This window comes from Eleutherodactylus coqui, chromosome 1, assembly GCF_035609145.1.
Source record: "Eleutherodactylus coqui strain aEleCoq1 chromosome 1, aEleCoq1.hap1, whole genome shotgun sequence".
In the NCBI taxonomy this organism is placed as follows: Eukaryota; Metazoa; Chordata; class Amphibia; order Anura; family Eleutherodactylidae; genus Eleutherodactylus; species Eleutherodactylus coqui.
This window is the reverse complement of record NC_089837.1, coordinates 7,621,020-7,765,198: the sequence shown is the minus strand read 5'-3', so window position 1 is coordinate 7,765,198 and position 144,179 is coordinate 7,621,020. Positions and strand designations below refer to the sequence as shown.

Sequence of the window (144,179 nt, the reverse complement as noted above, 5' to 3'; positions counted from 1 at the left end):
GTTCATCAGATCGGTACTGGTGTGGTCCGATAACAGTACCATTTCTTATATTGAACGGCGGGGACAGGGTGTTGTTAATTTTTAATCTAACATAGGCTTCAGAATATAATGAGAAGATGGCTGAGACAAGAGGGGGGGGAGGTTAAGGTGGAGAGGTACAGAGTGCATATACAGCCAGTGAACCCTTGCGAATGCCTTTTCAGTGTTTGCGCTTACTAGAGCAAGGGGCACTCTTTTTGATTGGGCATGGTGCATCGCATGTAAAATACCCATACAATTGTCACTTCCCTCTCTCCCCTTCAGGAACCCCGACTGCTCTATTAATCAAATTTGGTATGCAATCCTCTAGTCGTTTGGCGAGGAGTTTGGCCCATAACTTAACATCTACATTTATAAAAGAGATGGACCTGTAGCTGCTGTACAACTCTGAGTCTTTATTCTCCTTATGGATAAGTGTGATGTGCGCTTCTTAGGGCGCGGCCCTGAAGAAGGGCATTGAAAAGTTCTGTTAGGTGGTTTATTAGAGAGGAGCGGATGGATTTATAGTAAATAAGGGGGAGACCGTCTGGGCCTGGGTTCTTTCCGGGAGGGGAAGAGTCTTAGAGTCCCCCTACCTCTAATTCCGATATTGGGACCGTCAATGAAGCCGCCTCTACCTCATCCAACTTGGGCAGTTGTAGATTTTTTAAGAAGCTATTAATCAGTTTCCTGGTTCTGCTATTGTCCCTTGGAGATAATTGTGGATGTTAATTATATAACTGGAAATAGAACTTCTGAAATTCTAAAGCTAAGTGAATGAGGCCAAGGACCCCGATTGAGTTTTGACTGATCTGATCTGTTTTTTTTAGAGTGAGCTTTCTTGATTAGCGTCGAATATATGTTTGAGATGGAGACATCTTTTGTTGAATCTAGATTCAAGACACAGCTTCAATTCTTTTCTTAGTGCAGTCAATTTAAGTAGGTTCCCCTTGTTAAGGGAGAGTTTAGTAACATATTTTAGTTTTGCAATTTGCTTCAGGCGGTCATCTATATCTTTTTGTTGCATTTTTTTCTTCCTGGAGCCCAGTGCCATCAAAAGGCCTCAAAGCTTTATTTGCATCCCAAACTAGGGGCACTGTTTGATCTTTATGCATGTTTAATTGGAAGAATTCTTGTTTTTGTTTAAGAAGATAGGCTCTGTCCTCTGCGGGATCTAGGAGAGAGGCATTTAGTCACCATCTCCATTCACGGGGGGGGGGGGGCGTCCCATAAGGGGAGGAGGTCTACATGTAGTGGGGCATGGTCAGAGATTGTTATGAGGTCAATGTTTGAGTTGAATAAAGAGAGCAAGAGAGTAGAGGAGATAAAGATACAATCCAACCTCTGGAACGAGGCATGAACTTGAGAGAAACAAGTGTAATCCTTAATGGAGGGGGAAAGCTGGTGTCAAGCATCCACAACCTTCAGCTTCGATAAACAATGGATGAGTTTCCTCAATTTAATCTGGGAGACCTGGGAGCATCCTACTGATGAGTCCAGCAGGGGATTCAATGTGACATTGAAATCTTCCCCTAGTAAAATGGGCCCCTCCGAAAAATCCTTAAGAATTTCTAACTGCCCAGCGAGCCAGGCTACTTGGTTAGAATTGGGAGTATACAGATTGGCTACCGTAAGCTTAATATTATTGATCTCAGTATCGGTATATTGAGCCTCGCAGTGGAATGTGATCGAGTTATGGAAAATGATTAGAGATGAGCGAGCACACTCGTCCGAGCTTGATGCTCGTTTGAGCATTAGGGTACACGAGATGCTCGTTACTCGAGACGAACACCACGCGGTACTCGAGTCAATTGCATTTCCTTCCCCGCGTGTTTAGCACCATTTTCTAGCCGATAGACATGCGGGGAAGGCATTACCGCTCCTGCTGTGACATGCCAGCCCTATCCCACCCCACAGTAGTGAGTGGCTGGCGAGATCAGGTGACTGCCGAGTACTTAAAGTGGTCACACCCGCGGCTCGCCTCAGATGCATGCTGGCAGAGGTTAGGGAAAGTGGTGCTGCTGATATAGGGAAAGTGTTAGAGTAGGATCCTGTCTTTAAGAACCCCAACGGTCCTTTTTAGGGCTACTCTTCATAGTGTGCATTACTGTTCTGGCTGGCTGGGAGAAGAGCACCAATTTTTTTTTAAGCATGTCGGGCTGTTCCCAGGCTTTGAGTAATAGCGTTCTCAGCCTAAAGTGCCATACAACCAGCTCTCACTGTGAAATTGATTATAATATTTCCTAGCCTACTGGAAACGACTTCAGTTATACCGTTCTGTGTCTGCAGCGCATAACACACAGTGTAGGGACACAGCTACTTCTATAGGGAAAGTTATACACTATACAGTCCTGATCCTCCGTGAAAGAACCCCAACGCTTCTTCTTAGGGCTACATCTGACCGTGTGCATTATAGTTGTGGCTAGCTGGGAGCAGTAGTGCATAAATTTTTGTATTACGCATCTAGGCCTGTTCCCAGCCTTTCAGTAATAGCAATCTCAGGCTGCAGTGCCGTACAGGCAGCTCTCACAGTGAAATTGCTCTCTAACATCTCCTAGCCTACTGCAAGTGACTTCAGTCATACCGTTCTGTGTCTGCAGTGCATTATACAGCGGTCTAACCGCAAAACAGTACTGTAATTTTTCCTAGGCCACTGCAAAGTATTTCAGCTCTGCCGCTGTGCAGAGCGTCTCACAATACCCTTTCCTTGGTGGGGTTGAGATAGCCGCAGATACCAGCACTAGCCACTGGCTTTAGAGTCTTCTCCCACTCCACACAGCCTCTTTTATCTACAAGTCTCTGCGAGCGGTAAATTACCCCTAGGTATCAGCGCAAGACAGCGGGTTAATTTTTTCAAGTCACAGCATAGAGCCTCCGCTATCTACAAGTCTCTGTGTGCAGTGAATTAGGTCACAGTTGTCAGTGCTGTATAGTGGGGTAATTTATTTGGGCCCTGCTCTATTCTTAATCCGCCAAGATGAGGAGTATGGGTAAGGGTCGAGGACGTGGACGTCCAAATGAGGGTGTGGGCATAGGCCGAGTTCCTGGTCGTGGTGAATCACAGCCGGCTGCTGCGGAATTCGGAGAGAGGCAAGTTTCTGGGCAGCTTCATATCACAATTTCCAGGTCCGCGTGGTAGACCTTTATTACAAACAGAGCAGTGTGAGCAGGTCCTGTCGTGGATGGAGAAAGCGCCTCCGGCAAAGTATCGACCACGCAGTCCACTTCTCCCAGCCTAGGGACTGCAACTCTGAATCCTCTGGCTGCTGCTGCTCCTTCCTCCTAGCCTCCTCACAGCATGAAAATGACATATTCTGAGCAGGCAGACTCCCAGGAACTGTTCTCGGGTCCCTGCCAGAAGTGGGAAAAAATGGTTCCTCTATCACCTGAGGAGTTTGTCGTGACCGATGCCCAACCTTTGGAAAGTTCCCGGAGTCCGGGTGATGAGGCTGGGGACTTCCGGCCACTGTCTCAAGAGCTTTTTGCGGATGACGATGACGAGACACAGTTGTCTGTCAGTGAGGTAGTAGTAAGGGCAGTAAGTCCGAGGGAGAAGCACACAGAGGATTCAGGGAAAGAGCAGCTGGATGATGAGGTGACTGACCCCACCTGGTTTGCTAAGACTACTGAGAACAGGGCTTCAGAGGAGGAGGCAAGTGCAGCAGCAGGACAGGTTGGAAGAGGCAGTGGAGTGGCCAGGGGTAGAGGCAGGGCTAGAGTGAAGAATCCGCCAACTGTTTCCCAAAGCACCCCCTACCGGCTAGCCTCCATGCAGAGGGCTAGGTGTTCAAAGATGTGGGTGTTTTTAGTGAGAGCGCAGACGACCGACGAACAGTGGTGTGCAACCTGTGTCGCACCAAGATCCCCTGGGGAGCAACCATTACCAGCCTCGCCACTACCAGCATGCTCAGGCTTATGATGGCCACCACCTCAGGGTCACACCACTGCCTCTTACCCTGTGCTCCAACCTGCCAAACAGATCCAATCCCCCTCCCAGGACACAGGCATGAGCGCCTCCCGGCCTGAACACACACCCTCGCCTCCACCGGCCTCCACTCCACCCAGCAATGTCTCTCAGCACAGCGTTATACGACGCAAATATGACGCCACCCACCCGCACGCACCAGCTGCAAACGTGCACATTGCCAAATTAACCAGCCCGGAGATGCTGCCGTACAGGCTTGTGGAAATGGAGGCTTTCAAAACATGATGGCGGCGGCGGTCCCGCGCTACTCGGTCCACAGTCTCCACTATTTTTCCCTGTGTGCCGTCCCCGCCCTACATCAGCACATCTCCTGTAACATAAATCGTGCCCTCACCAACTCGGTTACTGGGAAGGTCGACTTAACCTCGGACACATGGAAAAGAACTGGCGGGCGGGGTCACTATATCTCCTTGATGGCACATTGGGTGAACTTGGTGGAGTCTGCGACCGAGTCAGAGCCTAGGACCGCTCACGTCCTACCCACACCCAGAATAGCGGGTCCTACCTCGGTGCTGGTATCTGCTGTGTTTTATGGCACCTCCTCCAATCCCTCCCCCTCCTCATCCTTTGCCACCTCTACCTCTCAATTCAGAAGTGTGAGCACATCGCCAGCAATCGGTAGCACGCGGCGCAGCAACACAGCGGTGGGCAAGCGTCAGCAAGCCGTGCTGAAACGAATCAGCTTAGGTGACAAGAGGCACACGGCCCCCGAGCTGCTGCAGGGTCTGACAGAGCAGACCGACCTCTGGCTTTCGCTGCTGAGCCTCCACCCGGGCATGGTCATGTGTAACAACGGCCGTATTAACCTGGTTGGAGCTCTGCAGCCTCACACCTGCCATGCTTCGTCCACTTCTTTAATTTTGTGGTTCAGCGGTTTCTGAAAAACTACCCCCACTTGTTCGACCTGCACGGCAAGGTGCGCCACGTCTGCGCACATTTCTGCATGTCCACCACGGTCGCTGCCACCCTGAGGACCCTGCAACATCAGTTTTAGCTGCCGCAGCACCGACTGCTGTGTGACGTGCCCACACGCTGGAATTCTACGCTGCACATGTTGGCCAGGCTGTACGAGCAGCGTAGAGCAATAGTGGAATACCTGCTGCAACAAGGGCAGCGTAGTGGTAGTTAGCCTCCGCAATGCTTTACTTAGGAGTGGGCATGGATGGCTTATATCTGCCTGGTCTTCTGAGGAGTCTACCCAGATGGTGAGCTGCGATGCGGTAATCATTAGCGTTACCATCCCGCTGCTTTGCCTGCTGAGAGGTTCGCTGCTAAGCATAAAGGCCGACGCTTTGCAGTTGGAACAGGAGGCGGATGATGACAGTATGTCGCTTGATAGCCAGACCACAGTCATGTCTATATGAGGAGGAGGAGGAAAAGGAAGAGGGGGAAGAGACAGCTGGCCACACTGCAGAGGGTACCTATGCTTCTTGCCCCACATCTGTTCAACGTGTGTGGGCTGAAGAGGAGGAGGATCTTCCTAGTGAGGACAGCGATGTATTGCGTACTGGTACACTGGCACACATGGCTGACTTCATGTTAGCCAGCCTTTCCTGTGACCCTCGTGTTAGACGCATTTTGGCCAACACGGATTACTGAGTGTACACCCTTCTCGACCCCCGGTATTAGGAGAACCTTTCCACTCTCATTCCTGAAGAGAAAAGGGGTACGAGAGTGATGCAATATCACAGGGCCCTGGTGGAAAAAGTGATGCTAAAGTTCCCATCTGACAGCGCTAGTGGCAGAAGATGCAGTTCAGAGGGCCAAGTAGCAGGGAAGGAGCGGGGATTAGGCAGCATGTCCAGCGCAGGCAGGGGTACACTCTCCAAGGACTTTGCCAGCTTTACAGCTTCCCAGCAAGACTGTGTCATCACTCACTAGTAAAGGCTGAGTCGGAGGGAGCACGGTAAAAAGATTGTGAGGGAGTACGTAGCCGATCATACCACCGTCCTCCGTGATGCCTCTGCTCCATACAACTATTGGTTGTCAAAGTTGGACACGTGGCACGAACTTGCGCTGTATGCCCTGGAGGTTCTGGCCTGCCCTGCCGCTAGCGTCTTGTCAGAGAGGGTGTTTGGTGCAGCTGTGCGAATCATCACGGATAAGCGTACCCGCCTGTCAACTGGCAGTGCCGACAGGCTTACACTCATCAAGATGAACAAAGGCTGGATTTCCCCAGACTTCTCCACCGACGGAAAGCAGCGGAACATAATCATTCTTTTTGCTGCAACAGGAGAAAAATTCATCCTCTATCACCACAAAAAAGGGGGAATTAGCTTTGTCAATAACTCTTGGATATTATTACTCCTCTTCCTCCTCCTCCTAAAACAGCATGTCATCACGCTGAACTGCCAATTTTCTGCGGCCCAAAAGGATCTGTTTAAAAGTGTTTTACAATTTTTCAACATTTCAAAAGTATTGATACTTTAACAGACACCATTTTTTTCACAGAGCTGCCTCTAGGCTCTGTTACAAATTAAGCAGCAGCGAGCTATATCTTTAAAAAAGGTTTATGGGTTTCACCTGCCCTCGCGGTTGAGCAATTTTTCAGAGGTACATTTGTACTCTTGGTACACCAATTTTTCTGGCCCTTGCCTACTCTCTTAGTAACCAAAATTTTTCAGGGGTTTGCCTATACTCTTGCTACACCAATGTTTTAGGGGTTCGCCTACACTCTTGCTACAGAAATGTTACAGGGATCCTCCTATACTTTTGCTACAGAAATGTTGCTGGGGTCCGCCAATCCTCTTACTACAGAAATGTACAGGAGTCTGCCTATACTCTTGCTACAGAAATGTTATAGGGGTCTGCCTATACTCTTGCTACAGAAATGTTACAGGGCTACGCCTATACTTTTGCTACAGAAATGTTACTGGGGTCTGCCTATACTCTTGCTACTGAAATGTTACTGGGTCCGCCTATACTCTTGCTACAGAAATGTACAGGAGTCTGCCTATACTCTTGCTACAGAAATGTTACAGGGGTCTGCCTATACTCTTGCTACAGAAATGTTACAGGGGTACGCCAATACTTTTGCTACAGAAATGTTACTGGGGTCTGCCTATACTCTTGCTACAGAAATGTTACTGGGTCCGCCTATACTCTTGCTACAGAAATGTTACTGGGGTCCGCCTATACTTTTGCTACAGAAATGTTACTGGGGTCTGCCTATGCAGTTTCTACTGACTGGTTTGAGGGGTTCGCCTATACTTTTGCTACAGAAATGTTAGTGGGGTTCCGCCTAGACTCTTGGTACACCAATGTTTCAGGGGTTCGCCTATACTCTTGCTACGGAAATGTTACAGGGGTCCGCCTATACTTTTGCTACAGAAATGTTACTGGGGTCCACCTATGCAGTTTCAACTGAATGGTATGAGGGGTTTGCCTATACTTTTGTTACGGAAATGTTACTGGGGTCCCCCTATACTCTTGCTACCCATTACAGTGTTTTACTGGTCTGTCACAAATAGACTGACTGACATGGGCAGAAATGTGTGCCGAGGTCCTTGGTGGGGTGAAACTCTGCCATGTTTGGGTGCTGTGATTTCTTTGTGTAATACTTTCCTTGGGTTCCAGGGGTTCGCCTCCTCTGTGGGTGCACAAAGACTTCCCATACCGGTGTTTTACCGGTCTGGCAGAAATACACTGACTGACTGGGGTAGAAATGTGGGCCGAGGTCCTTAGTGGGGTGAAACTCTGCCACAGGCGAGCCCAAGGAACTCAAAGACTTCCAGTGCGGTGTTCAGCTATCTGACACCTATACAGAATGAATTGTGTGGGGACAAATGGATTTCCCATTGCTATTATCATTAATTCTAAACAGCATTGTGGGCTATCGCCCACATTTTCAAAGAGGGTCGCTGCCTAGCCCTGCCAACCCTCTGCATTGTGTGCCTCCGGGTCCTCCTCATCCAGTATGCACTTATAAATGGACATGAGGGTGGTGTGGCTATGAAGTGAGCATGTGGCATGAGGGCAGCTGAATGCTGCACAGGGAAACTTTTGTGTGTGCTGTGGATGCTGAGTCGTGGGGGTGGGTGGGTGTTGGACAGCAATGCCAGCATGTAACCCAGGAGAAGAGGCAGCGGTGTCACTTGCAGGCAGTGATTGTCCTTGGTTGCAGGTACTGTGGTGCTTAGCTAAGATGTACCAGCGCATGTGCCTTGCTAATGAGGGTTTGTCCGAAGTAAATTTGGCTTAATAATGGGACCTGGGAGCCTCAGCCATGCATGCTGCCCCTGCCCTTCCTGATCCGTTTCTGTGGTGTTTCCATGACTTTCTGATGTTTTCTGGTGTTTGACAAGTCATCAGCTATTCGGGGCATCGGTCCCGTTCAAAAATGCTCGAGTCCCCCAAACGAACTTTCGAGCATCGTGAAAAGTTCGGCTTGAGCAATGAGCATCCGAGCATTTTGGTACTCACTTGTCTCTAAAAATGATTGAAACCCCCTTTGAAGCAGACATCAGGTGTGGGTTGTGAAATCCCTGTAAGTATTGTTGTTACGGTATCCTACCCGATGATACGCCAGCCCAGGTTGCCCTAGAGCTTGCCTACAACCCCTGTCCCTGCCTACTTGCCTTCACTCCTGGCTAACCCCAGGCAGGCAACTGCGCAGCAGTTCCTACACTCGCTAGGGACCGAGGAGGGACGCTGGCGTACCAAGATGGGGCAGGGTAGAATACCCACAGGAAGGGCAGATGAATAAACCAACAGAAAATATAAGCAGACCGAGGCAGATGGGATAACCTGGCAGATAAAGCAAACAAGCTGAATACAGGAGACTAACAGAGCATGATGCAAACACACTGACAGAAACCAATCACTGGCAGTGAATGGACCTCACTGCCAGCCTTATAAACAGAAGCCTCCGCCCAGGGGAAGAGAGGGGGAGGCGATACCTCCCAGCAGAATCCTATAACAGGGACTCGTGCATAGAGATGCCCTCACAGGCGCACGCCGCCGCCCTTACCCACAAGCGTGTGTACCGCGACGACCAACCACCTGCGGCCCCGGCAGCCGCCGCATGGTAACAATTGTTTGCCCGACAGGATCAGACACTTACCTCTATTGAAGTGAGTCTCTTGTAGAAACGCAATTTTGGTACCATATTTTCTTAAGCGTTGCACCACGTTATGTCTCTTGAAGGGTGAGTTTAGGCCTCTGACACTTGGTATATTGAACAGAAGTTGGCCAATTTAGTACAAGCTTGCAACCCACGTCAAGGGTCCTCATTATTTGTAAGTCCTTAACTACAAAAAAGTGCTAATAATGATCTAACTAAGTAAAAAGGTGGGGATAGCCAGTTAAAAAAATATATACATACTACCTTGAGAAACCAGCTCATCGACCTCCTCTCACATGGTCCAACTGCCACAGAAGTGCTCCCTGCGTACTCCGCAAAGAGGACCCTGACTTGTATGGCAGAGCGTGCTGGCCTACCATACTGTACAGGGTCCTCCAAAACTTCACCCCAAAAGCAGTGGGTAAAGCATCCACAGTATTCAAAATAGTATCATGTTGCCGGCACAAATTACCACAGACATGTTGTCAGGAGCCAGCTGAATGGCACTTAGTAACACTCAACAACGATTAGCGAAAATCTCAAACGCACACTCCACATAACGCCAGACACGTGTGAGGCAGTAATTAAACACCTGCCTCCTGGTGTCAATGTTCCTGCGAGCAAAGAGACGCATTACATGATTAGACAGGCCAAATGCCTCATCCGCCACAAAGACAAATGGGGCTTCTTGACCTAACCAAGCAAGTCTCATCAAAGATACAAGGGCTACACAGGGATGTGATGAAACATTATAACATACATGATGTGACCTACAGACAGATGATCACTTAGCGCAGAGTGACCAGGAGTCTTTTCTCATGGTGGTATCTCTGCGGGTAATCCGGGCACACACCACCTCCAGCAGTTCATCGGACATGACGATCGACAAACGACAAAAGGCGATGAACTTGTCCGGGTAACGCCTCAGCTGCGCGTACAGGGAGTAAAACAGCCCAATACGTTCCCGCTGCTCCACCATCGGATGCACCCAGTACCTTCTAGTCCACCTCTTCCTCCTGACTGGCCTAGGACTATTGCTAGCACTAGGCTGGTCCCTAGCAAGGTAGCCAAAAGCATTCTCTGGCAGGCAAGCCAAAAGCCTACATACACGCAACATCAACCAGGTACAGTAATATCATCTCACGACGGCATGTCTCCAAGTCCAGGGGTGTCACGCACATCCAGGCCAAACGAGGAGCAAAATGAAGAACAGGCCTCATTACCACCAATTTATAGCACCTTGTAGTGGGCTGGAGCAGGAAGAGATGCGCGAGGATTAATCTATGGACGCTCAATGATTCATGCGCATTTTGCTGTGCATTGCGAATTTATGCGGCGGAGAAAGAATGCTAGGTGTTTTTGTTTTTTTTTTTCTGCATGAGGCACACGCTTCGGTCACATACACTTTTTAACGCATGCATTTTGCGCAGAAACATTTGTGCGTTAAAACGCCCACCTGACTGAGCCCTAAGAAAAACAAAAGCCAAAAAAATGGAGCCAAAGTGCTTTTTTGTTCATTTCAGTTATAAAAAAAAATGCAAAAAAAGTGATAAAAAAGCTATATGTGCCCCAAAATGGTACCAATTAAAACTAAAGTTTATCACACAAAAAACATACAGCCCTCACAGAGCTCCATCCATAGAAGAATAAAAAGTTAAGGGACCCTTAATGCAGCGATGCAAAAGAATAAAAAAAATACCAAAAAACTATTTTTTTTGTGCAAAAGTGGATATACTTAAAAAAAGCTATATAATTTTATTATTGTTGTAGTCATAATGACCCCTAGAAAAAAAAGTGATGTCATTTATGCTGAATGATTAAGGGCTCAGTCACACGGGCGTTTTTACTCACATATATACGCGTGTAAAAACGTTCGTACTGCGTTCTTCAAAAAAAGAAATCGCACCTACAAAAGATAGAACATATGGGTGGCAATGGACATGGTCACGCATACTTTTTTACGCGTGCAGTACGAACATTTTTACACGTGTAAAAATGCCCGTGTGACTGAGCCCTAATGCTGTAAAAAAACTATGGAAAAATTGATGCGCTCTTTTTCTTATTTCCCCTCAAAAAAAATTATAAAAATGTTGTAGTGCATTAAATGTAGCCAAAATATCCCAATGAAAACTACAGCTTGCCCTGCAAATATCAAACCCTCATACAGCCACGTCGATGGGAGAGAAAAGTTATGGCTTTTGAAAAAATCTAGAAAAAAAATCTTTAGCGTCAAAACATGCCACATCACTAAGGGGTTAACAGAGCAGGTAAAAAACTCTTCACCATCAGGCTCTAAGTGAGGGGAATCCTACCATAACACATAAAGTGGGAGGAGCTAACAGTGGGAGGGAAACCTGAGATAAAAACCATCGCCCAATGCCGTGAAAGTAGAATGTTTGTCTCTCTCTAAATAAATAAAAGAGATGGTTTTAAATGGGAAGAGAAAAAACGAAAATGGTACACCGGCATATGGTCAGGCGTGAAATACACAATTTTTTTTCCCCAAAAAATGGATGAAAAAGTAGCATTTCACAGATTCATATGCTATAATGGTTTAAAGAAAGTCAGACTAAGCAAAGTGTTTCTGTACATTTTTTTTGTTGTGGGATTGAAAAATGTAACTTCCTATGATTTTCTGTGGCATGAAAAAAAAATAGAAATGTATATTTTTCCCTTATTGTAGTCACTGAACACGTATGGCTGTGTTACAAGTACACTTAACTAGAGATGAGTGAGCATACTCGTTAAGGGCAATTACTCGATCGAGCATTGCCCTTAGCGAGTACCTGCCTGCTCGGGAGCAAAGATTCGGCTGCTGGCGGCGGGCGGGGAGCGGCGGTGGAGAGCGGGGAGGAACGGAGGGGAGATCTCTCTCTCCCTCTCTCCCCCCCCACTCCCACCTGCTCATAGCCGCAACTCACCTTTCACCCGAAGCTTTGCTTCCAAGCGGGGAGATACTCGCTAAGGGCAATGCTCGATCGAACAATTGTCCTTAGCGAGTATGCTCGCTCATCTCTACACTTAACGTTTACGTTTTTTGTGATCGCAGGAAAAAAAATTGTGTTGAACTACAAAACTTTATTAGAAAATCCACCTCATAGTGGAAAACATATTTCTTATAAAAATGGATGAAAATGAAGTAAACCATAACGCAGCGGATGCTTAAAATGTTTTTACACTTTTTAAAGTACATTTCTCGCATGAAATATACATGAAAGTGGCAGCGTGGGCAGTCCCTAACAGCTGCACGAGCACTGCGATCACGTCACTTAATCCACCAATAAAAAGACTGCATAAAAGGTATTTTTCCGTATCCTCCCTTGTAGTAGATTTTGTTCCCAGCAGTCCGTGCTGTATCTTGCCTCTGCAGAACACATTGGGTTTTATGCTGCCTATATTCATCATTTAGCTCGTAGCTGATTTTTGATATTGGAGTTATCAGTATTTCATTGGTTTTCACAGGAGTTAATTCATGTTATCTGGGCTCGTGTATTCCCATGTAATGGACTACTATGCCTCTGCCGTGCGTAAATGGATTATACCACTATTTTCTCTCCTAGTTCCATCAGCTTGTTGATAGCTGATTGGTAGATCAGCTACCTTCCAGAAAGAAAAGCTAGGTTCAATCCCAGGGGGAAGTCTTGCTTATGACTTCATTATTTATGGTGGAGTAACCCTGTTTGGGTGGATGGGGGGTGGGGTATGAGTTGCTCGAGTCGAACTTTCAGTGATGCTCGAGAGCTCGTTTCGAGAAATGAACCTCATTAAAGTCAATGGGGGACTCGAGCATTTTTCAAGGTGACGGATGCTCTGCATAGGGGAGGTTGTGTGAAACACCTGAAAGCATCAGAAAGTCATGGAAATACCACAGAAACGGATAAGGAATGGCAGGGGATAGGGCCTAGCTGTATCTGAGGCTCCCAGGTCCCACTATTAAGTCAAATTGGGGGCAAGAGTCAGGTGTCACCCTCCTAACAATTTACTTTGGACAACCCCTCATAAGCAAGGCACACGCGCTGGCACATCTTAGTTAAGCAGCACATTAGCTGCAACCAAGGACAATCACTGCGGGTGACACCGCTGCCTCTTCTCCCTGGTTACATGCTGGCATTGCTGTCCAACCCCCCCTGCACGACCCTGCATCTACAGCGCACACAAAAGTCTCCCTGCGCATCGTTCAGCTGCCCTCATGCCATACGCTCACTTCATAGCCACACCACCCTAATGTCTATTTATAAGTGCGTAATGGATGAGGAGGAACCAGAGGCACACACTGCAGAGGGTTGGCAGGGCCAGGCAGCGACCCTCTTTGAAAGTGTGGGCGATAGCCCACAATGCTGTTGAGAATTGATGATAAATTGATATACGATCATCATTCCAATCCCGTTTCACCTCCGTCACAAAATTGTCAGGAGCCACAAACGTGGGCATAAAGGGGACTCAGGTGCCAGCACTTCTACACATCTCCACAATGCAGCAGCGTATATTAACAGCAAAGATTGGTTTGAAACAGGGGAGGTCGCTAAAGTAACCACCACAGGTATACAGTGACCCTGTGAAAGTTTCATGAAATCACTAACGCTTCCTGTGAATGCTCCAATCTTGTATCTCGGATAACTGTGGTAATTTGTAGCATGAGAGATAATACATGCCAATCAACGCTGATTCCAAGACCCCAAGCAGGAGGAGGAGGTGGCATAATAAGCCTGAGAAACCGTGACCGAGGTAGGACCCACAATACTTTGTGTGGGAAGCACATGAGCAGGCCCATAGTCAGGCTTGGTCCCAGCCTCCACCTTGTGTGACCCAAGGTGCCGTCAGTTACAAAGCTATGGGAAATATATGTGTCCCTACACACTTCATTCCGCGTAGGTATCAGATTCCTGAACACCGCAATGAAAAACCCGTCTGCACTCTTCACCTTACCCAAGTCATTCAGTGTATTTGTGCTGAACACCGCGCAGTAAACAACCTCTGTGCACCCACAGTATAGGCGAACCCCTGAAACATTTCTGTAGCAAGTGTACAGGCAAACCTCTTATACCTTTCTGTAGCAAGAGTATAGGCGGACCCCTTAAAAATTTCGGTAGCAAGTGTATGGGCGAACCCCTCAAACCTTTCTGTAGCAAGAGTATAGGCGAACCCCTCAAACATTTCTATAGCAAGAGTATAGGTGGACCCCTGAAACATTTCTGTAGCAAGTGTATAGGTGAACCCCTCAATCATTTCTGTAGCAAGTGTATAGGCAAACCCCTCAAACCTTTCTGTAGTAAGAGTATAGGCGGACCCCTGAAACATTAGTGTTCCAAGAGTATAGGCGAAGGCCTGAAATATTGGTGTTCCAAGAGTACAAGTGTACCCCTGAAAAATTGTTCAACCGCGAGGGCATGTGAAACCCATAAACCTTTTTTAAAGATACAGCTCGTTGTTGCTTAATTTGTAACAGAGCTTGGAGGCAGCCCTCTGAAAAAAATGGTTTTAACAGAGCCTTTTTGAAAAATTGGCAGTTCAGCGTGATGACATGGAGGAGGAGGAGAAGGAGTAGTAGTAATATAAGAGGGATAGACCAGGCTACTTCTCCCGTTTTGGGGGGGGGGGGGGTATAGAGGATGCATTTTTCCCCTGTTGCAGCGAAAAGAATCTTTATGATCCGCTGCTTTCCACCCGTGAAGAAGAGAAGTCTGGGGAAATCCAACCTTCTTCATCTTAATGAGTGTAAGCATGTCGACACTGGCAGTTGACCGGCGGCTATGCTTATCCGCGATGATCCCCCCAGCTGCACTAAACACCCTCTCTGAAAAGACGCTAGCGGCAGGGCAGGCCAGCACCTCCATGGCGTACAGCGCAATTACGTGCCACGTGTCCAGCTTTGACACCCAATAGTTGAATGGAGCAGAGGCATCACGGAGGAAGGTGGTACGGTCGGCTACGTACTGCCTCACCATCTTTTTACAGTGCTCCCTTCGACTTAGCCTTGACTGGGGAGTGATGACGCAGTCTTGCTTGGGAGCCATAAAGCTGGCAAAGGCCTTGGAGAGTGTTCCCCTGCCTGTGCTGAACATGCTGCCTGATCTCCATGCCTCCCCTGCTGTTTGGCGCGTCGGAACTGCGCCTTCTGCCACTAGCACTGTCAGATGGGAAGTTTAGCATCACTTTGTCCACCAGGTCCCTGTGGTATTGCATCACTCTCGTACCACTTTCCTCTTCGGGAATGAGAGTGGAAAGGTTCTCGTTGTACCGTGGGTCGAGAAGGGTGTACACCCAGTAATCCGTGTTTGCCAGAATGCATCTAACGCGATGGTCACGAGAAAGGCAGCCTAACATGAAGTCAGCCATGTGTGCCAGGGTTCCATTACGCAAGACATGCCTGTCCTCACTAGGAAGATGACTTTCAGGATCCTCCTCCTCCTCCACAGCCCATACACGCTGAACAAATGAGAGGCAAGCAGTATGGGTACCCTCTGCAGTGTGCCCAGCTGTCTCTTCCTCCTCCTCCTGCTCCTCCCCCTACTCCTCCTCCTCCAAAATGCGCTGAGATATAGACATGAGCATGGTCTGGCTATCAAGCGACATACTGTCATCCCCCGTCTCCTGTTCCAACCGCAAAGCGTCGGGCGAACTCCTCAGCAGGCATGGAAGCGGGATGGTTACGCTAATGATTGCAGCATCGCCACTCACCATCTGAGTGGACTCCTCAAAGTTTCCGAGGAACTGGCAGATGTCTGCCATACAGGCCCACTCCTCGGTAAAGAATTGGGGAGGCTGACTACCACTATGCCGCCCATGTTGGAGTTGGTATTCCACTATTGCTCTATGCTGCTCATAGAGCCTAGCCAACATGTGCAGCGTAGAATTGCATTGTGTGGGCACGTCGCACAGCAGTCGGTGCTCGGGCAGATTAAACCAATGTTGCAGGGTCCTCAGGATGGCAGCGTCCGTGGTGGACTTGTGGAAATGTGCGCAGACACGGCGCACCTTGCCGAGCAGGTCAGACAAGTGCGGGTAGTTTTTCAGAAACCGCTGAACCACCACATTGAAGACGTGGGCTAGGCATGGCAGGTGTGTGAGGCTGCAGAGCTGCCACCAGGTTACGGCCATTGTCACACACGACCATGCCGGGTTGGAGGCTCAGCAGTAAAAGCCAGAGGTCGGTCTGCTCTGTCAGACCCTGCAACAGTTCGGGGGCCGTGTGCCTCTTGTTACCTAAGGTGAGTAGCTTCAGCACGGCCTGCTGACGCTTGCCCACCGCTGTGCTGCCGCGCCACACCGACTGCTGGCGACGTGCTGCTCACATTTCCTAATGAGAGGTAGAGGTTGCGTAGTAGGAGGAGGAGGGGGAGGGTTTAGAGGAGGTGGCATAGACCACCGCAGATACCAGCACCGAGGTAGGACCAGCTATTCTGGGTGTGGGTAGGACGTGAGCGGTCCTAGGCTCTGACTCGGTCCCAGCCTCCACCAAATTCACCCAGTGTGCCGTCAGGGAGATATAGTGGTCTTGCCCGCCAGTACTTGTCCACGTGTTCATGGTTATGTGGAGCTTCCCAGTAACCGCGTTGGTGAGGGCACGATTTATGTTGCGGGAGACGAGCTGGTGTAGGGCTGGGACGGCACACCAGGAAAAATAGTGGCGACTGGGGACCGAGTAGCGCAGGACCGCCGAAGCCATCATGTTTTTGAAAGTCTCTGTTTCCACAAGCCTGTACGGCAGCATCTGCAGGCTGATTAATTTGTCAATGTGCACGTTTAAAGCTTGTGTGTGCGAGTGCGTGGCAGCGTATTTGCGCTTTCGCTCTAACGCTTGTGCTAACGACAGCTGAACGCTGCGCTGAGACACATTGCTGGATTGAGTGGAGGGCAGTGGAGGTGAGGGTGTGGGTGCAGGCCGGGAGGCGCTCGTGCCTGTGTACTGAGAGGGGGGTTGGATCTGAGTGCCAGGTTGGGGCACAGGGGAAGAGGCAGTGGTGTGACCCGGAGGCGGTGAACGGCCTTCGTCCCACCTTATGGGGTGCTTGGCCATCATATGCCTGCGCATGCTGGTGATGGTGAGGCTGGTAGTGGTGGCTCCCCGGGTGATCTTGGTGCGACACAGATTGCACACCACTGTTCGTCGGTCGTCCGCACTCTCACTGAAAAACATCCACATCTTTGAACACCTAGCCCTCTGCACGGAGGCTTGGCGCGAGGGGGTGCTTGGGGGATTCTTTGCTCTGGCCCTGCCTCTACCCCTGGCCACCCCACTGCCTCTTCCAACCTGTCCTTCTGCTGCACTTGCCTCCCCCTCTGAAGACCTGTCCTCAGTAGACTTAGCAAACCAGGTGGGGTCAGTCACCTCATCGTCCAGCTGCTCTTCCTCCGAATCCTCTGTGCGCTCCTCCCTAGGACTTATTGCCCTTACTACTACCTCACTGATAGACAACTGTGTCTCATCATTATCGTCCTCCTCACCCACTTGTTAGTGGTTAATCCTATTTTTAAATAACCTAACATAAGAAAGATAAGGAAACAGTGTAATAAATGTGACATTAGTTATTTGGTTGTATAATGTTATGTAATATGGAAATGAAAAATATGTAAAACATTCCGGAAGTTGCTAATAGAATTTGGATATAGAATCATATGTAAAAAGGTATATTCAAGCGTTTATTTGGATGATGATTTTAAAATACTAAATGTATGATTTCATTCAGCCATCTTGACTACAAGTTTGAACTTTTGACCAGAATGTACTGAATACTAAGTAGGTGGCTAAAGCAGTTTTATGTGCAAACTAGAAACAATGCCCTCTCTTTTGATGTGCAAATTGTTGAACTTAACATGATGGACTTTTAAGATTACATTCTGGTCTGGGAAGAGGTGTAATTAAGTTTGTACTCAGACAGTGTGGAGTCAATCTTTATGATCGTATACAACTGTTTGATGTCCACTTCACACAGTTTTGCTGATACCTTTTGTTTAGAAGGTTTGATTTACAGTTATATTGTAATCTGTTGGAATGAGGACTTGGTCAGCAATATCAGAAGTAAAGTAGTTTGAAACTTAGTATCAGGTAACATTTGGAAACGCCTTCTTTTCATCTTGCATAAAAACTGGCAATGTTCAACAACAAAGTAGAATTCATTCTGATTCACTAGACTGTGTGTGTGTAGTCGCTTATTATGGTTCTCTATGAGTACTCATTATAACTTTCCTTTGAATTTGGACTCAGGCAACATCAGCACTGGTCTCCGTGGACAGACCCCCAACAGTTTATTTGGCGCCCAACGTGGGGCGGGGACTCCTCTTCACCTGCAGCCGACACCTGACTACACCAACTGCCAACAACCCAGGACCAGGTTCACGGGACCCCAGATCTACAGAACACCGGTGTAGGGTAAGCCCTTGACTTGCCGTTTTCAGCTCTGGGCTCCCCTGATTTGTGTCTACTGTTGACAGAAGGTTAGTCGCTGCATGTGTTATTTCCAGGTTCCCCGCCTCTTTGTGTAGTTTGTTCATGAAACTGTATTAGACGGAAGAACTCACTACTGGGATATTTTCATGCCATGTTGCCTGTAGTAATTGTTGAAATCTGTACGTTGATAGTATGTGTCATTTTAGCCATAATTTGCTTTTACTGGATCTGTTATAATATCACCAGAGGTTCCCTTAGAGGAGAGGTCTGGTCTCCCCTAAACCCCCTAAGTAGTCCAAGTGACTACTCTAGTAGTTCAGTAAAACTATTCCAGGACCAAGGGCCAGGGGTCCTTATGTGAGGATATATATATATATATATATATATATATATATATATATATATGTATATATATATATATATATATATATATATATATATATATGTATATATATATATATATATATATATATATATATATTGCCATATGTTTTTTTTATGCTTTATACCTGTATGCAAGTTCTATTCAATTCCAAATGAAAAAAACGTATATGTCGCCTTACATCAGATATTCCAAGAGGCCTTGCCAGGCGAAGACAAAAACGTATCTTGAACAAAATGTATCTTAAACACAGCAAAGAAGAACCAGACATGAAGGCCGCATGTACTTGGCCGTTTTCCCAGAAGTGCCGTATCAAGATGTTCCACTATGTACATAATTTTCACTGTCAGGCCGGAAATCCGGACTGCCCATATATGGTTATAAGCCCATCACCCCTTGTTGGTGATGGGACAAAGGGTATAAGATCTCATGTAATCTGTAATAAAACACAGCCGAGAGCCATGTCCCGTGTGAGGAATTATACCAGACCTCCGTGTGTGGTGTCTCTTCTTACCGCCGGCAACGGGGCAAGTGGGGTGGGCTCGATTGGTGCTGTACTTAGAATTTTATTACCCTGACAAATGGCGCAACCAACTGGGGCGGTAAAACCAGGAGCTTACAGCGCAATTCACCCGGATCCACGCCACGGCGAAGCCGTCCTGCTGCAAACCGAGCCTGATCAACTCACTTAGAACTCCAGGTAAGGCCAGCATATATTTATGTTGTGTTTTACGCTGAGAGTCTTGCAGCGGGACTGACTATCTGTGGTTTGTGACCGGACTGGTTGGGTTAAGAGTTCTACACGGTAACTCGTGTGGGCTCCGGGTTTGCCGTCATGGACCACTGACCGTGATATGCGCACCAATCGGTCACCCAGGAACTAGTCTGTAGTCTATTTGTTGTTGAAGTCCGTAGCGTTTTAGCGATAGTGGAGATTGTTTGTTGTATCTGCAGAATTTTTTTTTCTCTTACTTTTCATTTGGTCTCACAGACGAAGGAACCCTCCGTTTGAGTTTATTTAGTCGTTAATGGTTTAGCTAAGAAGAGGGAAGCACTCTGTAAGACAGGTCCCATAGACGAAGGAACCCTCCGTTTTAGTTTAGTTTAGTTGTTGATGGTTTAGCTGAGAGGGATGCACTCTTTGGGACTGGTTCCATGGAGGAAGATGCCTTCGGTTGTCTTGCCGGTATATAAGGGGCTGACAATTCGGTTTCCTCAATGCATCACTAAGCCTTTTGTGTTTCCTCCATCAGAGTAGAATGGCTGCAAAGCCAGCAAAGAGAAACTTCTTAGATCACAACATGGTGATCTACACCCCACATGACATACATGGTATCCTGACACAGGTAAGCCGTAGACATCTGTCCCTTGCTAGACAGATCAAAATGGAACTTGCAGTACACTCTTCATCCAATGTGTCATTTCAACGTTGCACCACTTTGAATCCGGCCACCTTATTACCATTAGGTGACACTGATTCAAATGGGGGAGTAAGTACAGGGGACCAGCTTTTTGAAAATTCTCTGACTGATGAGGAGGCCTTTGACGCAGAACACCAGCATGATTGTGCAGCGCTCATGGAGCAGGAGACAGCTGGGTTCGCACATGTCACTGACAAACCCCTCCTAACCCCCCACCTTGAAATGTTTGTGGATGGATCTAGATACCTGAATGATGAAGGAAGGTTTGTAACAGGTTTTGAAGTAGTCACACTGAATGAGATGCTTGTACAAAAACCACTGCCGCTATACATGTCAGCGCAGGAGGCTGAGCTCCGTGCTCCAACTGAGGCCTGTACGATTGCGAAAGGTACCACTGCTAACATCTACACTGATTCCAGGCACGCCTTTGGAACTGCACACGATAATGGACCCATCTGGCGGTCCAGGAGCTTTCTCACGGCACAAGGCAAGCCCATTAAGATTAAATGCAGGCTATCATGTTTCCAGAACAGGTGGCCATAATCAAGGTTAAAGCACACACGCAGGGGCAGTCACCAGAGAGCAAGGGAAATGATATTGCAGATAGGGCAGCCAAGGCTGCAGCTCTCCTGGACAGGACGCAAGACCCCTTGTGCTGTAAGTTGGATCTTGGTCCCACCACTCTTGTTGAACACTTGTGAAGTGTGTTTTGGAGGACTGGAGAGAGTGAGCCAATGTGATCCACGTGGAAAAGGACCCCTAAAGGACTGGAGTTACAGTAAAGGAGAGCTGAATTAGAGATTGTTCTAGAGTTTGTCAGACCCCCATCTTAGTGGAGAAGATTGACATTAAGGACTGGGCTCAGAAGTTGCAGTGTCAGTGAGATCACCTGATTCTCTGATGAACTCCTATTCCTGCTGTTCCAGACAAAGTCTAGAGGTACCCAACAGACCAGAGAAGTATGGCCTCTGGTGTAACCGTGCACGCACCGCATTGTATGTTTGGCTCCAAACTGTTTGAGGCGAATAACGAGGCCTGTAGTTAGTTTAGTTAGGCATACTGATTGTCACAGACCGCACTACTGGGGACTGATCTGTCTGCTTAATTACCCTCAAACACAGAGAACTCTATGGAGCTATACTTCCCAGAGTGAGAGAGAGAGAGAGCTTTCTACAAAGGTCTAAAGTCACATGTTATATAAGTTTACATTCCCTTGGCTTGTGAGCTATATACTGTGATATCTGTTTGGTGGTACTGTGGTTGGGGAGGATAGGGATATGTTGGTAAGATTGTAAGTGATCAAACTCAAAGAGTGGTCATAAATGGCTGCACATCCAAGTGGAAAAATGTATCAAGTAGGGACCACAAGACTCTGTCCTAGGCCCAGTGTTGGTCAACATTGTTATAAATGGAGAAGGGAATTGATGGGAAACTGATCAAAGTTGCTGATGACACAAAGCTAAGAGGATTAGCTAACACTAGGGAAGTGTCATGTCTCATCTGCCTGACTCTATCCTTGACATGAATAATCTGTACTGTATCTCGAAGTGTTTGCCTTTTTAGTTTGTCCCTTCTGGTTTTCTGTACCCCCTGTTACCTCTTGAGAAGTGGATAGGGTGGAGAAGTTAGAAAGTACAGTGAAGCAGCTATCTGCGGACAAGCATCACCTAGAAACTCAACTACCAAGAAAGTACACAGTGTATGCAAGCATGATGAACAAAGGAGAAGTTCTAGAAAACAGGTCCAGACAAAACAACTTGAGAATAGTGGGCCTACCCCAAACGGTCAAAAAAGGAGAGCTGCTGCAAATCTGCGAAAAAGAATTGCCAGAGGTGCTGGGCCTAGGCTACTACTGCAGAGTGAAAAGAGCACAAAGAATTGGGCCTGAGCAAGCAGAATCCAGAAGATCCTCTAGGAAAGAAAGACAAGCGCAATGAACACGCCAGGTCATATTCAGGCTGCTCGACTACAATGACAACATCTCTCTGCTGCAAGCTTTCCAGAAACGAGCCTCTTAGATTTAAAAATCAAGAACTGTTAATTTTTGAAGATTTCTCAGCAGAAGTTGACAAAAAAAGAAGAGCATTCTTTAGCGGTTTCAGCATGGAGTGCAGAGGCAGGGGCATCATCCATCAGGGCGGATATCCAGGGAGGAGGCGTTGTCGGAGGGGCGGAGGTTAGTCGTTCGGTGACTGTGGCAGTGCAAACAGAAAAGGATGGAGATGGGATTCGACTTGATGAAAGGGCAAGAGATGAAGTATATGTGTGCTTCGAGGGGCCCCTGGAGGCCCACTTGAAGAAGGAGGTTAGAGAGAAGATATAGAGGAATTAATATGTGGAAATATTCTCACTTTTCCCCTTGGAGAAATTTAATCTTGATAAGGAGAAGAGAACGGAGTACAAGAAGGAGGAGGAAGAGCAGAGGTGGAGTCTGATTCCGCAGACATTCACGAATTCGCTCCAAGCATTTGTCATTTTGGCAAACGCGATTGTGGAAAAAGTGCCAGAAAATTGTTCCTGCCTTTTTTGTCATCTGGACTCAATCAACGAAGCTTATTGGGTTTTTTGCTAAGGAAATGTTACTGGGGTCTGACTACACTTTGGGTACTGGCATGGTACTGGGGTCTGCCTATACCTTTTCTACTGAATGGTTTGAGGAGATTGTCTATACTCTTGCTACAAAAATGTTACTGGGGTCCGCCCAAACTTTTGCTACAGAAATGTTACTGTGGTCCGCCTATACTCTTGCTACAGAAATTTTACTGTGGTCTGACTACACTTTGGCTACTGGCATGTTACTGCGATCTGCCTATACCTTTTTTACTGAATGGTTTGTGGGGTTCGCCTATACTCTTGCTACAGAAATGGTTTGTGGTGTTCTCCTATACTTTTGCTACAGAAATGTTACTGCGGTCCACCTATACTTTGGCTACAGAAATGCTACTGGGGTACAGCAATACTTTGGCTACAAAAATGCTACTGGAGTCTGCCTATACCTTTTCTAGTGAATGGTTTGTGGGGTTCGCCTATACTCTTGCTACAGAAATGTTACTGGGGGTCAGCCTATACTCTTGATACAGAAATGTTACAGGGGTTCGCTTATACTTTGGCTACAGAAATGTTACTGGGGTCTGCCTATACCTTTCTACTGAATGGTTTGTGGGGTTCGTTTATACTCTTGCTACAGGAATTTTACTGGGTCCGCCTATACTCTTGCTTCAGAAATGTTACTGGGATCCACCTATACTTCAGCTTCTGAAGTGTTACTGGGGTCTGACTGTACTTTGGTTACTGACATGTAACTGGAGTCTGCCTATACCTTTTCTACTGAATGGTTTGAGGGGTTCACCTATACTCTTGCTACAGAAATGTTACTGGGGTCTGCCTATATTATTGCTACAGAAACGTTACTGTGATCTGACTACACTTTGGGTACTGGCATGGTACTGGGGTCTGCCTATACCTTTTCTACTGAATGGTTTGAGGAGATTGTCTATACTCTTGCTACAGAAATGTTACTGGGGTCTGACTACACTTTGGCTACTGGCATGTTACTGCGATCTGCCTATACCTTTTCCACTGAATGGTTTGTGGTGTTCTCCTATACTCTTGCTACAGAAATGTTACTGGGGTCCGCCTATACTCTTGCTATAGTAATGTTACAGGGGTCTGCCTATACCTTTGCTACAGAAATGTTACTGGGGTCTGCCTATACTCTTGCTACAGAAATGCTACTGGGGTCCACCTATACGTTGGCTACAGAAATGTTACTGGGGTATGCCTATACCTTTGCTACAGAAATGTTACTGGGGTCTGCCTATACTCTTGCTACAGAAATGTTACTGGGGTCCACCTATACGTTGGCTACAGAAATGCTACTGGGGTCTCCCTATACCTTTTCTACTGAATGGTTTGTGGGGTTCGCCTATACTTTTGCTACAGAAATGTTACTGGGGGTCCGCCTATACTCTTGATACAGGAATGTTACAGGGGTTCGCCTATACTTTTGCTACAGAAATTTTACTGGAGTTCGCTTATATTTTGGCTACAGAAATGCTACTGGGGTCTGCCAATACCTTTTCTACTGAATGGTTTGTGGGGTTCGTTTATACTCTTGCTACAGAAATTTTACTGGGTCCGCCTATACTCTTGCTACAGAAATGTCACTGGGATCCGCCTATACTTCGGCTTCTGAAGTGTTACTGGGGTCTGACTATACTTTGGTTACTGACATGTTACTGGAGTCTGCCTATACCTTTTCTACTGAATGGTTTGAGGGGTTCATCTATACTCTTGCTACAGAATTGTTACTGGGGTCTGCCTATACTTTTGCTACAGAAATGTTACTGGGGTCCGTCTATGCTTTGGCAATAGAAATGTTACAGGGGTCTGCCAATACCTTTTTTTACTGAATGGTTTGAGGGTTTTTGTTTTTTTTTATCCAATTTTTATTGGTATTTTACAAATTTTTGACTATACTCTTGCTACAGAAATGTTAATGGGGTCTGCCCATACTCTTGCTACAGAAATGTTTCTGGGGTCCGCCTATATTCTTGCTACAGAAATGTTACTGGGGTCTGTCTATAGTTTTGCTTCAGAAATATTACTGGGGCAGATGGATCAATAGAATACCACACCAGGATGTTATTGGTCCAATTGATGTTATCCTCAATGAAGACAATTTTCTCCTCCCACCAGCTCAGGAACAAATTTGCATAAGATGGGGCAGCTGGACTTCCCATCGTGGTGCCCCTGAGCTGGTGGAAGATTCTGCCATCAAACAAGAAATAATTGTGAGTCAATGCAAACTGGAGAAGATCACAAATAAACTCATTGTGCCTAGCGAATTCACCACCTCTTTGTTTCAAAAAGTATTGTACCGCATGCAAACCTACATCATGCAGGATGGAGCTGTACAATGATTCAGTATCGTCCCCATTGCATAAAAATAGGTCAGTACAAGGATACTTTGAATACCTAACCCCTGATCACTCCGGGCTAACAATAATCCGCTATGGACACACCCACATGGGGGTGTAACACTTGGGCTGTTTCTCCTCCGATTGGTTAACAATGTTCCACACCCCTTGGGGGTGTAATATTCTGGGCCTCATAAAAGAGACATCAGAGCATACTTCTTTCATTGCTCTCCAGTCCACCTTCAGGGCTGGAGATGCTGCTGCGTCCATAGTTCCTATCTATCTTTAGGATTAGTTAGGTTAAGACTTTTGAATAATACTTCCATCATCTTTACTTAGACTAGATCCTACAACTCCTTAGTATCAGCTCGTCATTAATTTTTGAGCATCAACTCAGTTATATTTGGAACTTCAGAGGGTATCACAGCCATATTCCTTCTACTATTTGAGTATTGTCTCAGTTATCCGGTAAATGGATTAGGCTATTTTTCTATGAACCTTTAGGGTACTATCATACAGGTTCTAGTTACACCTCTGCATTGGAGTAATTGGAATCTTGGTCTTCAATGAACTAAATACGCCTTTGTGCATTATTTGTTCTATTAAGACCTCTTCATTATCCACTAATTCAATCTACCTGGACGACTTTTTAGGAAATTCCCTTATTATACGCGTGGTTTACAATCACAATGAGAATTTCCTTAAAAATATTGCTTTATCGTCTCTTAGTACGCTAAGATGTGATTTATCATCCTCATGATTGAAACCAAAATTAACTTACACAGGTTCCTGTTGAGTCACTTACATGACTAAAACGAGTCGAAGCGAATCTAAACCCGAGCGAAAAATTAATTAATATACAATCAGCCACGATTATTGTCCCTTATCACCAGAGAGAGAAACTCCAAGTATGCTATCAAGGGGGCCCTGCAAGATCTTTACAGGACCTCCGTCTCTAGGGGTGTATTACTCTCCATTGTTTCTGCCTCGTACGAAAACATTTTTTTAAATTCTGGCCAATCAGTTTTTAGTGGCTTATGCACTGAATTTTTCATGATCAGTCACTATTACTGTTTACACTCTGAAATGTCAGACATCCTATCCACTCCTCTATGCATATAAGTGGACAAATACCATCCCTTTGAGTCTTAGACTCTTATAGTTGATCATTTCCTAAGGTGTCCGGTTTATATAGGATTCCCTTTACCGCCTGGCCAGTTCAGAGTGGTTGATTTGTACTCCGTTACATATTCTTTGGGGTCCCTCAGACCTCTTTTGTTCGAATTTTTGTTTTGTGGATGTCGCTTGTCTTATATGTTGTTTGGAGGCACATTATTTTAAAGCTATCAATAAAGGTTAATTTTTAAAGGATCAATACAGTGAATAAGTAATGTTACTGGGGTCCACCTATACTCTTGCTATAGAAATGTTACTAGGGTGTTCCTATACTTTTGCTACAGAAATGTTACTGGGGTCCGCCTATACTCTGGCTACAGAAATGTTACTGGGGTCCGCCTATACTCTTGCTACAGAAATGTTACTAGGGTCCACCTATACTCTTGCTATAGAAATGTTACTAGGGTGTTCCTATACTTTTGCTACAGAAATGTTACTGGGGTCCGCCTATACTCTGGCTACAGAAATGTTACTGGGGTCCGCCTATACTCTTGCTACAGAAATGTTACTGTGGTCTGCCTATGCTGTGGCTGCTCAAAGACTTCCCATCTCGGTGTTTTACCTATCTTGGGCAGAAATGTGGGCCAAGGCCTAGGTCCATGGCGGGGTGAATCTCTGCCATGTTTGGGCATTTTGATTTCTTCCTGTGTTATACCATCTTTGTGCACCCACAGCATAGGTGAGCCCAAGGAACTCAAAGACTTCCCATTGCGGTATTGAGCTATCTGACACCTACACAGAATGAAGTGTGTGGGAACTCATGGATTTCCCATAGCTTTTTAATTCAAGGCACCTTGGGTCACACAAGGTGGCGGCTGAGACCGAGCCTGACCCAGGGCCTGCTCACGTACATCCCACACAGAGTATTGTGGGTCCTACCTCGGTCATGGTTTCTTGGCCTTATTATGCCACCTTCTCCTCCTGCTTGGGGTCTGGGGATCAGCGCTGGGCAACATGTATTTTCTCTCGTGTTACCACAGTTATCTGAGACACTGGTTTGGGCCAAACAAAAGGATTGTTACTGCATTAATGAGATGTTCACAGCTGCAGAAGCATCCGAGCCCGCTTTACTCCCACAATTAATGAGGGTGTGAGCTGAGGTTGAGGACCTTGGCAGGGTAAAACTGACATGTTTGGGCGCTCTGATTTCATTATGTGCAATACTTTCCTTGGGCTCCAGGTGCTCTCCTATGCTGTGGGTACACAAAGACTTCCCCTTGCGTTGGTTTACCTGTCTGGCACAAATACACTGACTGACTAGGGTAGAAATGTGGGCGGAGGTCCTTGGTGTGGTGAAACTCTGCCATGTTTGGTCGCTCCGATTTCTTTATGTGTAATACCATCTTTAAGTTCCTTGAGCTCGCCTATGCTGTGGGTACACAAAGACTCCTCATTGTGGTGTTTTACCTGTCTGGCACAAATACACTGACTGACTAGGGTAGAAATGCGGGCCAAGGTCCTTGGCGGGGTGAAACTTTGCCATGTTTGGGCGCTCTGATCTCTTCCTGGGTAATACCATTTTCGTGCACTGACAGCATAGGCAAGCCAAAGGAACTCAAAGACTTCCCATTGCAGTGCTGAGCTATCTGACACCTACACGGAATGAATTGTTTGGGGACACATGGATTTCCCATTGCTATGTAACGAGTGGCACCTTGAGGCACACAAGGTGGAGGCTGGGACCGAGCTTGACCCTAGGCCCATTCACGTGCTTCCCACACAGAGTATTGCTGTATTGTGGTGATGTGTAGAAGTGCTGGCACTTGAGTCCCCTTAATGCGCACGTTTGCGGCGCCTGACAATTTTGTGACTGAGGTGGCACGGGATTGGAATGATGATCGTACGTCAATTTATCATCAATTCTCAACAGCATTGTGGGCTATCGCCCACACTTTCAAAGAGGGTCGCCGCCTGACCCTGCCAACCCTCTGCAGTGTGTACTTCCTCATCCAGTACGCACCTATAAATAGACATGAGGGTGGTGAGGCTATGAAGTGAGCGTGTGGCATGAGGGCAGCTGAACGCAGCGCAGGGAAACTTTTGTGTGCGCTGTGGACGCAGGGTCATGCGGGGGGAGGGTTGGACTGCAATGCCAGCGTGTAAGCCAGGTGAAGAGGCTGTGGTGTCACCCACAGCCAGTGATTGTCCTTGGTTGCAGGTAGTGTGGTGCGTAGCTAAGATGTGTCAGCACGTGTGCCTTGCTTATGAGGGTTTGTCCGAAGTAAATTGTTAGGGGGGTGACGCCAGACTCTTGCCCCCAATTTGGCTTAATAGTGGCACCTGGGGGCCTCAAATGCAGCCATGCATGCAGCCCCTGCCCTTCCCTATTCGTTTTTATGGTGTTTCCATGACTTTCTGATGTTTTCTGGTGTCTGACAAGTCATCAGCTATGCGGAGCATCAGTCCCATACAAAAATGCTTGAGTCGCGCATTGACTTCAATGGGGTTCGTTACTCGAAACGTACTCTCAAGAATTTCGAAAAGTTCGACTCAAGCAACAAGCACCCGAGCATTTTGGTGCTCGCTCATCTCTAGTCACTAGTAACCAACACGTTATATCACATTAAGTCCAGAAGAGGTCTCTCTTTAACCCCTTCAGGACTAGAGTTTTTCATTTTTTTCTATTTTTGCTTTTTCAGCCTTGCCTTCCAAGAGTCATCACATTTAAATTGTTCTATTTACAGCCATATGAGGGTTTGTTTTTCGTGGGCTAAGTTTTTTTTTATGTACTGTATAATTTATAGAAAAGCTTTTAAACCTTTTTACGTGGGGAGAAATTTTAAAACTTTAAAAACTGATAAACTTTTAAAAGTTTTAAACAGAGCATTTTGGGCCTTTTAGAAATTGGCACTTCAGCGTGATGACATGCTGTTTTGGAGGAGGAGTAATAATATCCGAGAGGGATACACAAAGCCAATTCTCCCCTTTTTTGGGGTGATAGAGGAGGCATTTTTCTCATGTTGCAGCAAAAAGATTCTTTAGGATCCGCTGCTTTCCGCCGGTGCAGAAGAGAAGTCTGGGGAAATCCAGCCTTTGTTCATCATAATGAGGGTAAGCATGTTGGCGCCGTCAGTTGACAGGCAGGTACTAGAGATGAGCGAACGTACTCGGCCACGCCCCTTTTTCACTCGAGCACCGCCATTTTCGAGTACTACCATACTCGGGCGAAAAGATTCGGGGGGCGCCGTGGGTGAGCGGGGGGGGGGGGTGGGGGGGTTGTAGAGGGGAGTGGGGGGGAGAGTTAGAGAGAGAGAGCTCCCCCCTGTTCCCCACTGCTACCCCCCGCTCCACCACGCCATCCCCCGCTCCCCGGCGCCCCCCGAATCTTTGCACCCGAGTAGCCAGGTACTCGAAAATAACGATGCTCGATCGAGTGATTACTCGAAACGAGTACGTTCGCTCATCTCTAGCGGGTACTCTTATCCATGATGATTCCCCCAGCTGCACTAGTACCTCCAGGGTGTACAGCGCAAGTTTGTGCCATGTGTCCAGCTTTGACACCCAATAGTTGTATGGAGCCAAGGCATCACGGAGGATGGTCGTATGATTGGTTACGTACTCCCTCACCATCTTTTTACAGTGCTCCCTCCAAATCAGCCATGACTGGGAAGTGCTGACACAGTCTTGCTGGGAAGCCATAAAGCTGGCAAAGGTCTAGGAGAGTGTTCCCCTGCCTGTGCTGGACATGCTGCCTGATCCCCGCACCTCCCCTGCTACTTGGCCCTCAGAACTGCATCTTCTGCCGCTAGCGCTGTCAAATGGGAACTTTAGCATCACTTTTTCCACCAGGGCCCTGTGGTATTGCATCTCTCTCGTACCCCTTTCGTCTTCGGGAATGAGAGTGGAAAGGTTCTCCTTATACCATGGGCCGAGAAGGGTGTACACTCAGTAATCCGTGTTGGCCAGAATGCGCCTAACACGAGGGTCACGGGAAAGGCAGCCTAACATAAAGTCAACCAAGTGTGCCAGTGTCTCAGTATGCAACACATCTCTGTCCTCACTAGAAAGATGACTTTCAGGATCCTCCTCCTCTTCTTCTTCAGCCCATACATGCTGAAGAGATGAGAGGCAAGCAGCATGGGTACCCTCTGCAGTGTGGCAGGCTGTCTCTTCACCCTCCTCCTCCTCCTCCTCCTCCTCCTCCAAAATGCGCTGAGATATAGACATGAGTATGGTCTGGCTATCAAGCGACATACTGTCATCCTCTGTCTCCTGTTCTAACCGCAAAGTGTCGGCTTTTATGCTTAGCAGCCAACTTCTCAGCAGGCAAAGCATCAGGATGGTAACGCTAAAGATTGTCGCATCGCCACTCACCATCCGGGTAGACTCCTCAAAGTTTCCAAGGACCTGACAGATATCTGCCATCCATGCTCATTCCTCAGTAGAAAATTGCAGAGGCTGACTACCACTCCAACCCCATGTTGCAGGTGGTATTCCACAATTGCTCTACGCTGCTCATACAGCCTGGTCAATGTGCAGTGTAGATTTCCAGCGTGTGGGCACGTCGCACAGTAGTCAGTGCTCTGGCAGCTGAAACCGATGTTGCAGGGTCCTCAGGGTAGCAGCGTCCGTGGTGGACTTGTGAAAATGTGCACAGACGTGGCACACCTTGCCGAGCAGGTCAGACAAGTGGGGGTAGTTTTTCAGAAACCGCTGAACCAACAGATTGAAGACGTGGGCCAGGCATGGCACGTGTGTGAGGCTGCCGAGCTGCAGAGCCGCCACCAGGTGAGAGCCGTGGTCACACACGACCATGCCCGGTTGGAGGCTCAGTGGCGAAAGCCAGAGGTCAGTCCCAGGCTCTAACTGGGTCCCAGCCTCCACCAAGCTCACCCAATGTGCCGTCGGGGAGATATTGAGGCCCTGCCCGCCAGTACTTGTCTACGTGTCCGTGGTGAAGTGGACCTTCGCAGTAACTACGCTGGTGAGAGCATGATTTGTGTTATGGGAGAGGTGCTGGTGTAGGGCTGGGACAGCGCACCAGGAAAAATAGTGGCGACTGGGGACCGGGTAGCGTGGGACCGGCGCCGCCATCATGTTTTTGAAAGCCTCCGTTTCCACAAGCCTGTATGGCAACATCTCCAGGCTGATTAATTTGGCAATGTGCACGTTTAAAGCTTGTGCATGCGGGTGGGTGGCGGCGTGTTTGCGCTTTCGCTCCAACGCTTGTGTTAGCGACAGCTGAACTCTGCGCTGAGAGACATTGGTGGATGGAGTGGAGGAAGGTGAGGGTGTAGATGCAGGCCGGGAGGCGCTCGTGCCTGTGTCCTGGGAGGGGGGTTGGATCTGTGCGCCAGGTTGTGGCACAGGGGAAGAGGCAGTTGTGTGAATGGCCTTCGTCCCACCTTGTGGGGTGCTTAGCCATCATTTGCCTGCACATGCTGGTGATGGTGAGGCTAGTAGTGGTGGCTCCCCGGCTAATCGTGGTGCGACACAGGTTGCACACCACTGTTCGTCGGTCATCCGCGCTCTCACTAAAAAACATCCACACCTTTGAACACCTAGCCCTCTGCATGGAGGCTTGCCGCGAAGGGGTGCTCTGGGAAACAGCTGGGGGATTCTTCGCTCTGGCCCTGCCTCTACCGCTGGCCACTCCACTGCCTCTTCCAACCTGTCCTTCTGCTGCACTTGCCTCCCCCTCTGTGTCTCATCATTCTCATCCACAAAAAGCTCTTGAGACAATTGCCAGAAGTCCCCAGCCTCATCACCCGGACTCTGGGAACATTCCAAAGGTTAGGCATCGGTCACGACAAACTTACTCAGGTGAGAGAGGAACCATTTTTTCCCACTCAAGGCAGGGCCCCGAGAACAGTTCCTGGGAGTCTGCCTGCTCAGAATATGTCATTTGTAGTCCCTAGGCCGGGAGTAGTGGACAGCATAGAAGACTGGGTGGTCCATACATTGCTGAACGAGTTTTCTGCCATCCATGACAGGATCTGCTCGCACTGCTCTGTTTGTAATAAAGGTCTTCCAAGCGGACCCGTGAATTGTGATATGAAGTTGGGGAGCCCAGAAACTTGCCTTTCCCCTTATCCCGCAGCAGCCGGCTGTGATTCACCACGACCAGGAACTCGGACTGTGCCTGCACCATCATCTGGACGCCCGCGTCCTCGACCCTTACCCCTACTCCTCATCATGACAGATTAAGAATAGAGCAGGGCCCAAATAAATTACCCCACTGTACAGCACTGACAACTGTGGCTTAATTCACCGCACACAGAGATTTGTAGATAGCGGAGGCTGTATGCTGTGACTTGAAAAAATTAATCCTCTTTCTTGCGCTGATACCTAGGGGTAATTTACCGCTCGCAGAAACTTGTAGATAATATAGGCTGTGTGGAGTGGGAGAAGACTCTAAAGCCAGTGGATAGTGCTGGTAACTGCGGCTATCTCAACCCTATTGTGAGACGCTCTGCACAGCAGCAGAGCTGAAATACTTTGCAGTGTCCCAGGAAATATAACAGTACTGTTTACTGGTGAGACCTCTGTCTAATGCACTGCCACAATTGTAAAGCACACGGTGAGATGTAGCCCTAAGAAGTACCGTTGGGTTTCTTGTACAGAGGATTAGGAGGACTGTATAACTTTCCCTATATAAGTATGTCCCTACACTCTGCCTTATGCACTGCAGACACAGAACGGTATAACTAAAGTCATTTGCAGTAGGCTAGGAAATGTTAGAGAGAAATTTCACGGTGAGAGCTGGTTGTACGGCACTGCAGACTGAGGACGCTATTACGAAAATGCTGGGAACAGGCCTAGATGCGTAATACAAAAATTGATGCACTAATGTTCCCAGCCAGCCACAACTATATTGCATATGGTCAGATGTAGCCCTAAGAAGGACCGTTGGGGCTCTTGTACGGAGGATCAGGACTTTCCCTATAGAAGCAGCTCTGTCTCTAAACTCTGCGTTATGCACTGCAGACTGAGAACATTATAGTCGAAATGGCCTGCACAGCCCAAAATTGGTACAAAAAAAAGGGTGCATTACTGCTCCCAGCCAGCCACAAGTATAATGCACACTATGAAGAATAGCCCTAAGAAGTACCGTTGGGGTTCTTGATCATACTCTAACACTTTCCCTATATCAGCAGCAGCACTTTCCCAAACCTCTGCCAGCATGCGTCTGAGGCGAGCCGTGGGCTGGACTGCTTTAAATACTCGGTGGTCACCTGATCGTCCCAGCCACTCACTACTGTGGGGGGGAGGGGGGGCTGGCACATCACAGCAGGAAGTGGTAATGCCTTCTCCGCATGTCTATTGGCTAGAAAATGGTGCTAAACATGCGGGGAAGGAAATGCAATTGACTTGAGTACCGCGTGGTGTTCGTCTCGAGTAACGAGCATCTCAAGTACCCTAATACTCGAAAGAGCATCAAGCTCGGATGAGTGTGCTCGCTCATTTCTACTAGTGACCATATATAAGATTGAATAATATCACTAGTCCTTGCTATTCCCTAGGCCCAAGTTTCCAGCAGTGAGCAGATTCTGCCACAATTCCCACCCTGAGAATCTGTCAGTATCTCATGTGTAATCAGCAAACCCTTAATTAGCATAGCTTTTGCTAATTCCCAGAGAGCCGTGTATTTCAGATCCTCTGAGACTTTCACAACAGCAGAGCTATAATAATCGTGATTCTTTGTCCCAAGAGAAAGATGATCCCAAATGAAAGTTCAGATTTGTGACAGCTATAAATTTTAACAGGTGCAGAACATGACGCCACTTACGGTAAGGCTTAAAACAAGTGAACTTGAACAAGTAAGACTTGATGAAGTGTCTGATAAAGAAAGCTATGGCAGTAAACTACAATAACCCCAAAAAGATAGTCTCAATACACAGATAAGGAATATATAAAAAAAAATCTTTATTTACTGATCATATTAAAATATTACTATTTAAAATGTATTAATTTCACAAGAGAGTGCAGCCCTCACACAAAAACAGTCCGTCATCAGTCAAATATGCATTAGTATAATGGTTGATGTCCCATATGTGTGTTATGAATTTATGCAGCTAGTAATGGTTTTCTCCAAACTACAAAGTTAGCTAATAGAGATGAGCGAGCACCAAAATGCTTGGGTGCTCGTTACTCGAGTCGAACTTTCAGTGATGCTTGAGAGTTCGTTTCGAGTAACGAACCCCATTGAAGTCAATGGGTGACTCGAGCATTTTTGTATATCGCCGATGCTCGCTAAGGTTTTCATTTGTGAAAACCTGGGAAATTCAAGAAAGTGATGGGAACGACACAGAAACGGATCGCCGGCAGCCCATTGCTTTCAATGGAGCCGGCTGTATTGCCGGCTCCATTAAATTCAATGGTCAGTGCTCGTTTAATCGAGACGAGTACCGCGTGGTGCTCATCTCGAGTAACGAGCATCTCGAGCACCCTAATACTCGAACGAGCATCAAGCTCGGACGAGTATGCTCGCTCATCTCTATTAGCTAATGCTTTGCATAAAACTACACTAAAAGGTAAATTAGAAAAACAAAAAAAAACTAAACAGGAAGAAAACAGGAGGCAGGGGACATGGAGGGGATAGAGGATGGGCCAAGTTGGCACTTCAAATAGCTCCCACAGAAGCCACTGCTTCATGATCTGCAAGAGGTGAGGCAAGTCCACTGCCATTACTTAAAAGTTGTTCTGTCAAAGTGTTACATCCACAACATATAGAACAGGTCGTAGAGTGGATGACAGCGTGCCTCAAGTACAAGACAAAGGAATAGGAAGATTGTTTGATCTACAAACATATGTGTTCTGCTTTATTAAACAAGTGCCATCAATCAGGATCAGAGAACACGTTTCGAACTCTAAGTCGAGTTCTTGATCACCTCCATGTTCCTTATCCATACAATTCTTTAAATAGATTAGACAAACTAATTAAAAACAACACCTGATTTTTAACCACCTCTACGTTGTTAATTAACCTCTATTGCACACATAATAGAAAGAAGACCTGTTCCTACAATCAGGCCAGCAATGTATATAAATTGAATACATATTATTATATGCTACAAACAAAGCGAGGTTATATCTATTGTCATTGACAAAATCAAAATCAATCACTTTGTTACATCACAGAAACTTGGGATGATACACATGATTGGATACAAGGCTTGAAGGATACAACTTATTTATAAGAAACAGACCAAAAAAAAAGGGGAGGAGGTCTTGTGTTGTATGTTAGGAAAACGTTCATCTCCACAAAGATTCAAGCTTCAGAACATGAGAGTTCTGTAGAAACTGTTTGGTTAAGAATACAAGGAGAGAACAACAAAAAGGACACCATTGTAGTCATTTACTATAGGCCGCCGGGACAAGCAGAAGATATGGAGGAACTCTTTCTACATCAGATGGCCAAACTCTCCAAAAAGCCCAACATAGTGATCATGGGGGATTTTACTCATCCTGAAATTTGTTAGGAATCTCTCAGGTAAAAGTAATGGATCCAACAAATTCTTATCCGTTTTTGCTTACAACTTTATCTTCCAAAAGGTCAAAGAGAAAACAAGGGGATCTGCTATCTTGGACCTAATTCTTACCAACAGGGAGGAAATGGTTGAGGAAGTAAGGGTGGCTGGGACCTTATGAGGCAGCAATCATGCTTTCCTTGGAAGTTGGGTAACAAGGGGACAAAGACCTGAGAAAACTCAGACTTCAAGGTTGGATTTCAGAAAGGCAGATTTTAATGAACTCAAAAAGAGAATAGGAAGAATCCAATGGCTGGATGTTCTTAAGGACAGAAATGTCCAAGAAGGTTGGGAAATATTGTGAAATGAGATTCTCAAAGCACAATTGTTACCAATCCCTAAAAGAAGGAAGAATGGGAAGCATTTAATGAGACCCGGATGGATGAACACAGAACTTGCACACATATTAAAAATAAAGAAAATATGTTAATCAAATGTAAAGAGGGGGAAATATCTAAAGAAGAATAGAATGCAATCTGCAGAAACTGTAGGGCAAGTGTCAGAAAAGCTAAAGCTAATAGTGAATTGAGACTTGCAACAGAGGCCAAAAGCAATAAAAAATGATTTTAAAGTTATATGTCAAAAGTGTGGTAGATGGCTGAGAGGTTCGCCATTTTGTCCGTATTTTCTGTATTTTTATCAACTGTGAAGATACTATATTGTGTCTCTAATCTAATCCTCTGGGGGAAGGGAACATCGCCCCCCCCCCCCCACCTCCACAAGAATTGAAGGAACAGAGCTTTGTGTCCATAAACTGGTCAAACTGGTTCTAACCAGCAGAGAACTTATCTAGGAACGTCTTTGTGTAAAGGGACAGGAAATAGCTGGAGAGAGAAACAGGAAGTGTTTCCTTCAGACAACCAGTCAAGAATGAATAGAGCATGCTCAAGGGAAGCTCCTCATGGGTGAATGATCTTACAGCTACCTCACAAATACCTCCCTCTGAGAATGACCTATCAGCACAAAAAATAATGTAACTGTACCCTAAATTACCTAACTTCCTGATTTGAAAGCTTATATAAACGTTTACCCACCTAAATAAAGACATACTCTTTTGGGACACATGATGCAAGACGTATGGTCTTTGAAAGGCTCTCCACGCCTGTACATTATTTCTTTTTAATATGGCACCCACAGTATATCGAATAGCGAAAATTGCGCTAACAAATTTGGAGGCACTGCTGAGATAATGAAGAAGCAGAGATATGAAGATATTTCATTGTTATCCAGACACAAGGGGACCTCCAAGCAGAGATGGACAGATAATGAGCTCAAACAAGGTAACAAGCTTTATTCTTATACCTGTATCATCTCTCCCTCTCTGCTATGATCCGACTCAGTCCGGGTGAGTTGAAATATAAGTCTGTATCAAAAGAACAATGAAGCAGATATACTATGTGTTTTTTTATGTTGTCTGTGAAGTAATGTCCTGAGTGTAAAAAAGGTGTGAGCTATGGGGGGTTTATATTGTCTCTGTAGTAGTGAATGGTGTGAACAGACTGTGCAGGTTAGGTTTTAGAAATAAGGAACAAAGAATGTGTAGTTACCTTTAGAGATGAGCGAGCACCAAAATGCTCGGGTGCTCGTTACTCGAGACAAACTTTTCGCGATGCTCGAGGGTTCGTTTCGAATAACGAACCCCATTGAAGTCAATAGGCGACCCGAGCATTTTTGTATATCGCCGATACTCGCTAAGGCTTTCGTTTGTGAAAATCTGGGCAATTCAAGAAAGTGATGGGAACGACACAGCAACAGATAGGGCAGGTGAGGGGCTACATGTTGGGCTGCATCTCAAGTTCCCAGGTCCCACTATTAAGCCACAATAGCGGCAAGAGTGGGCCCCCCCCTCCCAACAACTTTTACTTCTGAAAAGCCCTCATTAGCAATGCATACCTTAGCTAAGCACCACACTACCTCCAACAAAGCACAATCACTGCCTGCATGACACTCCGCTGCCACTTCTCCTGGGTTACATGCTGCCCAACCCCACCCCCACGACGCAGTGTCCACAGCGCACACCAAACTGTCCCTGCCCAGCCTTCAGCTGCCCTCATGCCACGCCACCCTCATGTCTATTTATAAGTGCGTCTGCCAGAGGAAAAGCAGGCACACACTGCAGAGGGTTGGCATGGCTAGGCAGCGACCCCCCTATAAAAGGGGCGGGGCGATAGTCCACAATGCTGTACAGAAGCAATGAGAAATCCAATCCTGTGCCACCTCCATCAGGAGCTGCACACGTGGGCATAGCAATGGGGAACCTATGTGCCACACACTATTCATTCTGTCAAGGAGTCTGCAAGCCCCATTCAGACCGCGTTTTTTTATAAATAGTCACAGGCAGGTACAACTCCGCAATGGGAATTCCGTGTGCACCCACAGCATGGGTGGCTCCCTGGAACCCACCGGCTGTACATAAATGTATCCCATTGCAGTGCCCTGCACAGCAGAGCTAACGTCAGATTAAATGCAGGTGGGCTTCGGCCCACACTGCATGCCCCAACCTGACCGGGCTTTTTAATTCATAGACACAGGCAGGTACAACTCCCTATTGTGAAGTCCCTGTGGACCAACAGCATGGGTGGGTGCCAGGAAGCCACCGGCGGTACATAAATATATCCCATTGCATTGCCCATCACAGCTGAGGTAATGTCATGTTTAATGCAGGTGGGCTTCGGCCCACACTGCATGCCCCAGTCAGACTGGGGTTCTTTAGAAGTGGACACATGCAGTTACAACTCCCTGTGGACCCACAGCATGGGTGGCTCCCTGGAACCCACCGGCGGTACATAAATATATCCCATTGCATTGCCCATCACAGCTGAGGTAACGTCCAATTAAATGCAGGTGGGCTTCGGCCCACACTGCATGCCCCAGTCAGACTGGGGCTCTTTAGAAGTGGACACATGCAGTTACAACTCCCTGTGAACCCACAGCATGGGTGGGTGCCAGGAAGCCACCGGCGGTACATAAATATATCCATTTGCATTGCCCATCATAGCTGAGGTAATGTCATGTTTAATGCAGGTGGGCTTCGGCCCACACTGCATGCCCCAATCAGACTGGAGTTCTTTAGAAGTGGACACATGCAGTTACAACTCCCTGTGGACCCACAGCATGGGTGGCTCCCTGGAACCCACCGGCGGTACATAAATATATCCCACTGCAGTGCCCAACACAGCTGATGTAACATCAGCTGTAATGCAGGTGGGCTAAAAATTAATTGGATTACACTGTAGGCGAGGGCCCCCAAAAATTGGTGTACCAACAGTACTAATGTACCTGAGAAAAATTGCCCATGCCCAACCAAGAGGGCAGGTGAAACCCATTAATCGCTTTGGTTAATGTGGCTTAATTGGTAACTAGGCCTGGAGGCAGCCCAGTAAAAATAAAAATTGGTTGAGGTGAAAGTTTCAACGCTTTAATGAGCATTGAAACGTATAAAAATTGTTTAGAAAAATTATATGACTGAGCCTTGTGGGCCTAAGAAAAATTGCCCGTTCGGCGTGATTATGTGAGGTTTCAGGAGGAGGAGCAGGAGGAGGAATATTATACACAGATTGATGAAGCAAAAAGGTCCCGTTTTGGATGGTGATAGAGAACGATGCTTCCATCCGCGGGTGCAGCCTACGTATTGCTTAGGTATCGCTGCTGTCCGCTGGTGTAGAAGAGAAGTCTGGGGAAATCCAGGCTTTGTTCATCTTGATGAGTGTAAGCCTGTCGGCACTGTCGGTTGACAGGTGGGTACGCTTTTCCGTGATGATTCCCCCAGCCACACTAAACACACTCTCTGACAAGACGCTAGCCGCAGGACAAGCAAGCACCTCCAGGGCATACAGCGCGAGTTCAGGCCACGTGTCTAGCTTCGACACCCAGTAGTTGTAGGGGCAGAGGCATCACCGAGGACGGTCGTGCGATCCGCTACGTACTCCCTCACCATCCTTTTACAGTGCTCCTGCCAACTCAGCCTTGACTGGGGACCTGTGACACAGTCTTGCTGGGGAGCCAGAAAGCTGGCAAAGGCCTTGGATAATGGTCCCCTGCCTGCGCTGTACATGCTGCCTGATCTCTGCGCCTCCCCTGCTACCTGGGCCGCGGAAATGCGCCTTCGGCCACTAGCGCTGTCGGATGGGAATTTTACCATCAGTTTGTCCACCAGCGCCCTGTGGTATAGCATCACTCTCGAACCCCTTTCCTCTTCGGGTATGAGAGTGGAAAGGCTCTCCTTATACGTGGGTCGAGCAGTGTGTACACCCAGTAATCCGTAGTGGCCAGAATGCGTGTAACGCGAGGGTCACGAGAAAGGCATCCTAACATGAAGTCAGCCATGTGTGCCAGGGTACCTGTACGCAACACATGGCTGTCCTCACTCGGAAGATCACTTTCAGGATCCTCCTCCTCCTCCTCCTCTGGCCATACACGCTGAAAGGATGACAGGCAAGCAGCATGTGTACCCTCAGCAGTGGGCCAAGCTGTCTCTTCCCCCTCCACCTCATCCTCCTCATGCTCCTCCCCCTCCTCCTCCTCCTCCTCCTCCTCAGGCCATACACGCTGAAACGATGACAGGTAAGCAGCATCTGTACCCCCAGCAGTGGGCCAAGCTGTCTCTTCCCCCTCTTCCTCATGCTCCTCCCCCTCCTCCTCCTCCTCAACGCGCTGAGATATAGACATGAGGGTGCTCTGACTATCCAGCGACATACTGTCTTCCCCCGCCTCCGTTTCCGAGTGCAAAGCGTTTGCCTTTATGCTTTGCAGGGAACTTCTCAAGAGGCATAGCAGAGGAATGGTGACGCTAATGATTGCAGCATCCCCGCTCAGCATCTGGGTAGACTCCTCAAAGTTTCCAAGGACCTGGCAGATGTCTGCCAACCAGGCCCACTCTTCTGTAAATAATTGAGGAGGCTGACTCCCACTACGCCGCCCATGTTGGAGTTGGTATTCCGCAATAGCTCTACGCTGCTCATAGAGCCTGGCCAACATGTGGAGCGTAGAGTTCCACTGTGTGGGCACGTCGCACAGCAATTGGTGCACTGGCAGATGAAACCGATGTTGCAGGGTCCGCAGGGTGGCAGCGTCCGTCTTGGAGTTGCGGAAATGTGCGCTGACCCTGCGCACCTTTCCAAGCAGGTATGACAAGTGTGGGTAGCTTTTCAGAAAGCGCTGAACCACCAAATTAAAGACATGGGCCAGGCATGGCACGTGCGTGAGGCTGCCAAGCTGCAGAGCCGCCACCAGGTTACGGCCGTTGTCACACACGACCATGCCCGGTTGGAGGCTCAGCGGCGCAAGCCAGCGGTCGGTCTGCTCTGTCAGACCCTGCAGCAGTTCGTGGGCCGTGTGCCTCTTCTCTCCTAAGCTGAGTAGTTTTAGCACGGCCTGCTGACGCTTGCCCACCGCTGTGCTGCCATGCCGCGCGACACCGACTGCTGGCGACGTGCTGCTGCTAACACATCTTGATTGCAAGACAGAGCTTGCGTAGGAGGAGGAGGAGGGTGGTTTAGTGGAGGAAGCATACACCGCCGCAGATACCACCACCGAGCTGGGGCACGCAATTCGGGGGGTGGGTAGGACGTGAGCGATCCCAGGCTCTGACTCTGTCCCAGCCTGCACTAAATTCACCCAATGTGCCGTTAGGGAGATATAGTGGCCCTGCCCGCCTGTGCTTGTCCACGTGTCTGTTGTTAAGTGGACCTTGGCAGTAACCGCGTTGGTGAGGGCGCGTACAATGTTGCGGGAGACGTGGTCGTGCAGGCCTGGGACGGCACATCGGGAAAAGTAGTGGCGACTGGGAACCGAGTAGCGCGGGGCCGCCGCCGCCATCATGCTTTTGAAAGCCTCCGTTTCCACAAGCCTATACGGCAGCATCTCCAGGCTGATCAATTTGGCAATGTGCACGTTTAACGCTTGAGCGTGCGGGTGCGTGGCGGCGTACTTGCGCTCGCGCTCAAACAGTGGCGCTAGCGACGTCTGGACGCTGCGCTGAGAGACATTGCTGGATGGGGCCGAGGACAGCGGAGGTGAGGGTGTGGGTGCAGGCTAGGAGACGGTAGTGCCTGTGTCCTCAGAGGGGGGTTGGATCTCAGTGGCAGGTTAAGGCACAGGGGGAGAGGCAGTGGTGCAAACCGGAGGCGGTGAACGGCCTTCGTCCCACCTTGTGGGGTGCTTGGCTATCATATGCCTGCGCATGCTGGTGGTGGTGCCTCCCCAGCTGATCTTGTCGCGACAAAGGTTGCACACCACTGTTCGTCGGTCGTCAGGCGTCTCTGTGATAAACTGCCACACCGTAGAGCACCTTGACCTCTACAGGGTGGCATGGCGCGAGGGGCGGTTTGGGAAACAGTTGGTGGATTATTCGGTCTGGCCCTGCCTCTACCCCTGGCCACGGCACTGGCTCGGCCTGTGCCCACACCCTGACTTGGGCCTCCGCGTCCTCGCCCGCGTCCACGTCCTCTAGGCCTGCCCCTACCCCTCAGCATGCTGTATTACCAGTAGTGCAGAAACAGAACGCTGTAATTAAATGTGCCGCTTATTGGCCTGTGGTTGGAGGCTGACTTCGCTTACGGAACGCCAGGAAATAATTTTGCGCAATCCTGCTGTAACACTTAGCTGGCTGCGTATGAATTTGGAGAACTACCACACCCAGCAGAGACCCAGAACACTGAGGACACTCACAGGCAGCCCAAATAGATTTTTTTCCCCAAATTATTTTGCAAAGGCCCACTGCCTATATTCAATCAATATGTCTTCTGTCCCTGCCTAAGCGCTTCTGGCCCTGGAGTATGTCAAAGAACTGCAGAGTGTTGCACTGTGGACTGCAATACAGCGGTGATTTCACAGCCCAGACAGAGCCAGGAAATAATGTTGCACAAGCCTGCTGTAACACTTAGCTGGCTGCGTATGAATTTGGAGAACTACTACACCCAGCACACACAGACCCAGAACACTGAGGACACTCACAGGCAGCCCAAGTAGATTTTTTTCCCCAAATGTATTTGCAAAGGCCCACTGCCTATATTCAATCAATAATCAATATGTCTTCTGTCCCTGCCTAAGCGCTTCTGGCCCTGAAGTATGTCAAAGAACTGCAGAGTGTTGCACTGTGGACTGCAATACAGCGGTGATTTCACAGCCCAGACAGAGCCAGGAAATAATTTTGCGCAAGCCTGCTGTAACACTTAGCTGGCTGCGTATGAATTTGGAGAACTACTACACCCAGCAGAGACCCAGAACACTGAGGACACTCACAGGCAGCCCAAATAGATTTTTTTCCCAAAATTTTTTTGCAACGGCCCACTGCCTATATTCAATTAATATGTCTTCTGTCCCTGCCTAAGCGCTTCTGGCCCTGGAGTATTACTGCAGGGTGCAATGCTCTGCACGGCCGATATACCAAAAAAAAAAAAAGTGCAACACTGCAAAAAGCAGCCTCCACAGTAATGTACACAGTTAGATGTGGCCCTAAGAAGGACCGTTGGGGTTCTTGAAGCCGAAAATACTCCTAACGCTCTCCCTATAGCAGCTCTGGCACCAGCAGCACTTTCCCTGATCTCTGTCAGAATGCATCTGTGGCGAGCCGCGGGAGGGGCCGATTTATATACTCGGGTGACACCTGATCTCCACAGCCACTCACTGCAGGGGGGTAGTATAGGGCTTGAACGTCGCAGGGGGAAGTTGTAATGCCTTCTCTGTCTTTCTATTGGCCAGAAAAGCGTGCTAACGTCTCAGAGATGAAAGTGAAAGTAACCCGAACATCGCGTGTTACTCGTTACGAGTAACGAGCATCTCGAACACGCTAATACTCGAACGAGTATCAAGCTCGGACGAGTACGTTCGCTCATCTCTAGTTACCTTGTTAAAAGAAAGTAAAAAGGAAAGTTGATGTAAGCAATTTTAGCTGAAGGTTATAGTAGTGAGTAAAGTTGCTGGTTAAAAACAGAGTAGAGTGTCCATGCGGTGAGCAACATGTGGCTGATGAGGTATCCCTTTGTTAGGTGGGGGAGGGGTACACATGGAATGCTTGCATTTGCCATGCTAGCAGACATCAACTTAAGGGATTTGGCTTGAATGGGTTCCAGGCAGTAGAGACTGTCTGATGGTGTGTGCCGGCAGAGATTTTGCTCCGATTATGGTAGGCCAAACAGACTTGTTGAGGTTTCACAATGTGGTGCCAAAAGTACAATCTGTGTCATGAGGTGCGAGAGTAGAGAATCTCAATTAAAGATTTTTCCAATTACGACATAAAGAGCAGGGGCGAAACGGTAAGTGCTTATTAGTGATATAAGCCAGACCTGCGTCGTGAGGTGTGGGAAAAATCAAATATGAGTTACTCGCAAGCAAATTCAATGAGATGATGTTTGTAAAAAAACAAGTCAATGAGTTAAGGAAAGGTAGAAGGTTTAACAATGAACGGTGATAATAGTTGCTATCTGGAGTGGTGAATATAAGTATGTGGGTGGAAATGGGCATAGGTTGTATTGTGTTTGTCATTGGATAACCTATACTGAACAAAATATGTAAAAACTGTGGTACATAAGAGTTTTTCATATATATATATATATATATATATATATATATATATATATATATATAAATAAAAGAAAAACTCCTATGCACCACAGTTTTTACACACACATATACATATATATAGTTCGCTGTGGGCAGTCCTATGTACAGTAAATACAATCCCAGTTTCTACTTCACATTAGATACTTATCAGTCTGTATATGAGTGAATGAAAACCCCAGTGTGTGCGAATTTGTGTGTATAAAATGGAAGGGCCTGTATGAGAGTTCTATTGTGTTATATGGTATGTATACTGTCCGGTAGCTAGAGACAAAATGAGAAAAGAATGACCAAACATTGAGCCAGACCACAGGGGGTGGAGCTATGTGATGTAAGGAGATGGGAGGAAAGAACAATATGAAGAGGTCTTGCTCCCCCCTCAACACAGACCAGCCTAGGAGAGAAGTGTGTCTCCATTTAAGTGGATGTATATATATATATATATATATATATATATATATATATATATATATATATATATATATATATATAGTGGTAATGTATAGAGGGAAGGTCACTCTTAGACTCCATGTTAAGTCTCAAATGTAGGTTACCAAAGGAGGGGCATCCAATTTCATTTCCAGTGACTAGTTGTGTGAGATAATAGTCCAGGATTGCCACAGTGTATTTATGTGTGTGTGTGTGTGTGTATATATATTATATATATATATATATATATATATATATATATATATATATATATATATATATATATATATATATATATATATATATATATATTATACACACACACCCCTCAAGGGGTCATAAAATACTGCATAGAGCACAAATTAAACATCTTTCAGCTTCCAGATTAACTAAGTATGAGACTGTCCTGCTAGCACCCTCATATATTGCAATCAAGAGAGGTATGGTTCCAAATACCGTTTCATATCTTTTACTGAATTCGGAAAGCTGAGAGGAAGGGGTGGCAGGCGCTGACCATGACATTAAATAGCAAGCACATGTGCATGATTGTCGGAAGATTAATGAAAAGAGAAACCAGGGTTCCTAAAAATAATGTTGAAACTGCCATTGGTTAATGTAAATTTCGAGTTTTTTCCCATTGATGGTTCCAAATATTGTGGAAATGGACAAGCAAAACAGGCTATGCAATGGTAACCAACAGAAAGCGGTAATTAGGAGGGCGTGGTTTAGCCTGCAGAGAGTACGGACACACTGTTATAGGGCTCCTAAGCCAAGGAAGATTCCCCGCATCTTTTGGCAACTTTCAACCTTTAGATGATACACCAAACAGCACCCCTGCAGAGTAAGGGACAGATTGTGAGGCTCCGCAGCAGAATCGTACACATTCGAAAATCCGGGCCTAGCTGCAGTGGTAAAGCCGCAGCCTAGATTTCCGGGCGGAGGAGAAAGGCGCCGCGCGGAAGTGCTCCGAGAGTGCAGCCAACTCCCAAACAGCTAATAGAAGCGGAGGGCTTACCGCGTGACAAACTAGGACAGCAGCGGCAGCAGAAAAAAGGCTGGCAGCGGACCCGCGGGCACCCAGTGACACAAAAGAGACACTGGAGGAGGCTCACGAGTGAGAGAAGTGGTGCCTGATAAGAAGGTCAGTCAGCATAGCGCTGCGATCGGAAGGTGGTAGGGGCACTGCTGCCCTCTAGGCCTGCTTGGAGTGAGAACCGGAGCATAAGACCAGAGCCACCATTACATGTCCCCCTCTTCCCTCTTCTGCCCCCCCCCCCCCCCCCACGAGCCAGTTTCCCATCTAACTTCACCACCATCTTTCTCCATTCCCCCCCTGGTCTCCTAGACTAAGAGAGCAGAAGCACAAGAGAAAGTGCTCTAAAGTGAACTATTAACCCCTTGCAGCACGTACAGCTCACTTCACAGTTGGGCAGAAGATATTTAAAGAGCACAGCTCTAATTTTTACAGAACTAGCATACTAAGTTCTAACCTTAAGCAAATTTTTTTGGACCCTCATGCAGAGGGTCTAACCTCACTACAATTTCATAAATACAAACCGCCTACGGGCATTAATTTGACTTCAAACATGGCGGTGTGAGGGAGGCTCGTGTGAAAGGGGGCACCGTGTTAACTCAAGCGAGACCAACGTCTCCAAGCACCAGGATCCAGCCGGAAAATTAGATCTTTATCCCGTTCCCACTCTAAAGGGGTGTTAATTGGTGAAGGGCAAAAGAGAACACAGCTGTGACGAACCCCCCCCCCCCCCCCCAGGCACACCGAGAAGACAAAAGAATCAAGTTGACACGCAGAAATTTCTAAAGAAAAAGAGCAAACAGTCGCTGGGCCCCTTGTCAAAACTACAGTCATCACAAAATATAGCGGATCAAATCCCTCCAGATTCGGAGTTAGAGAGCGAGATCGAGGAGGAGGAGTGTGATCTTGGGACGCAAATTTCTAAATCATTTCTATAGAAAGCTCTTCTTAAGGTGACCCAACCAATAATAACAAAACTAGCCGATATAAAATCCGAGCTTCAACATATAGGTCACAGAGTAGAAGATCTTGAAGGGTCGTGCTCTGCAATCATTAAACATGCAAAAGCCACTTCCCAAGTGATAGAAGTACATCGCTCATACCTAGACTGCGCTCTCACACTCTCGAAATCGCGGTAAATTGCGATTTTGCGCGATCGCGATTTTAACATTACAAGTCCCATAGACCCCTGCAGAAAAAAAAAATGCTGCGAATTTCGCAGGGAAAAAAAACTCCAGTGGGTAGGCACCCTAATACATAAAGAGGACAAAGATCTCACTCAATGTAACAATTATTGACCGATCTCTTTGTTAAACCTAGATGTGAAAATCTGGGCCAAATTATTAGCTTGTCGCATTGGTAAAATTATCCCCAAACTAATAAAGGATGAGCAGACAGGTTTTTTAAAGGGCAGAGAGGGCAAAGACGACTCTGCAATACTCCTACATTCCATACACTATGCCAAAAAAAGAACATCCCATTGGTATTCCTAGGAATTGACACTGAAAAAACATTTGACCGAGTTGATTGGACCTTTATGAGAGCAGTTCTACAAAAATTTAATTTCCCTCCACAATTAATTGAGGCAATCTTCTCTCTATATACAAAGCCGCATGCCAGATTAAAAGTAAACGACATCTTATCTCGACCCTTCAATATTACAAATGGAACCCGTCAGGGAAGCCCACTATCCCCCACTTTATTTATCCTCACACTCGAAATCCTGCTACAAGCTGTCAGACAAAACCCAGAGATACAAGGACTTGAGATGGGAGGTGACCAGATTCAATTGGCTGCTTTCGCAGATGACGTACTTTTCCTAATCACAAACCCTCAGCAAGGACTAGCCAGTCTAAACCGATTACTAGACATATACGGCGGTTTCTCAAATCTCAAAATTAACAAAACCAAATCAGTAATACTGAATATTTCTCTTCCTCCACATAAATTAATAAAAGTTTAAATCCCCCTCCTTTTGCCATATCTATAATAAAAAAATCGAAATCATAAAAGAAAAGTACATATTTGGCATTGATGGGTCCATAAAAGTCTGATCTATCAAAGTATTGCATTATTTTTCCCGCATGGCGAACGTAGTTAAAAAAAAAAAAAAAAAAAGAACGCCACAAATGCACATTTCAGTCACCCTGTATCCCAGAAAAAGGCAAAAAAAAAAGCGATCAAAAAGTTGTATGCATTCTAAATTAGTACTAACGTAAACTACAGGACATCCCGCAAAAAATGAGCCCTTGATCAAGTACGTCGACGGAAAAATAAAAAAGTTATTGTGTGCAGAAGATGCAGCAGAAAATAATTTTAAAAAATTGAATGTTTTTGAAAAAAATGCAAGTATTACAGCAAAAAAAAAAACTCTACAAGTTTGGTATCGTAGTAATTGTACTGACCCATAGAATAAAGTTATCATGTCATTTTTGTTACAGTTTGTGCGCCGTAGAAACAAGACGCACTGAAAGATGGCGGAATGTCATTTTTTTTCATTTTACTCCACTTAGAATTTCGTAAAAGTTTTTCAGTACATTATATGGTACTGTAAATAGCACCATTGAAAGATAGAACTCATTCCACAAAAAACAAGCCCTCATATAGCGATGTCAATGAATAAGTAAAGGAGTTATAATTTTTTTAAACGGAGGGAGGAAAAATAGAAATGGGGAAAAAATGACGCAGGGATACCACATGTGTAATTTCATTTTTAATTCTTTACAAAGTAAAGTTAGACAAGTGTTTTTATTTTTAATTTTTAAATAATTTTTTAACTTTTTTTCTTTTTTGTCCCTTTAGGGGACTTCCACAGTGATAGGTCAGGACCCCCTCATCTCATTCCAGGGGTCCGATGTTGACAGCCCTTTACATGCTGCAGTCACATAGACTGCAGCATGTAAAGGGTTAACACAGCAGAGATCCTCTTACAGCCAAGCACCAGCTCTCCCTGCCACAGAGACTATCGGCTTGCTTCTGACAACCTGTAAACAAAGCAGGACTTTGAATTAAGAAGCGGGAGATTACTGGCAGATCGGCAATATCTTCCTGCTTCTGTTTTTCAAAAGTCCTGTGGGTCTGTGCAGGCAGAGCACAATGCCACAGCTTGTAGCATTGTGCTCTGCAGCTCCCATAGTAAAACATACTGTAGCCCAGAAATCTTCTGGGCTATATCACTATCAGCAGTGTAGCTCGTGCTGGAAAATTTCCGGGCGTGCCACTCAAGGGGTTAATCTAAATAGATGGTTAGGTCTAACGTTCCCGATAAAATCTATAAACTAAAAACAATAGCACAATTGGCACACGGAAAAAATTTCCTTAAGGACATGTGGCTCCCTTGCCCAAAACCTACCGCTCTAGAGACTTCAATGTTCTGCTGAGGGGTGTCTGCGAGACCTGGGACTCACTTGGTCATGGATTAGCACCCACACCCTCACCCAACGCACCCTTAAGCTGACTTCCATTCATTATTAAGCAACCAAGGGTCTGGACACCGGAAAATGTATGGAACATTTTTGAGGGTTTATCAATTCACGACCTACAGAATATTATTCACAAAGACGCTACTACCATAATACACTCTTTAGTCCCACAAAAGAAGATTCAGGACCTACATATCACACATCTATCGAACACAATATCAAACTTTAATTAGAACATTTATCATCAAGACCTATGACTGAATTTGAAGTTAATTAACAGCCAAAATAAAAAGGCCAAAAAGGTATCACATATGACTGAGAATCTTACAACACACTGTGACTTATCTAAACCGACCTACATATCTTCTTGGGAAAAGCAGTTGAAAATAAGGATAACAGACGCGGAATTAAAGACAATATTCAAAACCGCACACGGGGTCTCCCCATGTGTCCGACTCCAAGACAATCATTTTAAACTACTGTCTAGATGGTACGAAACCCCTGAGTGGTTGTTTACATATAAACTCGCGGAGTCGGACAGATGCTGGAGATGCCAAGAGCAAACAGGATCGTATCTTCACATTTAGTGGAGTTGCAAGGAGATTAGGCCCTTTTGGTTGGAAGTAGAGAGAGAAATTGGAACAACTCTCAGGAAAACAAAGTAATCCTGAGCAGACCAAATGGATCATTCAACCCTCTAAAGGACAAGCTAATGTCATTTATGATTGTGGCAGCAAAAGCTTTAATCCCTCTCTGTTGGGGAAGCACAAACCCTCCATCCATAGAGATGTGGAGGGAAAAATTAAAACAAATTCATCCCATACCTCATTCCTTAAGATATGGTCTCCTTGGAAAAACAACCTCCCACATACTGTAAAGGACCACTAAGTTCTAAGGGTCAAGAATCAAAATAGATTAGACCCACCACTCTTCTCACACCTCAAGGCAATAATAATGAAGGGAAGACACTTTACTTTTTGAGGATGTAACTAGTGCTAGGGCCTGAATGAATATATACGAAACAATGTACCATACATAGACTTTCACTTTAAATCCCATGTTCTGGCAGAAATACAACCTCCCCCTCCCCCCTTTCCTCCACCCCTTCCATCCCTTACCTACCCCTGTGTTCAACCTACCCCTACATCTACTACCCCACTTTTCTCTCAATCTATTGTCATTCACCGACTCCGGCCGATGCACTTCACTGGGTGTTTTTCACAAATAGGCCTTCCTCTTGCTGGCCGTCTCTCTATTTTCCCCGATTGAGACACGGTTAGCTACATAACGCTCCTTCTGGGGACACACACTGATGCCTCCAGGCGAAAGGGAGTAACAGGCCCGGAGGGGTCATATCGGCTGAAGGGTCGGAGTTGGTTAAAGGCGGCGAGGGGCAGAGTACCTATTCTCCCTCTGGTTGTCAATTTAGTTATCTGGTCTCAGTCTCTGGTCGATCAACAAAGCTCTTGAAATGGGCCGGTGCAGACCGGAGAGGGAGACACAGACCAACAACAGTTAAAATGTTATTTCTCACTGTAAAACTTAATGAGGACTGGCATATTGCTAGCTCACTTGAAAAAATTAATGCCATTATGTTAACAAGTAAAAGGACATCCATGAATACAACATGTGTAAATGTAAATATAAAGAAAAATGTTCAATAAAAAGTGATTTAATTAAAAAAAAAAGAGCTAATTATACAAAAAACATTCTTTTCCTACTGAGAGACTCAGGTACTCAGGAAATAGAGGTGATGGCGCTCACTGAAATATGCGGACTGGCTGCAGGTAAGACTGTTTATGTCTGCACCGACTTAAGGTGCACATTTGGAATCGTACGCGATTTCACATCTATGTGGCACAGTGGAAGTTTCATGGGGTCCTTGAATAAGCCAATCCAGAATGCAGAAGCAGTGTTTTTGTTCTACAAGGTTTTAGCTCTTTCCACACAGGTGACTTATCATCAAAGTCCAGGCTTAGGTTAAAGAGACAACTACTGAGGCTGAAAGGAACCAGAGAGCAGGCACCGCAGCAGCCTGACTTCCCTTGAATGAGTTAACGGCTGGTAATCTGCTTGCACCTGAAACAGGTGTAGATATTTCTCTGTTGTTTGACTTGCAGGAACGGGCCTCAAAAGGAAGAAAAAGGAGGAGTTGAAAAAGTGAACAGAACGTTACTGGGGTCTGGCAGAAAGGTAAATGCCTGTGCCTCCCCTGCACGCTGTACTCCATGATGTCACACCTGATCCAAGAACTAACCCATTCATCCAAGGTGGTAATGTGTGGTATAGTGCCTTCTGCTTGGCTTACCCCAGGGTTCAACACTGCTATGATATGGTTTGTACAGGGATGCATGATATGCATCCATTACAATCCAGGTCAATTGGTCAAGGTACCTTCTCGGTGCGAGCCCGACTATCTGTTTCAGTGACTGCAGAAAGTTTGGAGTTGTTGGTTTGCATAGACCTTTTTTCATGTTAGTTGGAGGGGTGGCTTGAGAAATTTAAAAAATTGACACGCCAAGAATATGACTAAAGAAAAAGTTTTACGAAAGTAATTTTGTACACCAGAAGTCATAGTAAATAATAGAGGAAAACATTTTATTAGTCATCTATTTGGTTAGAACCACGCCTAATTGTAAGACTAAGTTGAGTCCCTATGAAGGTTTTGTTTGGGAGGGCTACTGTGATAGGCCTCTGCTTATTCCAGGCCAAAAGGAGGGCCTCACCTCCCACGTGAGTGCCTTACATCAGGAGTTAACTGTCACTCATAAATGTGTATTTTCCTTGTTTCCAGATCAAGAGTCACATAGTTTGCTTTCAGGTGGTTGGGTTGTCCTAAAAAGACGCAAGGAAGAGCTTGGAATCAAGATACAAAGAACACTTTCAAGTGCTGTTAACCACTACAACCTCAGTGAAACTTGAAGAAAAGCTAATTTGGGTTCATGTCAGTCATTGAATAAAGATTATCAAGGGAGGAGACAAATGTGGCCCATATCCTTTGTTATATGAAGGACCCTTGCGGTCATTGGGCTGACATTTCTCTTCTTCCCCATAAGGGTAACAGAAGACATGCATCCTGTGAAGAGGGTTATTACTGTTTCATATGTAATGTGTCAGAGATCGGAAAATGTCAACAGATATAATAAGGTAGCAGTAAGTCTACCAATGATTCAGCCATATTGTGTAATGTTAATATGTAACAAACAATATAAACTGAAATCACACCTTGGCAAGCCGATCACAATAGACATGTTATGTCATCTAAACTATAAACAAGGTGGCTAATGCAGAAAATGTGAAAAAGATCAATCTTTTAGGAGCCATCTACCTAGAATACCATTGGCAAAATGTAACGTGTTGTGAGGTATTTTCCTTATCCTGTATGTCACCCAGCAGTAGGAAGGGATAAGGTAGGAGACAGGGAAAGGGCAATGGCTTGGGTTGTCTTCCTTGCGGGAGGCATCCCCATGGCGTAGGTGACAGCTAGGATCCCCTGTAGGTGGTAGGAAAAGGCCCGAGAACACAAATTGGAAAAAAAAACTATCTAGGGGAATGAAAATACCCCAAACAAAGGAGGGAATTGTGGTAGATGGCTGAGAGGTTCGTCATTTTCTCTGTATTTTCTGTATTTTTATCAACTGTGAAGATACTATATTGTGTCTCTAATCTAATCCTCTGGGGGAAGGAAACATTGCCCCCCCCACCCCCCACACCTCCACAAGAATTGAAAAAGCAGTGCTTTATGCCCATAAACTGGTCAAACCGGTTCTAACCAGCAGAGAACTTATCTAGGAATGTCTTTGTGTAAAGGAAATGGCTGGAGAGAGAGAAACAGGAAGCATTTCCTTCAGACAACCAGTCAAGAATGAATAGAGCATGCTCAAGGGAAGCTCCTCCTAGGTGAATGATCTCACAGCTACCTCACAAATACCTCCCTCTGAGAATGACCTATCAGCACACAAAATAATGTAACTGTATCCTAAATTACCTAACTTCCTGATTTGAAAGCTCATATAAATGTTTACCCGCCTAAATAAAGACAGACTCTTTTGGGACACATGATGCAAGACGTGTGGTCTTTGAAAGGCTCTCCAGGCCTGTACATTATTTCTATCTAATATGGCACCCACAGTATATCGAATAGCGAAAATTGCACTAACAAAAGCAAAAGAAAAGTCAAAGATGCTTACAAGATGAAAATGGTCAATTGGTTAAGAATAGGGATGAGCGAGTATACTCGCTAAGGCACTACTCGCTCGAGTAATGTGCCTTAGCCGAGTATCTCCCTGCTCGTCCCGAAAGATTCGGGGGCCGACGCAGCTGACAGGTGAGTTGTGGTGGGGAGCGGGGCAGAGCGGGCGGGAGAGAGGGAGAGATCTCCCCTCCGTTCCTCCCTGCTCTCCCCCGCAGCTCCCCGCCCCGCGGCAGCACCCGAATCTTTCGGGATGAGCGGGGAGATACTCGGCTAAGGCACATTACTCAAGCGAGTAGTGCCTTAGCGAGTATACTCACTCAGCCCTAGTTAAGAATGATCTTGAGAAGGCTGAACTTTTAAATTCCTATTTTGTATCTGTTTTCTCTCAGAAAGTAGATGGAACATCAATTGATCTTCCCTGTGCTATTGGGGGAATAAAACAATGCAGGATACCTGTAAGCAAAGAGATGGTGAGGGAACACTTAGCTAACTTAAATGAATTCAAGTCTCAAGGTCCAGATGAATTACATCCTAGGATACTAAAGGAAGCAGTGAAGGTAATTGCTGAACCACTGGCCATAAATTTGTAAATTCCTAGAGAACAGGAGAAGTCCCAGAAGATTGGAAAAGGGCAAATGTTGTCCCTATCTTCAAAAAAGGGAAGAAGGTGGATCCATGAAACTACAGGCATGTGAGCCTGACTTCTATACCGGGAAAGATGTTTGAGCAAATTATTAAACAGCATGTATACAAGTACTTGGATGAAAATGGAGTAATTAACCAGAGCTAGCATGGGTTTGTAACTAACAAGTAATGTCAGACTAATCTAATTTCCTTCTATGATAGTATCACTGACTGGGTTGATCAGGGAAATGCGGTGGATATAGTTTGTCTTGACCTTAGTAAAGCATTTGACAAAGTATCTCATACCATACTTATTGAAAAAATGACCAAATATGGGATTGACAAGGCAACTGTTAAATGGATTCAGAACTGGCTGAGTGATCGTACTCAGAGTGGTCATAAATAGCTGCACATCTAAGTAGAAGAATGTATCAAGTGGGGTACCACAAGGCTCTGTCCTAGGCATAATGTTGTTCAACCTTTTTTCTAATGATCTGGAGAAGGGAATTGATGAGAAACTGATCAAAGCTAGGAGGGATAGCTAATAGAGATGAGCGAGCATGCTCTTCCGAGCTTGCTACTCGTTCGAGTATTAGGGTATTCGAGATGCTTGTTACTCGAGATGAACACCACGCTGTACTTGAGTCAATTAAATTTCCCTTCCCTGCATGTTTAGTGCCATTTTCTAGCCAAAAAACATGCAGGGAAGGCATTACCGCTGCCTGCTGTGATGCGCCTGCCCTCTACCCTCCCACAGTAGTGAGTGGCTGGGCTGATCAGGTGACCGCGCTAGTGGCAGAAGATGCAGTTCTGAGGGCCAACTAGCAGGGGAGGCGTGGGGATCAGGCAGCATGTCCAGCGCAGGCAGGCGAACACTCTCCAAGGCCTTTGCCAGCTTTATGGCTCCCAAGCAAGACAGTGTCATCACTCCCTAGTCAAGGCTGATTCGGAGGGAGCACTGTAAAAAGATTGTGAGGGAGTACCTAACAGATTGTACCACCATGCTCCGTGATCCCTCTGCTCTATACAACTATTGGGTGTCAAAGCTGGACACATGGCATGAACGTGCGCTGTACGCCCTGGAGGTGCTGGCCTACCCTGCCGCTAACGTCTTGACAGAGAGGGTGTTTAGTGAAGCTGAGAGAATCATCACAGATAAGCGTACCCACTTGTCAACTGCCAGCGCTGACATGTTTACACTCATAAAGATGAACAAAGGTTGGATTTTCAAACTTGCCTCTCTCCTAATCCCTCAGCAGCCGGCTCTGATTCACCCTGTCCAGGAACTCGGCCTGTGCCCACACCCTCACTTTGACGCTCCTGTCCACGTCTACGTCCCTGACCCTTACCCCTACTCCTCATCTTGGCGGATTAAGGATAGAGCAGAGCCCAAATAAATTACCCAACTGTATAGCGGTGACCACTGTGGCTAATTCACCGCACACAGAGACTTGTAGACAGCGGAGGCTCTATGCTGTGACTTGAAAAAATTAAACCGCTGTCTTGCGCTGATAACTAGTGGTCATTTACCGCCCACAGAGACTTGTAGATAAGAGAGGCTGTATGGAGTGGGAGAAGACTCTAAAGCCAGTGGATAGTGCTGGTAACTGCGGCTATCTCAACCACACCAAGGAAAGGGTATTGTGAGACACTTTTCACAGTGGCAGAGCTGAAATACTTTGCAGTGGCCTAGGATATATTAGAGTACTGTTTCGTGGTGAGACCTCAGTTTAATGCACTGCAGACTGAGAACGGTATAACTAATAGGCTTTGCAGAGGCCTAGGAAATATTAGAGTACTGTTTCATGATGAGACCTCGGTCCAATGCACTGCAGACTGAGAACGGTATAACTGTAATCCTCTGCACAGGCCTAGATGCTTTAAAAATAAAAAGGGTGCACTTCTGCTCCCAGCCAGCCACAACTATAATGCACACAGTGAGGAGTAGCCCTAAGAAAGACCGTTGGGGTTCTTGTAGAGAGGATTCTGACTGTAACACTTTCCCTGTATAAGCATCAGCACTTTCTCTAACCACTGCCAGCATGCGTCTGAGGCGAGCCGTGGGCGGGACCAATTTAAGTACTTGGTGGTCTCCTGATCGGCCCAGCCACTCACTACTGTGGGGAGGGGAGAAGGCTGGCACGTCACAGCAGGAAGTGGCAATGCCTTCCCCGCATGCTTATTGGCTAGAAAATGGCGCTAAACATGCGGGGAAGGGAAATAAAATTGACTAGAGTACCACGTGGTGTTCATCTCAAATAACGAGCATCTCGAGTACCCTAATACTTGAACTAGTAGCAAGCTTGGAAGAGTATGTTCGCTCATCTCTATTTTTAATTTTTTTTTTACATTTTTTTATGTAGCTGAACCTGATGGACTTGAACCTATTATGCCATGATGTCTCTAATAATACACTGCAGTTCTCCTGTACTGCTTTGTATTATTACTTATCTGAGCGATCATAGGCCATAGCAGACCTGGACTATATATCACTCAAGTTCGGCACAATGGATCAATTCCAGAAACCTTATTGGTTCTGATTCACAATTCTTAGCTATCTGATTGGTTGTTTATGTTCCCTAATTCAACCTGATTGGTTGTTTGGGTACCCTGATTCAACCTGATTGGTTGTTAGTGATGAACTTGAGTGTAATATAGATATATGTTTCCAGGACGCCATTGACTGGCATCCAGTTTCTTTAGTAACCTATTGGATCTCTGCGATTACATAGCGAAGGGCTGATGGCGTCACAAAGGGAGCACTCTGCGAATCTTTTACTATGCATTGATCACAACATGATAGGGTTAACACTAGGGATCCATGTTCTCACCGTTATTTATATTTGGTATGTAGTACATTAGCTATACATTCTACATGTTTAGGGAACTTTTTAATTTTATATATGTATATATATATATATAATCAAATATATCAATATAGAAAAAGGGGTCAAGAAGAGAACAATATTCAAGGGGTTTCTGAGAGACGCCATCCTAGAATACCTCAAGGAGAACAATGGAATAACTCCTCACCAGCATGGGTTCATGAGGGGTCGATCAGGTAAGACCAATCTGATCAGCTTCTACGATGAAGTAAGCTCTAGGCTGGACCTGGGAGAGTCTATTGATCTCGTATATCTGGACTTCTCTAAAGCATTTGACACCGTGCCGCATAATAGGCTGATATATAAAATGAGACAGCTCGGATTGGGTGAAAACGTCTGTATCTGGGTAAAGAACTGGCTCAGAGATAGAAAGCAGAGGGTGGTATTAAATGGTTCATACTCTGATTGGGCCACCGTCGCTAGTGGGGGGCTACAGGGTTCTGTATTATGCTCCACTTCTGTTCAATATATTTATCAACGACCTGATAGAGGGGCTGCACAGTAAAATATCAATATTTGCAGATGATACAAAATTCTATAAGGTAATTAATACAATGGAGGACAATGTACGGCTACAAAAGGACCTAGATAAGCTGGGGGCTTGGGGGGGGGGGGGGGGAATGGCAAATGAAGTTCAATGTTGATAAATGTAAATTTATACAAATGGGCAGGAGAAACGGGTGTCACCAATATACACTAAAAGGCTGGGGTACAGCTAGGGAAACGTGATATGGAAAAAGAGCTGGGGCTACTAGTGGACTGTAGGCTTAACTTGAGTAACCAATGCCAGTCAGCTGGTGCAAAAGCAAATAAAGCTATGGGGTGCATTAAAAGAGGTATAGGGGTGAGGGACGAGAACATTATCCTCCCACTATATAAGGCACATGTCAGGCCCCACATGGAATACTGGTTACAGTTCTGGACTCCGGTGCTCAGGAAAGATTTTGTAGTGCTTGAGGGAGTTCAAAGAAGGGCAACTAAACTAATAACTGGGAGCACTGGAATACCCAGAGAGGCTATCAAAATTGGGATCATTTGCCCTGGAAAAAAAATGGCTAAGGGGCGACCAAATAATTATGTATAAATACATTAGGGGAGAATACAAGGATCTCTCCCATGATCTGTTTATACCCAGGAGTTCGACAGTAACAAGAGGGCATCTGCTACGTCTAGAGCAGTGGTCCCCAACCTTTTTGGCACCAGGGACCGGCTTCAAGCAAGACCATTTTTACAAGGCCTGGCAGGGTTGGGCGGGACATGGGCGGGGCTTTGGTTAGTATATAATCTATCCCCCCCCCCCCCAGCACACACATAGGGCAGCATATAATTTATCTCCCCTCCCCCAGCACACACATTGGGCAGTATGTAATCTATCCCCCCCAGCACACACATAAGGCAGCATATAATTTATCTCCCCCCCCAGTAATAGACAGCCCCCATCCCTCAGTAATTAGCAGCCTCTCCCCCTGTAATAAGTAGCCCCCACCCCAGTAATAAGTAGCCCCCCCAGTAATAAGCAGGTCCCCCCCCAGTAATAAGCAGCCCCCCCATTAATAGGCAGCGCCCCACCCCCAGTAATAGGCAGTCCCCCCCTCCCCGTAATAGGCAGCCCCTTACCCTGTAATAACTAGCCCCCCCCCCAGTAATAAGCAGCCCCCTAGTAATAAGCAGGTCCCCCCCAGTAATAAGCAGCCCCCCCAGTAGTAAGTAGCCCCCACCCCCCCCAGTAATAACCAGCCCCCCTCCCCCAAAATAAGCAGACCCCCCCTGTAATAGGCAGCCCCCCCCAGTAATAGGCAGCCCCTTCCCCTGTAATAAGTAGCACCCCCCAGTAATAAGCAGCCCCCCCCCTAGTAATAAGTAGGTCCCCCCCAGTAATAAGCAGCCCCCCCTAGTAATAAGCAGGTCCCCCCCAGTAATAAGCAGCCCCCCCCCCAGTAATAGGCACCCCACCCCCCCCGTAATAGGCACCCCACCCCCCCGTAATAGGCAGCCCCCACCCCCCCGTAATAACCAGCCCCCCCAGTAATAGGCAGCCCCTTCCCCAGTAATAAGTAGCCCCCACCCCCCCCAGTAATAGGCAGCCCCTTCCCCTGTAATAAGTAGCCCCCACCCCCCAGTAATAACCAGCCCCCCCAGTAATAGGCAGCCCCTTCCCCTGTAATAACTAGCCCCCACCCCCCAGTAATAACCAGCCCCCCCCCCCCCCCCAGTAATAGGCAGCCCCTTCCCCAGTAATAAGTAGCCCCCCCCCCCAGTAATAGGCACCCCCCCCTTCCCCCCATAATATGCAGCCCCCCCAGTAATAGGCAGCCCCCCCAACCCATATACTTACCTCCTCCCTGCTGTCGCTCTCTTTCTCTGCTTGCCCGGACGTCAGTGTGCAGCCCGGAACGCTTCCTCCCTGAGTCCTCTCCTGCGGAACTAATGAGCAGGGGACTCGGGGAGGGGAATCTGGCTGCACAGACGTAAGTGTGTGAGCCGGGAACAGCGCGATTACCAGCGGGGAGCTGCGGTGCCCCCGCTGGTAATCGCTTCAGTGGTCAGCGGCGTCGGCACGCCGCGGGCCTCATAGCACAAGGCAGCGGGCCGGATTCGGGCCGCGGGCCTTGTGTTTAGAGCAAAAGTTCCTGGCGGTGCCGCGGACCGGCGCTAACCACCCAATGGCCCGGCCCCGGTCCGCGGCCCGGTGGTTGGGGACCCCTGGTCTAGAGGAAAGCAGGTTTCATCACCAACACAGAAGGTTTTTTTTTCACTGTAAGAGCAGTGAGACTGTGAAACTTTCTGCCTGAGGACGTGGTGATGGCAAACCATAAAGGAGATTAGATGTCTTTCTAGAACACTATGATATCACAGAAAATAGACATTAAATAACCAGCAGGGTTGTTGATCTTAAATGTTGATCCAGGGTTTACTCTGGCTGCTATTTAGAGTCAGGAAGGAATTTTTTTCCTTCATAGGAACTAATTGACTCGCTGAGTTTTTTTTTTTTTTTGCCTTCCTCTGGACCAACAAGGGGGGGGGGTGGAATCAGGCTGAACTAGATAGACATTGTCTTAATTCAGTCTAACATACTTTGTTACTATGTAAATCTCTCATCTGCTTCTTCCCTCCACTAAATGTGTTTTTGAGTTGAGGTCCGGTCTCCATAGGATAATGTAGCACTTTGGGAAGAATATACACCCTAAAAGTCCAGCACATGAGGTGAATATGGCAAATATCTCCACAGCAACCATGTATTTCCCTCTGGTGCTCAGATAAGCTGGAATCATGGCAATCCAGACACTACAGAACACCAGCATGCTGAAGGTGATGTACTTGGCCTCATTAAAACTGTCCGGTAATGTCCGTGCTAAAAAAGCCATAATAAAGCTAACAGCCGCCAAAACCCCCAAATAACCCAGGACAGAGTAGAACCCAATAACACAACCTTCATTACACTGCACAATAATCTTTCTCTGATAGGAATGTGTGTCCAGCTCCAGGAAGGGGGGCGCTAGAGCCAACCAACCCATACAGATTATTACTTGGATGGATGTGCAAAACACCACCAAAGAATTAGACCACTTGCTTCCAATCCAGCGTTTCCAGATACTGTCAGGCTTGGTGGCTCTGAAAGCAATGGAAACCATGATGGTCTTGGCCAAGACACAAGAAACGGCTACTGTGAAGAGGATTCCAAATGAGACCTGACGTAGTATGCAAGTGAGGTCCACGGGATGTCCAAGGAACAAGAAGACACAGAGGAAGCTCAGCATGATGGAAACCAGAAGGAGGAAGCTCAGGTTCCTGTTATTGGCCTTCACGATGGCCGTGTCTTGGTGCAAAATAAAAGTAACAAGAATCATGAATGTAAGGAAAGAAAATATAGAAGAGAACAGGGAAATAACCAGGACCATTGTGTCATCTGTGTAGGAGAGAAATTCCAGCCGCTTTGGCACACAACAGTCCTTCTTCATGTTGGGCCAATCAAGGTCTGTACATTTCATGCAGGTTTCACTGTCTGGAAAATCAAAAAATAAAAACCATAAATATTCAGTATCTGAAGCATCGTCAATATACCGTTAGTTCATAGACATCAGTGGAGCACACCTATGCGTGAGGTTTTCATACCTGTAATGTTGGAGATTTCTCCTGAGGAGCACTGGACACAATTATAGCAGCAGGTATGGATTTTGGAGTGGGAGACTTTACGAGTTCCTGGTAAACAGTTCTCTGAACATTGAGATGCAGGGATCTTGGGAGAAAGACAATTTACCTTGCATGAGTAAACTTCTAGAATGATCTATGTTCCCTGTGCAATAATTTTTTCACAGTCCATATAACCATATCCAATACTTTTCTATGATGGGCGTGTAAGGGATTGTACACCATGCTGGAATGTCTCAAATACTCGTTGATGTAAACAGAAATTTTTATTATTTGCATGTGGAAGTATAAAAATGTAATAGAAACCACGTAGTCTCGTAGATATATCTGTTAATGGCAAGCTTTGAAACCAACTTAAGGTTCTTCCTCAGGCTTAATAAAATAGATTTGAAGAAGTATACATATATATACACATACATATGAAAAGGCACAGACATGGTGTGATTAATAAAAACAATTAATTAAAACAATACTAAAACAGGATGAGTAGCGAAGTAAATATTTAACTCGTCTGCTGATTAGGGGTAAAAATGTTATGGTCTCTAAATTGGTCTTAGGGGGTCACCAGGCCAGAGTGTTATCTTTGCTATGATTTCTCATATTCTCCGATGATGCATGAAGCCACTTGCAATGTTGATTTCTGTCTTCAGAGTGTCAAAGATGGCTGTTAACATGTACTCCAAAATTCATCTGGGATGTTGAGATTTAAAGTTGCCTTTTTATATAGTAACCTTCATATATTCTATGTTGTGTCTGTGGCTAGTAAAGTGCTCCGCCACAGGGAATTCAATCTTTCCCTCTCTAATTGTGTGGTGATGAGATCTCATCCTCGCCAACACAACGGCTCCCCAAGAGGGCATTCACTGCACGGGATCAGGTACACAACATCAAAGGTAAAACATGTGAATGTCCCTGGGATTTTATAGTGCTGCTGTGTGTTGGGGTTATGTATCCTGTCCGCAGTCAGTATATGTGAGCAGGTCTTACAGCTCCTTACATTACAGGGATCTTATAGTCCTGCTGTGTGTTGGGGTTATGTATCCTGTCCGTGGTCCGTACATGTCAGCAGGTCTTACAGCTCCTTACATTACAGGGATCTTGTAGTCCTGCTGTGTGTTGGGGATCTGTATCCTGTCTGTGGTCCGTACATGTCAGCAGGTCTTACAGCTCCTTACATTGCAAGGATAAGTTCCTTTTTGTGTGTCGAAGGAAAATGGACTCCTGATTATAAAGTTACTCAAATTTACTTTGTAACACAGAGGGGAGAGTCCAGGAATATAGTGTTCAGATGGTCATTCTTGTGTAGGTATGATGAAGTTTCTTTGGGGTTTTCCTTAGTACCTCCGGCTATGGATTGTAGGTCACAACTAGAGGTACACAATCATTTTCTTCCTTCTCTCTGTATTAGAGCAATTGATTCCTGGGTATCCTGGTGGCTCTTGTGATTTGGTCTTCAATTGAGGTGGGTGGTAGCCCTGATTTAAAAATGTTTTTTTTAAGATGGTATAGATGTACTTCTCTGTCTGTTGGGTTGCAGCAGATCCATTTGTATCTGATAGCCTGGCTGTAGGCAATGGACTTTTTGATGTGTTTAAGATGAAAACTGTCCCATCTGAGGTATGTGGGCAGATCAATAGTTTTTTCGGCACAGGGATGTCTGTATTGAGTTGTTTAAAATTTTTATGGTGGTGTTTTATGGAGAGTAGCTTAATGTCATGTTTGTTGTGGGGTGGAATGCCTTACATCTCATGGAATTGTATTAGTTCTTGGTCAGAGTTGGCCCAGATGATTATGATGTCATTAGTGTAGCAGAAGTAGACAAATGGTTTGATGGAGCAGGAAGCCAGAAGGTCACTTCTGCTTCATGCCATGAAAAAGTGGGCATATTGCGGTGCCATTTTACTGCCCATGACGGTTGCAGAGAGTTGCAGGAATATCTCTATTTCAAAGGAGAAAAGGTTGTGTGTTGTTCATCCTCACACAAAACTATTTTCTCTTTGGCAAATAGATATACCATGAAAGTTAGTATATTAATCCTTTCCAATCCACTGTCTGATATCTGAAGACATTCTGGTTGAAGGCTGTAAGAGCTCCGATGTCGGAAGACGTCCGGCAGGGTATTCTTACTGTATATTACTGGCCGCTATGTTGTCGGGGGACCTTTCCAGCATGTCCCATACTGCAGTACTGGCTCTAGTCAGCAGACGGCGCCCTAGGAAACCCTGAATCCAAAATTGGATTGCAAAGCGTTAAAAGGTAACTTCAAATATCAATGTCATAGAAGAACTTTGGAGTACAAGTTTATAACCATCTTTAACCCTCTCAAGACAGGAATAAACATTGCAAATGTCTTCATGCATGATTGTAGAATATGAGAAATCTATAGTAGAGATAACATGCTGGCCTGGTGACCCCATAACACTAATTTAGAGACTATGGTGTGGAGACTTCAAGATGTCACACATTTTGCCTTAGGCCTATCTCGGATTCCATTTTTTGTTTGTAGTTTGTCAGGCTGTAGGAAAGCTGAATGAATTCAATGTTCTAATCTCCCCTTCCTCTCTTGCATTCTGCAAACCTTTGATGTACAAGAGGACCGGAAATCCCTTGTCCTGGTGGCCATAAACTGGCTAATGACAAGGAGATGCTAAATTGACCCCATGCTGGTGTGGAGTGACACCTTCCACACAACCAAAGTGGTGACAACTTCACATCAGAAGGAAATCTTTTAATAAAGGATATTTGGGTGTATGAGGGTCCGACCCAATATGAATTATATTTTCAGAATTGGGCTGGCCAGCCAAACAAAAAGCATCTACACATATTGATGTCCGAGGGACAGAACACCCAGAACCGCATATCTGGAAAAAATATGGAAGTGAACCCAACTGTGTGAGCTCAAAACATTTGTAAGATCATGACTAAAAATATGCCAGGCCCCAATTCATGATCGGAGGTCCACCTGCAGATATGACTGGAAATGGGGAATTATGATTTTTTTTCCACCAGGGATACAGTACTCCTCACCAACCCTTCTGAATGACATCAGAGGGGGCGGGGAAAGGAGTGTTCTGAGGGACTCTTTATAATGTGGGATCTCACAGGCCCCAAATTGTCAGATCCTACAGGGATACTCTTCGGCTAAGGCTGTCCCATTTGCTTCAGTGACTCCACACATATTGGAACATTGGACCAATATTCAAATTTGGTATCTTTCTTTTATTTTGTCCCTGCTTATTTTAAAATTCTGTCTTGTTGTGTATTCATACTGCATTTCCTTATGCTCCCATGTTACAACCTTTTTTGTATATTTTTGTACATATCAGATATCTTGCACTGATTTTTGTACATATCAGATATCTTGCACCTTTTCTAGATTAAATCTGCAATTTAAATGTTAGCCCTGTCCATTTTAAAAATGAATCATAACTTCATAGATCGTGTTTCAGTCTACAGATACCAAAACTGGTGGTGGCAGCGTGTATTTGTATGAGCATTGTAGAGATGTGGAGTGCGTTAGAATGGAATAGGTGGATGATTTGAGCTTTCACTTTGCATGCTTGCAGAAGCCTGGGAAAGCTGAGTGTAAATTAGACAGTATTCTAATGACTTCAAGCTTGCAGTACTGCTTGAATGATCGAGGACAGAGGCAGGATCAATAGGTATTATCCCTTCTTTCTCTCCTCTGGTCTGCTATGTGACAGATAGCATAAAACTTTCACATCTTTATTAGTGAACTAATTAAGTATTTACTCATCCTTTTCTGGTATTGACTTAAGTGCAAATTAATCACACCATGTCTGTGCACTTTCATGTGTATGTGTATAAATATTTATGCCTCTTCGGATCTGTCCCATTAAAGGGGTTGTCCCGCTGCAGCAAGTGGGTCTATACACTTCTGTATGGCCATATTAATGCACTTTGTAATGTACATTGTGCATTAATTATGAGCCATACAGAAGTTATAAGAAGTTTTTCACTTACCTACTCCGTTGCTAGCGTCCTCGTTTCCATGGAGCCCGCCTAATTTTCGGCGTCTAATGGCCAAATTAGACGCGCTTGCGCAATCCGGGTCTTCTTCTTTTCTCAATGGGGCCGCTCGTGCAGGATGCCGGCTCCGTGTAGCTCCGCCCCGTCACGTGCCGATTCCAGCCAATCAGGAGGCTGGAATCACAATGGACCGCACAGAAGCCCTGCGGTCCACCGAGGGAGAAGATCCCGGCGGCCATCTTCAGCAGGTAAGTAAGAAGTCACCGGAGCGCGGGGATTCAGGTAAGCGCTGTCCGGTGTTCTTTTTTAACCCCTGCATCGGGGTTGTCTCACGCCGAACGGGGGGGGGGGGTTGAAAAAAAAAAACCCGTTTCGGCGCGGGACAACCCCTTTAAGCCTGAGAAAGAACCCTATGTAAATTTTAAAGCTTGCTATAACATGATGTATTTTTGTTAGCTATTAAAAGGTATCATATCTACAGGAACACTTCTCTTGCTGAGAACAGTCATATTTTGCTAACATGGTTCTAAACTTTTTTCTCTTTACAAACTCTTTACAAATGTATTAATTACAGTCTCTAGAAGGGCACCATAAACTAAATTTACAGTCTCTCAATTGAGTATGGAAGACTGTGCCACATTTTAAATCCTTAAGGAGTCAGAACATGCCAAACCTGGTTGATGATTCTTGCCTAAACCTTCTATGCCACTATGACACTTGTACTTTATGTTGATGTCCTTGTGCCTCCATCTGATTCTAACATTAACGCTGACCACTCACACATACATTTATGGTTACAAGAAAAAGTAAGTGAGCCCTTTGTATACCCCTAGATACATAGTAACATAGTAACATAGTAACATAGTATGTAAGGCCGAATGAAGACATTGTCCATCTAGTCCAGCCTGTCTATCCTACTGTGTTGATCCAGAGGAAGGCAAAAAACCCCAAGGCCAGAAGTCAATTAGCCCTTTTGGGGAAAAAAATTCCTTCCCGACTCCCTAATGGCAATCAGACTGTTCCCTGGATCAACCCCTAATAGTTCCTACCTGCCTATATACCAGGATTGACACTTAACCTAATATTTATATCCTGTAATATCCTTCTTCTCCAGAAAGACATCAAGTCCCCTTTTAAACTCCTCTATGGATTTTGCCACCACCACTTCCTCCGGTAGAGAGTTCCACAGTCTAACTGCTCTTACAGTAAAGAACCCCTTTCTGTGTTGGTGATGAAACCTACTTTCCTCTAATCGTAGCGGATGTCCTCTTGTTACCGTCGTGGTCCTGGGTGTAAACAGATCGCGGGAGAGATCCATGTGTTGTCCCCTCATGTACTTATACATGGTTATTTGGTCGCCTCTTAACCTTCTTTTTTCTAGAGTAAATAGTCCCAATTTGGATAGCCTCTCTGGGTATTCCAGTCCCGTCATTCCATGTATTAGTTTAGTCGCTCTTCTTTGAACCCCCTCAAGCACTGTGACATCTTTCCTGAGCACCGGTGTCCAGAATTGTACGCAGTATTCCATGTGAGGTCTGACAAGTGCCTTATATAGTGGGAGGATAATGTTCTCGTCCTTCGCCCCTATTCCTCTTTTGATGCACCCCAAGACTTTATTTGCCTTTGCAGCGGCTGACTGGCATTGGTTACTCCAGTTTAGTCTATTATCCACTAATACCCCCAGATCCTTTTCCATATCACTTTTCCCTAGTGGTACCCCATTAAGTGAATATTCGTGACATCCGTTCCTCTTGCCCATGTGCATAGTCTTACATTTTTCAACATTGAACTTCATTTGCCATTTTTCTGCCCAAGCCCCCAGCTTATCCAGGTCCGTTTGTAGCCACATATTGTCCTCCGTTGCATTAATTACATTGTATAATTTTGTGTCATCTGCAAATATTGATATTTTGCTGTGCAGCCCCTCTATCAGGTCATTAATAAATATGTTGAACAGAGTGGGGCCTAATACTGAACCCTGTGGCACCCCGCTAGCGACTGTGGTCCAATCAGAGTACGAACCATTTATTACCACCCTCTGCTTTCTATCGTTGAGCCAATTTTTTACCCACTTACACACGTTTTCGCCCAGTCCGAGCTGCCTCATTTTGTATATTAGCCTATTATGTGGCACGGTGTCAAAGGCTTTAGAGAAGTCCAGATATACAAGATCAATAGATTCTCCCTGGTCCAGCTTAGAGCTTACTTCATCGTAGAAACTGATCAGATTTGTCTGACATGAGCGACCCTTCATGAATCCATGCTGGTGAGGAGTTATTCCCTTAATCTCCTTGAGGTACTCATCGATGGCGTCTCTCAGAATCCCCTCGAAAATTTTTCCCGTTACTGAAGTGAGACTTACTGGCCTGTAGTTACCAGGCTCACTTTTGCTCCCTTTTTTGTAGATTGGAACCACGTTGGCAATGCGCCAGTCCAATGGTACTACTCCGGTCTTGATAGTGTCTAGAAATATAAGGTATAGCGGCCTAGCTATCTCGTCACTTAGTTCCTTTAGTATCCTTGGGTGTAATCCATCAGGGCCCGGTGATTTATCAATTTTAGTTTTCTTTAGACGCTTCCGCACCTCCTCCTGCGTTAGGTATGAGATATTTTGTGAGGGGTTCGTTTTATTCCCCTGCTCCTCGTGTGGCATTTCCTTTTCTTTGGTGAACACACTTGAGAAGAAGCTGTTTAGTAGATTTGCTTTCCCTTCGTCATCATCAATGATTTCTCCTGCATTGTTTTTTAAAGGGCCAGCGCTCTCCCTGCAAATCCTTTTGCTGTTTATGTAGTTGAAAAATAGCTTCGGGTTGTTTCTGCTCTCTTTTGCGATCCGTCTTTCCGCTTCCTCTTTGGCAGTTTTAATCGTATCTTTGCATATTTTGTTTTTTTCCCTGTATGATTTTAGCGCTTCTTCGCTGCCTTGTTGCTTTAGTAGTTTGAACGCTTTCTTCTTTTCGTTTATTGCCCCTCGTACCGTCTTGTCGAGCCACATTGATTACTAATAAAATGTCATCTTATAGTTAATTAAGTCACAATTCTGGACAAAATCGGACTAAACTAAAAACACACATATAGTTGTACATGTGCTTAAATTGTTATTGCTATGGGACCATTGTGAATAAACTACTTCCGAAAGACTTGTGAATGATATTTCACAACATTTCTTGCTGATCCCGATGTGACTCCAAATATTCCTACCCTACAATAAGAAATGAAAAGGGGTAGATAAGGGGAGATAAGCTGTAAGGGTCATTCTTACTTTAGTTTCCAAGTTTTACTCTTTAGCACAGTAGCTCTCCTATATACTAGCTCTCAGGGACCGTATACTCAGTTCTGGTGTGTTGGATCTCCTCACTAACTAGTCAGAGATACTTTGCACCTCTACTCTAATATAATATATACTGCTGTCTGACACGAAAGGTTCATTTTTGCCTTCATCATATAGGACCATATGGTGAGTCAAGAGAAATGTTTTGTGGTTGACCCGGAAGATGGCTGATTATATCATTCTAGTAAGTGACCTATAACTGCGACCACAAGTCCAGGACCAGAGGATTTTTCAGGATTTATTAGCTCAGTCTTCCAGTCCAACTTCCCTCCTCTCTCTTTTCACTAGAGATCCTACATTTCTTGCCCAGATTACCATAGTCTCACCTTGCTGACCCTGTTCTTCCACAAGATCCGATCCACTTTGATATTAAATGCAGCATTTTGTTTTGTTGTTGTAGAACCAATATATTTTACGAGCACCAATCCATTCTGTGAAAGGAGCCAATTCATGATGGAATATTGGGAGATGAAATCTCCATTGTCGTGGAATAGCAGATTTCCAGTATTATCTTTCTGGCTTCCCAGGTATCGGTGAAGCTGGAAGAATGAAGGAGGGAAATGTATCTGGTTATTTCCAGGAATCCCTTCACATATGTGTAATGTCTATTTGTGTTGACTATAAGGATACAAGCCAAAGAAGACACTTCTCCAGATAGGAAAGATGCCTTTCTGCAGACAGACTGTTTTGGAGTGTTTGTGCCTTGTCAGTGCAGAGCAGGATATTGGTTGCCTGTGTGAGAGGCCTTGGATGTGGGTCTGAGGGGATAATGTTTCTTCTAAAGAAGTGCAAAGAATCGATGCTGCGTTCATGTGTGAGAGGACCCTAAGACATAGTGTGATATGACAAGCAGTGAGGAAGCCGTGAACTGTTTATATCATATATAAAGATTCCATGGAGATGACAAGTTTAGTATTAGAGTTTATAATGTTAATGCAAGGACAATGAAGATCATTAATTTGGGTTGTAGATGATTCCCCTACCACATATTTCACCAGTTTCTCACCAACTGGTTTAAAAAAGCAATCTGAAGGGCTTCTTCTATTATCCAGAATGTATCTGGAATGGCATAAATCAAAAGTTCTTAGCACAAGATGAAGGAATCTTGGGCATTCAGCAATATTAGTTTACTCATTTGTGTTTCTCCTACCTCTTTACCCAACTCTCCCACCAAAAAAAAAGGTTCAAGTCTGGAGACCAAGTCAGCAAACTTATAAATGACATTCCTCCAACCCTAGACTCCTCTTGATACCTAACATATGACTAAAGCAATTGACAGGTTTCAGCCAAGGCAGTCTGGGCTTGCTTGCTTTTTGGCAACTAGTCTAAGAGGACAGCTTTAATGTAAAAACCTATGACCCAGAGACCTTTGCTGTCCAAGTCTTAGCTTGTTAAGCCATATCATATAAACCCTGCGGGTAAAGAGTGGGGACAGTACTGAACACTATACTCCACCTAAAAGTCTCTCTGCACAGGCTTGTAAAGCATGCCCATGTCTGCAACCAACCCCAAAACTCTGTAGCAATGAGAAAAGGGCAAAACAGTAGGTAAAAGGTGCCACTAAAAGCCACAGTTTCAACTCTGCATGCAGGCAGTTCAGATTTATAGGTTGTGTGTCTCTGACCTTGGAGACAACAACATCACTCGGAAACATCTTGAACAACCAAGCAGCACTGCTTACTCCCCAAAGAGTGGGGCCTAAAAAAAATGGCATAGCCGAAGCTCATTTCCACCTCTCAAGATGACTATCTGCAGCCAACAGACACCTCTAAAAGAATAAAGATTGCTTTGATAAAAATGATCTAGAGATCCAAGAACTGTTGGCAAAGAAAAGATCTGCATTCCAAGCGCAGCTTGCTCAACCATCACGCCCTGGCAAGAAAGCAATTTTCTGTCGTACATGTAGTAACCTTCAGTATAGACTACGAGTTATCCAAAAAGAATGGTGGACCAATCTTGCAGAGAAAAATCAGCTCCTCACAGAGATTGATGAATGCATGGTGTTTTATGAAGGCCTGAAGATGATATATAGTTTTTTACACAGAATTCAAAGTCCCTTGTACGGTGTAGATGGTCTAACACTTCTAGCAGACAAGACATCTATCCTAAATCGGTGGTCAGAACACTTTCAGACCCTCTTCAGCACCAACACATGGTACAGGACTCAGCAATACATTGCATCCCAAAACAGTCAGAGGAAACAGAACTTAATGAGATCCCCACCTTGGAGGAGACATCAAGACTAGCAAACAGCTGAAAAGTGGCAAGGCAGCAAGCATTGCTGAAATTCCACATGAGGTTTGGGTACATGGCGGTTCAGTGTTACATGCTAAAGTCCATCTGCTGTTTGTCTGCTGTTGGGAACAAAACAAATTATCCCAGGACCACTGAGATGCAGTCATAATCACCCTATATCTAATATAAATAAGCCTACATGCTTTTTCTTGCACCACACTTTGACCAGTCTGCCTCACCTTAGGACTTTTGTGTCATTCAATTCTTTAGCTATTGACCACAGCCATAAAATCCAAAAATTTGAGGCAAAACAAAACTTGAAACAGCACTCCATAGTTTAGAACTTCAATAAGAGAAAAAAATAAAGCAGGTGGTAGATTGACTTACCTGGTGCCAGATAAGACACACTTTGCCGAAGGGGACCCACCGGCACCCAACATCCAAGAACGCATATAACAGTAACCCGATGATCCAGTGGTATACCGGAGAGCCAGCTCGAATCAGTTAAGATTAGAGATGAGCGAGCACCAAAATGCTTGGGTGCTCGATACTTGAGTCGAACTTTTCATAATGCTCGAGAGCTTGTTTCGAGTAACGAACCCCATTGAAGTCAATGGGGGACTCAAGCATTTTTGTATTGTACCGATGCTCCGCATAGGGGATGATAGAAAGTCATGGAAACACCACAGAACAGATAGGGAAGGGCAGCATGCATGGCTGCATCTAAGGCTCCCAGGTCCGACTATTAAGCCAAAATGGGGGCAAGAGTCTGCCGGTCACCCCCTAACAATTTACTTGGGAAAGACCATAAGCAGCAACGCACACGCGCTGGCACATCTTAGCTAAGCACCACACTAGCTGCAACCAAGGACAATCACTGCCTGCGGGTGACACCGCTGCCTCTTCTCTTGGGTTACATGCTGTCATTGCTGTCCAACCTCCCCGCATGACCCTGCTTCCACAGCGCACACAAAATTTCAGCTGGCCTCATGCCACACACTCGCTTCATAGCCACACCACCCTCATATATATTCATAAGTGCGTCTGCGATGAGGAGGAAACGGAGACACAAACTGTAGAGGGTTGGCAGGGCCAGGCAGCGACCCTCTTTGAAAGTGTGGGCGATAGCCCACAATGCTTTTGAGAGCTGATGATAAATTGACGTACGATCATCATTCCAATCCCGTGCCACCTCCCTCACAAAACTGTCAGGAACCGCAAACATGGGCATAAAGGAGACTCAGGTGCCAGTACTTCTACACATCTCAGCAATGCAGCAGCGCATACTAACACCAAAGATTGGTTTGAAGCAGGTGGTGTCGCAAACGTAGCCACCACAGGTATACAGTGACCCTGTGAAAGTCTCATGAAATCTGTTTCGCTTCCTGTGAACGCTCCAATCCAGATAACTGTGGTAATTTGTAGCATGAGAGATAATACATGGTGACCAACGCTGAACCCCAGACTCCAAGGAGGAAGAGAAGGTAGCATAATAAGCCAAAGAAACCATGACCGAGGTACGACCCACAATACTCTGTGTGGGGGGCACGTGAGTGGACCCAGGGTCAGACTCAGTCCCAGGGTGAGGCTCGGTCCCAGCCTCCACCTTGTGTGACGCAAGGTGCCGTGAGTTGCATACCAATGGGAAATCCATGTGTGCCCACACACTTCATTCTGTGTATGTGTCAGATAGCTGAATACCGCGCTGGGAAAGCAGTCTGCACTTTGCACCCTACCCAAGTCATTCAGTGTATTTGTGCCAGATGTGCAGCTAAAACACTGGAATGGGAAGTCTTTGTGCACCCACAGCATAGGCAGGCCCATGAAGCTCAAAAACACATGAAGAAATCAGAATGCTCATGCATGGCAGTTTCACCCCGGCCAGGACCTCGGCCCACACTTCTGTCCTAGTCATTCTATGTATTTCTGGCACACAGCTGAACACCGCTATGGGAAACTTTTGTGCACCCACAGTATAGGCGAACCCCCCAAACATTTCTGTAGAAAGTGTATAGGCGGACCCCCAAAACCTCTTAGCAGCAAGTGCATAGGCAGACCCCTGAAACTTTTCTGTTGCAAGAGTATAGGCAAACCCCTCAAAAAATGTAGTAGCAAGTGTATAGGTGGACCCCTCCAACCTTTTAGTAGCAAGTCTATAGGTGGACCCCTCCAACCTTTTAGTAGCAAGTGTATAAGCGAACTCCTCAAACCTTTTAGTAGTAAGTGTATAGGCAAACCCCCCAAACCTCTTAGTAGCAAGTGTATAGGCGGACCCCTAAAACTTTTCTGTTGCAAGAGTATAGGAGAACCCCTTCAAACCTTTTAGTAGCAAGAGTATAGGCAAACCCCTCAAACCTTTCTGTAGCAAGTGTATAGGCGGGCCCCCCAAACCTCTTAGTAGCAAGTTTATAGGCGGACCCCTGAAACTTTTCTGTAGCAAGAGTATAGGCAAACCACACCAACCTTTTAGTAGCAAGTGTATAGGTGGACCCCCCAAACCTCTTAGTAGCAAGTGTATAGGCGAACCCCTCAAACCTTTCTGTAGCAAGTGTATAGGTGGACCCCCCAAACCTGTTTGTAGCAAGTGTATAGGCGACCCCCTCCAACCTTTTAGTATCAAATATATAGGCAAACCCCGCAAACCTTTCAGTAGCAAGTGTATAGGCAGACCCCCCCCCCTAAACCTGTTAGTAGCAAGTGTATAGGCAGCCCCCTCCAACCTTTTAGTAGCAAGTATATAGGCAAACCCCTCAAACCTTTTAGTAGCAAGTGTATAGGCAGACCCCCCCCCCCCCCCCCCTCAAACCTATTAGTAGCAAGTGTATAGGCGAACCCTTCAAACCTTTCTGGAGCAATTGTATAGAAGGACCCCCCAAACCTCTTAGTAGCAAGTGTATAGGCAGACCCATGAGACTTGTCTGCTGCAAGAGTATAGGCGAACCCCTCAAACCTTTTAGTAGAAAGTGTATAGGCGGACCCCCCAAACCTTTTAGTAGCAAGTGTATAGACGGACCACTGAAACTTTTCTGCTGCAAGTGTATAGGTGAACCCCTCAAACCTTTCTGTAGCAAGTGTATAGGTGGACCCTCCAAACCTCTTAGTAGCAAGTGTATAGGCGGACCACTGAAACTTTTTTGTTGCAAGAGTATAAGCAAACTCCTCAAACATTGGTGTACCAAGAGTATAGGCAAAGGCAGGAACAATTGGTTGGCTAAGAGTATAGGTGAGGGCCTGAAAAATTGCTTAACCGTGAGGGTAATTGAAAGCCATAAACATTTTTTAAAGATGCAGCACGCTGGTGAAATTCAGCCTTTGTTCATCTTTATGAGTGTAAGCATGTCAGCGCTGGCAGTTGACAGGCGGCATGCTTATCCATGATGATTCCCCCAGCTGCACTAAACACCCTCTCTGATAAGACGCTAGCGGCAGGGCAGGCCAGCACCTTCAGGGCATACACCGCAAGCTCGTGCCACGTGTCCAGCTTTGACACCCAATTGTTGTATGGAGCAGAGGGATCACGGAGGACGGTGGTACGATCGGCTATGCACTCCCTTGCCATCTTTTTAAACTGCTCCCTCCAAATCAGACTTGACTGGGGAGTGGTGACACAGTCTTGCTGGGGAGCCATAAAACTGGCAAAGGCCTAGGAGAGTGTTCCCACGACTGCACTGGACATGCTGCCTGATCCCCATGTCCCCCCTGCTAGTTGGCCCTCTGAACTGCGTCTTCTGCTGCAAGCGCTGTCAGATGGGAACTTTAGCATCACTTTTTCCACCAGGGCCCTGTGGTATTGCATCACTCTCGTTCCCCTTTCCTCTTCGGGAATGAGAGTGGAAAGGTTCTCCTTATACCATGAGTCGAGAAGGGTGTACAACCAGTAATCTGTGTTGGCCAGAATGCGTCTAACGTGAGGGTCACAGGAAAGGCAGCCTAATATGAAGTCAGCCATGTGTGCCAGAGTCCCAGTACACAACACATCGTTGTCCTCACTAGGAGGATGACTTTCAGGATCCTCCTCCTCCTCTTCAGCCCATACAGGCTGAACAGATGAGAGGCAAGCAGCATGGGTACACTCTGTAGTGTGGCCAGCAGTCTCTTCCCCCTCCTCCTCCCCCCTCTCCCCTTCCCCCTCCTCCCCCTCCAAAACGCGTTGAGATATAGACATGAGGGTGGTCTGGCTATCAAGCGACATACTGTCATCCCCCGTCTCCTGTTCTAATTGCAAAGTGTCGGCCTTTATGTTTAGCAGCGAACTTCTCAGCAGGCAAAGCAGCAGGATGGTAAAGCTAATGATGGCCGCATCACTGCTCACCATTTGGGTAGACTCCTTAAAGTTTCGGAGGACCTGGCAGATGTCTGCCATCCATGCCCACTCCTCTGTTAAGAAATGCGGAGGCTGACTACCACTACACCCCCAATGTTGCAGCTGGTATTCCAAAATTGCTCTTCGCTGCTTGTACAGCCTGGCCAACATGTGCAGCGTAGAATTCCAGCGCGTAGGAACGTCGCACAGCAGTCGGTGCTCTGGCAGCTGAAACCGACATTGCAGGGTCCTCAGGGTGGCAGCATTCTTGGTGGACTTGCGGAAATGTGCGCAGATGCGGCGCACCTTGATGAGCAGGTCAGACAAGTGGGGGTAGTTTTTCAGAAACCACTGAACCACCAGATTGAAGACGTGGGCCAGGCATGGCACGTGTGTGAGGCTGCCAAGCTGCAGAGCCTCCACCAGGTTACAGCCGTTGTCACACATGACCATGCCGGTTGGAGGCTCAGCGGCAAAAGCCAGAGGTCTGTCTTCTCTGTCAGACCCTGCAACAACTCAGGGGCCGTGTGCCTCTTGTCATCTAAGCTGATTAGTTTCAGCACGGCTTGTTGATGCTTGCCCACCACAGTGCTGCCGTGCACTACCGACTGCTGGTGACGTGCTGACACTTCTTAATTGAGAGGTAGAGGTGGCAGACGAGGAGGAGGGGAGTGTTTGGAGGAGGTGGCATAAAACTCTGCAGATACCAGCACTGTGGTAGGACGCGCTATTCTGGGTGTGTGTGGGATGTGAGCGGTCCCAGGCTCTGACTCGATCCCAGCCTCCACCAAGTTCACCCAATGTGCCGTCAGGGAGATTCAGTGTCCCTGCCTGCCAGTACTTGTCCACGTGTCCGTGGTTAAGTGGACCTTCCCAGTAACCGCGTTGGTGAGGGCACGGTTTATGTTACGGGAGACATGCTGGTGTAGGTCAAGGAAGGCACACCGTGAAAAATACTGGCGACTGGGGACCGAATAGTGCGGGACCGCCGCCACCATCATGTTTTTGAAAGCCTCCGTTTCCACAAGCATGTATGGCAGCATCTCCAGGCTGATTAATTTGTCAATGTGCACGTTTAAAGCTTGTGCGTGCGGGTGGGTGGCGGCATATTTTCGCGTTTGCTCCAACGCTTGCGTTAGCGACACCTGAACGCTGCGCTGGAAGACATTGCTGGATGAAGTGCAGGACGGTGGAGGTGAGGGTGTGTGTGCAGGATGGGAGTCGCTCGTGCCTGCATACTGGGAGGTGGATTGGATCTGTGTGGCAGGTTGGGGCACAGGGGAAAAGGTAGTGGTGTGACCCGGAGGCAGTAAATGGCCTTCGTCCCACCTTGTGGGATGCTTGGCCATCATATGCCTGCACATGATGGTGGTAGTGAGGCTGGTAGTGGTGGCTCCCCGACTGATCTTGGTGCGGCACGTATTGCACACCACTGTTCGTCGATCGTCTGCGCTCTCACTAAAAAACATCCACACCTTTGAACAACTAGCCCTCTGCACAGAGGCTTGCCACGAGGGGATGCTTTGGGAAACAGTTGGGGCATTCTTTGCTCTGGCCCTGGCCCTGCCTCTACCCCTGGCCCTGCTGCACTTGCCTCCCCCTCTGAAGCTCTGTCCTCAGTAGGCTTAGCATACCAGGTGGGGTCAGTCACCTCATAGTCCAGCTGCTATTTCCCCGAATCCTCTGTGCGCTCCTCCTTCGGACTTACTACCCCTAGTACTACCTCGCTGACAGACAACTGTGTCTCATCATCCTCATCCACAAAAAGCTCTTGAGACAGTTGCCGGAAGTCCCCAGTCTCATCACCCGGACTCCGGGAACTTTCCAAAGGTTGGGCCTCGATCACAACAAACTCCTCAGGTGAGAGAGGAAGCGTTTTTTCCCACTCATGGCAGGGACCCGAGAACAGTTCCTGGGAGTCTGCCTGCTCAGAATATGTCATTTTCATGGAGTGAGGAGGCAGGGAGGAAGGAGAAGCAGCAGACAGAGGATTCAGAGGTGCAGTCCCCAGGTGGGAGTAGTGGACTGCGTAGAAGACTGGGTGGTCGATACATTGCTGAACCAGGCTGTATGAGCAGTGTAGAGCAATAATGGAATACCAGCTGCAACATGGGCGGCGGAGTGGTAGTCAGTCTCTGCAATTCTTTACTATGGAGTAAGCATGGATGGCAGAAATCTGCCAGGTCCTCCGAAACTTTGAGGAGTCTACCCAGATGGTGAGCGGCGATGCAGCAATCATTAGCGCTACCGTCGTGCTGTTTTGCCTGCTAAGCATTCTGTGCTAAGCATAAAGGCCGACGCTTTGCGGTTGGAACAAGAGACAGGGGATGACAGTATGTCACTTGATAGCCAGACCACCCTCATGTCTTTATCTCAGCGCATTTTGAAGGAGGAGAAGGGAGGGAGGAGCAGGAGGAGAAGGGGGAAAAAACAGCTGGCCACACTGCAGAGGGTACCCATGCTGCTTGCCTCTCATCTGTTCAGCGTGTATGGGCTGAAGAGGAGGATCCTGAAAGACATGCTCCTAGTGAGGACAGCGATGTGTTGCATACTGGGACTCTGGCACACATGGTTGACTTCATGTTAGGCTGCCTTTCCTGTGACCCTCGCGTTAGACGCATTCTAGCCAACACAGATTACTGGGTGTACACCCTTCTCAAGCCATGGTACCTTTCCACTCTCATTCCCGAAGAGGATAGGAGTACGAGAGTGATGCAATACCACAGGGCCCTGGTGGAAAAAGTGATGCTAAAGTTCCAATTTGACAGTGCTAGTGGCAGAAGACGCAGTTCAGAGGGCCAACTAGCAGGGAAGGAGCGGGGTTCAGACAGCATGTCCAGCGCAGGCAGGGGGACACTCTCCTAGGCCTTTGCCAGCTTTATGGCTCCACAGCAAGACTGTGTCACCTCTCCCTAGTCAAGGCTGAGTCAGAGAGAGCACTGAAAAAAGATGGTGAGGGAGTACATAGCCGATCGTACCACCATCATCTGTGATGCCTCTGCTCCATACAACTATTGGGTGTCAAAGCTGGACATGTCGCACAAACTTGCACTGTACACTCTGGAGGTGCTGGCCTGCCATGCTGCTAGCGTCTTGTCAGAGAGGGTGTTTAGTGCAGCTGGGGGAATAATCACGGATAAGCGTACCCGCCTGTCAACTGCCAGTGCCGACATGCTTACACTGATAAAGATGAACAAAGTATGGATTTCCCCAGACTTCTCTTCTCCATTAGGGGAAAGCAGTTGATCCAAAAGAATCTTTTTGCTGCAACAGGAGCGAAAAAAAAACAGAAACATCATGTCATCACGCTGAACAGAAACATCATGTCATCACGCTGAACTGCCAATTTTTATGCGGCCCAAAAGGCTCTGTTCAAAAGTTCTTTACAATTTTTCAACGTTTCACAAGTATTGATACTTTAACAGACACCACTTTTTTCACAGGGCTGCCTCTAAGCTCTGTTACAAATTAAGCAACAGCGAGCTGTATCTTTAAAAAATGTTTATGGGTTTCACCTGCCCTCGTGGTTGAGTGATTTTTCAGGGGTGCACTTGTACTCTTGGTACACCAATTTTTCTGGCCCTCGCCTATACTGTTATCTAACTAATTTTTCCGGCCTTCGCCTACACTCTTGGTAACCAAATTTTTTCAGGTGTTCGGCTATACTCTTGGTACACCAATGTTTCAGGGATTTGCCTACACTCTTGCTACAGAAATGTTACTGGGGTCCGCCTATGCAGTTTCTACTGAACGGTTTGAGGGGTTCACCTATACTTTTGCTACAGAAATGTTACTGGGGGCCTCCTATACTCTTGCTACGCAAATGTTACTAAGGTTCGCCTATACTCTTGCTATAGAAATGTTACTGGGGTCTGCCTATACTTTTGGTAGAGAAATGTTACTGGGGTCCGCCTATACTCTTTCCATAGAAATGTTACTGGGGTCTGCGTATACTTTTCCTACAAAAATGTTACTGGGGTCCGCTTATACTTCGGCTACTAAAATGTTACTGGGGTCCGCTTATACTTCGGCTACTAAAATGTTACTGGGGTCTGACTATACTTTGGCTACTGACATGTTACTGGGGTCTGCCTATACCTTTCTACTGAATGGTTTGAGGGTTTTGCCTATACTCTTGCTACGGAAATGTTACTGGGGTCCGCCTATACTCTTGCTACAGAAATGTTACTGTGGTCTGCCTATACTTTTGCTACAAAAATGTTACTGGGGTCCGCCTATACTCTTGCTATAGAAATGTTACTGGGGTCTGCCTGTACTTTTGCTACAGAAATATTACTGGGTTCCGCCTATACTCTTGCTAAAAAAAGTTAGTGGGGTCTGCCTATACCTTTTCTACTGAGTAGTTTGAGGGGTTCACCTAAACTCCTTATACAGAAATGTTACTGGGGTCTGCCTATGCTGTGGGTGCACACAAACTTCCCATTGCAGTGTTTTAACTATCTGGCACAAATACACTGACTGACTTGTGCAGAAATGTGGGCCCAGGCGGGATGAAACTTTGATTTCTTCCTGTGTAATACCATCTTTGTGCACCGACAGCATAGGCGAGCCCAAGGAACTCAAAGACTTCCCATTGCGGTATTGAGCTATCTGACACCTACACAGAATGAAGTGTGTGGAGACACATGGATTTCCCATAGCTATCTAACTCACGGCACCTTGGGTCACACAAGATGGAGGCTGGGACCGAGCCTGAACCAGGGCCCGCTCACGTACTTCCCACACAGAGTATTACGGGTCCTACCTCGGTCATGGTTTCTCGGCCTTATTATGCCACCTCCTCCTCCTGCTTGGGTTCTGGGGATCAGCGCTGGGCAACATGTATTTTCTCTCTTGTTACTTCAGTTATCTGAGCCAATTATTTGGGCCAATCAATAGGAGCATTACTGCATTAATGAGACGTTCACAGCTGCACAAGCATCTGAGTCTGCTTTATGCCCACGATTAATGAGGGTGTGAGCCGAGTCTGAGGTCCTTGGAAGGGTGAAACTGCCATGTTTGAGTGCTCTGATTTCTCTATGTGTAATAATTTCCTTGGGTTCCAAGGGCTCGTCTATGCTGTGGGTGCACAAAGACTTGCCATTGCTGTGTATAACAGGTCTGACACAAATACACCGACTGACTAGGGTAGAAATGTGGGTGGAGGTCCTTGGCGAGATGAAACTCTGCCATGTTTGGGCGCTCTGATTTCTTAATGTGTAATACCATCTTTAAGTTCCTTGGGCTTGCTTATGCTGTGGCTGTACTAAGACTTCCCATAGCGGTGTTTTACCTGTCTGGCACAAATACGCTGACAGACTAGGGTAGAAATGTGGACAGGGGTCCTCGGCGGGGTGAAACTCTGCTATGTTTGGGCACTCTGTTTTCCACATGTGTAATACCATCTTTAAGTTCCTTGGGCTCGCCTATGCTGTGGGTGCACAAAGACTTACCATAGTGGTGTTTTACCTGTCTGACACAAATACACTGACTGACTAGGGTAGAAATGTGGGCCGAGGTCCTTGGCGGGGTGAAACTCTGCCATGTTTGGGTGCTCTGATTTCTTTATGTGTAATACTTTCCTTGGGTTACAGGGGCTCGCCTATGCTGTGGGTGCACAAAGACTTCCCATTGCTGTGTTTTACCGGTCTGGCACAAATTCACAGACTGACTAGGGTAGAAATGTGGGCCAAGGTACTTGGCGGGGTGAAACTCTGCCATGTTTGGGCGCTCTGATTTCTTCCTGTGTAATACCATCTTTGTGCACCGACAGCATAGTCGAGCTCAAGGAACTCAAAGACTTCCCATTGCGGTGTTGCGCTATCTGACACAGAATGAATTGTGTGGGGACACATGGATTTCCCATTGCTATGTAACTCGCAGCACCTTGGGTCACACAAGGTGGAGGCTGGGACCGAGCCTGATCCTTGTCCCGCTCACGTGCTTCCCACACAGATTATTGCTGTATTGTGGAGATGTGTAGAAGTGCTGGCACCTGAGTCCCCTTTATGCCCACGTTTGCGGCTCCTGCCAATTTTGTGATGGAGGTGGCAAGGGATTGAAATGATGATCGTACGTCAATCTATCATCAATTCTCAACAGCATTGTGGGCTATCGCCCACACTTTCAAAGAGGGTCGCTGTCTGGCCCTGCCAACCCTTTGCAGTGTGTGCCTGCGGTTCCTCCTCATCCAGTACGCACTTATAAATAAACATGAGGGTGGTGTGGCTATGATGCGAGTGTGTGGCATGAGCGCAGCTAAATGCTGCGCAGGGAAACTTTTATGTGCGCTGTGGACGCAAGGTCGTGTGTGTGAGTGTGTGTGTGTGTGTGTGTGTGTGGGGGGGGGGGGTTGGACAGCAATGCCAGCATGTAACACTGAAGAAGAGCCAGCAGTGTCACCCGCAGGCAGTAATTGTCCTTGGTTGCAGGTAGTGTGGTGCTTGGCTAAGATGTGTCAGCGCATGTGCCTTGCTAATGAGGGTTTGTCCGAAGTAAATTGTTACGGGGGTGATGCCAGACTCTTGTCCCCATTTTGGTTTAATAGTGGGATCTGGGAGCCTCAGATGCAGCCATGCATGCTGCCCCTGCCCTTCCCTATCTGTTTCTGTGGTGTTTCCATAACTTTCTGATGTTTTCTTGTGTTTGAAAAGCCATCCCCTATGCGGAGCATTGGTCCCATACAAAAATGCTCGATTCACCCATTGACTTCAATGGGGTTCGTTACTCGAAAGGAACTCTCGAAGATTATGAAAAGTTCGACTCGAGTGACGAGCACCCGAGCATTTTGGTGCTCAGCTCGCTCATCTGTAGTGTACACTTGATGTGGAATCGCTCTATACAAATATTTCCCATAATTTAGGAATAGATGCAGTAACTAGAGATGAGCGAACGTACTCGTCCGAGCTTGATATTCGTGCGAATATTAGGGTGTTCGGGATGCTCGTTACTCGTAACGAGTACCACGCGGTGTTCCGGTTACTTTCAGTTTCCTCTCTGAGACGTTAGCGCGCTTTTCTGGCCAATTGAAAGACAGGGAAGGCATTACAACTTCCCCCTGTGACGTTCAAGCCCTATACCACCCCCCTGCTGTGAGTGGCTGGGGAGATCTGATGTCACCCGAGTATAAAAATCGGCCCCTCCCGCGGCTCGGCTCAGATGCCTTGTGAGTTAGCTGAGGGAAAGTGGTATCGTGCTGGAGCTGCTGTAGGGAGAGCACTATGTCTCGCACAGTCCAGCCGTCGCTAGCGCAAGTGTTGGAGCACAAGCGCAAGTACGCCGCCACGCACCCGCACACTCAATCGTTAACCGTCCACATAGCCAAATTTATCAGCCTTGAGATGCTGCCGTATAGGGTTGTGGAAACGGAGGCTTTCAAAGCTATGATGGCGGCGGCGGCCCCGCGCTACTCAGTTCCCAGTCGCCACTACTTTTCCCGATGTGCCGTCCCAGCCCCCTGCTGTGAGTGGCTGGGAGATCTGATGTCACCCGAGTATAAAAATCGGCCCCTCCCGCGGCTCGGCTCAGATGCCTTGTGAGTTAGCTGAGGGAAAGTGGTATCGTGCTGGAGCTGCTGTAGGGAGAGCGTTAGGAGTTAGTGTAGGCTTCAAGAACCCCAACGGTCCTTCTCAGGGCCACATCTAATAGTGTGCAGTACTGTGTAAGCACTGTATTTTTTTATTTTTTTTCAAAATTGGATCTGCAGAGCATTGCGCCCTGCAATAGGGACAGAAGTGGTGGTTAGGCAGGGAGAGTGTTAGCAGTGAGTGCAGGCTTCAAGAACCCCAACGGTCCTTTCTAGGGCCACATCTATCCGTGTGCAGTACTGTCCAGGCTGCTGTTAGCAGTGTTGCATTTTTTTTTTTTTTCTCAAAACCGGCTGTGCAGACCATTGCACCCGGCATTAATACTACAGGGATAGAATTGTGTAGGCAGGGCCAGAAGACATACATTATTCATTGAATAGACGCAGTGTGGCTTTTCCTTTGAAAAACAAGGGAAAAAATTCTATTTCGCCTGCCTCTGACAGTCCTCAGGGCTCTGGGTACGTGTGTGCTGCGTGCAGAACGTTAAAGGGGTTGTCCCGCGGCAGCAAGTGGGTCTATACACTTCTGTATGGCCATAATAATGCACTTTGTAATGTACATTGTGCATTAATTATGAGCCATACAGAAGTTATAAAAAGTTTTTTACTTACCTGCTCCGCTGCTGGCGTCCTCGTCTCCATGGAGCCCGCCTAATTTTCGCCGTCTAAAATGGTCGAATGGCCAAATTAGACGCGCTTCCGCAGTCCGGGTCTTCTGCTTTCTTCAATGGGGCTCCGTGTAGCTCCGTGTAGCTCCGCCCCGTCACGTGCCGATTCCAGCCAATCAGGAGGCTGGAATTGGCAATGGACCGCACAGAAGAGCTGCGGTCCACGGAGGAAGAGGATCCCGGCGGCCATCTACACCGGTAAGTATAGAATTCACCGGAGCGCGGGGATTAAGGTAAGCGCTGAGCGGTTTTTTTTTACGTCCCTGCATCGGGGTTGTCTCACGCCGAACGGGGGGGTTGAAAAAAAAAAAAAAACCCGTTTCGGCACGGGACAACCCCTTTAAAAAAAATCAGACGCAGCCAGCTACGTTTTACTGCAGGCTTGCGCCAATTTTTTTCCTGCATGGGAAATCCCTGATCTGCTGTAGCGAATAACTTTGCATCACTGCAGTTCTCTGACACATTTGCAGGGCCACAACACAGTTATTAAACTTAGTAGTATTCATTGAATACACGCAGTGTGGCTTGTCCTTTGAAAAACAAGGGAAAAAATTCTATTTTGGCTGCAGGCTTGCGCCAATTTTTTTCCTGCATGGGAAATCTCTGATCTGCTGTAGCGAATAACTTTGCATGACTGCAGTTCTCTGACACATTTGCAGGGCCACAACACAGTTATTAAACTTAGTAGTATTCACTGAATACACGCAGTGTGGCTTGTCCTTTGAAAAACAAGGGAAAAAATTCTATTTTGGCTGCAGGCTTGCGCCAATTTTTTTCCTGCATGGGAAATCCCTGATCTGCTGTAGCGAATAACTTTGCATCACTGCAGTTCTCTGACACATTTGCAGGGCCACAACACAGTTATTAAACTTAGTAGTATTCATTGAATACACGCAGTGTGGCTTGTCCTTTGAAAAACTAGGGAAAAAATTCTATTTTGGCTGCAGGCTTGCGCCAATTTTTTTTCCTGCATGGGAAATCCCTGATCTTCTGGAGCGAATAACTTTGCATCACTGCAGTTCTCTGACACATTTGCAGGGCCACAACACAGTTATTAAACTTAGCAGTATTCATTGAATACACGCAGTGTGGCTTGTCCTTTGAAAAACAAGGGAAAAAATTCTATTTTGGCTGCAGGCTTGCGCCAATTTTTTTCCTGCATGGGAAATCCCTGATCTGCTGTAGCGAATAACTTTGCATGACTGCAGTTCTCTGACACATTTGCAGGGCCACAACACAGTTATTAAACTTAGTAGTATTCATTGAATACACGCAGTGTGGCTTGTCCTTTGAAAAACAAGGGAAAAAATTCTATTTTGGCTGCAGGCTTGCGCCAATTTTTTTCCTGCATGGGAAATCCCTGATCTGCTGTAGCGAATAACTTTGCATGACTGCAGTTCTCTGACACATTTGCAGGGCCACAACACAGTTATTAAACTTAGTAGTATTCATTGAATACACGCAGTGTGGCTTGTCCTTTGAAAAACAAGGGAAAAAATTCTATTTTGGCTGCAGGCTTGCGCCAATTTCTTTCCTGGCTTGGAAATCACTGGTAATACAGCATGCTGAGGGGTAGGGGTAGGCCTAGAGGACGTGGACGCGGCCGAGGACGCGTAGGCCCAAGTGAGGGTGTGGGTACAGGCCGAGCTCCTGATCCAGGTGTGTCGCAGCCGACTGCTGCGCGATTAGGAGAGAGGCACGTTTCTGGCGTCCCCACATTCATCGCCCAATTAATGGGTCCACGCGGGAGACCTTTATTAGAAAATGAGCAGTGTGAGCAGGTCCTGTCGTGGATGGCAGAAAGTGCTTCGAGCAAGCTATCATCCACCCAGAATTCTGCGCCGTCCAGTGCTGCAAATCCGAATCCTCTGTCTGCTGCTCCTCCTTCCTCCCAGCCTCCTCACTCCACTGCAATGACACATGCTCAGGAGCGGGAAGACTCCCAGGAACTGTTCTCGGGCCCCTGCTCAGATTGGGCAGCAGTGGTTCCTCTCCCACCAGAGGAGTTTATCGTCACTGATGCACAACCATTGGAAAGTTCCCGGGGTCCGGGGGATGAGGCTGGGGACTTCCGGCAACTGTCTCAAGACCTTTCAGTGGGTGAGGAGGACGATGACGATGAGACAGTTGTCTTGCAGTGAGGTAGTAGTAAGGGCAGTAAGTCCGAGGGAGGAGCGCACAGAGGATTCGGAGGAAGAGCAGCAGGACGATGAGGTGACTGACCCCACCTGGTGTGCAACGCCTACTCAGGACAGGTCTTCAGAGGGGCAGGCAAGGGCAGCAGCAGGGCAGGTTGCAAGAGGCAGTGCGGTGGCCAGGGGTGGAGGCAGGGCCAGACCGAATAATCCACCAACTGTTTCCCAAAGCGCACCCTCGCGCCATGCCACCCTGCAGAGGCCGAGGTGCTCTAAGGTCTGGCAGTTTTTCACAGAGACGCCTGACGACCGACGAACAGTGGTGTGCAACCTTTGTCGCGCCAAGATCAGCCGGGGAGCCACCACCAACAGCCTCACCACCACCAGCATGCGCAGACATATGATGGCCAAGCACCCCACAAGGTGGGACGAAGGCCGTTCACCGCCTCCGGTTTGCACCGCTGCCTCTCCCCCTGTGCCCCAACCTGCCACTGAGATCCAACCCCCCTCTCAGGACACAGGCACTACCGTCTCCTGGCCTGCACCCACACCCTCACCTCCGCTGTCCTCGGCCCCATCCACCAATGTCTCGCACCGCACAGTCCAGCCGTCGCTAGCGCAAGTGTTGGAGCGCAAGCGCAAGTACGCCGCCACGCACCCGCACACTCAATCGTTAACCGTCCACATAGCCAAATTTATCAGCCTTGAGATGCTGCCGTATAGGGTTGTGGAAACGGAGGCTTTCAAAGCTATGATGGCGGCGGCGGCCCCGCGCTACTCAGTTCCCAGTCGCCACTACTTTTCCCGATGTGCCGTCCCAGCCCTGCACGACCACGTCTCCCGCAACATTGTACGCGGTTAGTGGCAAGGTCCACTTAACTACGGACACGTGGACAAGCACAGGCGGGCAGGGCCACTACATCTCCCTGACGGCACATTGGGTGAATTTAGTGGAGGCAGGGACAGAGTCAGAGCCTGGGACCGCTCACGTCCTACCCACCCCCAGAATTGCGGGCCCCAGCTCGGTGGTGGTATGTTCGGCGGTGTATGCTTCCTCCACTATAGCACCCTCCTCCTCCTCCTCAACCTCTGTCTCGCAATCTAGATGTGTCAGCAGGAGCAGGACGTCGCCAGCAGTCGGTGTCGCGCGGCATGGCAGCACAGCGGTGGGCAAGCGTCAGCAGGCCGTGCTCAAACTACTCAGCTTAGGAGATAGGAGGCACACGGCCCACGAACTGCTGCAGGGTCTGACAGGGCAGACCGACCGTTGGCTTGCGCCGCTGAGCCTCCAACCGGGCATGGTCGTGTGTGACAACGGCCGTAACCTGGTGGCGGCTCTGCAGCTCGGCAGCCTCACGCACGTGCCATGCCTGGCCCACGTCTTTAATTTGGTGGTTCAGCGCTTTCTGAAAAGCTACCCATGCTTGTCAGACCTGCTCGTAAAGGTGCGCCGGCTCTGCGCACATTTCCGCAAGTCCCACACGGACGCTGCCATCCTGCGCACCCTGCAACATCGGTTTAATCTGCCAGTGCACCGACTGCTGTGCGACGTGCCCACACGGTGGAACTCTACGCTCCACATGTTGGCTAGGCTCTATGAGCAGCGTAGAGCTATAGTGGAATACCAACTCCAACATGGGCGGCGCAGTGGGAGTCAGCCTCCTCAATTCTTTTCAGAAGAGTGGGCCTGGTTGGCAGACATCTGCCAGGTCCTTCGAAACTTTGAGCAGTCTACCCAGGTGGTGAGCGGCGATGCTGCAATCATTAGCGTCACCATTCCTCTGCTATGCATCTTGAGAAGTTCCCTGCAAACCATAAAGGCAGCTGCTTTGCGCTCGGAAACAGAGCCGGGGGAAGACAGTATGTCGCTGGATAGTCAGAGCACCCTCCTGTCTATATCTCAGCGCGTTCAGGAGGAGGAGGAGCATGAGGAGGATGAGGAGGAGGGGGAAGAGACAGCTTGGCCCACTGCTGACGGTACCCATGCTGCTTGCCTGTCATCATTTCAGCGTGTATGGCCTGAGGAGGAGGAGGATCCTGAAAGTGATCTTCCTAGTGCGGACAGCCATGTGTTGCGTACAGGTACCCTGGCACACATGGCTGACTTCATGTTAGGATGCCTTTCTCGTGACCCTCGCGTTACACGCATTCTGGCCACTACGGATTACTGGGTGTACACACTGCTCGACCCACGCTATAAGGAGAACCTTCCCACTCTCATTCCCGAAGAGGAAAGGGGGTTCGAGAGTGTTGCAATACCACAGGACCCTGGCGGACAAGCTGATGGTAAAATTCCCATCCGACAGCACTAGTGGCAGAAGGCGCAGTTCCGAGGGCCAGGTAGCAGGGGAGGTGCGGAGATCGAGCAGCATGTACAGCCCAGGCAGTGCAACAGTCTTTAAGGTCCTGGACAGCTTTATGGCTCCCCAGCAAGACTGTGTCACCGCTCCCCAGTCAAGGCTGAGTCGGCGGGAGCACTGTAAAAGGATGGTGAGGGAGTACGTAGCCGATCGCACGACTGTCCTCCGTGACGCCTCTGCCACCTACAACTACTGGGTGTCGAAGCTGGACACGTGGCCTGAACTCGCGCTGTATGCCCTGGAGGTGCTTGCTTGTCCTGCGGCTAGCGTCTTGTCGGAGAGGGTGTTTAGTGCGGCTGGGGGAATCATCACAGATAAGCGTACCCGCCTGTCAACCGACAGTGCCGACAGGCTAACACTCATCAAGATGAACAAAGCCTGGATTTCCCCAGACTTCTCTTCTCCACCAGCGGACAGCAGCGATACCTAAGCAATACGTAGGCTGCACTCGCGGATGGAAGCATAGTTCTCTCTCACCATCCAAAACGGGGACATTTCTGCTTCATCAATCTGTGTATAATATTCCTCCTCCTCCTCCTGCTCCTCCTCCTGAAACCTCACGTAATCACGCTGAACGGGCAATTTTTCTTAGGGCCACAAGGCTCACTCATATAATTTTTCTAAAAATTTTTTATACGTTTCAATGCTCTTAAAAGCGTTGGAACTTTAACTTGAACCAATTTTTCGTTAAACTGGGCTGCCTCCAGGCCTAGTTACCCCTTAAGCCACATTAACCAAAGCGATTAATGGGTTTCACCTGCCATCTTGGTTGGGCATGGCCAATTTTTACTGAGGTACATTAGTACTGTTGGTACACCAATTTTTTTGGGCCCTCACCTACAGTGTAATCATAGCAATTTCTATGTTCTTCGCCTGCACTCATGGTACAGAAAGGTGTGTGGGGTTGGCCTACACTTTAGCTACATAAATGTAACTTGGGCCTTGGCTATACTAAGGCTACTGAAATGGAACTAAGACTGCGCTCCCACTATACTGCTGCTTCGGAATTGTTCCTGGGGCCTGTGTAGGCTGCTACTATTACTTAAATGGAACTTAGACTATGCTCCTCCTATACTGCTGCTTCGGAATTGTTACTGGGGCCTGTCTTGAGTGCTACTATTACTGAAATGGAACTAATACTGTGCTCCCCCTATAATGCTGCTAGTGATATGTTAGTGGGGCCTGTCCTAATGCTACGGCTGAAATGTTACGAATTCTGGGCTCTGCCTATACCGCTGCTAATGGTATGTCTCTGGGGTGTGGAAACAGAGGCTTCCCAAAGACATGATGGCGGCGAGGCCATTTCCCACCAAGGCGGTTACTGTTAAGGTGCATATAACCACGGACACGTGGAGAGGACACGTAGTGCCTCAAAAACATCCCCCTCCTCCTCCAACAATGAAAACATTCTTGGCAAATGCCTTTGCATTGGTTCGTCTGGTGGCAGTCCAAGAATTTCACCTTTACCGACACAACAAGAGAGCCCCCCCACCATCCCCCCGCCACGGCCCACTTAATCCTGGCCGCATTCCGAAAACCAACAAAATACAACCGTGCTACTAGGTCCGCAGTCACCACCACATTACCACCAACGCGGTTACTGTTAAGGTACATATTACCAGTCTGACTGGGGCATACAGACACCTTGACAGAATGAATAGTGTGTGGCACATAGGTTCCCAATTGCTATGCCCACGTGTGCAGCTCCTGATGGAGGTGGCACAGGATTGGATTTCTCATTGCTTCTGTACAGCATTATGGGCTATCGCCCCACCACTTTTAAAGAGGGTCGCTGCCTAGCCGTGCCAACCCTCTGCAGTGTGTGCCTGCAGTTCCTCCTCATGGCAGACGCACTTATAAATAGACATGAGGGTGGTGTGGCATGAGGGCAGCTAAAGGCTGCACAGGGACAGTTTGGTGTGCGCTGTGGACACTGTGTCGTGCAGGGGGGAGGGGGGTTGGGCAGCATGTAACCCAGGAGAAGTGGCAGCGGAGTGTCATGCAGGCAGTGATTGTGCTTTGTTGTAGCTAGTGTGGTGCTTAGCTAAGGTATGCCATGCTAATGAGGGCTTTTCAGAAGTAAAAGTTGTTGGGAGGGGGGGGCCCCACTCTTGCCGCTATTGTGGCTTAATAGTGGGACCTGTGAACTTGAGATGCAGCCCAACATGTAGCCCCTCGCCTGCCCTATCCTTTGCTGTGTCGTTCCCATCACTTTCTTGAATTGCCTAGATTTTCACACATGAAAACCTTAGCGAGCATCGGCGAAATACAAAAATGCTCGGGTCGCCCATTGACTTAAATGGGGTTCGTTACTCGAAACGAACCCTCGAGCATCGCGATAATTTCGTCCCGAGTAACGAGCACCCGAGCATTTTGGTGCTCGCTCATCTCTAGCAGTAACCCATTTTCTGAACGATGATCCTTTAATGCCATTAAATGAAACATTTTTTTTTAGAGGAAGCAATAGGTTTTATTTTAAAAAATAATTATTTTTTACATGAAAATAGTTTTTATAAATAAACTTACGGAACCGCAATGGGAAGCAAGTTCGCACCATCTTTTGCAGATTTATACATGGAGTTTTTTGAACAAGAAAGATTTTTAGATCTATGTATAAAATGTCATAAGCGTCTTATTGATGATATTTTATTAATCTGGGAGGGTAATGAATCGGAATTAATGCATCGTATTAGGGATCTTAATATAAATAATAATAATTTACATTTTACCTTCACTAAAAAGGTTGATATGAATAGTTTTTTAGATTTTTCTAGCTGCCATGCAGGTTTTTGGAAGGAAAATATTCCATATAGTCAAATGAAGACAATTAGATGGAATTGCACTAAAAAATTTTAAAACACAAGCTACATTATTGAAAAAACGCTTTAGGGAGAAAAAAAAACCCAAAACCTAGTTGATAATCCATATAAAAGAATAATGGACGAAGAAGACTACGAGAGTAATAGTGAAAAGAGACATGTTAATCAAAGAGTACAAGAAACAACTCAAAATAAGGAAAACAATAGGACAACTGCATTTATCACAAAATACAGTCAAAGTCATAATAGTGTGAGAAGAATTCTGCAAGAAATTGGAGTATTCTAGTCAGTGATCCATTTTTAGAAAAACTATTGAAAAAAAAACAAACATTAATTTTTAAAAGAAATAAAACCCTAAAGAATATTTTAGCTCCCTCTTATCCTAGAAAGAGGAAGATGATCATATCGAAAATCAGTTTTTTTAGTGAAGATTTGGGAGACGATTTTAAACGTGGAAAGATGAGATGCATTTGTTGCTCACACATTACTCATGGAAAAATAGAAATCTGTGTAGGCGCAAAAAATTATTTAAATAAAACAAAGATTAAACTGTGAAAGTAAAAGTGTAATTTATCTACTTGAATGCCGTGCAATAAAAAATACATTGGGAGGACTAAAAATAAATTGAAAACGCCTCTCTTAAGACATAAATGGAACATAAAAAATAATATCACTAATCATAGGATTCCACAACATTTTTTAGAATTTCATAAAGGGGGTAATAACTATTTAAAAATAACACCTGTAGAGCAGATCCTAGTAAAATCTACTGAAGCCCTCTGTAAAAAGGAAATGTATTGGATCTACCGTCTTAAAACATTATTTCCGCAGTGTCTTAATGAGCAATTAGAAAAAATTTAGGTTTTTAGTTGAGCTGAGATGAGCGAGCATACTCGTCCGAGCTTGATGCTCGTTGGAGTATTAGGGTGCTCAAGATGCTCGTTACTCGAGACGAGCACCATGCGGTACTCGTCTCGATTAAACGAGCACTGACCATTGAATTCAATGGAGCCGGCAATACAGCCGGCTCCATTGAAAGCAATGGGCTGCCGGCAAGCGCGGGATGAATTGTCGGGAAGGGCTTAAATATATAAGCCCTTCCCTGCAATTCATCCAGAAATGTGTAAAAATAAAAAAATATATATATACTCACCTTGTCCCGGCAGACAGAGCTCAGCGCGGCCGGCCTGCAGTGGGTGTGAAGGGGGTGTGAGTCAGACATGCCCCTGATTGGTTCAGTGCTGAGCCAATCAGAGGCAGATCTCACTCACACCCATTCATGAATTCATGAATGGGTGAGTGAGTGTTGCCTCTGATTGGCTCAGTGCAGCTCTCATCTGAATGACAGCAGTTCAGCACCACAGTGCAGGGGACAGCAGGAGAAGTCGCGGCTGTGCCCCAGCAGCTGAAGGGAGGTGAGTATCTATTTTTTTTGTTTTTTAAATCACTTTTAATTCATTTCCAGGGAATGGCTTATATGTAAAGCCCTTCCCTGAAAAAGAATTCAGGTGTGCCAGCGGACCATTGTCTTCAATGGAGTCGCCGGCAGCAGCAGCGGCTCCATTGAAGAGAATGCCTGCATTTTTATTCTTTTTTACACTAAAATCTTTCTTTTTCAGGTAAGGGCTTATATTTTTAAGCCCTTCCCGAAAATGCATCCCGCGCTCGCCGGCAGCCTATTGCTTTCAATGGAGCCGGCTGTATTGCCGGCTCCATTGAATTCAATGGGCTAACATCGTTCTTCTCTGCAACAGCTGTTACAGCTGTGGCAGAGGAGAACGATTGTTATGCTGACAGTGGGGGGGGGGGGGGGGGTCTCACTCTTGCCACTATTGTGGCTTAACAGTGAGACCTCAGAGCCCGAAATGCAGCCCTGCATGTTGCTTCGCGCCTGCCCTATCCATTTCTGTGTTTTTACATGACTTTGGTGATTTGCTAAGATTTTCACAAATGAAAACCTTAGCGGAGCACCAGTCATATACAAAAATGCTCTAGTCGCCCTTTGACTTCAATGGGGTTCATTACTCGAAACAAACTCTCGAGCAACACTGAAAGTTCGACTCAAGTAACGAGCACCCGAGCATTTTGGTGCTCGCTCATCTCTATTTTTAGTCTTTATCTATTGCTAAATCAACAGGTTTTTTTTAAATGTTTTTATTATATTGGGTAATTTTATATGCATAAAATGTTGTTTATGATAATACAATTCATGGAGGATAGATTTATTTTAACTAGTTTTTGTGAAATTGATATATAGGTTTTAAGTGTATATCTTATTTATTGAGGAATAATTTTCATGAATGATTAAATTTTTATGGTAATTTTGTTGTAATAGTGAAAAAGGAGTGCATTAAATGCGCTCCTTACTAACTAATATTGGAGTGCAAGCTGCCCTCTAAGATAGTACACACAAAGCAAGCGCAGAATATTTTTCTAACAGTTTCTAAGATAGTACGTGGAGTTCATTTTGAGGTTGATTGCAAAATGTGCTACCAATAGAGATGAGCGAGCACCAAAATGCTCGGGTGCTCATTGCTTGAGTCAAACTTTTCGTAATGCTTGAGAGCTCGTTTGGAGTAACGAATCCCATTAAAGTCAATGGGAGATTCGAGCATTTTTCAAGGTGACCGACGCTCCGCATAGGAGAGGTTGTGTTGTGAGGGTATATATATATATATTGCCATATGTTCTTTATACTTTTATACCTATATGCAAGTTTTATTCAATTCCAAATGAGAAAAAACTTATATGTCGCCTTACATCAGATATTCCAAGAGGCCTTGCCAGGCGAAGACAAAAACGTATCTTGAACAAAATGTATCTTAAACACAGCAAAGAAGAACCAGACATGAAGGCCGCATTTACTTGGCCGTTTTCCCAGAAGTGCCGTATCAAGATGTTCCACTATGTACATAATTTTCACTGTCTTAGGCCGGAAATCCGGACTTCCCATATATGGAGAATGCATGCTTGGCCGCTTTCTTAGAATTGAGTGGGTGATTCTTTGCACTGGAGTTAATTAAATACGTGATTTTCTGTACATAAGCCAGAGGCGCCTCACTGTCTCAGGCCGGAAATCCGGACTTCCCATATATGGTTATGAGCCCATCACCCCTTGATGGGGATGGGACAAAGGGTATAAGATCTCATGTAATCTGTAATAAAACACAGCCGAGAGCCATGTCCCGTGTGAGAAACTATACCAGACCTCCGTGTGGTGTTTTCTTCTTATCGCCGGCAGCGGGCAAGTGGGGTGGGCCCGATTGGTGCTGTACTTAGAAATATTACCCTGACAAATGGCGCAACCAACTGGGGCGGTAAAACCAGGAGCTTACAGCGCAATTCACCCGGATCCACGCCACGGGGAAGCCGTCCTGCTGCAAACCGAGCCTGATCAACTCACTTAGAACTCCAGGTAAGGCCAGCATATATTTATGTTGTGTTTTACGCTGAGAGTCTTGCAGCAGGACTGACTATCTGTGGTTTGTGACCGGACGGGTTGGGTTAAGAGTTCTACACGGTAACTCGTGTGGGCTCCGGGTTTGCCGTCATGGACCACTGACCGTGATATGCGCACCAATCGGTCACCCGGAAACTAGTCTGTAGTCTATTTGTTGTTGAAGTCCGTAGCGTTTTAGCGATAGTGGAGATTGTTTGATTGTTTGTTGTATCTGCAGAATTTTTTTTCTCTTACTTTTCATTTGGTCTCACAGACGAAGGAACCCTCCGTTTGAGTTTATTTAGTCGTTAATGGTTTAGCTGAGAGGGAAGCACTCTGTGAGATAGGTCCCATAGACGAAGGAACCCTCCGTTTTAGTTTAGTTTAGTTGTTGATGGTTTAGCTGAGAGGGATGCACTCTTTGGGACTGGTTCCATGGAAAAAGATGCCTTCGGTTGTTTTGCCATATATAAGGGGCTGACAATTCGGGTCAGAGGGATGCATTCTATGGAGCGTGTTATTATTATTGTTGTTGTTGTTCTAATATGCGTAAGATCTTATTAAAGAAGACAGAGCCCCTCAAGGGCTGCCGCCGTGTGGATGAATTTGTAGAATGTAAGAAAACTCTAATGAAAATGTGTGACACCGACCCGCACGGCAGATTACAAAATGGTGTCTGGGAGGAGGTCTTTAGGACCGAGAGGTGCCTTGGAAGACCAAGGTTTGCTAGAAGCAGAGAGACAGTCAGAGTAAGTTAAGTATATACACATTATTTGTTTAAGAAAGTATCCGTAAGTGAAATGTTGAAAAGTACAGTAAGTGATCAAGAGGGCGTCAGGAGAGTGTCTATTAAAGGTTATATTGGCAGTTAGGTAGGGAGAAAGTGCTGAAGAAGCAGGCAAGTCGATAAGAAAGTTACAATGCATGTGATTTGTTGGCAAAGAAAGGAGAAAAATGTGTATAATACAAGATAGATAATAGATATAGATATATATATGTGTGTGTATATATATGTATATACTGTATGTGCAAATAGTTAACTGAGCTTGCTTTTAGGGGAGAAGAGTTTTGTTGACATGTAGCTGCGAGCTTGTGTTCAGTCTTCAAGGTCAAGAGATAACGAAGCAAGAGAAAATGCAATAATAACCCTGGATAATATCTCAGCTTGCGTAAATGGAATGGAGGCTTGAAATGAATTTAATTAATTATACTGTCTTAGTAGACAGGAAATATAGTAATTTCTAATGTATATTCTTACTTATACAGGGGTTGAAAATGAAGAACATGTTGCGCTGTAATTATGATTTCAAAATGCAGGCAATAGTTTAAGCTAAAACTTATTCAGTCTGTGTTTCATATTCGTAGAGAGATAACAGTTTGTTTTAAAAAGGTGGGGGCTTTCAGATTCACTCTGAGCTCAGGGTCACAAGGGGGGCAGAAAAATACCCAGAGATTCTAAAATACTTCAGCGTTTAATACAGCATATAATAGCTTCAGTAGATAAGAAATATAGAATGTATCAGCAAACTTTTTTTCACATAATTTGTCATAGATAGCGCTCATTCACAATCTCATCTCAATAGAATAATGTACTTTATAAAATTATAGCACTCACCTCAATGTTTTTCAGCTGATGATGTATGTTTGTCAAACTTTTTTTTCTGTGCATCTGTATGGACTGGTACACCTTCAAGGGGGGTGACGGAGCAGACTTGAGAGCATGGATGGATGAGAGTTAGTGACCCGTGTTCAAGCTGTGGTGGAATGTGTGATGCAGATAATTGACTAGGGATAAAAGTCCTCCCCATGCATGGGACTTTGCTTGGTTGAGATGTGGACGTGTGGACTGTTAAGCTGAAATGAGCTGAGAAGACGGACGCAATGTGCCAATATCGAAGGGGTGGAGCTAGATGATGTAATAGTACGTAGCAATGTTTCATCCTTCTTGTACAAGGGAGGGGTGAGGATTTTGAGCAGCTAGTAAAAGTTTTTTGTTTTGTTTTTTCTCCTGTCTCAAATTTTGATAAGATATTGCAGGCAGGATCAGACTAATAATGAATTCACTTTAAGGGATATCACATTTCCAATATTAATAGATGTTTTGTAGGTTATTCTGCCCCGATGTAACTCATGTCTGTTATTGGTGCTAACATCTTACAGGCCTTATCTGCATCCATCAAATCTTTTTACAATGTCGTACTACCTTAAACCGGGTACTATTGTTCCAATTGAGTACCCTGGTTTAAAGGGGGGGAGGAGAAGGCATAGGTGATCTAGGTATTGCAAGTCAGCCATTTTTAAATTCAGCCATTTTTAAATTTTTTGCAAGCCATTTTTTAATTTTTTTAATTTTTTGCAACAAGATTCTGATCTTTTTGAAATAAAATACCAGCATGATTGTCTAGCAGTGATGCAACAAGAAAATTTAAGTTTTAAAAAGTTACAGAAAGCCCTTGTTAATAATGTATATTTTGAGTTGTTTTTTATAGATGGTACCCAGGGTGATTGACGACTCCACACTGGATATACAGTGGTTACACAACAAGATGTCCTAAAAGCAGAATGCCTCCGCATGTCGCAGTACAAGAAGCGGAACTAAAAGCCCTCGCTGAGGCGTGCAGAGTGGCCACAGGTAAGACGGCAAACATTTACACTGACTCCCGGTATGCATTTGGCATAGCTCATGATTACGGCCCAACATGGAAGGCCAGACAGTTTTTTACCTCAGCAGGACAGTCAATTAAGAATGATGCAGCGGTGCAGTCTCACGGAGGCCCTACTTCTACCTGACAAGGTGGAAAGCTCACACCAATTCCTACACCAGAGAAGCAAGAGGCAACGTCATCACAGACCAAACAGCAAAGGCAGCAGCCCTCAAGCCGTGGAAGAACAGAAGAAAAGAAGAATTTGACTACACTTGGACTTTGATAAAATCTTGGACTTTGATAAAATCTTGGACTTTGATAAAAATTTGAACTTTGATATGCTAAAGACTTTACAGTTAAGAAAAAGACAAATGGACTAAAAAGGGACGGCGTATGGTGAACAGTCAACAGAACTTGCTTACCATAGTCCCTGTGCCCCATGATGGCCCAGCTGACGCACGAAAAGACGCACCTCTCAAAGCAGTAATGATGTCTATGCTTGAACAAGGACGGGTGGCTCCTTGGTTTTCTGTAGCTGCTGCATCATTTGTCCAATTTTGCATGATCTTTGCCATAAGCAACAGGGCAGAAGTAAATTTGCCACATCACACTTGCCGGGGCCACTCTACCCATTTCGGGGATTGCAAATTGGCTACACTCAGCTCCCACTTGTTGGGAAGCATGAATATGTGCTTGTTGTTGATTTCTTTTCAGGTTGGAGACCTACCCTGTTACCAAAGTAAATAAGTAGGTAACCGCACAGAAGCTCATGAATGAGGTAATCTGCAGATACGGGGTACCGGAAGTGATTGAGTCAAACAAAGGTACAAACTTCACAGGTGAAATAATGCAACACATTATGTCTGCTTTGGGTATATTTCAGGCTTCTCACACACCCTACCATCCGCGGAGTAGGGGGAAAGTAGATACAAAAGACAATGGAGGAAATGGGTAAATTTTGAATTGAGTGTCTTCTATTAGTTTTTCTTTTTCCTAGGAGGATACATGCCAAAGTAGCAGAGTTTGGGGAATGATTTTCTTGTTAATTTTGTCATAGGCCTCCCCAAGGAATTGTTAGTAATCCATTCTGTAGTCTCTGCTTTTCTCCCAGGTCCTACAGATGAGTGTCACAATCTGAAACCAGGTGACAGGGTCTATGTGAAAAAGTTTGAGAGAAAAACCCGGTTTGAATGTCCTTACCAGATGTTGTTCACCACCCCAACTGCAGTCAAGCTCGAAGGAAAGCCCACTTGGATCCACACTTCGCACTGAAAAAACTAATGATCCTGCATATCCTTTACATGCTATAATGTGGTACAATTCCTCTAACACACACCTTTGACTACTGTACACTAGCCCCCTGTTTCAGAACAAATTAATACAATCAACAAGAGTACACTGAGGGTGAGAATCCAACACCGCATTGTGCTAAGAGAGACATTGACGCTCCAGGTGGTAACTTTGATCCACATGTATACATAGATGCAATAGGAGTGCCAAGGGGGGTGCCAGATGAATTTAATTCTAGAGATCAGGGTAAAGCAGGTTTTGAGTCCTTATTTGCTTTTGTCACTGTTAATAATAATGTAGGTTGGATGAATTATATCTATTACAATCAGCAGAGGTTTGTAAACTACACCAGAGATGCTTTACAAGGGTTAGCTGACCAGTTAGGGCCCACTGCATCCATGGCGTTCCAAAATAGAGTGGCCGTGGATATGATTTTAGCAGAAAGAGGTGGCGTATGTAATTTCCTGTTTGTGTATTATCCCTTTAATGACACCAAAATTTCCCTTGTTTGAAAAAGATGAAGAGCCAGTTCCGATAATGCCAACCACGTACGTTACCAGAAGAATGGAGAGATGGACTAGTACTGCGCCGCCCCGGTCTCATAAGATGGACTGTCAGTGGACTTCCCATTTGCCTAGAGATAGTGCAGAAGACCTTAGGTTCCGGCGAGGGCACACCCTGCGGGGTGTTAACTCGTACAGATAGAGGGTATGGATGCCCGGAAATAAGCCCAGGGAATCCATGGCCTCCTTCTGAGGTGAGGTAGGGATCCCTCCCTCTTAGGAGTAGGGACTTACGGGCAGTGGAGAAACCCTGACGCAAGGGAGAGACGACCGAGGAAGAGTGCAAAGTCTGATGCTTGATCTCCATATTAAGTTTTTTAGGGGGGTTTGTGAGGGTATATATATATATATATATATATATATATATATATATATATATATATATTGCCATATGTTCTTTATACTTTTATACCTATATGCAAGTTTTATTCAATTCCAAATGAGAAAAAACTTATATGTCGCCTTACATCAGATATTCCAAGAGGCCTTGCCAGGCGAAGACAAAAACGTATCTTGAACAAAATGTATCTTAAACACAGCAAAGAAGAACCAGACATGAAGGCCGCATTTACTTGGCCGTTTTCCCAGAAGTGCCGTATCAAGATGTTCCACTATGTACATAATTTTCACTGTCTTAGGCCGGAAATCCGGACTTCCCATATATGGAGAATGCATGCTTGGCCGCTTTCTTAGAATTGAGTGGGTGATTCTTTGCACTGGAGTTAATTAAATACGTGATTTTCTGTACATAAGCCAGAGGCGCCTCACTGTCTCAGGCCGGAAATCTGGACTGCCCATATATGGTTATAAGCCCATCACCCCTTGATGGGGATGGGACAAAGGGTATAAGATCTCATGTAATCTGTAATAAAACACAGCCGAGAACCATGTACCGTGTGAGAAACTATACCAGACCTCCGTGTGGTGTTTTCTTCTTATCGCCGGCAGCGGGCAAGTGGGGTGGGCCCGATTGGTGCTGTACTTAGAAATATTACATGACAGTGTGAATCACCTCAAAACATCAGAAAGTCATAGAAACACCACAGAAACGGATAGGAAACAGCAGTGGCAGCATGCATGTCTGCATCTGAGGCTCCCAGGTCCCACTATTAAGCCAAATTGTGGGCAAGAGCCTGGCGGTCACCCCCTAACAATTTACTTGGGCCAGACCATAATCACCAAAGCACACGTGCTGGCATATCTTAGCTAAGCATCACACTAGGTGCAACCAAGGCCATTCCACGCCTACGGGTGACACCACTGCCTCTTCTCCAGTGTTACATGCTGGCATTGCTGTCCAATCCCCTGTACGAGCCTGCGTCCACAGCGTACTCAAATGCCACACGGTCACTTAATAGCCACACCACCCTCATGTCTATTCATAAGTGCATATTGCATAAGGAGAAACAGGAGACCCTCTTTGAAATCGTGGGCGACAATGCTGAGGAGAATTGCTGATAAATTAACGTACCATCATAATTCCAATCCCATGCCACCTCCGTCACAAAATTTCATAAGCCAAAAACGTGGCCATAATGCAGACTCAGATGCCAGTACCTCTACAGATCTCCACAATTCTGCAATGCATTGCAAAACCAAAGATTGGTTTGAAGCAGGAGGTGTCACAAAAGTTGCCACCACAGGTCTACAGTGAAACTGTCAATGTCTCATGAAATCAGTTACACTTCCTTTGATTGCTACGAGGACCGGGTGATCCATGCGTAAATTTGAGTGGCCAAAGCAGGACCCCACTTTGGGCAGCAGATCTGGAGCAGATTCTACATACCGACCAGTGCTTACCCCCAGGGATGCGTGCGTTTATCAGGCCTAAACCAATCCGACTGTTTACCACTCAGGGCATTATACATCTCCTGACATCCAAAAACAGGCAGTGTACAATGAGTTGTCCTGTTATACAGCCGGGATACTTGCGAATGCTTTGTGCGCGCACTAATGGTCCCAGGCAGCCAAACCGCTGATGCACACAATGAGAGGAGTTGTAGTCCTAGAAAGGACTGTTGAGTTCCAATTATTCCCTTGCCACCTCCGTCACACAATTGTCAGGAGCCACCAACGTGGCAATAAAGCAGACTTGGATGTTAGTACTTCTAACCATCTGCACAATTCAGCAACCCATTCTAAAACAAAAGATTGGTTTGAAGCAGGAGGTGTTGCAAAAGTAGCCACCACAGGTATACAGTGACCCTGTGAAAGTCTCATTAAATCAGTTACGGTTCCTTTGATCGCTCCATGGACAGCATGAAACATGAAGAAATTTGAGTGACCAAAGCGGGACTATTCATTCTGTGTACGTGTCAGATAGCTGAACACCGTGTTGGGAAACCTTTGCATACCAATAGTATAGGCGAAACCCTGAAACATTGGTGTACCAAGAGTATAGGCGACCCTCCAAAACATTTTTGTACCAAAAGTATAGGCGACCCCCTGAAACATTTGTTTACCAAGAGTATAGGCGAAACCCCTGAAAAATTTGCGTACAAAAAGTATTGGTGTAATCCCTGAAACATTTGTGTACCAAGAGTATAGGCGAACCCCTGAAACATTGGTGTTCCAAGAGTATCGGGGAAGCCCAGAAAAATTTGTTTGCTAAGAGTATAGGCAAAGCCCAGAAAAATGTGTTTACCCAGAGTGCAAGTGAAAGCCAGAAAATTATTTTAAACAGAGAGTTCTTACTTGCTTAACCCCTTAAGAACGAGGCTGTTTTGTACCTTAAGGACCAGACACTTTTTAGGGATTTTACCCATGTGGCGGTTTTACTGCTCTATTTTTTTTTCCTTTAGCTACCAAAATTATTTTTGCTGCGTTTTTTTTTTCCGTGACATATAGGACTATTTTTTTAATATCTTTTTCACTGCCTTTTTTTTCTGTTTTTTAGTTTTATTGGGGGTAAAATGCTAAAAAAAAATGATTTTTTTTTAACATTTATAGTTTTTTAAAAAATTATTTTATATTTACACTAAAATAAAGTATGGAAATGGGTTCCTCTATTTATTTCGGACGTTTTGATATATAGTATGTATGGTTTTGGTTTATAGGGCGCATACGGTGACGGTTTTTGTTGGCGTCTGCTTTGTGTTATTCTCTTTTTTATGTATGTTTTGTTGTTTTATTCTGTTGTGTTGTTTTACTTATGTATGTAATTGTGTTTTTTACTATCTGTGTCCCCCATGACGTCATATAAGACCTCTGGGGGACATTCACTTAACTTTATTTGACATTTTTCCACTGTAGCTGGGGCGTCCATAGGATCCCCAGTTGCAGGGGATAGCAACCCCTGTGGTGACATTAGTCACCTGCAGAGCTGCCAGGGTCTAGTCTGACCCTCCAGCTCTGCAGTAGCAGGGAATCCCGGGAGGTCACATGACCCCCCGAGGCTCCCGTAATGAAAGAACTTCTTACTTTCACTTTGCCCCGACAGTGTTCATTGAGCACTGTATATCGGGGAAGCAGAAGGCAGGAAGGGTTAAAAACCCCTCCTGCCTTCTGCTCCAGGTTATCAGCTGTCACTAACAGCTGATAACCTGTTCCTGCCTCTGACTGATTGCAGAGCCAGGAGGCTTAGAGCACCACCGTATTTTTACGATCGGTGGTCCTTTAAGCCCAGCACCAGCCGCCGTATATATACAGTGGCTGGTCGTAAATGGGTTAATAAGAGCTTGGAGGCAGCCCTCCGAAAAAATTAGTTTTTACAGAGCCTTTTGGCCCTCAGAAAAATTGGCTGTTCAGCGTGATGACATGCTGGTTTAGGAGGAGGAGGAAGATCAGAGAGGGATAGACCCAGCTACTTCTCCCTTTTTTGTGGTGATAGAGGGTGCATGGTTCTCCTGTTCCAGCTTAAACAATATTTATGTTCCGCTGCTTTCCACCGGTGGAGAAGAGAGGTCAGGGGAAATCCAGGCTTGGTTCATCTTAATGAGTGTAAGCCTGTCGGCGCTCTCAGTTGACAGGTGGGTACGCTTATCTGTGATAATCCTCCCAGCAGCACTAAACATCCTCTCTGTTAAGATGCTAGCGTAAGGCAGGCCAGCACCTCCAAGGTGTACAGCGCAAGTTCGTACCACATGTGAGCATGGGTACCCTCTGTAGTGCGGGCAGCAGTCTCTTCCCCCACTTCTCCTCCTCCTCCTCTCCCACCTCCTCCTCCAATACGCGCGGAGAAACAAACGTGAGGCTGGTCTGGCTATCAAGCAACGTATTGTCATCCCTCATCTCCTGTTCTATTCTCAAAGCGTCGGCCTTAATGCCTTGCAGCGACCTTCTCAGCAGGCAAAGCAGCGGGATGGTTACGCTAATAATGGCCGCATCGCCGCTCACCATTTGTGTAGACTCCTTAAAGTTTTCTAAGACATCTCAGGTGTCAGACATCCATGCCCACTCCTCTGTGAAGAACTGTGAAGGCTGACTACCACTCCGACGGCCATGTTGCAGCTGGTATTCTACAATGGCTCTACACTGCTTGTAAAGCCTGGCCAACATGTGGAACGTAGAATTCCAGTGCGTGAGCACGTCGCACAACAGTCGGTGTACTGGTAATTGGAAGCGATGCTATAGTGTCCTGAGGGTGGCAGCATCTATGGTGGACTTTCTGAAATGTGCACATACCCAACGCACCTTGCTGAGCAGGTCAGACAAATGGGGGTAATTTTTAAGAAAGTGCTGAACCACCAGATTGGACTCGTTGGCCAGGCATGGCACGTGTGTTAGTCTGCCAAGCTGCAGAGCCGCCACCCATGACCATGCCTGGTTGGAGGTTCATCGGTGTAAGCCACAGATCTGTCTGCTTTGTCAAACCAACAGCTCTTGGGCGGTGTGCATCTTGTCACCTAAGCTCAGGAGTTTCAGCACAGCCTGCTTACACTTCCCCACGGCAGTGCTGCAGCGCCTCGAGCTAGCCACTGAAGGCGACGTGCTCACACATGGTAAACGAGAGGTAGAGGTGGTGGAGGAGTGAGGTGTTTGGAGGAGGTGGCATAATAAGCTGGAGAAACCATGAACGAGGTAGGACCCGCAATCCTCGGTGTGGGTAGCACGCGAACGGACACAGGGTCAGACTCAGTCCCAGCCTCCACCAAGTTCACCCAATGTGACGTCAGGGAGATGTAGTGTCCCTGCCCATCAGCACTTGTCCACGTGTCAGTGGTTAAGTGGACCTTCCCAGAAATCGCTTTGGTGAGGGCACGGTTTATGTTCCGTGAGACGTGCTGGTGTATGGCGAGGATGGTGCAGTGGGAAAAATAGTGGCGACTGGGGACCAAGTACTGAGGGACGGCCGCCGCCATTAGCTTGTGAAAAGCCTCCATTTCTACTAGTCTATATGATCTCCAGGCAGAGTAGTTTTGAAATATGCACATTTAAAGATTGTGTATGCGTGTATGCGTGTGGGTGGCCGCATATTTCAGCTTGCGTTCCAACGCTTGGGTTAGTAACAGCTGAACGCTGTGCTAGGACACGTTGGTGGAGGCAGTGGAGGACCATGGAGGTGAAGGTTTGGGTGCAGGCCAGGAGACGCTGGTGCCTGCGTCCTGGGAGGGGGATTGTATCTCTGTTCCAGGATGTGAGACGGGAAGAGGCAGTGGTGTGACCAGCAGGTGGTCAATGGCCTTCGTTCCACCCCATTGTGTGCTTAGCCATCATATACCTGCGCATGCTGGTGGTGGTCAGGCTGGTAGTGGTGGCTCCCCTGCTGATCTTGGTGCGGCACAGGTTGCACACCACTGTTCGTCGTTCGTTCGCTCTCTCAATACAAAACCTCCAGACCTTCAAACACAAGCCCTCTGCATGGAGACTTGTTGCGAGGAGCTGTTGTGGGTAACAATTGAGGGATTATTTGCTGTGGCCCTGCTTCTCCCTCTGCCCACCCCACTGCCTCTACCAACCTGTTCTGGTGCTGCACTTGCCTCCCCATCTGAAGCCCTGTCTTCAGTTGGCTCAGCAACCCAGGTGGGTCAGTCACCTCATCGTCCTCCAGCTCTTCCTCTGAATCCTCTGTGCGCTCCTCCCTCAGACTTACTGCCCTAACATCCACCTCGCTGACAGACAACTGTGTCTCATCATCTTCCAAAAAAAGCTCTTGAGACACTGCTTGGAAGTCCCCAGCCTCATCACCCTGACTCTGTGAAAATTCAAAATTTTGGGCATCGGTCACGACAAACTCCTCAGGTAGCTGATGAACTGTTCTTTCCGACTCAGGGCAGGGACCTGAGAGCAGTTCTTGGGAGTATGCCTGTTCAGAATCTCTCCTTTTCTTTTTCTCATTTTGTTCAGTCGGGGACATAGTACCCACCCAATAAGGGTCTTTTTTTGCATTTTGTTGGGATAGCTCTTTTGTTGTCACATTGGCACCATTCTAAGTTATTTTAGGAACTGCCCTATCATAACAAGCCCAACTGAGGCGCGCCTACTGCTTGTATGCAAAACTAATTAGCTGAGTGCCTGCAGGAGATATAAAGCAAGCAGGAGGAGCCAACTCTTTTGTTCTACTTAGTGTCCACCTCTGATCAGCAGTTGCTATATACCCACGTTGAAGCCGTGTCCCCCAATGAATTTTTACGGTGAGTACAAACAATTGAGTTTTTTCTCTCCTAAATTGCATGCATTCCTGAAAAAAAACTGCGGGGTCTAAATACTTATTACACACCTTAGTGAATATATTAAGGGGTGTATTTTTCAAAATAGGGTCATTTGTGGGGGTATCTATCATTCTGACACCTATGAGATTTTGCAAACTTGGCTTGGCGTAGGAAAACAAAATGTTCCTCAAAAGTTTTATAATAATCTAGCTTACCCGTCGCACGTTGTTGCGACGACAGACATACATACATTCGTTTTTATATATCTAGATAACAACCAATCACAGCGCAGCTTTCATGTTACCTCAGCTTTATAATATATAACAACCAATCACAGTGCAGCTTTCATGTTACCTCAGCAGTAAGAGAAATAACAACCAGAACAGCGCAACTTTTATTCTCCCTCAGCAATATAAAAAATAGCAACCAATCACAGCGCAGCATTCATTTTACCTCAGCGGTATAATATATAGCAACCAATCACAGCGCAGCTTTCATATAACCTCAGTAGTATAAGAAGTAGCAACCAATTACAGCACAGCTTTCATGTTGCCTCAGCAGTATAATATATAGAGCAACGAATCACAGCACAGCTATTCATGTTACCTCAGCAGTATAAGAAATAGCAACCAATCACTGCACAGCTTTCATGTTACCTCAGCAGTATAGGAAATAGCAACCAATCACAGCACAGCTTTCATGTTACCTCAGTATAAGAAATTGCAACCAATCACAGCACAGCTTTCATTTTACCTCAGCATTCTTAATATCCAGCAATTGTCTTGCGAAACGTTCGGCGGATGCATCATTTTGTAGTTGAACACGCATCCCGTTGCTCGTAATGCCTTTTGCTTTTGTGCTTGAGATGGAAATCAAACGATCTTTGTCTGGGGGGCATAACTGTCGACGACGCTCGCACGCGCGCCACCTATCATACGCTAGATGTACTATGCCAGTAATCTTCCCAGGAGTGTACTCAACAACTTCCCAAAGTTTCATGGCGATTGGATGAATGGTGTAGTAATGCATAAAGGACAGACAGACAGACAGACAGACATTCATTTTTATATATATAGATGACGTAAAATTTGGACGCTAATTCTTTGGTGCTTAGAATTGAATAATCAAGTTGGGACCCATTAACTTTTCCTATTTATGACATAATCAATGCTTGTGCCAAATTTCAAGTTTCTATGACATTGGGAAGTGAGAGAATTAGATTACATACGTGAAATTGGGACGCTAATTCTTTGGCGCTTAGATTTGAATAATTGAGTTGGGACCCTTTAACTATTCCTATTTATGACATAATCAATGCTCGTGCCAAATTACAGCGGGAAGTGAGAAAATTAGATTCCGTACGTAAAATTTGGACACTAATTCTTTGGCGCTTAGATTTGAATAATCGAGTTGGGACCCTTTAACTTTTCCTATTTATGACATAATCAATGCTCGTGCCAAATTTCAGATTTCTATGACATTCGGAAGTGAGAGAATTAGATACCGTACGTAAAATTTGGATGCTAATTGTTTTGCGCTTAGAACTTAATAATCGAGTTGGGACCCATTAACTTTTTCTATTTATGACATAATCAATGCTTGTGCCAAATTACAGCGGGAAGTGAGAGAATTAGATTCCGTACGTAAAATTTGGACGCTCTTTCTTTGGCGCTTAGATTTGAATAATCGAGTTGAGACCCTTTAACTTTTCCTATTTATGACATAATCAATGTTCCTGCCAAATTTCAAGTTTCTACGACATTGGGAGGGTGGGGCGTAACAGTCGACGACGCTCGCACGTGCGCCACCTATCGTAGGATAGTTGTACTATGCCAGTAATCTTCCCAGCAGTGTACTCAACAACTTTCCAAAGTTTCATGGAGATCGGATGAATGGTGTAGTAGCGCAGAAAGGACAAACAGACACACAGACATACATTCAATTTTATATATATAGATGTTAAATCTGAATGTCTCTAAGGGTGACTATCCACTAGAGTTTTTTTTCCGCTGTGAATTTGCTGCATTTTTTTTCCAGATATATATGGGACTTTCTAATGTTAAAATAGCAACGCAGCAAAAACACAAAAACGTTAACTGCATTGTGATTTTAACATTAGAAAGTCCCATTGACATCTGGAAAAAAAAACAATGCAGCGAATCTGCAAGCGGAAAAAAAAACGCTAGTCGGTATTCACCCTTAAATTGTAAAAAAAAAACAAATAAATAAAGTTTTTTAAATGCGCTTCCAGAATAAAGTAAACACATGGAGAAATATATCTTATCAAAAATTGGGAGAGCATGTTTGCACATATTTGAGATATTGCAGTTGAAAAAAATGACAATTTTTTCCCAATTGTGGCACCTTTAATAAATATACACAAGTTATATACGTCTATTTTTACCACCAAAGTGAAGCACAATATGTGGCGAAAAAGCAATGTCAGAATCACTTGGATATGCAAAACCTTTACGGAGTTATTCTATATTACAGTGACACATGTTAGGTTTCCTACATTTTGCCTGGTCATTAAGGTACAAGTAGGCTTGGTCACTAAGGGGTTAAATTAAAGGTGCCCACACACCTTCAACAGCTGTTGGCCAAATGATCATCCTGTCCCTCAGCTCTGTTTGGCTTGGCTGGGTGTTTACGTCTTTAGGGGGGATAGGTCACAGCAATTCAAGCATTGAGCATCAAGGTCCCTGATGCTTTTTTCTCCAATCTCATCTGTCAGAGGAAGTTGAGCAGCCCACATAGAAATTAGAGATTTGTCTGGCCCAGCTGTAATAGGGGGATTGGATGACTAAACACTAATGTGTATGAGAGCCTTTACTGTGTACAATTACTACTATCACGGAGTATGTACATCGTACATATATCTCTGCCAACAGCTTGTGAATAAAGTGAATGTTAGGAGAGGGAGAACATCATTAGCAGTGCAATATAATGGCAGTAGGTACACAACACTGGTGAATGTGCCAACGATCAACTATTCACAGTACAGTTGGGCATACATATCAGTTATACCATAAGATGTTTATGGGCACTTGCATTTTGCACTTACCAGGTGACTGTACTTATAATTTATCTCTGCAGATTGACAGTTCCTGGTGAGGCGTAGATCATGTAGAGCCTGAGCCAATATGTACACAGCTTTATAGACTCGGTCGGAGAGACCAGGGTCTTGGAAGTTATAAAAGTTTGTGACCCTTTCTGTGCCAGTACAGTTATGAAGAGATTTCTTGTATGCAAACTGATGTAATTCATTCATTCGGGAATCTCTTGATAGACAGTGGACATTTACCAGCCAAATATGAGCCAGTAACATGTCTTCTGGATGATTTACAGTCTGGAAACTTTCATAGAAGCTGCTCATATCTGGAAGAGGCAGCCGAGTAGGGTGGATAGCCAAACTCCCATTTAATTCTTCTCTGTGATGTTCCATAAAAGCTGCTATTAAAGCAAATGGAGGACCGAAGACCAGAGTCTTATCCCGCAACACAATTCGTAATGCGTGTAACCAATCTGCAAGGTATACAGAATACGTCCCACAGAGTATGATAACCTGGGCTGATGACTTGCTGATGATCTCCATGTTTTTTCTTTCTATCTCATGTATAGCATTTAAGCTCACACGCTTTACTTTTATGGTGTAGGCCACACAGATTTCATTCATGGTCAGATATTGTGTCAAAATCTGAATCTCCTCATTACCACTGTCATCATCTGAACATACAATCCCAACCCATGTCCATCTAAAGAACTTCATTATCTTGGATAACACCAAACAACTGATCTGGGCACTTTGACTGGTCCTATAGAAAGTTGGGTAGCGATGTCGATCATTTAAAACAGAACTTGTTGCCCCATAACTGATCTATAAAGAGTAATGATATAAAACAAGTATTAATGCCAAATAAACAGCCTAGAATCTAATGGAAAACCAAAAGAAATAGAAATGATTGCTGGTATGAAATAGCAGCCTAGCCCACACATAGGGCAGAACCTCCGCTCTTGGACTCTAACTGCAGATGGAAGAAACAGTAAATGAAGTCCATACATTTCTGCACTGATAATAAAATGTGGTCTGGTTGCATCTAAGTTACAATTATAGCCAGACACAATGGGGAACATTTTCTGCAAGGGCCGTTTGCACAAAAATGTCGTGACTTTTAAGCCTTCTGCGTCAGCCCTGCAACCTTCTTTGAAAAGTGGGTGCAGCTTGTTTGGAGGGTGTACCAAGAAACTTATGAATAATTTAACCCAGACACTGGCCTAAGTTATGCCAGAAATGTGGGCCTGTTGGGGACAGGCATACATTTCTGTCGAGGCACACAGAGGATGGGAGTATGCACTGAGTGCCTAAAGAAGCCTGTGTCTCTTGATGTATTCAGCGCACCGTCCGCACGAGAAACTGTAACAGGGCCCCATAACTATAATGCTTTATTTATAGTATTGGGCTTTCTATATTGCCTTATGGCCCCCTAATGCTCCTTGGCCTAGGTGCAACTGCATCCCCTATAGTTATGCCCCTGCCTATAGTCCACCATCAGGGCTACAGGTCACGTCTCATCTTTTATTATTTTTAAATCCTATTTATCTAGATCCTGGACACAGGGCATACGTTAAGGAGTTGGGACGACAAGATGCTGGCTTGTCACGGCGGCACTTACCACGCTCCCTTCCAGAGGACTGCATGTAGCCACAGCCAGGGCACTGCTGGGCTTCTTCCGGACACTCCTTGGAAAGGGATGCCCAATAAACATAGCGAACAGTGATTGAGGTGTTGTCATGGGTGACACTACTTTTCCGTTACACACTGGAATGACCTTTGGCAGAGAATAAATGAGCCACAGACAGATATAATGTACCTCAGGTCCATGGGAACAGTCAGGGCTTGGCGAAACTTTACTTGAAATGAACTTCCATCAGTACAAGGCAAAAAAAAATATTCCAAGTGCAAGCATTAAGACAGACTTGAGTAGAAGTACCTCCACACAGCGATCCCAGACTTCAGAACACCTGTGTGTTAACAATTGAAGATGTGTACCTCCACCCAGTGGTCCCAGACTTCAGGACGCTCAGGTGTGAACAATTGAAGAAGAGTAGCTCTACGTGGTGATCCCAGACTTTAGGAGGCTCATGTAGGAAGTTCAGAAATAACTAGAGTACCTCTGCACTGGGCCTTGGACAATTAGTCTCATGTTCAGCTCATGCTTTCTCTCTCTTTGGGGATCACTCCTCTAGCATTCATGGTCCTTTCACAATGGGAAACCTCTCCTCCTCTTCCATCTTCACCACATTAGGGTTAAAGGTACCCCCATGTTGCTCTGTGCTTTCCTCTCCTAGACTAGGAAGATGAACCCTGAATGGAACTAACTTTCCCGCTCGCAATCACACACATTTATAATCTCAGACACACCATGTGACAGGACATAAATTGCTACTTTTAAGGGGCAGTCATATCCCAGTCTCATGCAAACAGTTAACCCATCACGTGCTGCAGCTGTGCAATACACATAGCACGATGACTTGACAGTTTTTGCACAGTACATCAACATTAGACATAGCAAATATGATATTCATGGAGGGGGCAGGAAAGCATATGCTGTGCCACTACACAAGAACTTAAGCTTCATACAGCCAGGTGTTATGCTTCCATCTACTATTTAGCTTAGCTAACGTGGTCCTAGCCCTCTAGGTCCAGGAACAGCCTTAGCTGCGTAACCTGGTTGTTCTAAGCTAGCCTAGAAATGATTTTAGGGTGCGAGTACTCCTCAAAGGGACTTAGTTTTTGTGGTTATACTAACTACAAGGTGAAGGTTGATATAGAGCAGACATTGAGAAATGGGGTTCTAACATAGATAGTTTATTATCCCACCTCTCCCTCAGAGATTAATTTGAAAACCCAGTTATTTCTTCCTCTTTACTTCCTAACCTAGTCTCTGTATGACTATATTATTAGCCGAAGGTTGAGAAAACTCTCACTATCTAACTGCCTATTAGGACCGAGTATTCATACAACCCCTTAGGTCGGGTCCTGTTACATATAGATCCTATAGTTGATTCCTCCCAAAATCTGGGAAGTTTTCATTGCCTTTTTCTCTATTGAGAGAATAGGTTCTGTAGGTTCCTGATGAGCTGTTGTTATGGTGAAACACGTCAAACCATGAACCAACGTGTACTAAATAGAGATGAGCGAGCACCAAAATGCTCGAGTGCTCATTACTCGAGTCAAACTTCCCGCGATGCTCGAGGGTTCGTTTCGAGTAACGAACCCCATTAAAGTCAATGGGCGACTCGAGCATTTTTGTATATCGCCGATGCTCACTAAGGTTTTCATTTGTGAAAATCTGGGAAATTCACGAAAGTGATGGGAACGACACAGAAACAGATAGGGCAGGCAAGGGGCTACATGTTGGGCTGCATCTCAAGTTCCCAGGTCCCACTATTAAGCCACAATAGCGACAAGAGTGCCCCCCGCCCCCCCCCCCCCCCGCATTGTCAGCATAAAGATCGTTCTCCTCTGCCACAGCTGAATGAGCTGCCTCTGATTGGTCACAGCCTCACCAATCAGAGGCAGCTCTTACTCACACCCATTCATGAATTCATGAATGGGTGAGTGAGTGCTGCCTCTGATTGACAGCTGAGAGCTGCCCCTGATTGGTCCCTGCGCTGAGCCAATCAGAGGCAGCACTCACCCATTCATGAATTCATGAATGGGTGTGAGTGAGAGCTGCCTCTGATTGGTGAGGCTGTGACCAATCAGAGGCAGCTCATTCAGCAGGCGGGGATTTTAAATCCCCGGCTGCTGAATACTACACAGAGCAGTTCAGGAGAACTGCCAGCCGAATGCGGCTGAACTCCGGCTGCAGTGGAAAGGTGAGTATACATTTTATTTTTTTTTTTTACACATTTTAGGATGATTTTCAGGTAAGGGCTTATATTTTTAAGCCCTTCCCAAAAATTCATCCTGAGATCGCCCGCAGCCCATTGCTTTCCAGAGCATCTCGAGCACCCTAATACTCGAACGAGCATCAAGCTCGGACGAGTATGCTCGCTCATCTCTAGTACTAAACCATGAATGAATTCACTCTGTAAAGTAAAAATCATTCTAGGTTACATTTGAAAATCACAAATCAACTTACTGTTTAATCCAAGGATCATATTTTAGATCTGTGTTGAATGAATGAAGGCAGTAAGACAATCCTGGCTCTGTCATTCTCAGTGTACTAACCTTACATTGTAACCCATTTACTGGTTGGCATACCTTAAATCAGATCTCTTTCCTTTTACCAATCTTTGCTTTATGGGTCATTGTGTTCTGTATACTTTATAGGGATTCCTTCATCTTGGATACCAACATGGGTTTGTCTATGTAGTTTTATGTAATGTGTATGTCTCAAAGTTTACAGCCCTGCACTTTCCAAACTTCATGTGTGGGTACTACTCAGCTTCTGTATGTGTTTTCAGCCTGAATTTTTTAATAGTTTGACTACAATTTAGTTTTAAATATGTCTATTCTGCGATGGGCTGTAGCTACAAATAAGATTTACACAATATTGAGAAATGCTGGGCCATTTATCCTTGAAAATGTTTTACAGCTTATCATTATTTCTGGGATGCCTTGTGTGAGCATCCCTCTTCAGTTGATGTCCCAGCATCTCTATAACATTAAGGCCAGGATTGACTTTGCCATTCTAAAACATTTTTTTTTTACCACCATTGTTTATGTTATCACTTGTGTACTTTGGATCCTTGTCTTGTTGCATCACCCTTCAGTTTGATCATTGTTTCCTCTGTGATCACATGCCAAAGCCACCAAAACCATGAAACCCCTCCATCATAGCCCTAAATCATGATACTTCCTCCACTGTAGCCCCAAACTATAGTAGAAAGTGAGGTCCACGGCAGTTTAAGTTGATGCATAAAAACGTATTTTATTCCTCCATGTAGATCGTCGCAATCTACATGGGGGACTAAAATACAAAGATTTTATGCATCAACTTATGCTGCTGTGGACTTCACTTTCTACTATATGCTGTTTATGTGGAACTGAGATCTGGGATGCCGATTCCGTGGCATTGCATGGGATTTTGGTCCTGCCTTTGTGGATGTTGAGTGAGTGCTGCCTGAAAAAACCTTTTGCTTCTATCATAGCCCCAAACCATGATGCTCCTTCCACTATTTGCTCCAAACCATGATCCGCCTTCCACAAGGCTCCACTGTTGGATGAGGTTTTGGTGTTGGTGTTGAGTGCTCTCTTTTCCTTCAAATATAACATTGTGCATTTGTACAAAAAGGTCCACTTTTGTTTCATCTTCCCAAATCGATGTAACTTTTTATCAAGTCTTAATAATGATTGGGAATAGGAAACCAAACCAGAAAAACAGCAGCTGTCTGTGGATGGTTTCCTGCCTTGGTTTTCTATTCCCAATTATTGTTAAGACTTGTGAAAAAGTCCCGTTAATTTGAAGGAATGCCGCCCTCCAATAGGTGGCGCTGCAGAGGTATTTTTCCATATTCCTTATTTGGAAAATGGCATACTCAGTATAGACGTCATGGGTATCCTTATAATAACAAGGTATCACTGAAAGGATAATCAAACTACTAACGACCACTTGTCTGTGAGTATGTATATGGGTAGGGGTGTGGGAATGCAGGAATTGCACTTGAGCAGATGGGTTTTATTTCACAGTCTTATCTAACACAGACAACCTCCTCTTCATCATACACTAATCTATTACATGGACGACCTCCTCCTCCTGAAATACTAATCTATTACACAGACCTCCTGCTCCTCCGATATCTTACACAGACAACCTCCTCCTCTGCTCCAACTACCACACAGCTTCCCACTAGCACTGAGCCACTATGTACCACACAGAAATGAGTCCAGCACCCACTCTTATGAAAGCTGTCTGAAAGGAAGTCTGTGTTACCCATAGGCACCATTCACAGTGCAGCTTTCATTTTACCTCAGCGGTATAAGAAATAGCCATTGGCAACAAAAATTACAGGAGAAGTCAGTGAGTATAAAAAGAAATACACAGGCAACGCCGGGTAATCAGCTAGTAGGTGACAAACCATCAGATGCCGTATCAATAGTTTGTGTTAAATGTCATATAGTTTAAGCTTTGGTTGTATTGTTGTTATTAGGCCAAGATCAATAGACCTTACAAGCATCCGTTGTGGTACCCATCTAGTGACGTGATGAGCGATAAACTCTTTTTATAACATCCATTAATTGACTCGTCTTTTGTAACAACCATTATTTGACCCTACGCATGTTTCAACCAAACTATCAGCGGTCCTATATCGGAAAGTACCAGTTTCTTTTTTGGTTCATTGATCCTTGGTACCTCATATCCTACTAGGAGTGGCCGTTCAGTGACAGTAATGTGGATGTAACAATTATAATACTAGCATAAAATGGATACGTAGAACTCAAATCTGATGTAAATGATGTAACAGGGAATCACCCTGCAGCTCAAAATATATGAGGAATACTAAATAGTGCTAAGATCGGGTGTAGGAATGCGGGGGTTAGACCTAGAAGTTCATTGCATTTTGTGCTTATGGTTATAAATGTTACATCCACATATAGGACCCCTGATGATACCATTAACGTGGTTGCAATGTGCGTAGTGTCAAACAACGGTTGTTATAAAAAGAGTTTATCGCTCATCACGTCACTAGATGGGTACCACAACGGATGCGTGTAAGGTCTATTGATAGTGGCCTAAGAACAACAATACAACCAAAGCTTAAGCTTTAGGACATTTAACACGAACTATTGATACGGCATCTGATGGTTCATCCCCGATGAGGTCGCATTCGCATGGTGGCATTTGCCAATAAACAGTGTGCTCTCACCTCCACGATCAATCATTATGATGCCAAGGGCCTGTGTCTGCAACACACATGATTTAATAAATGAAGGATCGTGGTGTGTATTACACAAATTATCAGATTTTGTGCTTGGAAACCCATTAGAGGCCATTTTTGTATACGCCTATGGGGATAACCAACTACAAAAGGAGATCCAGCCATTTCATGGTGCGTTCCCCCCGTCCTCCCTTCTTTTGTGTCGTTTTTGGTTTTGTGTTTTTGAGTTTATGCTTTGCTTCATATTAATGTCATCACTGTTAGCTATGAGCAGTTCCTGATTTTTAATTCTAAGTATTAAAAGTCATATTTTATCATTATCCTTTCAGTGATACCGACCTATGCAGCTAAGATCCGAGTCTCAATGATCAATGAGAACCAGAAACATGTTTTTCTGACAGAGCTAAGGACATGAGGATGCCACCTACCTGTGAGTATGGGTATATGGCGAGTATTTGAGCCATGGACACCGTAGATACTGAACCCAGGTCTCCAATAAATCCGACTACATTCCTCTGCTCTCTACAACAATAATTGGGGACGGTCCTTCCGGGTCCTGATAAAATCTGTAGGACACTTCTCACAGATTTCTTGCTTTCGGAGCACGAGTCATATACATGATATCCCAGAGAGATGTTGGGTAGAATTGTCTGATCTCGGTTAATTTCCTCAATAGCGAAACGGAAAGTCAGAAGATACCTGTAGTACTGAGGCACGGGTCTATGGAGATGAGATAAAGTGGTAGGAGATGAATGGAGGTCGTGTTGGCGACCATCTGATCAGTAAGTATTAACCCTACTGATATTTTTACCATTTTGATATTTTTATGTTCTATTGTGGAAAAACCTTCATGACAACTATGGATTCTAGATTTTCAGGAAATCAGATGGCTAAGGTTGTGTAGTTTTTATGGTGTGTAAAGATACACTGTGTGATGAAATGTTGCAGAAGGTTAGTCGCTGCATGTATTTTTAAGAATACTCCGCCATGTTTTAACGTATGATGTTCATGAAACTGTAATAGACGGAAGAACTCATACCCTTTTGTTTTATGCCATGTTGCCTGAGGGAATTCTTGAAGTTTCTGTACTGATTGTTTGTATCACGTTGGCAATTATCTGTTTTTGTTGGCTTTGCTATAACATCACCAAAAGTTCCCTGAGAGGCAAAGTGTGGTCTCCCCTGAACCCTCCGAAGTAATCTGTGTGATTGCTGGAAGATGCTGTAAAACTGTTCCAGGACAAGGAAGACTGTGTGTCCTCCTATAAAGTACTGTGTGATATAGTGTCCTGTATACTTCGTGAAGAATAGTGAGCATATGAAGATGGGGGCAGAACAGTCTAAAACTTATCTTACCCTTATCGAGATAATAAGAGAGAGGGCGGGGTAGGATATCAGTAAATAAGCCTATAAAATATACAGACAAATAGGACTTAAAAAGGCGGGAACTTTCAATTATGAATTTTGGTCCCAATTTAAAAATAAAAATATTAAAATGCTACGTGACTTAAAGCTAGAAAAAGGTATCGAGGCCATAATAGACTTATCTAGGAAAGCCCAAGACGAACACTGGGACACGGAGGCCAGGGAAGGCATAGTTGTTCATTGTCCTCTGGCCCCTCCACCAACCCCGTCAATTCCTACGGGTCTTTATCCAAACCTTGCAGAAGAGCTTCCACCTGCCTACCCAACTCCCGCATCTTCTACGGCTCCCCCAGCACCGGACAATAATCCTTTCAGGGGTCCAGCTTGGGATTGTTCCAGATGCAGGCAGCAGAATCCCTGCTATCTGGAAGATTGTCTTGCTTGTGGGGGCCCCAGACCCCATGGACAATGTGTCCCCGGCAATAGGCCCCCTTCTAATGTTACCCACCAAATGTTCCCTGTAACCTCCACCACTACCACGGGAAAAGGGGTCACGGCTAACGTAGATGTTACTACGGCCGAAGAAGGAGCTGCAGGGGGAGCGCCCCCCCCCCCTTCCTTTACACAGACTGAACAGACTAAAACTGTCTCGTCATGGCGTCCCTGGTCAGTCACGGACCAAATGGCCTTATGCCAACAGTTACCAGACCCAGAGACTGAACCAGCAGCCTTCCGTAGAAAAATAGAAGTAATACAGAAAAATTACAATGCCGCATGGACAGACATGGACTGTCTGACTAAATGTCCCGATGGGTTATATGCTAACATTTCCACCCATTGTAAACTGGACGGGCCGCCACGGGATACACGCACCCTTGACAGCGGCAGAGTATTCTTAGACCACTTAAGTCCCTGGCTAGAAAAACAATCAAGAGACAGACAGGTAGCCTTAACCACCTGTAAGAAAGAGAAAAATGAGACTATTGATTGTTATTATGGGCGGCTAGAACAGTGTACCAGAGACATGAATCTACAAAATTGTCCTGATAACATACATGACACCTTGTTCACGGCATAAAAAAGAGCCTGGCCAACAAAATCAAAGCTTTACAAGAAAGCGGTGGGCTTCACCATGGATGATAAACGATCCGGTGGTGTGGCTGTTAAAAATTATACCATGGATGGTGATTGTTATTATGGGCGGCTAGAACAGTGTACCAGAGACATGAATCTACAAAATTGTCCTGATAACATACATGACACCTTATGCAAGGCATAAAAAAGAGCCTGGCCAACAAAATCAAAGCTTTACAAGAAAGCGGTGGGCTTCACCATGGATGATAAACGATCCGGTGGTGTGGCTGTTAAAAATTATACCATGGATGGTGACCGAGTACGCATAAGTGACCAGCCCCAACAGAGAGAGACCCGTAAATGCTTCAATTGCAGGAAACCCGGTCACCTGGCACGCAACTGTAGAGTCCCTAAACGCCCGCGAAATCAGCAGCCGCCCGTCGCCACACGCCAGCCACCAGACATGCCACCACCTCCGCCAGCCCCAGGAGGTTATGTAAATTATCAATTAAGGTCCGGCAATCCTGCCCCCATAGCCCTTATGGCAGCGGCTGAATGTGGAATACAGGTTTTTCAACCTCTAACTTTAGCGGGGGAGGAGGTGCTCTTTTTGATAGACGCTGGGGCTACTAAGTCTTGTATAAGTAGAAAGAAAGTTCAGGACCTTCAGCTACCATTATCTGACACTATACATGTGGCATTTGGTATTTCTGGCGATCCCACCCCGATGCGAGAGACGAAGACTGTGGAAGTCTGCTGTCAAGGGTCACGAGTCCTCACTCGCTTCCTGGTGTCACCTGCTGGGGATTGCATCATAGGAACCGATGTGATGGGACCCCTGGGGTGCTGCATACAGCTTCACCCTTCGGGTGAGGCTCATGTCAGCACCACTGCTGCCGACCACCAGGTATTCTGTCTCATGGCAGCAGACTTGGTCACTCCGCCTCCTTCTTGTGCTGTCTATATGTTAACCCCAGAAGATGCACAGGTTCTTTCAGCAGTTCCAGAGACTCTATGGGCAAGGGGGAAGATGGACTTGGGGCATCTCCAAGTACCCCCGGTCATGGTGTACCTCAAAGATGAGGAAAAAGCCCCCATGATTCGCCAGTATCCTCTTGCCATGGCACAAGAAGACGCAATAGCCTCCACCATCACAGAGTTATGTGCCTTGAATGCTTTAAAATCTTGTGTCTCCTCCGCTAACACGCCACTCTTCCCAGTGAAAAAGAAAGGAAAGAAGGGCGAGCCCGACACCTACTGTATGGTTCACGATTTAAGAGAAATTAACAAAGTAACTGCTTTAGAAACACCGTTGGTTTCCAACCCACATACTTTGTTGTCAACCGTACCTTCTGGAACTTGCTGGTATACAGTGGTGGATTTAGTAAACGCCTTCTTTTCAGTTCTATTGCACCCTGACTGTCAGTATTTGTTTGCATTTACATTCCGAGGGAAACAGTATTGTTGGACCGTCCTACCGCAAGGGGCGCAAAATAGCCCCAATCAGATGTATGATGTTAGTGCTTGATGCTTGGGCCGCCCCGCCTGGAGTGGTCCTCCTACAGTATGTTGATGACTTACTGCTCTGTGCACCGGACAGGTCTATATGCATAGATGCTTCCCTAAGCCTTCTTTGTTTCCTTGCAGATAGCGGGTGTAAAGCCAGTAAAGACAAATTGCAGTTTTGCAAATCTCATGTTGTGTTTCTTGGTCACTGCCTAGGTCCTGGTACAAAACACCTCACGCCAGAACGTACCAAGGTGGTGGAGGACATGCCACTCCCTACCTCACATGCTCAGTTGCAGACATTTCTGGAGTTAGTTTCATATTGTCGGCCGTGGATTCGCTCTGCCTCCATGACCATGCAGCCTCTGTATGACTGCCTGGGTTCCAAGCCATTTGCTTTGACCCCGGAAACCGAGTCAGCTTTCCGTCAGCTGAAAATACAGATTACCAGTGCTCCGGCACTGGGCCTGCCAGACTATGACAAACCCTTTCAAATGTTCGTGACTGAGATGGCGGGACATGCTACTGCCGTCCTCACACAAGAGCATGGTGATAAAAAGCGCCCTGTAGCATACTACAGTGCAAATCTTGACGCAGTAGCCAGGGGTTCACCCTCCTGTGTAAGAGCAGTTCTGGCAGTACAAACACTACTTGAGAAAGCCTCTGAGATGGTCCTAGACTACCCTCTGGTGGTTCTGACACCCCATGATGTACATGGAATTCTGACCCAGGTAAGCCGTAGACATCTGTCTCTTGCTAGACAGATTAAAATGGAACTTGCGGTACACTCTTCATCCAATGTCTCATTTCAACATTGCACCACCTTGAATCCGGCCACCTTATTACCATTAGGTGACACTGATTCAAATGGGGAAGTAAGTACAGGGGACCAGCTTTTTGCAAATTCCCTGACTGATGAGGAGGAGGCCTTTGACACAGAACACCAGCATGATTGTGCAGCGCTCATGGAGCAGGAAACAGCTGGGTTCGCACATGTCACTGACAAACCCCTCATAACCCCCCCCTTGAAATGTTTGTGGATGGATCTAGATACCTGAATGAGAAAGGCGGTTTTGTGACAGGTTTTGCTGTAGTAACTCTGCAGGAGGTACTGGTAAGTCAACCACTGCCCCCACATGTGTCAGCACAAGAAGCGGAACTGTGCGCTTTGACTGAAGCCTGTAAACTAGCCGAGGGCGTAACTACCAAATCTACACTGACTCCAGGTACGCGTTTGGTGTGGCACACGACTATGGGCCTATCTGGCGCGCACGGAGCTTCCTCACAGCTCAAGGCAAGCCGATCAAGAATGGAAAAGCTGTACGTTTACTGATGGAAGCTATCATGTTGCCAGAACAGGTAGCTATAGTAAAAGTTAAAGCACACACCCAGGGTCAGTCCATGGAGAGCAAGGGCAACGAGAAGGCCGATAGAGCAGCCAAGGCTGCAGCCCTGCTGGACAGAGAGGACCGAGTGCGCAGGGTTAGTACCCGGCAAAGATCCTGCCCACCTGAGGACACCGGGGTACCTGCCGGCATTTCTTCTTTAGCCGCTTCTACCGAGGTGGTACTGAAGCCCACCAGAAGGGAAGAGGAGAGATGGGCCATGGCAGGAGGGAGGAAAGTGAAGGATGTGTGGATGATGAGAGAGAGAGCATGTTTACCGGCTGCTGCCTATCCTAGTTTGGCGTCACTAGCCCATGGAAAGGTCCACGCCTCTCACAATGCCATGGTAGCTCTTGTGGATAAGGTTTGGTACGCTCCAGGGTTTGACAGGATGGCAAAGGCATATGTCAGGGCATGTGAAGTGTGTGCACTACACAACCCAGGGCAGGTTGTCAAAACTCCTAAGAAATGTACACCTCGGCCCTTGTACCCCTTTCAGAGACTACAGATAGACTACATCCAAATGCCCAGGTCAGGAAGGTATGAGTACATGCTCGTCTGCATGGACCTCTTCTCTGGGTGGCCTGAGGCTTACGCAATGGGGAGTGCCACCGCTCAAGTCACCCCCAAGAAACTGGTGATGGAATTGGTGTGTAGATTTGGGGTGCCAGAAACAATTGAAAGTGACAGAGGAACTCACTTCACTGGTGAAATAATGCAGCAGGTAATGGCTGCTTTGGGGGTAGAGCAAGCTTTCCACACCCCCTACCACCCACAAAGTTCAGGGAAAGTTGAGAGACTAAATGGTATCCTGAAATTGAAGTTACAAAAAGCGATGGCTGAGACAGGGAAGCCATGGCCAGAGTGTCTCCCGATGGCCCTTTACTCTGTACGTACCACCCCCAATCAAAAGACAGGACTTTCTCCATATGAAGTACTGTTTGGCTCAGTGCCAAGATTAGGCCTGTACCATCCACAGGCTCTTCAGCAAGGATGTGATAAAGTTACTGAATATGTACAAGAACTATGCCGTAAGCTGAAAATAACACACGGTCTAGTGTTTTCTTCAATTCCAGACCCTGATAACATAGAAGGAACTCACTCCTTGCAGCCTGGAGATTGGGTGGTCGTAAAAAGACACATGAGAAAGGCTTTGGAACCTCACTTTGACGGACCATATCAAGTGCTGCTGACCACTCCCACTTCAGTTAAACTCGAAGGAAAAGCCACTTGGATTCACGCCTCCCACTGCAAGTAAGTGCCCGAGCCTGTCACAGAATGAAAGGGAGGGTTGCGGTCAGGAGACCAGGGTGGGATGCGGCACTTATGCCAGGGTGGACAATACTGGGTATTTTGACCCTGATATCTGCAGTTTGTCTTATTGGACTGTCCTTTTATCGGGATGCACCCCCACCAACGATCCATATTGAAAGAAGATGGACTGGATGGGCAGAAGGACACCCCAATATGTGGGAATACCTCACAAAAGACGTATTAAATATTTCCCACATCTGTATGCCCAACCTTAGGAGTGGGGAAGATATTTTGCGGACTTGTCTACTGTCTGTCCCCACTCCTGTAAAAACACTTCGCGATATATATTCAATAGTGCATAATGATAGCTATGTGCGAGATGGTAATGTTGTTCAAGAAAATACCTTCCTAAATGTATATGAATATTGTCCCCATTGCGATGCCATCGAACACACACTTTGGTCAAATATGACTCGGTTTCAGGTAAGGAATGTTGCTCCGGCTGAGGTGTGTTATAACTTCACATGTGATAAAAGGTATATTGGAGGGTGTGCGCCAGGGCACACAGTAACTAATGATTCCCAGATACTTTGTAACCGTACAAAGGAGCAATGCAACTACACGGTCCGAAGCCCCAGTCATTTTAGGCATGTCAAACTGCCGGTGGGATGGGTCTTATCCTGTGGTAATCAAACCTATACATACATCCCTGGTAATATTTCAGGTGGACCGTGTGCATTGTCCAGGCTAAGTATACTAATGTACCAAAAACCTAACAGCCTGGGATCCATGAATAGACAAAGACGGGAGTTGAAGGGGCTAGATAGCAAGTGTGAAGGAACACCCACTTTACTGAGTTTTTCGGAACACAGGGCACTTGCTGTCAGTATTGTGGGTGTTCCCGGGCTGGCCCAATATAAGGCAAGAGTAATTAATGGCCGAGCATGTGATATGGTAAAAGGTCTGAATGCCACATCTCAGGCTTTGGATCTTCTTCTATTAGATATACAGGGAGTTAGAAAAGCAGCCCTACAGAACAGGGCCACCATAGATTACTTGCTACTTGCGCTAAACCACGGATGTGAGGAATTTGAGGGGATGTGTTGTTTTAACCTTTCTGATCACTCAGAATCCATACACCAAAGAATCAATAACTTAGGGAAAATAGCCGCCAGCATAAAACAAGATAAAGATCAGGGGTGGTTTAGTTTCCTCAATCCTGCAAATTGGTTCTCGGGGTTAGGAGGTTGGTTTATGGGGATCCTACAAAGTATATTACAAGTTGTGATGATTTTATTATGCATGTATATAGCTATAAAAATTGTAATCTCATGTGTCACCAAATGTACTGAAAAAGCTTTCTCTGCACCAATATGAAGTACGTGTATATGGACTAGGAGTCGTGCTTGCCTTGACTCCATGTCCAAATGGGGGATTATGTATGGGGTTAATTATGTTGCTAAGCTATCAAAATAAGAATAAATAGTTGAAAAACAAAGTATGCTTTGGTTAGTGGAGATAGGAGCCAGCTGGTTGAAAACTGATTTCTCCGAGCTTCTCAAGGTCTTGCTTATCTCCTGTAACTGGACGCAGCGGACCAAGGACATCTGTGCTAGACTAACAGGATGTTCTGTCTCTAAGTTTTAGAAATAATAGCTCATTAAGAAAGAATATGTTTATGCAATAATATGCTGGCTGTAAGATAACCGCCTCCTGCGATGGTCTATGGTCTATATAATCTGATGTGTTTGCTTCAATAAAGAAGAATTCATTCTGATTTCACCACACTGCATGTGGTGTCATTTTATGTCTTCTCCGAGTACTCGCTGATCAGACGCATTGATTTGGACCCGGCAGCATTCGCAGTGGTCTCCCTTGAAAGACCCCCTAAAGTATCCACTTGTAGGTTAAAACATGGTGGCCATATCTCACCTATTTGAGGGCCTGCTAGGGAAATATGGCTGAAATGTTACATTGGTTTTCCATCTGGAAGATCTGTGCACATATTCAGCTAACCCTCAGTGAAGTCATGAAGAGGATGGTGGAGGTGGGACCCTCATAGACTTTAAAACAAAAGGGGGATCTTCCCACACTCACAGACTCAGGAGATGCATCTAAATGCAGAGCTGTCCACCTTTCTACTCACTCCGCGCCCCAAGACTGTGTGAAACAGCTTCATAGACTGGTATTTTCTATTACTTTCTCCCTTTTTGCTTTCATATGTTGTGTGTCTGTGTTTCACAGTATATACCTTATTCTAAAAATAACTTTATTGATATTTGCTTAAAAACATTTACCACAATAGGGCACACCTAACATACACGAACACAAAACAAATAACCATTTGGGCAATGAACCGAAGCTGCTGGCACTCACAATATATGTTTTAAAAACTAATGCCAACACTACTCCTTATCCTAAAGTGTGCTGCTCAGATACTCTCTCCAAGATAATACTAGGTGGGAGGCTCAAGTGAGAAGAAATACCTCTCTTGATACAGCCTAATCCAAGAGCACCCAGGGCAGTGTTAATTATTCAAATTTATGGAATCACTGCTCCATGTAAGGAGCTATAGCATATATTAATGCTTCTTGCGACTTGGAACTAATATGCAGCTCGGATAGTATATTCAGCCTCATGCAGGGGGCTTAATGATGGATTGCCCGCCTCTACTAATGCATCCAGGTCTAAATATGGAAGGCAAACATGGATAATTTTGAATTTATTGAATCAATGTTTTTTCTGCGCATATCATTATTTTTGCACCTTTCAAAACCCACAGGGTCTTTTTCAAAATTGCAATTCAGAGGATCATGACTCCCTGTGTAAGTATATGTATATGTGTTATGACTCGAAACTTCGACGCGTTTCCCCATGGATCTCATAGATCATCAGGAAGTAATTGTCAGTGGCATAGCCAAAACTCAATTAACTGCCCAAACTAATGAAGACAGACCATCTGCCAGCTAGTGTAATTTACAGAGAGCTGTAACACGATGGGGGCACACAGAAGAGCACATTTGTGCTAGGGGGAAGATACTAATACACACACGGGCCTAAGTGTTATGGGCTGCTGATAATATGGCGCCCAAATCACAGCTCCCGTAGTGTAGAATGTGCTAAGAGAGCGGGAGTGTTAGGGGCTGATAATAGTGGTGCACCCAAATCACAACTCCCGCAATATAGCATGTACTGTCTGAGAGGCAGTATTAAGATCTTGTAGGAGCCCTAATATTGCAGGCTACTACGTTCTATGTCTCCAATTAACTGCTCCTAGGGTGGCACCCAATTTGTTATAAGGTGGAATAGTTGGTGATCCACCCTAATCCAGTAGATAGTGCTATGCCACCCTCGGTGCTACTAAGCCCCACATTAATGCTAACTAGGGCTGCGAGTAAAGTCGCCTCTTAAAGATCACCCCTCTATCAGAGATAAAAAATAAAAAAGTACTCATAGCCCTGATGGTGGACTAGAGTATCAACCGCCAAAGAGGAGTTGCAGGGAATATATGGCGTTTGTGCTCCACCCATAGGAGGGGGTACATGATTGACACTCCCCCTCATTACTGATGTAAACAATGAACGATACAGGATCATTGCTCACTACCACCATGTCCCCTCTCATAGGTATTAGTAATGTTTGCAGTATAGAGAAACCCATTACTGTGGTGAAGATAAGGCGTCCCTGAGTGTCCGGTCAATCGACGCATAATGATCGCCATGATGACCGCTTATCAGACGTCAGTGGGACGCCCAGTGCAACCCATTTGTAAAACGGGAATTGCCGTGACGTCCTAAGGGGTCACGTGATATGATCGTCTGTGTGCTGTGGTGACGTCACTGTGCTGGGCATCCTGAGAGGCCACGTGACGTGATCGGCGGCATGACGTGATGATGTCACCACGCTCAGCGCCACTGATGACATGACAAGACCGGCGTGTTGTCATAGGAGACCCTGGCATACGCCAGAGGCAGGCCGGCCGTGTGATGACGTGATAGATGGATGAATCCCTGTTGGACATCCTGAAAAAGGGTATGAACTCAGTTGATTTAGAAAATAGATGTTTGCCAACCAGAACACATTAATTGTGGAGGAAAACATTTCTGAGGGACTGTGAACCATAATTATGCTCCTACTATATGGCCAATACATGGTCAGTTACACCAAAGCGATTTGATATTTAAATGCTAGCATACAATGTTCCTAGTAGAGACAGAATTGTCATCCTTCTATCTGAACCAGAATCGGTTACAAGATAATTCTTCTCAAATAAGGACACTTATAATAAAGTGTACATGCAGAAAGGTGGCATGCCAATACTTTTAATAAAAGAATCTAAATCATAAAATAAGTATTTGGAATTACTGCGTCCATAAAAGTCCGATCTATCAAAGTAGTGGCTTATTTACCCCAAATGGGGAACATCGTCCGGAAAAAAATAAAGAACCTCAAAAACGCACTTTCAGTCACCCCGTCTCCCAGAAAAAAATACAATAAGAAGCGATCAAAAAGTCGTATGTATTCCAAAATGTCTGAAAAAAAAGTAGTACAACAAAAAAAACTGTATAACTTTGGAATCGTAGTAATCATAGTGACCCATAGAATAAAGTTATGTCATTTTGGTGCAGTTTGTGCGCCGTAGAAACAAGACGCACTGAAAGATGGCGGAATGTTGTTTTGCATTCTTTTTTTCATTTTACTCCACTTACAGTTTTTTTAAAGTTTTTCAGTACATTTTCTAGTACCATTAGCAAATACAACTTGTCCCACAAAAACAAGCCCTCCTACGTCGATGGATAAATAAATGAGTTAGGATTTTTAAAAAGAGGGGCAGTGAAAACAAAAATGGATTATAAAAAGGGTCCGTGCCATTAAGGGGTTAATATAAGGTTGTTCCCCTTTGGCTATCTTAACTGTATCTTATGTAAATGAGTTGAACACAAATATAAATAATGTAACTGAAATAAGCCTCATCATGTCCTCATATGACCCCTCTATAGGGCTCAGGCTATGAGGCCGAGCATGGAGCGCCTATAGCTCTGGAGATCGGAGCCTACTGTACTTGGTCCCAGAAGTTCATTCTATACATCGAAGTACTGGAATCTGATGGCCGATGGAATGTTGTGCCTCCCTGCTGCAGAGGCCCAGATATACCCAGTAATTAAAGGGGCTGCATTACTGCCTGTGAAGTGAAAGCATCCTACAATCCAGCATTACACATAGAAACCATATTCTGCTCACCTTTTATTCATTATCTTCTCCTTGTACAGCTGACCTATACAAACTTTCAAAGATGGCACCGCTGGGGTAGTACCCATGATGCACTGCTCTCTCTCCTCCTTAGCGGGCGCGGTCCCGATGATGGTGGTCACATGACTGGAAGACCGACGAGAGGTGCACGCTGAAAGAAAGCATCGTCATCTCCTGCTAGAGCTGTGACAGATGTAGCAGGAGGTTCCTTCATCTCCCTGGCATGTCCCCTCATCACTGGCCACTGGGACAGCACAGTCACATCATTGTGTCCCCGCACGACATTGTGTCCCCACAGTGCACCCCCACATAGTATAGTGCACCCACATGACATTGCCCCCCCCCACAGTGTGCCCCCAGATAACATAGTGCCCCCCACACATTGCCCCCACATGACATGGTGCCCCCACAGTGCCCCCCCATGCTTTACCTACATAGTTCCCCCACAGTGTGTCCCCACATAATAAAGTACCACCACACACTGCCCCCACATAGTGCCCCCGCATAACATGGTGCCCCCACAGTGCACCCCCACATAACATGATGCTCCTACACTGCCCCCACATAGTGCCACCACATGGTACTCCCACAGTGTCTCCTAACGGTGCCCCCCCCAGTGACCTCACATAACATAGTGCTCCCACATAACACGGTGCTCCCACAGTCCCTCACATGGTACTCTCACATAGTGCCCACACAATTGTAGCCACAGCAGCATCAGTGCCCCCACAATATAGCCCAAACAGCATCAGTGCCCAAATTATTATTGCCACAGCAGTAATAGTGCTCCATAAAAATACCCACAGCAGCATCAGTGCCCACACAATTGTAGCCACAGCAGCATCAGACCCCCGACAATTGTAGCCACGACCGCATAGGTTTCCCCACAATTATAGCCTCAGCAGCATCAGTGCCCCACAATATAGCCCAAACAGCATCAGTGCCCAAATTATTATTGCCACAGCAGTAATAGTGCCCAATAAAAATACCCACAGCAGCATCGGTGCCCACACAATTGTAGCCATAGCAGCATCAGCCCCCGACAATTGTAGCCACGACAGCATAAGTTTCCCCACAATTATAGCCTCAGCAGCATCAGTGCCCCTACAATACTATCCCCAGTAATAGTGCCCCCAAAATTGTAGCCACAGCAGCATTAGTGCCCCCACAATTATAGCCACAACAGTAATAGTGCCCCCACAATAGTGGCCACGGGAGCATCAGTGCCCCCACAATTGTAGCCACAGCAGCATCAGCCCCCCACAATTGTAGCCACGACAGCATAGGTTTCCCCACAATTATAGCCACAGCAGCATTAGTGCCCCCACAATTATAGCCACAACAGTAATAGTGCCCCCACAATAGTGGCCACAGGAGCATCAGTGCCCCCACAATTGTAGCCACAGCAGCATTAGGCCCCCACAATTGTATCAACAACAGCATTAGTTACCCCCAATCATAGCTCAGCAGCATCAGTGCCCCCACAATAGTAGCCCTAACAGCATCAGTGCCCCCACAATTATAGTCACAGCAGTAATAGTAACCCCACAATAGTAGCCCAAGCAGCATCAGTCCACCCCCCCACAACAAATTACTGTGACAGCACCCTTCCCCCATGACAAATTACTGTGACAGCCCCCACCCCCATGAAAAATTGCTGTGACAGCACCCTTCCCCCTACCCCCGCAGCAAATTACTGTGACAGCACCCCTTCCCTCACACTACAATTTACTGTGATAGCCCCCCACCCTGACAAATTACTGTGACAGCAACCCTCCCTCCACTACAAATTACTGTGACAGCAACCCTCCCCCCACTACCCCCACTACAAATTACTGTGAAAGAAACCCTTCCCCCCACCCCCACGACAAATTACTGTGACAGTCTCCCTGCCTGACAAATTACTGTGACAGCCCCGCAAGAAAAATTACTGTGACAGCCCCTTTCCCCCGGCCCGACAAATTGCTCTGACAGCCCCCCTCCCCAGCACATAAACAGTAACATACATAAGCCCCCCATCCCAAATTTACCCTACAGCTGAGGACAGTTCACAGGGGGAAGCCGCTGTTCTTCCTCATCTTAAGGTCCAGACCGTCAGTGAGAGCCATGGGGTGAGTGGACTGTGCATGCGCGTGCATGAGACACTGCTGGAATTGCTGTATCCAAGGACATTGGACAGGTAAATATAGGGGGGGGGGTACTTGATCAGGTAAGTATAGATGTATTTGTCACAGCGGGACAACCCCTTTAAGAATCGCTTCTCAATGTCAGAAGATATCTATATATATGAAGGTGAAAGCCCTCACTAACTGACTGACTGACTGACTGACTCGCTGACTCAATGATTTGCTGCCTGACTGACTCACTGACTGACTGCTTGCTGACTGACTCACTGACTAACTGACTCACTCGCTGACTAACTTACTTACTGCCTAACTGACTCGCTGACTGACTCACTCGCTGACTGACTGACTGACTAACTTAATAACTGACTGACTCACTAGCTGACTAACTCGCTGACTGACTCCCTCACTGACTGACTGACTAAGGGCTCCCACACACTTGCGTTTGCGTTTTTTGTTAAGGCGATTGTCAATGGGACTTTCTAATGTTAAAAACGCAACGCAGCGCAACTTGCGTTTTTGGTGCATTGCGTTGCGTTTTTAACATTAAAAAAGTCCCATTGACAATCACGTTAACAAAAAATGCAAACGCAAGTTTGTGGGAGCCCTCACTCACTCACTACCTGAGTGACTCACTGACTGACTCACTGTCTCACTCCTTGACTGACTGACTCACTGACTGACTCACTGTCTCACTCACTACCTGAGTGACTCACTGACTGACTCACTGTCTCACTCCTTGACTGACTGACTCACTGACTGACTGGCTCTAACTGACCAAGTGACTTACTGACTAACTTGCTGACTGACTAACTCACTGCCTGACTGACACACTGACTGACAGCTCCCCCTGCTAACTCGCTGACTGACTCACTACCTGACTGACTCACTGACTGAATGACTCGGTGATAGAGATGATCGAGCACACTCGTCTGAGCTTGATACTCGTTCGAGTATTAGGGTACTCGAGTTGCTCGTTATTCGAGACGAACACCACGCGGTACTCGAGTCAATTGCATTTCCTTCCCCGCATGTTCCGCACCATTTTCTAGCCAATAGACATGCGGGGAAGGCATTACCACTTCCTGCTGTGACGTGCCAGCCCTCTCTCCTCCCCACAGTAGTGAGTGGCTGGCGAGATCAGGTGACCGCTGAGTACTTAAACTGGTCCCGCCTGCGGCTCGCCTCAAACGCATGCTGGCAGAGGTTAGGGAAATTGCTGCTGCTCATTCAGGGATAGTGTTAGCGTAGGATCCTGTCTTCAAGAACCCCAACGGTCCTTCTTAGGGCTACTCTTCATAGTGTGTATTACTGCTGTGGCTAGCTGGGAGCAGTAGTGCACCTTTTTTTTTTTTTTAAGCATCTCGGGCTGTGCAGGCCATTCCAGCTATAGCGTTCTCAGTCTGCAGTATATTATGCAGAGTTTAGGGACAGTGCTGCCTATATAGGGAAAGTTATACAGCCCTCCTGATCCTCTGTGCAAGATTCCCAACAGTCCTTCTTAGGGCTACATCTGACCATGTGCATTATAGTTGTGGCCTGCTGGGAGTAGTAGTGCATTCATTTTTTATTACGCATCTAGGCCTGTTCCCAGCCTTTCAGTAATAGCTTTCTCAGCCTACAGTGCCGTACAACCAGCTCTCACCGTGAAACTGCTCTGTAATATTTCCTAGCCTACTGCAAACTATTTCAGCTATATTGTTCAATGTCTGCAGTGCATTAGACAGAGGTCTCACCGATAAACAGTACTGTAATATTTCCTGGGCCACTGCAAAGTATTTCAGCTCTGCCGCTGTGCAGAGCGTCTCACAATACCCTTTCCTTGGTGAGGTTGAGATTACCGCAGTTACAAGCACTAGCCACTCGCTTTAGAGTCTTCTCCCACTCCATACAGCCTCTATTATCTACAAGTCTCTGCGAGCGGTAAATTACCCCTAGGTATCAGCGCAAAACAGCGGGTTAATTTTTTGAAGTCACAGCATAGAGGCTCCGCTATTTCCAAGTCTTTGTGTGCAGTGAATTAAGCACAGTTGTCAATGCTGTACAGTGGGATAATAAATTTGGGCCCTGCTCTATTCTTAATCTGCCATGATGAGGAGTAGGGGTAAGGGTCAAGGATGCGGACCTCCAAGTGAGGGTGTTGGCACAGGCCGAGTTCCTTGGCGTGGTGAATCACAGCCGACTGCTGTGGGATTACAAGAGAGGCAAGTTTCTGGGCTCCTCAGCTTCATATCACAATTTACGGGTCCGTGTGGTAGACCTTTATTACAAACAGAGCAGTGTGAGCAGGTCCTGTCGTGGATGGCAGAAAACGCGTCCAGCAATGTATCGACCAACCAGTCTTCTACGCAGTCCACTACTTCCGGCCCAGGGACTGCAACTCTGAATACTCTGGCTGCTCCTCCTTCATCCCAACCTCCTCACTCCATCAAAATGACATTCTAATCAGGGAGACTCCCGGGAACTGTTCACGGGTCCCTGACATGAGTGGGAAAAAACTGGTTCCTCTCTCACTTGAGGAGTTTGTCGTGACCGATGCCCAACCTTTGGAAAGATCCCGGAGTCCGGGTGATGAGGCTGGGGACTTCCGGCAACTGTCTCAAGAGCTTTCTGTGGTTGAGGATGATGAGACACAATTGTCTGTCAGTGAGGTAGTAGTAAGGGCAGTAGGTCCGAGGGAGGAGCGCACAGAGGATTCGGAGAAAGAGCAGCTGGACGATGAGGTGACTGACCCCACCTGGTTTGCTAAGCCTACTGAGGACAGGGCTTCAGAGGGGGGGGGGGCAAGTGCAGCAGCAGGACAGGTTGAAAGAGCCAGTGGGGTGGCCAGGGGTAGAGGCAGTGCCAGAGTGAAGAATCCCCCAACTGTTTCCCAAAACACCCCCTTGCGGCAAGCCTCCGTGCAGAGGGCTAGGTGTTCAAGGGTGTGGATGTTTTTAGTGAGAGCGTGAACGACCGACGAACAGTGGTGTGCAACCAGTGTCGCACCAAGATCAGCTGGGAAGCCACCAGTACCAGCCTCACCACCACCAGCATGTGCAGGTATATGATGGCCAAGCACTCCACAAGGTGGGACGAAGGCCATTCACCGCCTCCAGGTCACACCACTGCCTCTTCCCCAGTGCCCCAACCTGGCACACAGATCCAATCCCCCTCCCAGGACACAGGCACGAGCGCCTCCTGGCCTGCACCCACATTCTCACCTCCACTGCCCTCCACTCCATCCAGCAATGTCTCTCAGTGCAGCGTTCAGCTGTCGCTAACACAAGCGTTGGAGCGAAAGTGCAAACACGCCGCCACCCACCCGCATGCACAAGCTTTTAACGTGCACATTGCCAAATTAATAAGCCTGGAGATGCTGCCATACAGGCTTGTGGAAACGGAGGCTTTAAAAAACATGATGGCGGTCCCCAGTCGCCACTATTTTTCCCGGAGTGCCATTCCTGCCCTACACCAGCACGTCTCCCGCAACATAAATCGTGCACTCACCAACGCGGTTACTGGGAAGGTCCACTTAACCACGGACACATAGACAAGTACTGGCGGGCAGGGCCACTATATCTCCCTAATGGCACATTGGGTGAACTTGGTCAGAGCCTGGGGCTGCTCACGTCCTACCCACACCCAGAATAGCGGGTCCTACCTTGGTGCTGGTATCTGCAGCGTTTTATGCCACCTCCTCCGAACCCTCCCCTCCTCCTCCTCTGCCACCTCTACCTCTCAATTAAGTATGAGCACATCGCCAGCAGTCGGTAGCGCGCGGCGCGTCAGCACAGCGGTGGGCAAGCGTCAGCAAGCCGTGCTGAAAATAATCAGCTTAGGTGACAAGAGGCGCATGGCCCCCGAGCTGCTGCAGGGTCTGCCAGAGCAGAACAACCTCTGGCTTTCACCGCTGAGCTTCCAACCGGGCATGGTGGTGTGTGACAATGGCCATAACCTGGTGGCGGCTCTACAGCTCGGCAGCCCTACACACGTGCCATGCCTGGCCCACAACTTCAATCTGGTGGTTCAGCAGTTTCTGAAAAACTACCCCCACTTGTCTGACCTGCTCGGCAAGGTGCGCCGCGTCTGCGCACATTTCCGCAAGTGCACCACGTACGCATTCACTCTGAGGACCCTGCAACGTTGGTTTCAGCTACCAGAGCACCAACTGCTGTGCGACGTGCCCACATGCTGGAATTCTACGCTGCACATGTTGGCCAAGCTGTATGAGCAGCGTAGAGCAATAGTGGAATACCAGCTGCAACATGGGCGGCGTAGTGGTAGTCAGCCTCCATAATTCTTTATTGAGGGGTGGGCATGGATGGCAGATATCTGCCAGGTCCTCGGAGACTTTGAAGAGTCTACCCAAATAGTGAGCGGTGATGCAGCCATCATTAGTGTTACCATCCCGCTGCTTTGTCTGCTGAGAAGTTCGCTGCTAAGCATAAGGCCAAAGCTTTGCAGTTGAAACAGGAAACGGGGGATGACAGTATGTCACTTGATAGCCAGACCACCCTCATGTCTATATCTCAGCGCGTTTTGGAGCAGGGAGAGGATGTGGAGGAGGAGGGGGAAGAGACTGCTGGCCACACTGCAGAGGGTACCCATGCTGTTTGCCTCTCATCTGTTAAGCGTGTATGGGCTGAACAGGAGGAGGAGAAGGAGAAGGATAATCCTGAAAGTCATCCTACAAGTGAGAACAGCGATGTGATGCGTGCTGGGACCCTGGCATACATGGCTGAATACATGTTAGGCTGCCTTTCCTGTGACCCTCGCGTTAGATGCTTTCTGGCCCACACGGATTACTGGGTGTACACCCTTCTTGACCCGCAGTATAAGGAGAACCTTTCCACTCTCATTTTCGAAGAGGAAAGGGGTACGAGAGTGTTGAAATACCACAGGGCCCTGGTGGAAAAAGTGATACTAAAGTTCCCATCTGACAGCGCTAGTGGCAGAAGACGCAGTTCCGAGGGCCAACTAGCAGGGGACGCGCGGGGATCAGGCAGCATGTCCAGCGCAGGCAGGGGAACACTCTCCAAAGCCTTTGCTAGTTTTATGGCACCCCAGCAAGACTGTGTCACCACTCCCCAGTCAATGCTGAGTCGAAGAGAGCACTGTAAAAAGATGGTGAGGGAGTACATAGCCGATCATACCACCGTTATCCCTGATCCCTCTGCTCTATACAACTATTGGGTGTCTGCGCTGGACACATGGCACGAACTGGTGCTGTACGCCCTGGAGGTGCTGGCCTGCCCTGCCACTAGCTTCTTATCAGAGAGGGTGTTTAGTGCAGCTGCGGGAATCATCACGATAAGTGTACCTGCCTGTCAACTGCCAGTGCCGACATGCTTACACTCATAAAGATGAACAAAGGCTGGATTTCCCCAAACTTCTCTTCTCCAACGGCAGAAAGCAACAGAACCTAATGATTCTTTTCGCTGCAACAGGATAAAAATGCATCCTCTATCATCACAAAAAAGGGGGAATTAGCTTCATCAATCCCTCTCGGATATTGTTACTCCTCCTCCTCCTAAAACATCATGTCATCACGCTGAACTGCCAATTTTTCTGCCGTCAAAAAGGCTCTGTTTAAAAGTTTTTTACAATTTTTAAAAGCTTCAAAAGTTTTTATACTCTAACTGAAACCAATCTTTTCAGAGGGCTTACAAATTAAGTAACAGCGAGCTGTGTCTTTAAAAAATGTTTATGGGTTTCACCTGCCCTCGCGTTTGAGCAATTTTTCAGTGGTGCACTTGTATTCTTGGTACACCGAATTTCATGCCTTTGCCTACACTGTTATCTAACAAATTTTTCCGGCCTTCGCCTACACTCTTGGTCACGACATTTTTTCAGGTGTTCGCATATACTCTTGCTGCACCTATGTTTCAGGGGTTGGCCTACACTCTTGCTACAGAAATGTTACAGGGGTTCGCCTATACTCTGGCTACAGAAATGTTACTGGGGTCTGCCTATACTCTTGCTATAGAAATGTTACTGGGGTCCGCCTATACTCTTGCTATAGAAATGTTACTGGGGTCCGCCTATACTCTTGCTATAGAAATGTTACTGGGGTCCGCCTATACAATTGCTACTGAAACGTTTGAGGGGTCCGCCTATACTCTTGCTATAGAAATGTTACTGGGGTCCGCCTATACTCTTGCTATAGAAATGTTACTGGGGTCCGCCTATACAATTGCTACTGAAACGTTTGAGGGGTCCACCTATACTTTTGCTATAGAAATGTTACTGTAGTTCTCCTATATTCTTGCTACATAAATTAGTATAAAAGTAAAAAATAAAAACTATCCCGCGCCTTGGCAGAAATGATGAACTTGAAAAAGACACATATTGTGTTGAAACGCGTTGTTTTAAAGAATAAAAAGAGATTGGTTTTCTGCCAAGGCGCGGGATAGTTTTTATTTTTTACTTTTATACTAAGTTATCCAGCCCGACCGTGCTTGCAAACACGGTGAAAGGATATCCCTGGACGCCACTCCAAAAAAGAAACATGGAGAAGCAAGAAACCTGCTGAAGGCAAACGTGGACAACAGGTGCAGAGGGGTTAACTCCTTCACCACCGGATTAACCCTTCTGGCACCGGGTAAGTCCACCTTTCATTTAGCTACAAAAGCATTTTTAAACTGCAAGTGAGGCGCATTTTAAAGTACATTTTCTATCTGCCTGTACTCTTGCTACATAAATGTTAAAGGGGTCCGCCTATAAACTTGCTACTGAAAGGTTTGAGGGGTCCGCCTATACTCTTTCTATAGAAATGTTACTGGGGTTCTCTTATATTCTTGCTACATAAATGTTACTTGGGTCCGCCTATACACTTGATACTGAAAGGTTTGAGGGGTTTGCCTATACTGTTACTACAAAAATGTTACTGGGATCCGCCTATATTCTTGCTACATACATGTTAAAGGGGTCCGCCTATACTCTTGCTAAATAAATGTTACTGGGGTCCGCCTATACACTTGCTCCTGAAAGGTTTGAGGGGTCCGCCTATACTCTTGCTATAGAAATGTTACTGGGGTTCTCTTATATTCTTGCTACATAAATGTTACTTGGGTCCGCCTATACACTTGATACTGAAAGGTTTGAGGGGTTTGCCTATACTGTTACTACAAAAATTTTACTGGGATCTGCCTATATTCTTGCTACATACATGTTAAAGGGGTCCGCCTATACTCTTGCTAAATAAATGTTACTGGGGTCCGCCTATACACTTGCTACTGAAAGGTTTGAGGGGTTTGCCTAGACTCTTGCTACATAATTGTTGCAGGGGTCCGCCTGTACACTTGCGACTGAAAGGTTACGGGGTTCGCCTATACTCTTGCAATTGAAATGTTACTGGGGTTCGCTTATACCCTTGCTACAGAAATGTTACTGGGATTCGCTTATACTCTTGCTACATAAATGTTACATGGGTCCGCCTATGCTTTTGCTACAGAAATATTACAGGTGTCCCCCTATACTCTTGCTACATAACTGTTACGGCACTCTGCCCCCCGAGCGCCAAGTGGGATGCCCTGATCTTCCCGCACCCCACTGTCCCTGCCTACTTGCCTCGGCCCTGGCTAACCCCAGGCGGACAACTGGACGGCGGTCCCTGCCCTGGCTAGGGACCTGGCGGCTGACAAGCAGGAAACTACCTAATGGGGGGAACAGAGTGCCGACAGAGGAGGCAGATGAATCAGACCAACAAAACTTACAAGGCTGGAGATGGAACTCACAGGCAAACTGGCAGGGTGCTGGATAGCAACTAGTGCTGACTGGGCCAGACTAGATTAGAGGCAAACAGAACCAACAAAAACAGACTGAGTAATAGGGGACCAGAGGGAGCTGACCGACAACTAGGGACTGGCTGAGGAGAACCGCAGACAGACTGGCTAGGTGCATGCAGAACCAATAACTGGCAGTGAGCTCAGTTCACTGCCAGTCTTTTAACCACAAGGTTCCGCCCAGGGGCGGAGAGTGGGAGGAGGCAACTCCACCCGCTGCTGTATAAGAAGCACAGAGGAGTGCGGGCGGCACCCTACGGGCGGGCACGCCCACGCCGCCGCCCACTGGCCAACCCAAGCTGCTGGGATGACCTCGACACAGGGCTCCAGGCTGCTGGAGCCGACGCCGGAGCGACGCGCGCCGACCGCCGGACCCCGTGCCGCGCCGCGCTGTATGGTAACATTACCCCTCCTCTGACGGGGGACCTCCGGGCCCCCGGAAACTCGACCAGGCTTATCCAGGCAACGGCTGTGAAAACGCTGTACCAACCCGAGAATGTGACCCTCCTGAGCGGACACCATGGACTGATCCTCAGGTCCATGACTTCGGTAGTCTGTGGCTGCCCCATTTCCTTCAGGGCCAACCGTTGACATATCGTCATGTTTCAGGTCGTCTTCCGAGTCAATGTCCAACCATTCGCCACTGTCTTTTGACCCATCCTCGCTACCAATGACGCTGCCTTCAAAATCTGAGGCATCTCTAACTTTAAAATCACTGTCATCTGAGCTATCATACTCCAAAAAACTCTTCCGGGCCCCCAAATATTGTACGGTTCCTGGCCCCCGGCAAGAATCCAGGACCTCCTGGGCCTTGTGTTCAACTTCATCACAGACCAGGGTGGGCGGCGGGGGACCGGAGGTGGGCATCACCGAAGAGACAACAGGTTTCGACAAGGACTTATGGCACCCCGTGCGACCCCTCCTTTTGCGATTTCCAGAGGACCGGTGCCCCTTCTGTCCCACCCTGTACGGCTCAAATACCGACCGACTCTCCTCACAATGCAACTGCATACGAGACCCCACCCCTTTCTTCCGTCCCCCCTGCAGCGCACCGGCGGCGACATCAGCAGCAGGACGGGCGGACGGGGTGTGAGGGTAAGTGATACCTCGGGGACTGAGTGCGGTATCGACTGAGCAGGGAGGAGGGGGAGCGCGATGGCTATGGCAGGACGGCCCCCACTGGGTTAGCTCCCCAGTGGCCCAATCGAATTGGGGGTTGTGCAACGCCAGCCACGGCATCCCTAGTACCATGTCTACCGACATTTTCTCCATCACCAGGAATGATAGACCTTCCGAATGGCGACCCCCCACCATGAGTTGTAACACTGGGGTCCTCCATCGTACCAAGCCCGAAGCAAGAGGAGTAGCATCAATGCTAGCAAAACGAATTGGCGTCTTCAGCGCCACAAGTTCAGCCCTCAGGGGCTCAACGAGACGCATGCTAATCAGGTTAGCAGCTGCTCCGGAATCAATAAACCCCTGCCCTAGGCGGGAGAAGTGCCGGAATCTAACCTGGCAGGGTATCAGAAGTCTAGGACGTACCTGAGGTCCTAGGCGACCCTCCCTGCAATCGCCTAGGACTGGAAGTCTTTCTGCCGATTCAGACTGTGGACGCTGAGGCCTCCCGGGGCAAGTTATCACCCGATGTCCAGCTTTCCCGCAGTAGAGACAGAGATGATGTAATAACCGAATCCGGCGTCGCTCCTTGGGGTCCAGCGGGTCCAGTTCCATAGGTTCGGGAACAGAGACTGGTACGGACAGGGAGGGAACAGGACAAATTACCTCCCTGACTCTATGGGTCAGTCTATCTTGCTTCCCAGCCCTGAGCCTCCTATCTGCCTTCACTGCTAACTCCATAGCCTCCTTTAAGGACCCGGGAACGGGATGGGAGATCAACAGTTCTTTGACCGCGTCCGAGAGACCTTGCATAAAAACGTCTTTCAGGGCGCTATCGTTCCATGCAGTATCGCCCGCATAGCGTCTGAAATTGGAGCAATAATCCTCCACACAAAACGACCCCTGGTGCAGCGCCAGCAACCGCGAAACCGCCAACCCCACTCGGTCCGGTTCATCGAAGATACCCCCGAGTTCCTGAAAAAAGGAGTCCACCGACTGCAGGGAGGGGGAACCCTCGGGAATGGAAAAGGCCCAGGTCTGGGCAGAGCCCCGCAGCAGGGACATTATAAGCCCGACCCTCTGGACCTCCGAGCCGGAAGAATGGGGACCCATCCGAAAAAACAGGCGACACGCCTGTTGAAAAACAAAAAACTTGTTCCTCTCCCCAGAGAACACCTCAGGAAGAGGGCACTTGGGTTCGGGACAGGTAAAGGCGTTCTGCCCCTGCGACAACGCCCACTGCTCCTGGGCCACCATGCGAGCTGACAAATCCCGGATCACCGGCACCAGGTCTTGCAGCTGGTTTGCAAGGGCGCTGATCGCCGCCATGAAAAGAAAAACAATATTTTAAGGGCCAGTTATTATGTTACGGCACTCTGCCCCCCGAGCGCCAAGTGGGATGCCCTGATCTTCCCGCACCCCACTGTCCCTGCCTACTTGCCTCGGCCCTGGCTAACCCCAGGCGGACAACTGGACGGCGGTCCCTGCCCTGGCTAGGGACCTGGCGGCTGACAAGCAGGAAACTACCTAATGGGGGGAACAGAGTGCCGACAGAGGAGGCAGATGAATCAGACCAACAAAACTTACAAGGCTGGAGATGGAACTCACAGGCAAACTGGCAGGGTGCTGGATAGCAACTAGTGCTGACTGGGCCAGACTAGATTAGAGGCAAATAGAACCAACAAAAACAGACTGAGTAATAGGGGACCAGAGGGAGCTGACCGACAACTAGGGACTGGCTGAGCAGAACCGCAGACAGACTGGCTAGGTGCATGCAGAACCAATAACTGGCAGTGAGCTCAGGTCACTGCCAGTCTTTTAACCACAAGGTTCCGCCCAGGGGCGGAGAGTGGGAGGAGGCAACTCCACCCGCTGCTGTATAAGAAGCACAGAGGAGTGCGGGCGGCACCCTACGGGCGGGCACGCCCACGCCGCCGCCCACTGGCCAACCCAAGCTGCTGGAATGACCTCGACACAGGGCTCCAGGCTGCTGGAGCCGACGCCGGAGCGACGCGCGCCGACTGCGGGACCCCGTGCCGCGCTGTATGGTAACAATAACTGTTACTGGGGTCCGCCTATACACTTGCTACTGAAAGGTTTGAGGGGTTCGCCTAGACTCTTGCTACAGAAATGTTACAGGGGTCCACCTATACACTTGCTATTGAAAGGTTTAAGGGATTCACCTATACACTTGCTACAGAAATGATACTGGCATCCGCCTATACACTTGCTGCTAAAAGGTTTGAGGGGTTCGCCTAGACTCTTGCTACAGAAATGTTACAGGGGTCCACCTTTACACTTGCTATTGAAAGGTTTGAGGGCTTCACCTATAATCTTGCAACAGAAAAGTTTCAGGGGTCCACCTATACATTCCCAACTGAAAGGTTTGACGGGTTCACCTATACTCTTGCAACAGAAAAGTTTCAGACATCTGCCTATACTGTGGGTGCACAAAGGTTGCCCATAGCGCTGTTCAGCTGCCTGACAAATACACAGAATGAAGTGTGTGCGGACACATGGATTTCCCCTAGCTATGTAACTCACGGCACCTTGCGTCACACTGTCAGGGAAATTCTGCGTACAGCACCAATCAGGCCCACCCTAATGCCCCGCTGCCGGCGGTAAAGAAGAGACACCACACACGGAGGTCTGGTATAGTTCCTCACACGGGGACATAACTGCGCACTTTATTACAGATTACATGGGGTCTTATACCCTTTGGTCACGTCACTAGGAATGGGTGATGGTCTCATTGGCTCAAATTCACCGCATAACCATATCTGTGAAGTCCGCATTTCCGCCTGAGGCAGTGATAGTTGTATACGTAGTTAAACAGTCGTTATCTAGATACGGCGCTTCTGGGAAAACAGCCAAGCATGCGGCCTTCGTATCCGGGTCAGTATCATGTCTGAATTTCTGGACACATCTCTCTCAGCCTTGCAAACCTTTGGAATATCTGATGTAAGGCGACATATTAAAGGGGTTGTCCCGCGCCGAAACTGGGTTTTTTTTTTTTCAAACCCCCCCCCCCCCCCCCCCCCCGTTCGCCGCGAGACAACCCCGATGCAGGGGTTAAAAAAGAACACCGGAGAGCGCTTACCTGAATCCCCACGCTCCGGTGACTTCTTACTTACCTGATGAAGATGGCCGCGGGGATCTTCTCACTCGGTGGACCGCAGGGCTTCTGTGCGGTCCATTGCCGATTCCAGCCTCCTGATTGGCTGGAATCGGCACGTGACGGGGCGGAGCTACACAGAGCCGGCATCCAGCACGTGCAGCCCCATTGAAAAAAGAAGAAGACCGGGACTGCGCAAGCGCGGCTAATTTGGCCATTAGACTGCGAAAATTAGTCGGCTACATGGAAACAAGGACGTTAGCAACGGAGCAGGTAAGTAAAAAACTTTTTATAACTTCTGTATGGCTCATAATTAATGCACAATGTACATTACAAAGTGCATTAATATGGCCATACAGAAGTGTATAGACCCACTTGCTGCCGCGGGACAACCCCTTTAAGTTTTTCTCATTTTAGCATTGAATAGAACTTGCATACAGGTATAAAAGCATAAAAAACACATGGCAATATATACATATACCCTCACAACACAAGGTGGAGGATGGAACCGAGCCTGACACAGGGCCCGCTCAGGTATTTCCCTCACAGAGTATTGCGGCTCCTACCTCGGTCGTGGTTTCTCGGCCTTATTATGCTACCATCTCCTCCTGCTTGGGGTCTGGGGATCAGCACTCGGCAATATGTATTTGCTCTCGTGTTACCACAGTTATCTGAGACACTGGTTTGGGCCAAACAAAAGGAGCGTTACTGAATTAATGAGACGTTCACAGCTGTACTAGCATCCGAGTTCGCTTTATGCCCATGATTTCTGAGGGTGTGGGCCGAGGCCGCGGTCCTTGGCAGGGTGAAACCCTGCCATGTTTGGGCACTCAGATTTTTTTTATGTGTAATACCGCCTTTGAGTTCCATGGAGTCACCTATGCTATGGGTGCACAAAGACTTCCCATTGCTGTGTTTCACCTCTCTGGCACAAATACACTGACTGACTAGGCCAGAAGTGTGGGCCGAGGTCCTGGGCAGGGTAAAACTCTGCCATGTTTGGGCGCTCAGATTTCTTTATGTGTAATACTGTCTTTGAATTTCATGGGCTCGCCAATGCTGTGGGTGCACAAAGACTTCCCATTGTGGTGTTTTACCTAGGTAGCACAAATACACTGAATGACTAGGGCAGAAGTGTGGGCCAAGGTCCTTGGCGGGGTGAAATTCTGCCTTGTTTAAAGCACTCTGATGTCTTTGTGTAATACCGTCTTTGAGTTACATGGGCTCGCCAATGTCTGGCAGAAATACACTGAATGACTTGGGTTGGGTGTAGAAGGCTTCCTCCATTGCGGTGTTCTGCTATCTGACACCTACACATGGATTTCCCATAGCTATGTAACTCACGGCACCTAGGGTCACACAAGGTGGAGGCTGGGACCGAGCCTGACCCTTCGCCCAAATTACGACAGTTATCCAAAATACTGGATTGAAGCATTCACAGGAAGCAAAACGGATTTCATTAGACTTTCACAGGGTCAGTGTATACCTGTGGTGGCTACTTTTATGACACCTCCAGCTTCAAACCAATCTTTGGTGTTAGTATGCGCTGCTGAATTGCGGAGATGTGTAGAAGTGCATGCACCTGAGTCCCCTTTAGGGCAACGTTTGCGGCTTTTGTGACGGAGGTGGCACAGGATTGGAATTATGATCGTACGTCAATTTATCATCAATTATCAACAGCATTGAGGGCTATCGCCCCCACTGTGAAAGAGGGTTGCTGCCTGGCCCTGCCAATCCTCTGTAGTGTGTGCCTCTAGTTCATCCTCATCCATTAAACACATATAGATAGACCTGAGGGTGGTGTGGCTATGAAGCGAGCGTGTGGCATGAGGACAGCTAAACACTGCGCAGGGAATATTTTGTGTGCGCTGTGGATGCAAGGTTGTGAGAAGGGTTGGACAGCAATGCCAGCATGTAACCCAGGAGAAGAGGCAGCGGTGTTACCCGCAGGCAGTGATTGTCCTTGGTTGCAGCTAGTGTGGTGCTTGGCTAAGATGTGCCCGCGCGTGTGCCTTGCTTATGAGGGTTTGTCCGAAGTAAATTGTTAGGGGGGTGACGCCAGACTCTTGCCCCCATTTTGGCTTATTAATGGGACGTGGGAGCATCAGATGCAGCCATGCATGCTGCCCCTACCCTTCCCTGTGCATTTCTATGGTGTTTCCATGACTTTCTGATGTTTTCAGGTGTTTCACAAATCATCACCTATGTGGAGCATTGGTCCCATACAAAAATGCTCGAGTCTCCTATTGACTTCAATGGGGTTCGATACTTGAAACGAGCTCTCGAGCATTCTGAAAAGTTCGACTGCAGTACCGAGCACCCGAGCATTTTGGTGCTCGCTCATCTCTAATTAGGAGTACAAAAATATATATAAAATATTGGCTGGATTCGCCCGTTGCAACAGACTCACCAATATGTCAGGGTGCTCTGGTACATCCTATATCCTGGTAAGGCTATGAATATGTATGCACTGGTCCATTAACCCTTTGAATGCTGGGTTGCTTACCACCCTGTCAGACCCACCAGGGCAGGTTTTTTGAATGGTCTAATCATTTAATTTCAAATAATTTTGCAGTCGCATTCCAAGAGCCATAACTTCTTCATTTTTCCATTGACACGGATATAGGAGGGCTTGTTTTTTGCGTGACAAGTTGTACTTTTTGAAGCCATCATTTTTGGGTGGATATAATGTATTGCATAACTTTTGTAAAAAGATTTTTCCGGCATTCAGCGTACAGAATAAATAGTGTGATAACGTTATTCTCTGAGTCGCATGATTCCGGTGATACCAAGTTTATGCAGTTCTTTTATGTTTTGCTATTTTTGTACATTTAAAACATTTTTTTTTCTTAAAGGTTTGCTTTTGTGCCTCCACATTCCAAGAGCCGTATTAATTTTTTCCATTGCCAGCGCTCTAGAAGGCCGTGTTTATTGCAGGATGAACTCCAGTCTTCATTTATCTAATTTTTAGGAATATTTAAATTTTGTTCGCTTTTTATTCCATTTTTCTAGTGGCAAGATTAACAAAATCTGTAATTCTGGCTGTTTTTTTATTTTTCCCAGCATTCTCTGAGCAGTATAAATAATATGTTTCAGTAATTCTCCAGGCCGGTACGATTACGCCAATACCACATTGTAAGAGTTATTTTTCTTTTTCGCGACCTTTTCATAGTTTAAAAAAAGTAATAAAAGTTTAAATTCCCCTCCTTTTGCAATGTCTATAATAAACAAAATCTAAATTATAAAAGAAAAATACATATTTGGTATC

The 144,179-nt window shown here is 46.5% G+C and overlaps 1 protein-coding gene across 1 annotated transcript; it reads right to left on the bottom strand.

The window, feature by feature from the left end:
* Positions 1-60,063: 60,063 nt before the first annotated feature.
* LOC136592519 (vomeronasal type-2 receptor 26-like) lies at positions 60,064-130,804 on the bottom strand. Its single transcript, XM_066588604.1, has 7 exons — positions 130,730-130,804; positions 129,329-129,352; positions 115,387-115,665; positions 108,135-108,947; positions 68,765-68,977; positions 61,082-61,205; positions 60,064-60,971 (listed from the first exon to the last, which is right to left on the bottom strand). The coding sequence occupies exons 1-7, from the start codon at positions 130,802-130,804 to the stop codon at positions 60,064-60,066; spliced, it is 2,436 nt and encodes an 811-aa protein (XP_066444701.1).
* Positions 130,805-144,179: the final 13,375 nt, after the last annotated feature.

Bases quoted from the DNA above. Each gene is read 5' to 3' on its own strand.
- LOC136592519 (XM_066588604.1), bottom strand. From the start codon at position 130,804: ATGGAGTGGGAGAAGACTCTAAAGCGAGTGGCTAGTGCTTGTAACTGC. The intron at 115,666-129,328 runs GTCAGTGAGGGA...CCCGTGCCTCAG, and splicing joins TGGGAGCCCTTAGTCAGTCA to TACTACAGGTATCTTCTGAC. The intron at 68,978-108,134 runs GTAAGTGCAAAA...TCATTCTTCCAG, and splicing joins ATTATAAGTACAGTCACCTG to CTTCACCGATACCTGGGAAG.